Here is a 106,210-nt window from a genome sequence, read left to right as displayed (position 1 = left end):
GTACTTGAGTGGAGGCCCAATGTCCTTCTGCTACCTTAATACCAAACCTATAAATGTAGGCTCATAGAAAAATCATTTTATTGGGGGCTTGTAGAACTCATCACAATCCATACATCCATACATTGTCTCAAGTACACTTGTATATATGCTGCCATCACCATTTTCAAAGCAGCAAATATATTTTTCAACAACACAAAAGACAACTATACACATGGACTTCTCCAGATGGCATACAGAGAAATCAAACTGACTATCTGTGGGAAGAAACAATGAAGAAAAGCTTGATATGGGCAGCTAAAACTGGGTCAGATGCTGACTTTGGAACAGACTACCAATTACTCACATGTAAGTTTACATTGAAGTAGAGGAAAATTTAAACAAGTCCATAAGAGCCAAAATATGAACTTGAGTATATCCCACTTGAATTTTGAAAGCATCTCAAAAACAGATCTAATATATTGAACACTAATGACAGAAGACCTGATGAACTGCGGGATGTCATTTAAAAATATATCATACATGAAAACAGAAAGCCATTAAAAAGACAGGAAAGAGGAAGTGTGCTTAAACATTTGATTTATCTTCTCTGGTACCTAGAAAAGCTAAAAATTTACATTTCTGTTGCTTGTTTGAGACTAGGTTGAAAGAGTAACACTTCTTCATTGGCCCATGAGGTAGTTAGTTTATTGTGCCAACCTGGCCGATAAACGCATGTGGGGTTAATTGAAGGGCGGAGGGATAAATGGGTCAGTGAGCCTCGCCCTGGAGTTCTCGGGTCTCTTACTTTGTGATGGTCAGACCAGGGTGCAGCTGCCTTAGCCAGTTCCCTGCTTCAGCTGGCAAGGCTCACTTCCTACAAGACATCCCCAAGGAGAAGCCACATGGACTTACCCTGATGCAGCCCTGGATGCTGGAGCAGCCACGTGGAGGCCCCTGCTAGATGCTTACCTGTTCACTGATTTGGCTTTCCTCCTGCAGTCAGCATCATTGCGTGTGTTTTGTGAGATGGAGGAGGAATTTGTGGATTGGTGGCGGACATATGGGCTAATGTTGGACTTGTGGGCTTGGGCAGCACTGGATTGGGATGTTTTCTTGATGCACACTTAACCTTTATATAAAACTCTCTCTTATACATGAGTTTCTGTGGATTTGTTTCTCTGAAATACCCAGACTAACACAGCCCAGGTGCGTGAGAGATAAGCGTTCATGCAGGGGAAATTGAAAGGCAGCTTCCCTTTTGTATTCTCTCACTAAGCAAGTGCCTTTTCAGCTGAGCACTAAACAGAAATCATGGCAAAGAAACTATGATGCATACGGGCAATGTCCACTTTAGAGAAAAATGATGAATCTGGGAAACACTGTAGAACATTGAAGAACCTGGGGGATATTATGCCCCATGAAGTAAATCACTCTCAAAAGAACTAATATTGTAAGCGATCATTGTTCTAAAAAGGAAACAAAGGGCGGGAGGGAGATGTTTGCACTAACAGAAGCATTCTTGGATGGGTCTCAGGGGCAGAGAAGAAGGGAAGATGATTCATTAAGTAGAGAAGAGTCGCATAGTAACGGGCAAAAAAATAAGGAAGAATAAATAAATGTCTAAAAAAATTTAAAGACAGGAAAGAAAGAAACGGTCAAAGTGGTTGTCAGAAAATGCTGTGAAACTTGCTCTTAATTGTAGAGTAGCTAAAGCAAATGGAAGAAACGATGCAGTCGAAGAGCTGAAGAGAAACCTTCAAAAGGCCACTCGAGAAGACAAAATGAAGTATTATCACGAATGGGCAAAAACCTGGAGTTAGAAAGCCAAAAAGGAAGCACATGCTCACCATTTCTTAAACGGAAAGAACTGAAGTAAAAATTCAAGCCCTGGGTTGCAATATCGAAAGATTCTATGAGCAAAATATTGAACGATGCAGGAAGCACTAAAAAGGTAGAAAGGACACACAGAATCACTGTGCCAAAAAGAACCAGTCGACTTTCCACCATTTCAGGAGGTAGCATATGAGCAAGATCCAATGTTACTGCAAAAAAAGTTCAAGCGGCACTGAAAGCATTAGTCCAAAAAAAACACTTCAGGGATTGATGGACTACCAATTGAAATGTTTCAACAAGCACTGGAGGCATGCGCTCATCTATGCCAAGCTATTTGGAAGGCAGCTACCTGATCAAGGCCCAGAATAGAACCTTATGATAATCCATTCCAAAGAAAGCCCAAACTATAGAGCAATACCATTGGTACCACATGCAAGTAGAAATTTCCTGAAGATTGTCCAACTATGATTGCAGAAGAACATTGCCAAGTTCAGACCTGACTTAGAAGAGGACCTGGGACAAAGAATGTCATGCTGATATCAGATGGATCTTACCAGAAAGATGTTTACTCGTTTTTTTTATTGACTATGCTAAGGAATTCAACTGCGTTGATCATAGCAAATTATGGATATCCTTGAGAAGAACTGAATTCCAGAGCATTTCATTGTGCTCATGCTGAACCTATGCATGGATCAAGAGGCAGTTGTGTGAATGGAACAAGGGAACACTGCATCATTTAAAATCACGAAAGTTGTATGTCAGAGTTGTATATTTAGGTCTGTGATTCATTTGTGGTTACTTTTTGCTTATGATATGAGGTTTAGAGAGCCAAATTTATTATTTTGCAGTCAGCCGTACAATTGTCCTTAACCTGATTTTTGTTCCTTAGCACTGCAAGTTTTTGTTTCTTCATGATTTGAGGTCTCTGCGGCACCTTCTATATCTCATTCCTGGAGTTTTCTAACCTTGGTGTTTTGAGTGACTGACTCCCTTTGAAGTTTTAAATATCCTGTCAAATATCACCTCAATCTAGTGGTCCCGTTAAAAGAAGAAATACTAACAATGTTCTTCAAAATCTTTTTGCAAATGAATAGATCATCTGTTCACGTGGTATATAAAGATAATGTTGAAACTTCTAACTGCTTTTTCCATGTTCAGGAAGATCAAGGTCTCTAAAAGTGTGGCAGTGAGAGCAGAAGGTCAAACAGAGAACTTGTGATTGGTGGAGTAATTCCCACAGCATTAATTTAGCTTGTGGTAGCCCACAAGAATGAAGGAGGAAGACACAGGAGACATTACTTGGGGGCTGCTCAAAGGCCAAATTCAAGGTGCTTGAATCTGCTTCTATTCTCCCTGTGTTCCTAGAATTTTTTTTCTGAATTTATAAAAGGAAATCAGGTGGTACCAGAGCTGATGGCTCTTTGCCAAACACAGCAAGCATCTGTTACTGAGTGGCCCCTTAGAACTCATTAAAAATGAAAGAAACTTGTTAATCAAGCTGGGAATTCAGTTGCATATCTGAGTGAAATTGGTTTCTAACAGCTCATCTGTAGTTGTCTACGGGAACTGGTTGGTCGATAAAGCACTTAACACTGGAAGAATTTTTAACCACTCTGCCTCTCCTTTCCTCCCCACACCCTCACTTTCTTCCGGATCCAGCCCTTGCTGCACCAGCTCTCATCTTGGAAAGCTGTGGTGTGTGAGGAAAAGATGGTTGAGGGGAGGACTGACAAATATTTGTCTCCTGCCCCGGTCCTTGTTTCTTTACCCATTTCTTAAATTTGGGTATTTCTCAGGGCTGTTGACCTCTAAAACTGACCGACAGACACCTTGTTCATATCTCAGGGCTGTTGACCTCCAAAATTGACAGACACCTTGTTCATATCATCTAGTCTTAGTGTCTTCTACACTTGAACCTTCAGCTCCAAACATTCCTCTAAGCTCCCAAACTCATACAATTTCTGATGTATATAATAACCTTGGTGGTGCCATTGGTTAAGTATGGGGTTACTAATTGCAAATATGGCAGTTAGCTACTCTTTGGGAAAGAGATGAGGTTGTGTGCTCCTATAAAGATTTACAGTCTTGGAAACCCTTGCAGAGAGGGTGTGGTGTGTGTGTGTGTGTGTGTGTGTGTGTTTGAATGCTTACGCTAGGATATTCCAGAGATACTTTGAACCCCATCACTAACTTGAACTCTATTTATTACTTCTCACTGTCTAAAACCAAGAGAAAGGGGGACAAGAAGATAGGGGCACCACTCTCTACCTTTGCTGTTGCAGTCAGCTGCCATCGAGACGGTTTAGTGATCTCATGCACATTAGAATGAAATGCTGCCTAGTCCCATGCCCTGCTCACAACCATTCCTTTACCGGAGCTCAATCGTTGCCTTTATCCTTCTCTTGAGGAACGATATCTCCATGCACCAAGTTACTCAAAACAGAAAGGCCAATTCATAACACATCTCTTCTTCTCCCTCATAACACCTTTGGATCTTGCCATAAACTCCCACCCACCCTCTTTTCTATCTTCAAAACATGTTCTGAGTCTTTCATTTAGTAGTCCTAATATGTCCTTGGCTTTCAAAAAGTCATTTAACTGTTCAAACTCTCCATTTTCGCTTCATATCAACTTTGCTATTCACATATACGGGATTCATAAAATGCAATTCATGTTTGCAATGGCTCAGACATCTTTGCCAAGAATGCCCAGAAAATACTCATAATGCTCTTCTCCTGGGCAGTTCGTCTCGGATGAAAGCAATTTAGAATCATGGGTGTGTCCATGATCTCTTGGGAGAATAGAATGCAATGTATATCCTAGAAATAGTGAGGACAAAGGTTTTGACTGTCAGGAAAATATGTTTTATTTTTCAGATCTTAGGGTAATCACTAAATGAACTTTTGAGTGTTCATAACTCATATAATAAGGCATGGACTGACAGAAGAAAGAACAAATCTATATTGAAGGAAGTACATCCAGGACTCCCCTTAAAATAGCATGACTTAAAAAAAAATAGCATGACTTTATTGCACATACTTTGGTATGCCATCTGGCAGGAACAATCCCTGTAAAGGACATCATGTTTGGTAATCTCTCATTTCAAACTCACTGCCATCGATCTCGTCGGCTCTAACTCATAGTGACTCTATAGGACAGGGTAGAACTGCCCCTGTGGGTTTCAGAAACTCTCTCTTTAAAACAACAACACACACACAAACTGTTTCATTGTCATATCATTCAATAGTTCAACCACATCAAGAAGAGTTGTACAATTATCACCACAATCAGTTTTAGAACATTTTCTTCCTTCTTGTCCCCATCATTATTAGCTCCTTATTTCCCCCCAAACTCCCCTGCCATACCCACAAGGGACCATGAATCCAGTTGAGACTATAACTCTTATTGGGAGTAGAAAGCATTATCTTTCTGCAACACAGTGAGTGGTGGTTTTGAAATGCAAACCTCACAGTTAGCAGCCCTGTATGTAATCCACTATACCACCAGGGCTCCAACTGGTAAGCTAGAAGGTCAGCAGAAAATGAACAATATCTGCAAAGCAATCAATAGACAGAGTGACTGTGGCAATAGGCTCAATCATAACAACTGTGAAGAGGCTGCTTCTATTGGTTCAATAAAGCTCCCACAACTCAGTCTATCCTCTGGGAAATAAATCCAGGTGATTTGGAAAATCATTTATACTATCAGAGGCCACTCCACACCAGTTTAAAGTGAGAGGCCTGGAGTGTACATACTAGAGAAGCTTCAAAAGACACTCATGGCTCTGTGATGAGAAATGTTGGATTGAGGAAGGGAGAGGAGGACTGAAAAAATACTGTTGAAAAACAGGAGGAGACCATTTGTTCTTTCCACCATTGGATCGCCATTTGGGGACACTAACTGCCCTAGGGATAGATTTCAAGTTGAACCTTGATTAACTAGAGCATGAAAGAGTTCACTTTGTGTTCCTGGGCAGATCAATCCTTTAATTAGTTCAGCATCAAGGTACCTTGAATGGGAGGGCCAAAAGGCAAATGAAAAGTAAAATGTATTCTTTATAATGCAAGGTAACCAGTGTGAAGTAAGCCTGTGAAAGACCTGAAGCCTGGAAATGCCAATAGTGTTCATTTCTTTATTTATTAGAAGATAGCTTTCAACTATAATTCTGACAATGCTTTAAGCCAGCCAAAATCTGGGGATGACAATGACTAAGACTGGACTTAATTCAGTTTACCATTAAGTAAACCTATAAACAACAATGGCTAGGAAAACCTAAGACACAAATATGAAGGACACTCTTTGCAGTTGTCTAGAAGTATGTCTGAGCCAAACTGACCCCCTCCCTAGAAGTATGTGCTATACAGGACAACACTAAACCTACAGGTTGGGGAAAGGGGATGGCCTGCCACACCCACATGGAAGCAAACCAAGAAGGAAAAAGAGAGAGTGAGGTTCTAGACCCCATATTGGCTGCCAAGCCCTATGGGCGACATCCCAGCATGGAGCTGCAAAGGCACAGAGAGGACTGTAGGGCAGACAACAGCTCAAGACATGATGACCCCTCTCTGGAGTATACTGAGGCAGAGGACAATACTGGGGACACACGGAGGGGAGTAAATCCAGTCTGAAACCCACACAGCAGGGCGAACCAAGAAGGGACCATAACAGATTAGCAACAGGAGCAAAGCCAAGCCACAACGCCCCTGAGGAGCCCCCAAAATAGACTTCAGGCTAGGTTGGGCAGTTCTGGGACACCCCCCCCCCAGGTCCGGTGGGGAGATAGTCATAAAGGTCAGTAGACAGGTCTGGAATTATCTATGCTTTTTCATTTTTTGCTAGTTATTGTTGTCTTTCTTTATATCAATATCTATTCTTATTTATTTTTTCTCTTTTTATTCAACTGTTTGTTTTCTTTTTGTATTGTCTACATTATTGTTGGTTTGCCTACCTATCTACCATAGTCATGGGAAGCAAGCCCAAGGAGAAAGCAACAGGACCGAAGATTCCGGAGGGATTTGTGGGGAGGAGGAGGTGGGGAAGGGAGCAGTGAGCAAACAATGCCATAGACAGAGAAGCAACTAGGGAATTAAAATCAACAATGAGGAGAGATCTTTGGGGGGGGGGTGGAGCAACAGAAACCTAGCTGAGAGGAATTACTAAGAGACAGAAGAAAGGTGAGTGTGATGGTAGGAAAGGAGGAAGGCAAAAGGAAACAGAGAAAAGATCTAGGAAGCAAAGTTATGGATAGAGGTATAAACATAGGTATCCACTTATAAACATATATTAATTCATAAAAATAGAGGTATTGGCCTATGTACATGTATTTATATGGAAATACATTGAGGAAGTGAACGGATTTTGGGCCTCTGCTCAAGTTCACCCTCAATGCAAGAACATTTTGTTCTAACAACCTGGTATTCTGTGATCCTCACCCTTCTGGCACTATGGCTGGAGACAAAGTGGGTACACAAGCAATGTGGTGAAGAAAGCACATGGTGTCCTGTTATCAAAAGATATAGTATCTGCGGTCGTAAAGTCTAGAAGTTAAACAAGTGGCCATCTAGCAGAGAAGTAACAAGCCCCCATGGAAGAAGCATACCAGCTTGTGTAATCATGAGGTGTTTGTGGGATCAGGTAACAGACATTAGAAGACCCCAAACAAACAAGCAAAAGCATTTTCTTGAGAATGAGAGGAGTCTGAGCAGAGACCCCAAACCCATATGTAGACATTAGGACATTCCCTCACAAAAGGGTCACAAGGAAGGGATGAATCAACCAGGGTGAAATATAGCACTGACGAAACTCTCAATATTCTTCTGGTTCCTTGAGGCTTCCTTACCCCCACTATCATGACCCCAATCCTGCCTTTCACTGCGGACTAGGCCGGAGCATGCACACAGGTACAGATAAGAGTTCAGGATACATGGCAACCAGGTCAGAGAAACCCCTCAGTAACAGAAATAGAGTAGCGATACCAGAGGGTAGGGGAAAGGTGGGGACATAAGTAACCGCAGGGGAAGGGAGACAGCGGCTGGTGTAAAATATGAAAATAATAATAATTTATAATTTATCAAGGGCCCCTGAGTGTGGCAGAGGGGGGAGGGAGGGAACAAAGAGGAGCTGATACCAAGGGCTTAAATAGAATGTAAATGTTTAGAAAATAATGATGGCAGTATATATACAAATATGCTTGATACAACTGATGTATGGATTGTTGTAAGAGCTGTAAGAGGCCCGATAAAATCTTTTTTAAAAAAGGGGTATGTTGAGATTGTGTGGTCTTACTGACCTCCAGGCTAGATACAGGCTATCAGCAATCTAATGTTTATTCCATTCTGCCACAGGTACATTTTTATGCAATCTGTCCTGTGCTACAGAAACTCATTCCAAGCCTGTTTATAGCCTGCCGTGTGCTTAATAGAAAACTCTAACTCCTTACTTGATCTACAAATACCTGCATGATATGACCCTGCCTACCTCTCTAGTGTTATCTCTGCTTGGTTCACCATCCTTTAGCCCTGTTGATTGGTCTTCAACATGCCAAGGGCCTTCCTCCCGTAAAGGATTTGGATGTGAAATCTTCTTCCAGCTCCTCTTTGATTTTCATTGTTTTTATCTTTAGCTCCATGCCACATCAGAGAAGTCTTATCTCATGGCTTTATTTTAGAGAGGTCTCCCATATCCCCAATACTTTTTCCCATCACTTAAAAAAATAATAGTGAAAACATACATACCGCAGCTCTACATGTACAATTCAATGACATTGATTCCATTCTAGTTATGATGCAAGCATTCTTATTACTCTTCTCTAATCATTCCATTACCATCACGTCTTTGTTTTTCAGTCATTCATATTTCATCACTATTTGTTATTATACTTATTTGTTTCATAATCTTTTCTATCTACGTGGTGTATAAACTTCACAAGGGCAGAGACCCTGTGTAGTTTCTTAAACTTGGCTTCCAACTCCCAAAACACAGTACCTGGCACACCCTGGTGGTTAATAAGTATTTGATTTATTTTTTCTCTTTCTCTAAATGGATGGCAATCAGCAAGGTTCTCCCATAAGCCCCCTCGCACACACCAAAATATGGGATTTTTTTTTTAAAAAGAGTCTCATTTAAAACCTTGATAGAAATTTTCTTCAATTTCTTTCTTTTTATATGTCCATTCTAATACAATTTACAGAAATAAGCTCATAATACAAGGATAAACTAAATTAAACCAAACTCACTGCTATCTATTCCCTTTCAATTCATAGAAACTCTATTGGCAGAGGAGAACTGCTCCATTGGCTTTCAAAGATTTAAATTTTTTTATGAATCATTTTATTGGGGGCTCTTTCAGCTCTTTTTTGTTGTTAATAGTTTTATTAGGGGCTCATACAACTCTTATCACAATCCATACATACATCAATTATGTAAAGCACATTTGTACATTCATTTCCCTCATCATTCTCAAAACATTTGCTCTCCACCTAAGCCCCTGGCATCAGCTCCTCATTTTTTCCTCCCCCTCCCTGCTCCTCCCTCTCTCATGAACCCTTGATCATTTATAAATTATTATTTAGTCTTATCTTGCCCTGTCTGATGTCTCCCTTCATCCATTTTTCTGTTGTCCATCCCCCAGGGAGGAGATCACATGTAGATCCTTGTAATAGGTTCCCCCTTTCCAACCCACCCTCCCTCTACCCTCCCAGTATGACCATTCACACCACTGGTCCTGAAGGGATCATCCACCCTGGATTTCCTGCGTTTCCAGTTCCTATCTGTACCAGTGTACATCTTCTGGTCTAGCCAGATTTGTAAGGTAGAATCAGGATAATGACAGTGGGGGAGGAGGAAGCATTTAGGAACTAGAGGAAAGTTGTATGTTTCATTGTTGCTACATTGCATCCTCACTGGCTCGTCTCCTCCCCGAAACCCTTCTGTAAGGGGATGTCCAGTGGCCTACAAATGGGTTTTGGGTCTCCACTCCGCACTCCCCCACTCATTCACTATGATAATATGTTTTGTTCTTTGATGCCTGATAGCTGATTCCTTCGGCACCTCGTCATCACACAAGCTGGTATGCCTCTTCCTTGTGGACTTTGTTGATTCTGAGCTTGATAGCCGCTTGTTTACCTTCAAGCCTTTAAGACCTCAGATGTTCTATCTTTTGATAGCCGGGCACCATCAGCTTTCTTCACCACATTTGCTTATTCATCCGCTTTGTCTTCAGCGGTTGTGTCGGGAAGGTGAGCATCATAGAGGTGACCATCATAGAATGCCAATTTAATAGAAGAAAGTATTTTGCATTGAGGGAGTATTTGAGTGGAGGCCCAATGTCCTTCTGCTACCTTAATTCTAAACCTACAAATATATGCACATAGATCTATTTCCCCATCCACATATATAAATATATTTGCATATGTACTTGCCTTTATTTAGACCAGTATAAATGCCCTTTGCCTCCTAGCTCTTTCCTCAATTTCCTTTGAGTTTCCTCTTGTCCCACTATAATGCTAAGTCTTCAAGATTTTAAATTTTTACAAGAGTCAAAAGTGTCATCTTTCTTCAGAGGAGCTGGTAGAGATTTCAAACTGCTGATCTTGTAGTTAGCAGCCCAAGGTGTAACCCACTTATCCCCCAGGGCATATAATTGAAGAATAATGCAATTTAATTTAACTTACCCAGGATTTGGACCAAAAACATGGTATGCGGCTTAAGTTGGAAACAAAAAAGGTTGAAATTGTGGTTTATGTTTCACTTATTACAAATATAAAAAGCATCCTCTCTCCAAAGCTGTTGAAGCAAGCAGCAAGAACCATGAGGAATGGACCTTTCGCTTACTTTAAAAATACACAAATCGCTCTGCCAATGCTTGAAATTTGTCATAAGAAAATGTTTTTGAAATTCTTCAATGCCAGTGAAGTGGATAGAAGCCCATGTGCAACATGGGAAACAAATATAATATGAGGGAGTACCCCAAAATTTGTCATTTTTTTAACAAAACAACCATATCACCTTTGAAGTACTCTCCATTACAATTAATACATTTGTCCAATCTATGATTCCATTCTTTGAAACCTTTTTTAATCTCATCTGTTTGGATGGCTGACAGCACCTCTCTCATTTTTTTTCTTCACCTCCTCTACATCCTCAAATTGTTGTCCTTTCATGTCCTCCTGCATTTGTGGAAACAAAAAGACGTCACCCAGAGAAAGATCAGATGCATTAGGTGTGTGGGTCAGAGGGGCATGCTGTTTTTTTGTCCAAAACTGGTGCACTGACATGGCTGAGTGAGCAGATGGACTGTCCTGGTGGCAAAACAAGGCCCTAGTCTGACGCAAATCAGGCCTTTTTGTGCACACTGTTATGCAATCTTTTCAGAACCTCTAAATAGAAAGATCGATTAACAGTCTGCTTTTGTGGAACAAACTTCAAATGCTCTATCCCCCTCACATAAAAAACAAAACAACAAAAAAAAAACACTAAATGAGCATTGTCTTGATCATTTGATGAGTTTTGGGGGGTGAGTGGATGATGGTGTCTTCCACTGGCTTGATTGATGTTTGGTTTCGGGGTTGTGAGAATAGGACCATGTCTTGTCACCAGTAATGACCTTGGAAAAAAGTCTGGGTCACTTCGGAGTGGTTCTTTCAAAGCATGGCATGTTTCCACTGGACGCTCTTTCTCCTGGTCAGTCAAAACCCAAGGCACAAGTTTCCCAGTGATCTTTCCCATTCCCAAATCTTAGGCAACACATGTACAAATGTGCTTGACCCAATGGATGGATGGATTTTGATAAGAGCTGTAAGAGCCCTCGATAAAATGATTTAATAAAAAAATTCTCTGAGCTGAGCTCCAAGGCAGTCCAGATAACCTCCCCATCTCTTCAATGGTCTGTTAAATCTTTGAACACAACTGCACAAATTTTGTTGACATTTTCTTCTGTTCGGGAAGTTGATGGATGTCCAGAACAAGGTTTGTTCTCAAGTGACACCTTTTTGAACTGAGAAAACCACTCATAGCACTATCCTTGTAAACTGCAGTCAACATCACAATAGTTTCTGCAGGAAACAAAATTTCACAGCCACACACTGTTCTCTTAATTCGGCCATCACAAAAAAAAAAATGAGTTTCAAGTGAAACTGCTTTTATGAAACATTTCACTGTGACCAGAGAGAACCTTCCAGGCGATGACACTCGGTGCACTAACTCAGAGCGAGTTGCTAGATGCTTGCCTATCTGGGAAAAATGTGTACTGTGACAGCTCCACCCAACAGAGCTTTCCCCCCATTTTTTGTGGGGTACCCCCTCATAAATATCCAATTGAGTCAGTATTGTACATCACTTAGAAATCAACACAAAGCAAGACTGAAATGGTTCCATGAATCCGGGTTGCAGTGGTGTGCCAGAACTGGCTTATATCACATCATGGGAAATGATTATGAATATCTCTTTCCAACTCCACTTTTATTGACATCCCACTGTTTCCTTGGAATTTTCCATCGTGAAATTCCTTACATCAAGTTAGTTAGAAAATACCACAAATTAAGACCATGTACCTTACCTAGAGCTAGTTACTAAACTTTATCAATATTACTATTGTTGCTAGGTGCCATCATGTTGATTCTGACCCACAGAGACTCTATGAACAACAGATGGAAACACTGCACCATCCTTAAAATTGTTTTTTTTTGCTTGAGCCCATTGTGGCAGCCACTGTGTCACTCCCTCTCGGTGAGGGCCATCCTCTCTGTCTCTGCCCCTCCATTTCACCAAGCGTGATGTCCTCCTCCAGCAACTGGTCTCTCCTGACAACATGTCCAAGGTATGTAAGATGAAATCTTGTCATCCTGGCCTCTACGGAACATTATGGCTGTACTTCTTCCAAGACATAGCTGTCTGTCCTTTTAGCAGTCTGTAGTATTCTCAATATTCTTCTCCAGTACCACAATTCAGGTGGTTTTTTTAATGCACAATTCAAAGCACCACAATTCAAATTCACAGTTTACGAGCACGCCACTGGTTAACACAACCAGTTATCTGCTGAGCTTATCAAGGAAATTCAACACAAAGGTTGTCAGTTCTGAGTATTATATAAAAAAGAAATATGAATTTCATCTCCAGCTTGTATTCAGGATGTAAGCTAGATTGTAGGAAAGGTATACCTTCCACATTCATTCTGAATGGGAGCTCCCTAACAAATCAGTTGTCATTGAGTGGATTCTGACTCAAGGCAACTCTGTGCATAGTAAAACTGCTTCCCATAGGGTTTTCATGGCTGAGCTTTGGAAAGCAGATTACCAGGCCTTGCTTTTGAAGTGCCTCTGGTTGGGTTTAAACTGTCAGCCTTTCAGTTTGTACTTAAGCACTTAATCATTTGTCCCAAGTGGGGCATCCTTCATGGGATCTCCCTGGTTTAGGAATCCCTGAGTGGAATAAATGGTTAAGATGTTCCACTATTCCCAGAAATGTTGGAAGGGCCTATTCAAGTAAATAATTATGAAGAGCCAATGTTAAGTACAGAAACTAAAACTTGATGCAGTACATTAAATTATTATTTATTGTACACAAAGCATCCTGGCAGCATATTGGGTTGGTATTTTGAAACCACCAGCCGTTATACCTGGGAGAAGGACAAGGATTTCTACTCCCATAAAGAGTTACAGTCTCAGTTCTCCCCTGCCCTTGGGGGTCATTATGAGTCAAAGTAGATTAGATGACAGTGAGTTTTTTGTTTTTGTTTGGAAGCACTTATATCACTCTACTTAAGGAAGCTGGAGGCACAGAGAAAGGAAGGAGGAAAAACAGGGACATGAAATAAGCTCCTCTTAGATGGGTAAGTAGGAATAGACTACAAATGACAAATGTAACCACTGAGCAAAGGTGTGTAGATTAGGGATTATTATAAATATATCAAAAATTTAGCCACATCACACACACTTAATGCCTATTAACATTTTTCAGCAAAGGAAGGGTGAGCATTTATCTTTGTTGCTGTTGTTGAGTTGGTTCTGATGCAAAGCAACTTTATTACAAGTTAGGGACCATAATACAACAGAATGGAACACTGCACACTCTATATCCCTATATTTTAAGCAGTGATACTTAAGAGGGTATCAACTGGGAGATCATGAAAATTATCTGAGGAGTTTATGTTTCCATAAGTCTGGTGTTCCACCTAGGGAGTCATCTTTCCCTCCCCCAAAAACTGTCTCAGTAAAACATTCTTACAAATGGGACTTTGCATTTCCCGTGAATTAGAGACCCCCTACCCCTCCCGCAGCTCCCCCCCCCCCAAATTTAGAAAGTAATAGTGTCAATCAATTAGATAACCAAATGCATGCATGAATATGAGGCTATATCACTTACTAACAACAACAACAAGAAAACCACAGAATTCACACTTATACCCAAAGAAAACAAGAAAAACGGGTTAGCCACTTCATTAAATCATCAATGTGTTAAATTGTTGGTTCCTTTACTGTCATACTTTAAAATATTGTCAGAAGATGCTAGGGGGTAAGCCTGGTAATAATTATGCCATTCGTAGCAGGTATGCAGGTCATTATGGAAACAGGTACTTTGAATTATTCCAGTATGCTTTATTCAATTAAGCTAGTCACCAATCCTCTTTACAAAATTCTCTGCTTAGGACTGGGAATGAGACACACAACAAAAAGACATTTGACTTACTTTTGAGGCAGTAGAATGTGGTACCCCCACTGCCCCCCCAAACATAGAATAGAGTGAGCTGCCATATATGATTTCCAAAGCTGTAAACTTTTTTTCAGTTAAGACAGCCAGTAGATTCAAACATATGATTTTTCAATCTATCCCTCAGTAGCAGAGTACATAAACAACCACTTACTACCAAAGCATCCTTCTTTCATTATTTACTTGATTGAGCTATAATTAACACATAATGTAATTCAATATAAATAATTCTTGTGCATTCATTGCCACAATTAACTTAGAAACCTTCCGTTCCTTCTTGTACCCATTGATATTAACTTCCTATTTCCCACACTCTCCCTTCCCGTGTCCCCAGGCAATCATTAATCCAGCTACTGCCTTCATTAATGCACCCATCCAGGTGTCCCTATACAGGTAAACATACAAATCAAGGGAAAACAAGGACCCAGAAACAATGACCATTAAAAAACAACAACAACAACAACCAAGAAAGACATCAATCTAAGAGAAAGCACAGAATATTAAAAACTTAGAATAAATTCCCATTGGGTTCAGAGAGAGATCAAATGATAAGGTGCTACCTTCTGGCCTAAGTACATCTGCGAAAATCCACTTTACAATGCTTTTTGTCTGATATTCACTGTCATTAAGTAGATGTCTACTCATCACATCCAGCCTCTAGGACAGGGTAGAACTGACCCTGTGAGTTTCTAAGGCTGTAACTCTTTAGGAGTAGAAAGTCCAATCGTTCTCCTGCAGATTGGCTGGTGTTTTTGACTGCTAACCTTCACCACATTTTGATATATCATCCATGTCTTCAGTGATGTCCACATGATGGAGAGTACCACGCAAGGCCACGTCATAAGAAATAATTGTTTGTACATTAGGGCTGCGATTAAGTGAGAGCTCAAAATTATTTATAGAACTATGATTTCTATAAGTCCTTGGTTCACTTTTAGACACATTGTTGTCATTTTATTGTAGTACATCATAAATGAACCCCATGGGGCTTAAGCTAATTCTATTAAGATAGTATTGTTATTTTAGTCAATAGCAAAGCACTGTTGAGAAAAGGATTTTACACATGTGTAGGACTTCTTATTAGATTCTAATACATGAATTATCAACTTATATACATTCAAAACATGGGTGATTGGATACTATTTACAGTAACATTCCTTTATATAGACAGAACAATGTCTGGCAGACTGACACATGTGACAGAAAGGCAGACAGAGAGAGAGAGAGAGAGAGAGAGAATAGCAAATATACGTTGGCTCAGGGTTGCCATTCCAGTGGACACCGTCAGACCAAAACGTCTGAACCCACCCAAAGTCCCAGGACCACCAAATCCCTAAGCCTGAGATATTGATCTTCCACTTATTCTCCCACTAGACTTATTTCAGACAAGGCTTCTTTAGAGGTGAAAACTTTCCAAAAAGAAATATGGATTACCGGAGACATTCAGAATTGGAAGAGATGGTATAAAATTGGAGCAGAATATCAGGCAATACTCAACCTCATGACCTGTCCCTTTTTTGTCCCAAGCATAAAAAAAAGTTATTGCTGTTTTGAATCAAATGCATTAGTCTAGGCACTTTAGAGAAACAAATCCACAGAAACTCATGTATAAGAGTGAGTTTTATATAAAGGTTAAGTGCACATCAAGAAAACATCTCAACCCAGTGTTGCCCAAGCCCACACGTCCAACTAACCCATTAACCCATATCTCCAACACCAATATCACAAAACAGACGCAATGATGCTGACTGCAGGAGGAAAGCCAAATCAGTGAGCATGTAAGCATCTCAGTGCTGGCAGGGGTCTCCACATGGGTGCTCCAGCACCAGGGCTGCATGGGGTAGGTCCATGCGGCTTCTCCTCAGGGATGTGTTACAGGAAGTGAGCCTTGCAAGCTTCAGCAGGGAACTGGCTAAGGCAGCTGCACCCTGGTCCAACCATCAGAAAGCAAGAGACCCAAGAACTACAAAGGGGAGGCCTACCAAGCCATTTATCTCTCCGCTCTTCAATTAACCCCACATGTGTTTATCGGCCAGGTTGGCACAATAAACTAACTACCTCACCAAGCAAGATAATTACAGTACTATTTCATGGTAGATTGTATTTAACCCTCTCAATATATAATAGCAATGGTTTCTTAAGTGGAATTTTGTTTTCCATTAGGAATGTCTTCCTTCTCAGCTGCTGGAAAGAGGTAGGGGAAAAGAGATGATTCTATTCAGGCATGTTTTCCATGTTCTGTCCAGCCACATAGGTCTGCTATATACTTACATATACCTCAAAAAGTTTATGGAAGAATTTCATTATGCTTTCATTTCATCTTCCCATAAACGTTTTCAAGTCTCCCCATACCATGGAGAGAATGGTAATACGATAGATATACAGTTCAACCAAGGGCACGCAGACAGGAACACACACACACACACACACACACACACAGGCATCCTAGTGCATCTACACAGAGCAGACTTGGCAGCTGTGCAGTTGGAGGTGGAGGACTCTGTGCCTGCCACGGCACTTTCTACACCAAGTCTGCCTCTGTATTTACAGCCTCCAGCCCAGTGTGTTTGGAGTTAATTCCCATTAGGTTGGACTCCGCCCCTTTCTCCCAAAGGTAAAGCAGGATTTTCAAGCATCATTGCAAGGAGCAGCTGGGATTCCCATCCCCTTCTGTCAAGCTGTGGGAAGTTGTTGTTTCTCAGAGCGGAGCCTGAAGAAAGGGAGACAGCCTTCCTTGTCAGAAGGTAAATTTGCAACCTGGGCCAAATGCAATGGAAACAGCTGGATGAGAAACTGCTTGCTCTCCCCTTACTCAACCCCAATCTCCCCTTTTCCTTTCTCAGAACTTCCGGTCCTTTCATCTCAAACAGAGCTCCAAGAAGCTGTTTACTTCCCAAGGGCAGCCTGGTGCATTTCTTCTTCCTCCTAATCTGTTGTTTGCACAGAGGCAGAAAAGGATCAGGCCTGGGTCTGCATTTCATAGTGCCCAGGTTTGAGAAACTAAGGGTTAAATGCCACTTAGTTTCCTTCCTCAGTAACAGGAGGGGGGGAAGTGCAAATCTCCCTGAGTTGAGGGAGGGATTTGGTTCTGACCTGCCTTTAAAAATGAAAGTGGATGCTGATTGTTAATATGGACCTGCTTACATTGAGGTTATGGGATGGAAATGGGGTGATGGGGTTAAGCTGAAATGCAGATGTAAATCCAGTCATGCTGGAAATAAAAAAATGCATTTATTTAATAAATATTTATTAATTCCTACTATGTGCCAAGCATGATGACTTCCAGAAGATTCTGAAGTACAGTTAAATCCATTCTTGAGGAGGACACTGGGAAGAGTGGTCCCTTGAAAGCAGAATGAAACTGGGAGGTGAGACAGAATCAGGACCTGAGCTGGTGGTGGTGGGGACAGGAAAAGGAGGCATGAGGTTCTACTTCTTAAAAGGAAAGTCTCTCTGACATCTAGACAAAGGAGGTCTGTTCTAGGAGAAGAGGAGGAAGTAACATTCATTCTAGTGCTTGGGGTACCAAAATGCTATTTCAATTAATCTTTTAAAAATCTATTTTACAGTGTACATCTCTAGTTCATAGATGAGATGGAAGCTTGTTGCTTTTAAGTAGTCTTCTCCAGTTCACATCGCATAAGAGGGCCAGATGGCAAGATCCCACCACAGATCTGCCTCAGGAATCAAGTCATTTCCACTAAATGTGGATTTCTCAAAAGATTAATTCTCATTTGAATGTCAAGAATCTACATTTGAAACAAGCATTCTAGGTGATTCTGGAGCAAAAATATCAGGGCCCCCGTTTTGTGACACACTGCAAATGTACCATGCTGCTTTCTAGCTTCCCTGAAATGGAAGTCCACCTTCTTCCCACACTGTCCATATTCAGATGGAGGTGGTCAGCTAGGGGGGCATTTTCCCCCCAGCTGAGAGCAAGGGTACAGGGACTACTGGGTAACAATAACACACTGGGCTATGAACCTAAGGGTGTGGGAGGATGCTTTTCCAGTTAGTCCATCTTTGATTGAACTCAACAGTAGGTTGCTGTCAGGTTAAACATTTCACTGCTAACCTCACGGTTTCCGGTTCTAACTCACCAGTTACTGCTCTTCAGGAGACAGTTGAGGACATCTGCTACCAGAAATCTGTACAGCTTTGGAAGCCTACAGAGCAGTGGTTCTCAACCTTCCTAATGCCGCGGCCCTTTAACACAGTTACTCATGTTGTAGTGACCACCCCCAACCATAAAATTATTTTTGTTGCCAGTTCATAACTGTACTTTTGCTACTGTTATGAATTGGGTGACCCCTGTGAAAGGGTCGTACGACCCCCCAAGGGGTTGTGACCCACGGGTTGAGAACCGCTGCTATAGAGGGTTGTTATGAGTTTGAATGAACTCATAGGCTAGTGGGCTTTTGGGTTTTGATGGTGTCTTGTCAGGGCAAGCTGGTAAGGGAGTTGCTAAGTGGCTGAGGGTGTGAGATAGGACCCCTAGCCAACCAATTTTTCACTGGCAGTTGGCATCACCTAGCAACCAGAGTAGAAAATGGCATGAAGATTCCTCGTTTTCATTCACTTTCAAGAGCAGGAGACAGATGAAACTTGCTGTGACTCTCAGCAAGTCGGGATGAAGAGATGTAATAAATCAAGACTATACAGTTAGTTTTATGACACTGTCAACTCCAGAATAAAAAAGAAAGGAAGGAAGGTGAAGACCTAGGAAGAGGTCCAGCAAGCATGGAATCTGAGGATTTTGAAAGAAAAATCTTACGTAAAAGAGTGAGATAGTTCTGCTTAGAGCCACCTAGATACAAATGGCAAATAAAGCCCTAAGAGCCACTACATGCTGAGAGAATTCTAGGCACTTGAGTGCCGGGGTCATTACAAATCTGGAAATAAGGGGAAGGGAACATTTTGAGGAACAGAGGTAGAAAATAAGGAGAGAAGTGCTTCCCAAGGGGTCATAGATGTTTTTGAGGCTCTGTATGAAGCAGAAAACTCTAAAATGATCAGGTGATCTCGAAGTGGATAACTGGGGTTCTCTAGAAATTGCTACCAGGGTTTCAGTTCATACATGAGGAAAGGGGGTTGTGGTCAACAAACTGTGTTTAACATACCTCTGTTCAAAGAGTATGGCCACAGACATGCTGTCTCAGGAATCCCCTTGACTTAGCCTCCTGACGGTGCCTTCAAAAAAAGTCCACCCAAAAGAGGCATATCCAAGGGGGTCTGCTGGGCCAGTTAAGTTCAAGGATCAGCTCAAAAAGATCTGCTGACTGTTTACTGGTTTTGTTTTCAGATTTCAGAGGGTCAACTTGATCGATTTTCTTGAACGAAACATAGTTATCGTCTGGGGTTTATTCAAAGGAAGCTTTAAGAAAAGGGAAAACTTCATGAGTGAGAAAGCCTTCTGCCAGTACAAGAAGGCACCTGTTCGTTCTTTGAGGGTAGCAAGGGCTGTCCTAGGAGAGAGTAATTGGTAAACATTAAGGCATCTGTTTTCCCATGCCGATCATGACCCTTCGTATTTCCTTTTGTTCCTCACATTCAAAGACCGAAAATTGGAGCACAACATGAGATGTCAAAACTACCACTTTGGCACGGTGTAAATCCAAGACTTCAGAATTCTTTGGGAGAAGGGTTAGAGAGACAGACATCGATGGAGTGTATAGACATCAATGGAGAATATGTCAATAAAATTACTGTACATTTTGAAATTTTCATTTAATAACGATTTCAGTGATTTGGATAGCAATCCTTTTTGACCTACCCTGGTAGACCCAACCTGATAAGAGGACTCACACATTTCTCTGGCCCAAAACTCTCCTTGTTGTTTTCATTGACTGCCAAGGAGGCGATTCTAATTCATAGTGACCCCATGTGACGTAGAGTAGAAGTGCCCCCATAAGGTTTTGTTGGTTATAGTCTATATGGAAGTCTTTCTCTTCTTTGGTTTGTTTTATTACTATTTTAAATAATTTTACTGGGGTCTCGTACAACTCTTATCACAATCCATACATCCGTCCATTGTGTCCAGCACATTTGTACATTTGTTGCCATCATCATTCTCACAACATATGCTTTCTACTTGAGCCCTTGGTATCAGCTCCTCATTTTTCCCCCTCCCTCCCCCACCCTCCCTCCTTCACTGGCCCTTGATAAATCATGATTATTTTATCATGTCTTATGCTGTCTGATGTCTTCCTTCACCCACTTTTCTGTTGTCCACCCCCCAGGGAGGGGGTTATATGTAGATCATTGTGATATGTTCCCCCTCTCTACCCCCACCTTCCCCTTTCCTTCCTGGTATTGATACTCTCATTACTGGTCCTGAGGGGTTTATCTCTCTTGGATTCCCTATGTTTCCAGCTCTGACCTGTACCTGTGTACATCCTCTGGTGTAGCTGGATTTGTAAGGTAGAATTGGGATCATAATAATTGGGGGGGGGAGATAGCATTAAAGAACTAGAGGAAAGTTGTATGTTTCATCAGTCAGTGCTATACTGCATCCTGACTGGCTTGCCTCCTCCCCACGACTCTTCTGTAACAGGATATCCAGTTGCCTACAGATGGGCTTTGGGTCTCCACTTCGCACTCCCCCTCATTCACAATGATATGATTTTTTGTTCTTTGATGCCTGCTACCTGATCCTATCAACATCTCATGATCACACAGGCTGGTGTGCTTTTTCCATGTGGGCTTTGTTGCTTCTCAGCTAGATGGACACTTGTTTATCTTTAAACCTTTAAGACCCCAGATGCTATATCTTTTGATAGCCAGGCACCATCAGCTTTCTTCACCACCTTTGCTTATGTACCCTCTTTGCCTTCAGCGATCGTGTCGGGAAGGTGAGCATCATGAAATGCCCGTTTAATAGAACAAAGTGTTCTTGCATTGAGGGAGTACTTGAGTGGAGGCCCAATGTCCATCTGCTACCTTAATACTAAACCTATAAATATATGCACATAGATCTATTTCCACATCATCATATATAAACATGTTTACATATGTACATGCCTGTATTTAGACATCTATAAATGCTCTTTGCCTCCTAATTCCTTCCCCTATTTCCTTTTTTTTCTTCACAGTTTAAGGAATTTTTATTAAAGCAAGAATTTCATAATCCAAATTATGTTTCCTTGCTCAGTTATCAATTCTGTCTTCTAAAATAGAAGTGGCCCTCCGAGGTTCTTCCACAGTAAAGAATTACAAAATTAAAGAAAGGAATGCTTTAAATTTTTGTACTTTGCTGAAAATTTTTTCCCAGGGTCTATAAAACATTAATTTTTTTTCATATTTTACTATTTTTTGTGGCTTTTTGTTTTTAAATGAATAGGAATCTAGGACTAGCATGGTTTGCTAGCCCTGACATTTGCTCGGTACATAAGGTTCAAAGTTTCCTTTCCTTTTTTTTTTTAATTTATTTTATATTTTGCAATGTTTTTTCCACAATATTTAAGTTTTTCGATGTTTAAGTATTTTTCTTCGGTGAAGCATGAGTTTCTTTTTCGTGGTCCCTGATCATTTAAACAGCTGGAACACCGGTGGCGTTGTTAACTGCTTTCTGGGCAGCCTCTTTAGCTTGGTGGGCTTGTAGAACAGCTACAGCCTCATCAACCTTAGAGCGAAGAGACTCGGGGGACTCGAGCATGTGCAGAAGTTCGGAATTGTTGATCTCCAACAGCATGCCCGTGATTTTACCAGCAAGACTCGGGTGCATGGCTTGAATAAGAGGGAACAGCCGCTCACCCAACATTTGCTTTTGCTCTTGAGGAGGGGCAGATGCTGACATGGAAGCAGTCGAAGGTTCCTGACCTTGTACATGAACAGCAGGCTGCTGCATGGTGACCTGTGGCTGTGCGTTGAGATGTTGAGGATTGCGAACTCCTGCGGCGTATTTATACTGGGGAACGGTGCGGACAGCAGGAGCAGCTGCAGCAGCAGCAGCTGCAGGACGGGGTCCCATGGTCTGTGTTGATGTGTTAGCAACACGTTGTGTTGACATGACTCGTGGAACCTGTGAAGAAGCTGGTCTCATAGTACTAAATGGTGGTCTGGGAGCAGCTGGGCGGATAGCACCGGGCATATTTTGGAATGGATGAGGTCTGGCACCCTGAGCAGTCCAGCGAGGACTTGGTCTTAACTGAGCAATTTGGCTAGGAGGATAGTATGCAGCACGGTTCTGAGTCTGTGGGATAGCTGCCATGAAGTAACCTGAAGGAGGTGCTGGCTGGTAGGGGTTGATCACGGGGCTGGGCCAGCTCTCACACTTGCCATTCTCTGCATATATTGGTTAGTGAGGTGAGCCTGGCGTTCCTCTTTACGCTGAGCTAAAGCTACATACAATGGCTTGGTGGCCACAATTCTACCATTCATTTCTGTGACTGCTTTAGTGGCTTCTTCAGGGGAAGAGAAACATACAAAACCGAAGCCTTTGCTGCGACCACCCTCCATCATAACCTTTGCACTAGTGATTGTTCCAAATGGAGAAAACTCTTTGCGGGGAGGTTCATCATCAATACCATCATCGAGGTTTTTCACATATAAATTAACAGCCTGGTATCTGGTGATCCTATCTTGCTTCATCTGTTCAAATTTGCGCTTAAGTTCTGTCTGCCGTTCCACTTTTTTCTGAGCTCGACCAACATAAATTTGCTTCCCATTGAGCTCCTTCCCATTCATTTCATCCACAGCTTTCTGTGCATCTTCATGCCTCCCAAAGCTCACAAGTCCAAAACCTTTGGAGTTTCCACTTTCAGCAGTCATTACTTTCCCACTTAAGGCAGGCCCGAACTTGCCAAAGAGATCCTTAAGGAGCTCATCGTCCTTATCTTCTCCAAAATTCTTGATGTGAACATTGGTGAACTCCTTTGCCCTGGCTCCGAGCTCTGCTTCTCGCTCTTTAGGAGACTTAAACCGTCCCACAAACACTTTCCGGTCGTTGAGAAGCATTCCATTCATCTTTTCAATAGCTCTTTCGGCTGCTTCCCGTGTCTCAAAATGTACAAACCCATAGCCCTTGGAGCCATTTTCATCACAAACCACCTTACATGAGAGGATGTTACCAAAAGCAGAAAATGTATCATACAGTGCTTTATTATCAATGGATTTGTCCAAATTTTTAATGAATATGTTGCCCACTCCACTTTTGCGAAGCGATGGATCACGCTGAGACCACATGATGCGCACCGGCTTGCTCTTTATGACATCAAACTTCATGGTGTCCAAAGCACGCTGCGCGTCCGCTGGCTGTTGAAAGTTCACGTACGCGTAGCCCAAAGAGCGGCGGGTGATCATGTCCCTGCAGACCCGGATGGAGAGGATGGGCCCGGCCGGGCTGAACTTTTCATAGAGCATCGCCTCGGTCACGTCGGGGTGTAGGTCCCCCACGTAGAGGGAGGCCATGGGGTAGCTAGGGGCGCTGGGGTTCATCTGGGCACGGCTGCCCGCAGGGCCACAGGCCGCGACCTTTCCGCGAGAGGAGAGCGAGTGCTGGGGCCGGAGCCGGGGGGAGGGGAGCGGGGGCGAGCGCAGAGGGACAAAAATCAACCGCAATCAAAAACTACTCAACGGCCGCAGAACGGGGTCGATCCGCCGCCGCTGCGCTGGCTGCCGGCTGGGGAGCGAGGGTGCCGGTGTCGGGTCCGGGCGGCGGGAAGGCCGGGGTCTCTTGGTTCCTTCTTGGAGCTGCTGCGGGGCCGCGGGCGGGCGGGTAGGTCTCGGCTGCTTCACCGGGTTATTTTTTTTAAAAAGAGGGGGGGAAAATAAAAGTCTCCGGCGGGGGAGACGCGGATTTTTTGTTAATTTGGTGGGGGGGGTTAAAAGGTTTTTTTTAGATTTTTTTGGGATTGTTTAATAATAAATGTGTGTTCCGATCCCGGAGCACACACTCCGCACTCTCAGCACTAACCGCTGGGGAGAAGGGCTATTTCCTTTTACTTTCCTCTTGTCCCACTATCATGTTCAGCCTTCATTTGGGTCTCAGTGATTCCTCTTGGTTACATTGCCCTTGATCAAGCCCTGGCAGGCCTCTTATACCTTCCTTGCCATCCAATTTGGATCACTTGGTTTTCCCTTGTCCCTGAGTTTGTTAACACCCACTTCCTTTCCCCTGCCTCCCTGTCTGCCATGTCCCCCAGAAACTTCAGTCCTGTTGTTTTCTCTACCAGATTGTTTATCCCACTTATCTTATCTAGATAGACCTGCAGAGATAATAATATGCACAAAACCAAGACAGAGCAAAACAAAGCAACAAAAGAAAACAAGACAACAACACACCAACAGAAAAACAATGACAAAACAAGAAAAGCCTGTAAATAGTTCAAGGACTGTTTGTTGACGTTTAGGAGTGTTTTGTGTTTGAGTCAGATCAGGTGCCATGCCCTGGCCCCAAAGGGAAGTCATTCTATTACTGAGCCACTGAGTGGGTTGGAACCCCCAATCTTTTGGTTAGCAGCTGAACGCTTAACTATGATGCCACCAGAGCTATATATTTTTCTCATTTTCTCAGGAAATGTCAACAAATAACACTGTTTATAACAAGGTTTTCAGGCAGGCACCACAGTATAAGCTGGGGACCTTGAGGAAAAAGGCCTGTTCACATTGTTTTGCTACATCAGTGTTGACAAACCTGCTTCTCCAACTCACGTATATGCCACTCTCTTTATGGACCAGTACTAAACTAGCAGTACAACAGATAAGTTTTCCTCATCAGCTAAATGTCCGAGACTCATTGGTTGCATTGCCTAGTAAGATATGCTTTTCTTAGAATTTGTAAGACAAGCTCAAAAGACAAAACGAAACCTCCAACCCAAACATCAAATCCATTCCAACTCATTGTGACCCTAGAGTTGAATTGCCCCTTATGGTTTCCAAGGTTGTAAATCGTTAGGGGAACAAAACAGAAAACCTCATCTTTCCCATGGAAATGGCTAATAAGTTCTAACTGCTGACCCTGTGGTTAACAGCCAATGCATAACTCTCCGTGTCACTGGGGCTCCTAAAATAGGCTCCAATCAAACCAAACCCACTGCCGTGCAGTCGATTCTGACTCTGTGCCCATATACAACAGGGATTCTGAGACTTTGTAAGTCTTTACAGAAGCAGATAGCCTCATCGATTCTCCTGTGAAACAGCTGCTGCGTTTGAACTGCCAACCTTGTGGTTAGCAGAGGATACAAAATATTTCAGTCTTATTTTGTGGGGACTGCATAATAAGGGAGGTAAACACAGGAATTGTTATTGGTGTTGTTATTGTTGTTTTTCCAAGAGCAGTAGATACTAAGCAAGTATTCACATATGAGTAGAGACACAGTGGAGTGAAATATTGAGGTCACAGGATTGAGGACTTGGCAATGAGACAGCCTGGGGAGAGAGTGAGTGTTTACTTTGGGGGCTGGTGAGGGTAGAAAGTTGGAGGTAACTCCCCAGCATTCTGAACTGATGAAGGACTCTCACGTGAACAATAGCTACCAGTAGCTGTTCTCTATTCACAGTGAGGACCCAACAAAATGAATTGCCCTTTAGTTGCAGCAGGAAGCTTTTGAAATTGACATAACAAATGACTTATTGACAATGACAATTGGTATGCTACTGAGAAAAGTGGCAGACTCTTCTTCCCTAGAGCTCTTTAACTGTAGGATAAATAACCAGTGGGGATATATGGCTTATGTAGGTTTCCTGCCTCATAGTGGATGAGGTTACCTCTACTGATGAGGCCATGTCAGAATGACTACCATGTCACAAAATATTTGCAAATATTAGGTCTTGGTGAGAACACCAAATTCAGAACGGATCTCCTGTTTCTATCTAAGTTATCACAACTTTCTGGCTATACTCAACTGCATTTCAAACAACAGGTATGTAGTGCACTTCGCAAATGGAGAAAGCGAAGGGTGAGAGACAGAGTAATCTAGAATAAGAGAGGGCTTGCTGTAGTGCTCTCTCTTAGTGATCCGTTACTGGAGCACTGAGCAGGAGGGCCAGGGCGAGCTCTTGGCCTGGCAAGTAAACACTGCAGGAAAAGGAAACTAAGAGTTGGCGTACCTGAAATATTCAAGATGATTCAAAATCGAATGACAGCCCTCTTTGTGATCTTTACTTACGCTACTGTAAAGAGGCTTGGCCAATTCCTGGGAATGAACTTGGATTGCTTTAAAGGGCTGTCTGTCACTAAGGGAGGGTACTTGGTTGCAGGAAGTGGAACTAAAAGCCTTTGATTGACTGGACCTTCCTTTCCAGCATACGTGTGTGCATACATTCTGCCTGCCCCACTACCACCAAGACAAACGTCCCCCAAACACCAAACATGTTACTGTTAGAGTTGGACTCACTAATGACCCTGTAAGACAGAGTCGAACTGTCCCATAGCATTTCCAAGGCTACAGCCTTTAGGGAACCTGTCATATCTTTGTCCCATGGAGCAACTGGTATGTTCTGACGGTTGACCTTGACTAACAGCCAAACCCTTCATCACTGTGCCATCAGTGTTACTCTAGTCTACCCACCACAGGGCCGGAGATCCTTTTGCGTTCAGCAACTATTGAGCAATTAGGTCTCTGAGATCTCCTTCTTAATTGCATAAGACCAAGTCTGGATGCAGAAAGATCCAGTTTCAAGGTGTGCAGGCTTTATCTTTGCAATGCTTAATTCCATGGTCATGTTTAAATTCGTCTCTTTTATCTCCGTTATCTCTTCACTCTACTTTTCCACAAACTTTTTACAGCACCCCTTGCCTCATTTGACTTCTGGAGAGAGGGCATTGATTGACTGATGACAATGATTCTCCACTTGCTATCCAACAGCAATGCTTGTCCTAAATGGGTGACATTCTCCATCTGGTTTTACCTCTGAAAATCCCAAGAAACCCCTCAGTTCCAGGCAAGTTGGTGTCATTGGTTGCCTTAGACTAAATGAAATGGAACAATGAGTTTTCCCTAAAACTGAAAGCATACCATTTAATTTTAGTTCTGAAGAATAATGCAGAGTTTCTTAAAGCTAAAAACATGGTTCATTTTCAATGAAATGTTGAGATTCTGCTTTGCTGGGTCTCAGCTGCAAAATACCCTTTTGCAAATAAAAGTTTGGGTGAGTGTGGTTAGTAGTAGTTTTTAAACATTTTGACTTATAACCGATGAGGACAACCTTGTGTTCTAGAAGTTCTCCTTCCTAAGAGAGCTTGGGCACCCCACTCACCGTTACCGTGTCTTCCCCAGGGCCCGCAGTTCTCGGCTGCTTCCACTGGCTGTTCGGCTGGGGCTTTCCTTCTCACTGCGATGCTGCTGGTTGGGGTTTGCGTCAGTTCTGCCTATGATTGCTCAGCTGGAGACAGCTAATGCTCTTGTTCTTCTGCTTTGCCCACCTGGTCTAGACAGAAGTGACCTTCCTCCTGCCTTCTCTGTCTTCAGCTCTAAATCTCTCCCCACCCCTAAAGTTTGCTTGTTTCTTAATGCTGTGTAGGCAGAGGGAAGGCTTTTATGGTAATCCTTTGGGGCGACTTGAGTCTGGGAAAAGGCTGGGAAAGGCGTCAAATGAAGGTGAGGGGCGTGGGGTGGGGGTGGGCATTTAGAAAGGGATGATTTTGTCCCTGAATCACTATGTGAACCTAGGCAAGTCACTTCGCTTTCAGAACCTAAATTGTTTGATTTGCAAAGACTTTCTTGTCAAAATCGGTAGCCTGTAGCTGCTTATCAGCTGGTTTCCTCTCCCCCACTACCTGGGCTTCTTTACCAGGAAATGAGTTCCCTCCAGAGGGTTCCCGGCGCTTTTCGCAGTCTTACACACTCTTGTCTAACAAGCAGAGGCCTTCCCACACTGCAGCCAAGCGTCCCTGCTTTCTCACAGCAGTTACTCAAAGCTGGTTCCCCTCCTCCTCCTGCCGCACAACCCCAGGAGCCCAGCGCAGGGCACTTCTTCCTCAAGCCCTAACATTCCAATGCAAGCACCTGCAATTTAGAAGCCCGACTCCCTTCCTGCACAAATAACACAGCACCAACTACATATGTGTCCAGAGAAGAATTGTGGTGAGGTTAAAAAAAGAAGAAAGAAGAAGCTAAGATTATACTAGGAATGAAATCACGGTGCTCTGGTCTGGCTTCACTAGGATGTCTTACTAGCCCCTTGCCCTGGAGTCAGTCACTTGTTCTTCATAGTCTCCTTGCAAAGTGCTAGGGGAATGAAATGGGGAGCAGGTTTCACACTCTGTGGGAGACAACCTATTAGCCTAGGATTCAGGTAGATGAGGTTTCCAGTTCTGGTCTTGCTACTGGCTAACTTACTCTGTGCCTTGGGGAGAATCGAGTCCCCCTTTGCTAGGCCACTCTCTCCTAGATGTCAAGCCCAAGGGTTGAATTAGGTGATTCATTAGGGTCCCTCAAAACCAAATCCCTTGCAGCCAAGTCGAGCTCGGCTCAAGGAGACCCAATAGGAGAGTTCTTCTTTGTCCTGCTGTCTTTCCAAGATGGTAGTCTTTATGAAAGCAGCCTGCCTCGATGGGTTTGAAGCACTCACCTTTCCATTAACAACTGAGTACTAAATTGCTGCACCACCAGGCCTTCTTCCTAAGGTCCCCGCTAGCCTGGCTATTAGCTGAGTCTACGGAAGGGGATCCAGGCACAGTTTGAGGGGATTGGGAAGCTGGACAGAACCCTCAGACTTACACACCCCTGCTTCTTGCTCCGGATGATGTCCTAAATCAACCATCTGGTGGTCCCAACCTGCCAGTTCCCCTACTTCCTCCACTCTGCGTCTCCCTGTGACATGCAACAGCACCACATGAAACAAACAGTGCGGGTGAATTGCGGAGAAGTTTCCGGAACCTACTTCCCCATCTGCCTGCTGGAGACATTCACCGGTGCTGTCATCAAGTTGCCGTGTGGTCTCTGGCTGCACTAACTGAGAAAGAGGCCAGAAAGCAATGGCAGATTAATGGAGCTGGGAGGGAAGTCGTTGATTTTTGACAGAGGAGTCTGGGAAAGCCATTTGTGAGCTGGCCTTGAGGAAATGAGCTCTGGGAAGATTCTCAGCATCTTAAATCTGAGATTGCTTGTTCCAAAAGTGACCTTGAAAGGTCGCTACAGCTCTGTTCCTGCTGCTAGGCCAGCAGAATCTGATCTATCTCAGAGAGGAGACACTTCCTCGATTCTATCTAGGACAGGGCAGCTTTTCTTCTGTCTAGTCTACAGTTTAACAAGGCTAACTGGTTGGAAAGTTGTCTGTCTTTTTGACTGTGGGAAAGGTAAATGAAGAATGCTCATGCAGTGTTTGCTGTTAGGTGTGAGACTATATGCGCCTCACTCTCTTCTATCCATTTCAACATGGCCGGTGCCTGTCCACTTAAAGCCTGTCCTGATGCTCCCATGGGCACTGCACTCAAGGCAAATGGAACTCCACGCTCATCCTTGTCCCTTTTTGTGATAGGAGAAGCCCCTGTGAAATATCTTCTTTCCTTCTCTCATGACAACCTTTTCTGTGACCTTCTCCAGATGCCATCTCGTTGCATGTCCCCGGTCCAGCAAGGCTATCCAGCCGGAAACCTGCATACACCGTAGGCAGCCTGATTTACCTTCAGCTCCCCTCTGGTCACGTGTTCTAAGCTGTATGTGATGAATGGAAAGGCTGCTTGAGTTGATAAAGCAGTCACTAATTCAGCTTCATGGTTCTTCTATTCTAGCCTAGAGACCATAGAACTCTGCATCAGGCAGGAGGACGGGAAGAGCAGAAAAACGTCCTGGCAAGCAGAATTTCAGAAGGACCCCAATGGTCCTCAAGAAAGCAATCTCCGCCAGAAGCATGGGCCAAGTGGCACATAATTGAGCCCTAGGACTTGCCAACCTGATGAAAATTAGGTCTATGGAGCCAACTTCCTGATTTTGGCGTTGTGTTCCAACCGATTTCCCCATTCCTGCAGTGAAGCCTGGGACCATGAGGAGCAGCCTGACCCTGGTGGGGACCCTCTGGGCCTTCCTGTCTCTTGTGACTGCTGTGGCCAGCTCTGCCAGCTACTTCCTGCCTTACTGGCTCTTTGGATCCCAGCTGGGGAAACCAGTGTCCTTCAGCACATTCCGGAGGTGCAACTACCCTGTGCGAGGAGAGGGGCACAGTCTGATCATGGTGGAAGAGTGTGGGCGCTATGCCAGCTTCAGTGCCATCCCAAGCCTGGCCTGGCAGATGTGCACCGTGGTGACAGGGACCGGCTGTGCTTTGCTGCTCCTGGTGGCCCTGGCAGCGGTCCTGGGCTGCTGCATGGAGGAGCTCATCTCCAGAATGACAGGACGTTGCATGGGAGCAGCACAATTTGTGGGAGGTAAGACCTGGGTCTTTGGCATTGGGAAGCTTGGGGGGGGGGAGCAGTTAGCAGAGGAAGGTAGGATGGTGGCTTTATGGGGGAAATCTGCTCTTACTGCCTCACTAGAGACCAAATGGAAGGCCATGGATGGGGATGCCTTTGAAATTTTTCAGTTTACTCTACATCAGAACTTCCATTCAGAGCAAAACCAGCCCTTTAAACTCACTGCCATCGAGTCCATTCTGACCCATTATAACCAAGTAGGACAGGGGAGAACTGCCCCTATGGGTTTCCAACACTGTGAATCTTGATGTGAGTAGGACACCTTATCTTTCTCCCACAGAGTGGGTGATAGTTTTGAACTGAGAACTTGTGGTGAGCAGCTAAGCATGTCACCTACTACACTCCACCTCCAGGGCTCCTAAATTGGCCCATAGGGCAAGTTGATCTCGGTTGCTTAGTCTCCATTTTTACTATTCTTCCACCTGCAAGGTACCCATTGTAGAATACTATTCAGAGCTTCCCCCCCGAGTCAGAAACCTATACGGCAGCTTCACTAATTGGAAATAAATGAGCTCCGAGAGTTCTTCTCTTTGGTGGTTATCTAAGAGAGCAGTGATCTGATAAACACACCTACATACACAGGTGTTAATATGAATAAGAGTTCCACCAACAGTCTTCACCAATGAGAATCCCTAAGAGTGAAGTGCTAGGTACCTACATCTAAGACCAGCCTTATCTACTATCCCTGAACAGGACTACTTTTTTGTGACCCTGACACACTCATTTGTCATTCCGCTCATTCAAGATGCCTCTAAATTGAATGCCAGGGAGCTGTTGGTAAGGGAATAGACTAGGGATGTCCAAACTGTTAAAATAGCTGAAGGAAGTCAGCCACTAAGTGCTGTGTCATTGAAATTGTATAAGAAATGCATACATGTTTAAGAGAGATACAGGTGTGTGACTCTTTTGTAGACCTGTACGGGGCACTGAGAAAAGGTGCTGGTAGAACTGACTAATGAAGATTATTTTTGTTCTGGTTGCTCTCTGAAATTTAGAAGTATGATCTCTTATTTCCATGACCATCTCCCTTAGCTGCACACTGTGAGTGACTAGAATCAGACAACCTGGACTCCACTTCTCGCTATTTCACCAGGTAACTCTGTGACCAGGGACAAATGACATGACTTCTTTTGTGTTGAACATTCTTTGAATTTGTCCACTAGGAATTCAACCTAGATCTTGTTATAGACAGCAATAGTGATGGGCTAAGGCAGTTATTCTCAACTGGGAAGGGCTTTTGCCCTGTAGGTGAAATCTGGTGATGTCTGGAGACATATTTGGTTGTCAAAGCTGAGGGTGATGCTAATGACATCCAGAGGATAGAAGCCAGGTAAGGAGACCTAGTGGTATACTAAGGTATGAGTTGGGTTGCTACTACAAGGTCCGTAGTTCAAACCTACCCACTGCTACCAGGGAGAAAGACAAGGCTGTTCGTTCCCGTAAAGATGTACAGTCTTGAAGACCCTATAGGTTAGCGATGAGTCAAAATTGATGTGATGGCAGTTGGGATGAACAGAACAGACATCCCCTCCCTGAACCTAGATAACTATGTGTGCCCAAATAGGTCATAATAGTAAGTTTGAGAACTCCTGGGATGATAACTGTAGCTTTTCAGACGTGCTTCTGAAAAGCACCAGATTCATTTGTCATTCCAGTTAAAGTGATGTTTCTGGTTCCTCTTTCCCTCAGAACCATTGTAAAGATTTTAAATCTGAACTATCACTCTAACCTCCCTCCTCTCTGAATTTTTCCCATTTTTAAAGGAGAGTGGTTTTTTTTTAAGTCATTTTATTAGGGGCTCATACAACTCTTAGAGTGATTTTTTTTCCTGGCCACATTGGAAAGTAGAGTAAGATTGGTTTCTTTCTCCCCTTTGAAAACCATGGTACCAAACCAAAGGTTAAGGCCGGTCTATGCCAATGATCCGATCTCCTTTGAGACCTTGGAGGCAATCACAAGGGAGCCTAAGCTCACCTTTATCTTCATTCATGGGCATGTTATCAGTGGGTCTGCATTTCTATGGTTACATTATTTTAGGGATTGACAGTGGACTAGCAGGAGAACAGGGTGGTACTTAAAATTTGTAAGGGTGTGCCCACTGCCTCGCACAGAGCTGGTGTTCAGTGACCCTAGTGAAAATAAATGTAAGGCTAAGGCAGTGAGGCCTGTGTATTGTGGAAGTTGTATATGTCAAAGCTGGGCCAGTCCACATTCTTTTTTCCCTCTCAGGCTCCCATGCAGAGCTGGTAGCATCCAGAATTCTCTTCAAACTTGGTGATAACTTAGCCCCACTTGCATTTCTAAGAGTTTGCAGCAAAGATCGAGGCGGGGATAACTGGCAGGAATCAGAGGGCCAATAAAAGCAGAGAGCGTTGGAAAGTGGATTATGGCAGATATCATTAGATTGAAATGTACTACCTTTGATCTCCCTTTGGATGCATTTGAAAGTTGTTTTAATATTTTCTGCTTTCTTTTGGATTGAGATTTTTCTATTCTTTGTCTAGTCATTGTGGGGTATTTTTATTTGTTTATTTGCTTTCTTGCTTGCTTCCTATATCTGGTTTGTATGATTTTCTGTATATGAAATCCAGGAGAGGTAAATCTACCACGACAGGAATTGGACTGACAGTTGCTTGTGAGCATGGTAGGGGAGGATGGCGCGACATAGCGCACTAACAGCAATGAGCACAAGAAGAAAATGTTCTAAAATTGATTGTCGTGATGATTGCACAAAACTTCTTAATGTCATTGAATGATCTAAATTGCTTAAGATGTGAAGTATATATAACCCAATAAAACAAAAAAAAACCCAAACATCAGCCTGCATTAGACACTGAGGATTAACAGTGTTTCTATACCCAGCTTGCTCCTGCTTAGTGACATGACTGCGACTCTTCTAATGCACGGTTCTCCAAATGGTGACTTTTAGTTGATCTCACCTCCTAGGCCTAGAAACTCAGGGGATATTGTTGCTGGGAGGTGTGGGAAAATACAGGAGATTTGGAGAGAGAGAGGCTGGGTGGGACAGAGTTTTGACGGTCTCACCGAGGGAGTTAAAATATCTGAGTGGCATTTCCACCCGATTCAACTCTGTCATTCTACATTCCCCATGATGGAAAGACTTTGTCTTATATACTTTGGACATAGTGTCAGGAGAGACCAGTACCTGGAGAAGGACATCATGTTTGGTAAAGTAGAGAGACAGTGAAAAATAGGAAGGCCCACAAGGAGATGGATTGACCCAGTGGCTGCCACAATGGGCTCAGGCATAGGAACCATTGAGAGGATGAGGTAGGACCAGACAGTGTTTCACTCTGTCATGCATAGTATAGCTAAGGGTACGAACCAACTCAGTGGCAACTAACAACAAGAAGAACAGCATTATTTCCATTGACCCTTGTCATAGGAACATGGTCCCAGTGTTTAAATGGAAATGATAGGCTTTAACGTTTCCAGAATAAAGTACAACTTGCCAGCAATCATAGATAGGTTCAGGACCCAGGGTGTACATTAGGCTGATCCCAGGGCAGGAGAAGGCTAGTGGACAGATTGCTAGATCACCAAAGCTTGCTCCTCTGTAACACAGACCAACTGAACAAGCCATGCCTGCCTTCCTTTCCAAGGTGAGGGGATGGTGACGACTGCTTGTTTGTACCATATTTGGGGGTGCCTCTTGGCACATGACCATTACCTCTTCTGAAGGCTTAGTTCTGACCCTCAGAGACAGATTTTTCCCGTGGCAGGAAGCCAGTCCCGGACAGGATTTTTGAGCTCTACGGATAAAATATACAAGAGAACATTCTGTGGGATGTTGGGTTGAAGCTTGTTCAGCCTAGGGGGGATTGATTTTACTGCCCTAAGCCTTGCTGTTTCTCGGCAGCTAGTGCATTAACTGAAATACATCAGGAGGAGAAGCCAATTAGTACCAGGTCTGGTTTATCATTGCCAGACCCCAAACCACTGAAGAGATGGAGTATCCATTAAGAACTCCCTCTTCCCCCTGCCTAACCCTTGTTCCCCCGGTCTGGCGGCTGCCCACAGATGAGCGGTGGGAAGTGGGAGAGACAGGAAGAAATAAAGAACTGCTGAACTGAGTCATACTCAGCAAGGTGACCTGATGGGGCCCTTGGGTCCCATTTGCTCCACCTGCATCTGATCCAGCTGGACAAGCCTGGGGTCCAGAGACTCTTCCATCGGGAGTTCTGTGCCCGGCTACAACCTGTGAAGGAAACATCTGGCTAGGAGATCATTACAACCCTGGGGATACTGAAGTTTCCAACTAGCGGGCCTCTAGTCCTTGAGAACACAGTCATTATTCATATGCAGTCTCTTGCGTATACATATGCAAGATGCTTATGAGTTATCCTCTCTCTTCTGTGAGAGTTAAACAAAGAAGAAATAGGTGAGAAGTCAACATAAGGAACTTCTTGGCAGGAAACAAGTGTAAGATCTTGGATTGAGTTTCTAGAGGGAGGCCAAGAATCTTTCAAAAGCCGAGAATGTTTCACAATCCCAGGGAGTACGTAAAAAATGTGACTCCTCTCTCGACTTGCCAGCCTTCCTTCCCATTCGAATAGATCTTGCAACAGGTGGAAGCCTTTGCATTTTTGAAATAACTCCCCAGCGACTCTGATGTGTTCCCTTTTCCCAACCCAAGTGGGAACAACTTCCCTGGATATTGTTTTTAAGGGGACAGAATTCCACACACCCCAACAGGAACCAAAGCCTTTCTTCATGTAAGGTGCTACTACTGAGTGTGTCTCGAGTTGAAGGAAAACTGTCTCTGGAGACACATCCCAAAGAACCTGATTCTAGGAAAGGATGATATCTTTCTGAAGGCCATTCTCTTCTCGGGAAATAATGCACTTTCTGAAAGTTGGCTGAAATTTCTCCAGATATTGTTTCATTTCTTTTCATCTTACTGAGCACCGATTACAAGTGGGGCTTTCAGTTTGGGAAAATAGCGTTCAAAGAGGTTAACCTACCACCAAAGACCCCTGTAGCAAGTAGAGCTGAAAATAGGACCCAGGGCCCTTGATATCCCCACCCCTCTTCATTTGAGCAATAATTATAATCACAGTGTTTTCCACAGTGATTCAAAAACCATTTGCAGAAGAATTACCTGGGGTGCTTATTAATAACTGTATGTATGAATGTGTGTGTGTGTGTATATATATATGGATATATATATTTACCATTCTAAGCCTACTAAATCAGAACTGCTCAGGACAGGTAATCTGTATTTTATACAGGCCTTCAGACTATGTTATGTTTGGAAATGTATTATAAAATAAGATGTGTGTCCTCCACTCTGCTTAAGAAATATAACATTGTCATAGAGTTGAACACCCCTAATTTCATTCCCTTGTCACCAGTGCTGTGAATTCATTGATTGTCACCTTCCCCTCCCCTAGATTCTAACATAGCTTAGAGTTTGAAAGTCTCTACTCCATTTTCTTTTCTTTTTAAAAAAAATCTTTTTATTGGGGGCTCATACAACTCTTATCACAATCCATCCATCCATCCATCCATCCATCCATCCATCCATCCATCCATCCATCCATTGTGTCAAGCACATTTGTACATTTGTTGCTCTCATCATTCTCAAAACATTTGCTTTCTACTTGAGCCCTTCATATCAGCTCCTCATTTCCCCCCTCCATCCCTACTCCCCCATCTCTCATGAACCCTTGATAATTTATAAATTATTATTATTTTGTCATATCTTACACTACCTGACGTCTCCCTTCATCCCTTTTACTGTTGTCCATCCCCCAGGGAGGGCATTATATGTAGATCCTTTTAATTGGTTTCCCCTTTCTACCCCACCTTCCCTCCACCCTCCCGGTACCACCACTCTCACCACTGGTCCCAAAGGGATCATCTATCCTGGATTCCCTGTGTTTCCAGTTCCTATCTGTACCAGTGTACATCCTCTGGTCTATCTGGATTTGGAAGGTAGAATTTGGGTCATGATAGTGGGGGATAGGAAGCATTTAAGAACTAGAGGAATGTTGCATGTTTCATCATTGCTACACTGCACCCTGACTGGCTCGGCTCCTCCCTGAGCCCCTTCTGTAAGGGGGTGTCCAGTTGCCTACAGATGGGCCTTGGGTCTCCACTCTGCACAACCCCTCATTTACAATGGCATGATTTTTTGTTTTTTTGATGCCTGATACCTGATACCTTTGACACCTCGTGGTCACACAAGCTTGTGTGCTTCTTCCATGTGGGCTTTGTTATTTATCTTCAAGCCTTTAAGACCCCAGACACTATATCTTTTGATAGCCAGCCACCATCAGTTTTCTTCACCACATTTGCTTATGCACACATTTGTCTTCAGTGATCATATCAAGAAGGTGGGCACACCGTGATATGATTTTTTGGTGTTTGCTGCCTGATACCTGGTCTCTTGCTCCGTTTCCTTTAGGTGTTGTTTGTTTCTGCAATTGCTTTTTGTTGCCTCCTTTGCCTTTAAATATCTGCCCATCTTTTAGAAAGTAAGTGTTGAGTTGCCGCAAGTACTAAAGCTCGCTATGGTGTGTGAACCCCGGCGTTTGCATAGTCAGAGCAGTGGATTCCAACCACCACCACTATGTTTGAGGAGGAGGTTTGGTGGATTTTGTGATATGGGATTTGGGGGGAAGAAGAAGCATTTGAAGAGGAGAAACGAAATGGAAACCCACTGAGAGGCAGTTGTTCCTAGTTGCTGTGGGTTGGAGGTTGCCTCATGGCGACACCATGTGTGCAGAGTAGAACTGCTCCACAGGGTTTTCAAGGTTGTGACCTTGCCACTGTTGCCAGACCTGTCTGGGTTCATTCTAACTACCAACCTTTCAGTGAGAGTGCTTAGCTGTTTGTTAAGCAATAGGGCCCATCGGTACATTCAAACTGCCCATCGTTCCCTTAGCAGACCAATGCTCCACCCACCGCGCAACCTGGAATTAGCACGTGATTCCCATGCTCTTATTTGAACCACAGGTGAAAGCACTCATGATCTCTCTCTTTTTTAATCATTTTATTAGGGGCTCATATAACTCTTATCACAATCCATACATACATCAATTGTGTCCAGCACATTCGTACATATGTTGCCATCATCATTCTCAAAACACCTGCTTTCTACTTGAGCCCTTGGCATCCACTCCTAATTTTTGCCCTCCCTTCCCACTCCCCACTTCCCACTGAACCCTTGATAATTTATAAATTATTAGTATTTTGTCATATCTCTCACCATCCGTTGTCTCCCTCACCCACTCCTCCACCGTCCATCCCCCAGGGAGGAGGTTATATGTAGACCTTGTAATCTGTTCCCCCTTTCTACCCCACCTTCCCTTCACCCTCCTGGTATCACCGCTCTCTCCACTGGTCCCGAGGGGTTTATATGTCCTGGATTCCCTGGGTTTCCAGTTCCTATCTGTGCCATAAGAGAACAGGCAGGGAAACCGTATGGGGAGCTTCTTATCTGTCAGATGGACACAACAGGAGTCTGAACGGACTCAGTGGCACATAGCATGTGGTGCTCACTTTTCCAGGCCCACATTGATGTGAAAAGCTGTGGGGGATACAGATCCTTGGTGGTCAATGAGCCTAAAGTTTCAGTATTTATTTATTTATTTTTGCTGTGCTAGTATTGTGGTAAAGATGTTGGCAACAGCACACTTAGCATTTGTCTCTATTTTTGCCACATCCTCAAGGTCACCTGTCTGTAACTACCACAAAATGTCATGGAATTAAGAGTGAGTTACCAATCAAATGTCTTTATGAAGCCTGGATAAGTTTATAACCTACTGGCTCCCTTGCCTCAAAGGCAGGTTGAAAGCATGGGGTGAGGGGATAATTGGGCAGAGCATGGAACTACAGGGCCTGGCACCAAACACACACTTTCCAGGTGACCAGGTGCTTCCGCAAAGCTGCCAGGTGACTGGGGGGGGGTTTCTAAATGTCGTTACTCTGGTTCAAAATACACACACCATAGCATCCACCCCTATAGCCATTTCTGCAGTATGACTGAGTGGCATTTAAGTCTATTCTTCCGGTTCCGTACCTAATCCCTCCCTCCTTTTCTGATGTGTCCCTCCCTCATTAACAGAAACTCGCTGCCCCCCATAAGATTCTGACCGATTCTTTCAACTTGCTGTTGTCAATGTTAGCCCATAATGAGAGTTCTACAGGGGCCCAATGCTCAAGGCAGACCTTTTCTATTTATTTATTTAAAGTGAAGCTACATTATTACTTGGCTTTTAGAAAAACTTCAGGGAAGAAGGTGGTTGCCAGTGTCCTGACTTTTGAATCCATCACCAATTTGAGAAGGAGCCCCGGTGACACATTCGGTTAATATTGGCCGCCTAACGGCGAAGTCAGCAGTTCAAACCCACCAGCTGCTCTTCCGGCTATGGATCCAGAAGTCTGCCCCTGGAGAGATTTCCAGTCTCAGAACCCCTGAGGAACAGATCTGATCTGAGTTGGAATCAATTGGATGGCAGTTAATTTTGGTTTTGTAAGGTCTTTTGTAGGTTTTTTTCCTTTCCTTTTTCTTCTTCGTCGTTTTTTCTTTGTTTGTTTGTTTGGTTTTACAAACTATTTCCTCTGAGGAGCGACAGGTCAGGAATCAATTCATATGGGAGAGATAGGTGTTCCCTGGGACAGGAGTCAAAAGGAGAAGCTGCGGCCTAACAATCATCAAGATTTGTTAATGCTGTTGGATTTCCCAGGAACTTTGAGTTTTCATCTCATAAATTCTCAAAACAGCCCTGCAGGGCAGGGTGCCATTGTTCTCGTTTTTTCAAGATGAGATCATTGAGGCATTGCGAGATTAAATAACTTGCTGAGGAGGTCACATGGCTTCTGGGTGACAGAACTGGAATTGGGTGTTAGATCTAGATGGACCTGAATGCCCCAGTCCCTTAAACCGTTCATGTTGCGTAATCTCTCTGGCGCTCAGGCCTGCGAAATTACTACTGCCTGATAGGAAGATAGGTGGCTAAAGGTGGCCACGGATGCACACCTGTTTCTAGAATAACAGAATCTCTGAGGGTTGGTGATCTGACTGATTAGAGAGCAAAAACCATGAACAATAACTAGTTAGTTCCCTCTTGTGGGTGTCAACATTTCTAAGTGGGAGGGAGAGAGGGAGTCTCGGGTTATCCCCCAAGGCCTTTTCCCTCTCCATTTCTAAGGTTCTGAGACTGACCCTGGTTTCTAGCACCCAGCCCCGTTCTGAAGGTTCTTTCAGGGGTCAGCTCCCTTGAGAAGCGATGAGCGTACGTCTCTGCTAGGTAGAAAGAACCGATTCTGAAGCAGACGAGCCTGTTCCGCGCTTACGAGGTGCCAAGTAGCAAAAAACAAAAGAAAACAAGAACCAGACCAAAATGAAAACCAAGCCCACTGCCCGTGGGTCCAGGCTGACTCACAGTGGCCCTATGGAACACGGTAAAAGTGCCTCCACAGGGTTTCCAAGGCTGTGAATCTTTACAGAAGGGGATTCCCACATCTTCCTCTTGTGGAGGGCTTGGTGGGTTGGAATGGATGACCTTTGGATTAGCAGTCGAGGGCTTAACTAGGGCGATGCCAGGGATCCTCCCACAAAGATACAGAATTGAGGAGAAATACAGATGCTCTATTCAAAGAATGCACTATCTAGTGAGGAAAGCAAGCTATAGATATTTATGAATAATGCATAGCACCCAGACCCTTAAGAAAACACTGCTGTCGTGTTGATTCAGCTCACGGCAAACCCGTAGGCCAGACTCAAACTGCTCCCAAGGGTTTCTGAGGCTGTAAACTTTCCCAGAAGCAGACTGCCTCATATTTCTACTGTGGTGTGGCTGATGTGTTTGAACCACCAACCACTTGTACCCACGCGACTCCTGAATGTGGAGCACAGGATATTTCAACAATAGGGTGGGGTAAGTTTGGAAGCCAGAGATAATGAGGGAATGCTTTCTGGAATAAATCACCTTTGGCATGAGCTCCTCAAGATGGTAAGGTCTGCAGAACTGAGGAAGGCGACAGATTCCCCCGACCACAGGGAGTCAGTCTCTTGGCCACCATTAAGTCCTGCTTAGGGAATCAGAGTTCAGGCTCGTCTCAGGGATTTGAATGTTCTCCTTGATTTTTCTGTAGGTTGAAATGCATTGTTGATGTTCTTTTATAACCGTGTCTTCTTTTCTTCCTGGTCTGTGTGGGGAGGTTCAGTTTTTACTCACTTTTCCTTCAATGGGCAAGGGTTCGTTTCCATTGAGCATTTTGTCCTTTAGCTTTTCAGTGTAATCTGGGTCACTTCCTCGTACTGTAACATCTCAGTTGAACTTTGTCAAAAATAGGAGTGTTTGTCCATTTCCCTTGGGTTGATTCCAGAGCCCAGAGAGGTCCCTAAGTGGCTAGTTTCATTCTCTTACAGATTGCAAGATAAGCAATAACGCCCTTTAGTTGTAAGCATCACAGTGATGGAAATTCCTAACCTTAAGTGATCATTCGTTTCGTTTCTGACGCCTTATTCCGTATCAGAATGTTCTCTCCCTTGTTCTAGTAAACCCTTCTTACTATTTGTCTTTCATTCGTTCTTAAAACTTGCTATTTCTTTCTAAGTGTATCTTTTCCTCTGGTCAAATTGTGTACCGAGACAAGTTGCTTGCCACATCGCAGACAAGCAAGGATGTCTGCTTTCAAAACAAAGATTAGGCGGAAGGCACAGTCGGATTAGTTGCTACCCAGAATCTATATGGGATCTTCCTCTGGGAGGAAAGGGAAGTGGAGATAAGGTCAGCATTCCCTGGAGCAGCCTGCCTTTCACCATCCAGATGAGCCCCAGTCTGGAAGCTATAAATACACCATTCATTTATCATTAATCAAGCACCTGCTCTATGGCAGCTTTGTGCTAGTTTGTACATCTGCATTCGTGGCAGGTGACCTTCCTGTGACCTTCAGTGCAGCAAGTGAAGCCCACTGTTCTTGTACTTAGGCTCTTTGGGTCATAAGCAATGGAGACTTCCTTGAGTTCTTTGAAGGAAACGTGTGGTCTAGAAATCTAGGAAGAAAAAGAATGTTTGGAAACTGATTGTGGTAGCAATTTTACAATTCTGTTTGATGTGCTTGAACTATGGAATGATATAGTTGTCTTAACTCCTGGTTAATAATGCATTTTTAAAAACAAGCTGCAAATGAAGAAGAAGGAATCCATTATTGAGTATAATATACAGTATCTTCTCGTGCATGATGTGGTACAGAGAAAACAATAGCATAATTGAAGAGCCTTGCCTTTAATACACATATAATCTGGTTGGAAAGCCAAGGTAAATTCATGAAATTATTCACATTCTCAAACATGCTGGTGTTTCAGTAGCATGAGGCGTCTTCATTTTAAACCCGAACTGTACATGAATATTGGCTGACATAAATACACCTTATATTAAATTTAACAGGAATATTTCTCTGATATTGACTAATGTGTGCTTTGGAGAAACATGCCATTGGCATACCTGAAATTTCTTTTTTTATAAACATCTTAAAAATCTAAGCGCCTTCTGGGCTGCATTCGTGAATTAAAGACAAAGTTACTACTTCCTTTACGGGGAAAGCACTGCCGGGATCTTGGGGTTAGTGGTGTATGCCGGGACAGTTAGGGGTTTTCGCGGAAACTTTGTAACCATGGAGAGGAGTCACAGGGATTTTATCCCTCGCCCTTTGGGTTTCTCATATGAAATTTCACTTCTCATTCTCAAAGAAGAAAAGAAAAGTGGGTGTGGAAAACTGTCAGGCAAAAGCGGCTTTCTCTCGAATTCTCATGGTGTTCCAGTCTCATGCCAGTGTCTCCTCTGTTCTTTACCTAGGTGCGTTTGTTCGCTTTACGCCTACTTGCTGTCCACTCTTGAATTTTCCATGAATTTAGCTTCCGTTCAACACACACTTGATCTGACCTTCTGGTGTTTTTGATTCCACCGCACCCCAACTTGCCGTATCTCCTAACTAATTCAGTGCCCCAGTGCTTCTTGGTTCCACTTTCCCCAAACAAGGATTTGGGGCCCAGCTCATGTCTTCATGGCAGGTCATGATGTCATCCATTACAAGACAGACAATTAATGAATGTGTGTGAGTGTGTGGGTGTGGGTGTGATGCCCATGCTTGGTCCAATCCTCTGTGGCCAGAGGCAGCATGTAATCTGTATGTTAAGAAATGGGAAAATCTAGGCAGTCAGCATGCACTGTGAAGAGAGACTTCCCTTTTGAAGGGAGTATGGACAAGCAGACCTCTCTGTCTCTCTGGTAGGAATTGTAAAATTCTGACTGGCTGAGGGCTCACAGAGTTACCTTGAAAGTGCCTAATCACCTAGGCGAGATGGGGATGAAGGCAAGGGGTTAGGTGGGAGGTAGTGGAAGCCAACAAAGGGAAGAATTCATTGCATTCAGCACGGATGGTGTATCATGGAAAAGGGAATATGGTGGCCTTCTCACCAAGAGGAGTCTCCTCAACTTCGGATTTTCTGTAGGCCTCAGGCAGGCAGCTGAGGAAAAGTTACAAAAGGAGTAGCTTATCTTCAGTTAGTAGAGATCCACTGGAGTCTGAAAACACTAGCTTTTAGGGAAGAATAGCAATATTTATAGTGTTATTCTTTGTAATCAGACCAAAGTAGAAGAAGAGTATGGTTGGAGCAGCCAAATTAGCCTTCCACATTATTGTCAAAAACACTTGGGCTATAAAATTTTTCATAGGCCTGTCTCACTTCCTGACTCATACTGTCCTTTCTCTCTGAGTTGGCCTCTGCTCTCTTCTGTACTTCACCAGCCATGGCAGGAAAACGAAATACTGTTGGGTTGTTAAATTGGCAGACATTGGGGGTAAAATAAGAGCGGTCAATAAATCGATTCTAAGAGGAAGAGGTCGAATTTGAGCTGAGTAATCTAGATGGAATGTTGCGATCACAAAGGAACGATGATCTTTTTCTCTCTCTCTGTGTCTGGTCTCCTTTGCAGGGCTGCTGATCAGCTCAGGATGTGCCTTGTACCCCTTAGGATGGAACAGTCCGGAGATCATGCAGACATGTGGGAATGTCTCCAATCAATTTCAGTTAGGTAAGGTGGTCTGGGCAGGAGGGCAGATTCATGGGAAATCTGTTTTCTGTCGGGGGGGCTCTGCTTTGTTAGCTCACAATGGTTGGTCATCATTTTTACTTCCCTAACTATATCTTTCCAAAGTCTAGCATACATTTCCTGGGACTGGCCTGTCCATTAGTAAAAAGAGAGGTAAAAATTTAGGACATTTTTCCTACTTGGTTGTTGGACCTATGCAAGTAAACTGTAATTAGTAAAATTCACCCTTTTAAAGTATATAACCAAAATGTTTTTAGGATAGTCACAAGGTGATGCAAACATTCCCGAACATTCCAATCACTTCAAAAAGTAAACTCATACCTATTAGTATTCAATCCCCATTCACCCTTCTCCACAACCTCTTGCAACCATTCATCTATTCTCTGATTAGATCAATGTGTCTGTTTTGGACATATCATAAAAATGAAATAAAAAAAAAATGAAATCATACAATATGCAGGAAAAGAAGTAACTGTCTTCTTTCAGTGTAATGTTGGCAAGATTCATCTAGGTTGTGCTATGTACTTATTTTAATTCCTTTTTATGACTGAACGATATTTCATTCTATGGATAGACTACATTTTGTTTATTTACTTACAAACTGATAGGCATTTCAGTTGTTATCAATTTGGGCTATTGTAAATAATGCTGCTATGCATATTTGTATACACATTTTTGTGTGAACATATGTTTTTTTCCCTCTTGAGTATATACCCTGGCATTGACTTTCTGTGTCAAATGGCAACTCATATTTTAGCTTTTGAGGATGTACCAAACTGTTTTCCAAAACAAATACATGATTTGATGTTTGAAGCACCAGTGTGTGAGGAGCAATTTCTCTACACCCTCATTAAGACTAATTAGTTTCCATGTTTTTATACCCATCTTCCTGCATGTGATGGAAGGATCCCATTGTGGTTTTGATTTGAAACTCCATGATGGCAACTGGCGTTGAGCTTCTTTGGTAGTTCTTTAGAGAAAGTCTGTTCCAGTGCTTTGCCCATTTTTAAAATAAAAAATACCATTTTAAAAATAATTAAATCATTTTATTGGGGAGTTGTACAACTCTTATCACAATCCATATATCCATCCATTGTGTCAAGCACTTTTGTACATTTGTTTCCCTCATCGTTCTCAAAACATTTGCCTTCTACTTGAGCCTTTGGTATCAGCTCCTCATTTTCCTCCCTTCCTCTCCACTCCCCACGAGCCTTTGATAATTTATAAATTATTATTATTTTGTCATGTCTTACACTGTCCGACGTCTCCCTTTACCCACTTCTCTGCTGTCTGTCCCCCGGGGCAGAGGTTATTTGTAATCGGTTCCCCCTTTCTCCCTCACCTTCCCTCCACCCTCCTGGTATCGCCATTCTCACTACTGGTCCTGAAGGGATCATCCACCCTGGATTCCCTGTATTTCCTGTTCCTATCTGTACCACTGTACATCCTCCGGTCCAGCCGGATTTGTAAGGTAAATTGGGATCATAATTTTTATTTTGAATTGGGTGAAGGTTTACAGAGCACATCAGTGTTATATTCAGTATTTCATACGTATTTTGTTTCATTTTATTGATTGCAATTCCTTCGATGTAACATCACTTATCCCACTTCCTCCCTGTGTCTCCTGTTCCTATTCCTCATTCTTTCCTATTCCTTCTTCACTTTGCCTTTGGGTGAATGCTGCCTTTTAATCTCCAATGGCTAATTATTCTGAAGTGCACGGACCACTGTGCTGTTATTGTTCTCCTTGTAGACCTTTCTATTGCTTGGTGAAAATGGGGATGAGTCCAACAGCCAGTCTCGGAAGTCCCAGAGGTTTTCATCCAACCCATGTGTCTGATCTATTTTATGATATTTATTTGGTTTTGTGTTTTTCTTCCACCCTATCCAGGAACTTATAGGGTGTTCCCTTTCAGAGGTGTTAACAGTGGTAGCTGGGTATCATCTCAGGCTTCTGATCTCAGGAGAAGGATGCGTGTGTGGTCCAGTAAGTCCACTGGACTAATTGCTTCCACATTTCTTCTATTTTCATTACTTTTCTCTCCTTGGGGCATGGAGACCAATAGTTGTACCTTACATGGTTGCGCATAAGCTTTGTAGATCCTACTTGCTACTCACTAAAGAAGACTGTAGCACATAGTCTTTGCCAATTATTTATGCCAATTTACCTTGGTGTCACCCAAGGCAATTATCTTGAGCCCCACCCCCCCTCCCCCTCCTCCCCCCCAGGCCTAGTTCCTTCTTCCCTCAAGGTGTTTGGTTATTTCTAAGAAATTTTCTTAACTTTTTCTCTCTTGTGCTCCAACATATTCATGGCTGGATTTACAGCAACACATTCTCTTCCAAACCTTGATGTGTTTGTTCAGATGCTCTTGTTCTCGCCTTCATATCATTCAGCCTGTCTGCTCATGCATCTACTTATAGGTCACTATTTTTTCAGGATTGTGTACATTAAATTATTTACCTGTGTAATTTTTAACTCTAAGATTCCTCCCAGTGTCTTCTCCTGCCTCAATCCCCCCCCCCCCCCCCGCCCCCCGCCCCTGGCAACTTCACTCTTATTTTGTACTGCCGTATCCTTCACCCAAATTAAATTTGCTTGATTTCCTCCCCATTACAAAGTTCTGTAATTCCACTATTCTCGTTTGTTACTTTCTAAATGTCTTCATTACAAGCAGATACATGTGCTTCCCTATTTTTAGTCTTGCAAGTGTTTCTTCAGGTATTTCTATAGCTGCCTTTACTTCTGGGTGGTGGTGTTATGGATCTTAACCTCAGGATGCTGTCTGTTGTCACTCTGTGTGAAGAATTCCCTTTAGTATTTCAGGCAAGGTTGATTTGCTATTTTACAAATCCCTTTAATATCTGTTTACCTGTAAATGTCCTGATGTTGCCATCATATTTCAGCGACAATTTTCTTATAGCATTCTTGGTTGGCAACAATGCCATCCCATTAACTTCTTGCCTGCATGGTTTATGCTGGGAAACCAGAATTTAGTCTTATTCATCTTCCTCTGCAGCTAACTTTTCATTTTTCCTGAGCTGTTCTCAGGAGTACTTATCTTCCTGCCTCCCTTTTATTGAAAGTGTACGATGTGTCTTGGTCCTTTTCTTTTGGGATCTAGCTTGTGTGCGTTTCCTTCAGCTTCTGGAGTGGATCTCTTCTCATCTTTCATGATGGCAGGGGGATTTTCTACCAGACTCTGCTGAAACTTGTTCTGTGCATTCTCAAATTCCCCTCATGTCCTGGAATTCCAATGTGATTCTTAGACTTCCTCTGTGTTTTTCAGTTCTTTTCCTGATTGTTCCGCTAGCAGATTAGCAATGAGTGAGGTGTACTAAACTAATTTGGCCTTCATATGAACCATCTGAATTTCAATTTGCTTTTTTGGTATGACTTCGACTTTTTCATTTATTTTGCTCATTGGTTTTTACCAAGTCATTCTGTGTTTTACTTGTTTATTTTCTACATCATTTTATTGGGAGCTCTTACAGATATTATAACAATCTATAATTCAATTAGATCAAGCATAATTGTACAATTGCTGGCACCATCATTTTCAAAACATTTTCTTTCTTCTTGAACTCTTTGATATCAGCTCCCTGTTATCCCCTCCTTCCCCTCCCCTCCCCCCAGGAACCCTTATTATTATATATTATTATAAGATTTTGCCCATAGCTTTGTCAATCTTTCTCTCAATGTGTCAAAAATACCTATCGTTCTTTTGAATTCATTATCAAGTAGCTCCAATGGTACTTCTTCTTTAGAAAGGCTTTCCGTCTCTATAGCTCGGTCAGTTGGCATGACAAGAGAAAGATAGCCCAGCTACTCATTGTTCATAATGAAGCTTCTTTTACCTTGAGAAGCATGATACATTGAAAGATAATCAATTTTGGAGTAATAAAACTTCATTTGTATGGGGTAAGTCACTTGATATCTGTGTTCCAGTTTCATTCTCTTTGAAATGAGAATAAGAATTATAAATGACTTGGTATTATTGAAAGGTTGAAATAATAAGAGGTGTATTAAAGTACCAAGCATAGACTGGGAATTGCATTTACTTTGACTCCTTTGTGGGGTCTACAGTCTACCTTGTGCTCTCCATTTCAGTGGGAGATACACAGAGCCAATAAAATTCATGAGCCTTCCACAGCTTGTTCCCACAGCTTGCTTGAGGGAGATGAAGGCGATAGGGGAATGGAAGAGATGCAAGCGCTGCCAGTCTACAAAGTGATTTGGAACATAACTAAAATAGATTGCTGACACTCTGACAAGAACTCTCAACCATTTAGCTGAACACTCCTAACGGACCCAGTTGGTGCTTCGGAGCAGAATAATCAGCCCAATGTGCCCTGACCAAAGTGTGACCCACAGAGTCATGGGTATCAAGAAAGGGTTGTTGTTTTAAAGTCCTCTGCTTTGGAGTAATTTGTTATGCAGCAATAGTAACAAACAAAATGCCTACACGCGAACACTCATGTGTCTATATTTTATATAAGCCAATTACTTTTTAAAATCAAAAGTCATTTCTGTGCATGACAAATTAAACGGTACCATAAAGTTGAGAGTGAAAAATTCATCTTTTTTGAAACTTCAGTAAGATGCAAGTCTCCAGCTCTTCGGCGACATAGACTTGGATTTGGACCCAAGTCTCTGAAATAGAAGACAAGGAACCTACCACTGAGCCACCATTGCTATCAGTGAAAATTGGCAGAAACAAAATCTTTCTAATGGGCCACAACAGTTTTCATGTCCGCTTATGAAGTCACTCTCAGTAGCACTGAGATTCAATGAAAGGCCCGTAGCACCTCTCCGGGGATCCCATTGGCAACACGGTCTCGTGAATATGATCTAGCCTAAGCCTGAAGAACTCAAGCATGGCAGATGGTAACATTTGATATTTACCCATGTTAGAATGAGAACACCCTGATACTAAAAGGGTTCAAATGATTCCTCTAAAGTCACCCGACAAGTGACTTCAAAGTCCCTCGCTTGTGTGTATGTTACAACTCTTTTCATCCTCTCCGCTGGTGAGGATCTGTCTTCAGTGAAACACACATCACCTTAATTGTTTCCGAGACAAATGTCTGAAAGAAACATCATGGAAAGTATCCATTTACCAACCTGCCTCCCCTATCCTCGTCCTGCACCTCAGGCCCCACTGACCTTTAAGTCTAATCCATAAAAAAATAAAGAAGTGGTTGGGCCTGTTGGTGTTCTGGAAGAAGTCTCCAGCGGAATGGCTTTATGGGGGGATTTTAAAGTGCCTGCAGATTGGTCTTGCATCATCAAGGCAGTGGAATTGTCCTCTTTGGCTTGATCACAGAAGAAGGAAGCACGCAGTTGGTATATTCCAGTCTATCTATTCTAAGATCAAGCACTGTCAGCCTGCGGCCTCTCTGGGCTGTCCAGTCTTTATCTGCTCTGATCTCAGCCTCCATTCTTGAGAGTAAGAGGTCTTGGGAGTGAAGGGAGAAACATTGTGGAAGATGTGCTCCTCAGGGCAAAAGCACGTTTGTAAAATGAATCCCTAAGGACGTGCCCTTCCCAGCTGGAGCCTCCTGCCTGCCACCGCCTCACCTGGCTCCAGGGCCTCCTCACGTCCAGTTCATCTTCTGTGACCTCTACCACCCTATTCTGCCGCCGCCATCTGCTTTCCTTCTCTGGCAGATCGATTACTAGACCCTCATCTACAGGTCTTCAATGGAGCAGTTTGGGGAATTCACTTCCTCTCTTCGTTTCCTTCATTTGAAGAAGAAATCAGCAGTGAAATATATGGAACACCAAAGGACAAACCCAAGGCTGCTGAATCGATTCTGACGCATGGTGACCCTATATGACAGAGTGGAACTGCTTCTTAGGGTTTCCGAGGCTATAAATGTTTATGGGAGCAGATGGCCTCCACTTGATCCCTCTAGTAGCTTGTGGCTTTGAAACACTCACCTTTTCGTTGGCAGTCCAATACTTCACCCACTGCACCGGCAAGGCTATTGAAATATATACAAGGAAACCAAAAAAGCAAACATTAATCCGAGGCTTATATTGGAACCTGTATTGGGATCAATTCGTGGGCTCGTTTATAACTAGAAATCTCATGAGGTCCCATCAGCACAGGCGATTTTCAAGGCCCTGGGACTAACTTCCTGACTCCTTATAGATGATGCTCAATGACAACCCACTCTCTGTTTGTTGAATGAAGCATGTAGTCAGTAAGAAAGGGAAAGTCAGGCAAAGGCTACCAGCAACAGCCCCTTCCAGTGGAATGCTTTCCAACACCTTACTTTGATTAAGTAAAGAAGAAAGGTACTTTGATGGTTGCTAATTGAATTCCAGCCACGAAATGAGGATTTCATGGATTTGATCCCATGCTAACGAAGTCTTGAGAAATCCAATACTAAATTTATGCAGTCGATTCACCTCTTAGTTATCCTTCATCCAGCCTCTGATGGGACCTGGGAGAACCCCTGGGACAAGTGCCGGGTATAAACTTCATAAAAGTAAGATGGGGCTTACCATGAGCTAACATCCTCAGCTAACATCCTCTATGAACAAATTATTAGGTATTACGAGGCCCCATTTAGTAGAGGATTAAATGAGATCACGCAAACAAAATAGCATTTGGCATATATAGTAACCAGTTGATAGTCCTTGTCTATCTATCTATCATCTATCTATCTATCTATCTATCTATATAATCATCATCATTATTATTATTATTATTATTATCTATCTATCTATCTATCTATCTATCTATATCATCATCATCATCATCATCATCATACCAGTGGTGGAAATAACAATGCCCCCAGTACTTTCTATCTCTGAAGAAGGAACTTTTTGGGTAGGTAGTAGTATTGCAGAGTGGAGGAAAACACAGGCTACGAGTTACAATTTGTGCCGTGGCACAATAGTGGATGTGTTATGTAAGCCGCACCTCAGTTTTTTCATCTGTGAAATGGGGATTAGTAATCATATCCCTTTCCAGAGAGGGTTGAGAAGAGTGATTGAAGGTGGGAACGCACACGCTTAGCAGAATGCCGTCTTCAATGTAAGTTCATCCAAGTAGGTCGCCAACACAGTTCGCAAGAGCTTTGAAGGAGGTCTTTGAAGGAACCGCCCCAGACTTGACTTCTTCAGGGAGGGCAGGAACCGCTCACGTTGGCAACGGTTTGCAGCACGGACTACCCAAAGGCCTTCCATGTGCTCCCCGTGTTTCCTCGGCTGAAGGCCTATTGCCGTTGCTTTTCCATCATTTCCTCGCACTCTCGCCCGGTCCAAGCCTTTTATGGTGACCTGGGGTTTGGCCTTTGCGGATTTGGTGTCCAGGCATTTCCTGTTACCTTTCCTCTGGATCCACTTCCTTTTGAAGGAACAGTCTGGCTTCTCGGGCTTGCTAGAAATATGGTGAGGCACTTTAATACCTTCTCCTGCCCACAGAGGGGCAGCAGTGAGGCAGAGAGAACCCTAGTCTGGGTACAAACAATTTAAAAAACACATAAAACCCGCTGCTGGGTCCACTCTGACGGACTCAACATAAGGTTTCTGATACTGTACATCTTTCCAGGAGCACACAGTTTCCTCTCCCCCGCGAGGAGCAAGCAGCTAGTGGGTTTAGACGATCAACTTCCCTGGTTGCTAACCAAGGCTGCTCCTGCAGTGCCGCCCTCAACAGAAAATTCACTGCCATCAAGTGATTCAGACACATCGTGCCCCTGGGAGAACGGCCCCTGTAAAGTGTGACAGGAGTGGAAAAACCCATCTTTTCCTAGCGAGCAGCTGGTGGCCTTGAACAGCTCGCCTTGCACAATCCCACCCCTCCACCGGGCCTCCTGCGGCTTCCCCACAACTCTGCTGAAAGCCTCCCCTCACGGAAGTAGGGGCAGGAATTGCTCCCTTCACTGCCAGAGGGCCTCTGGTGCCTCCTAGTGACCCAGCAGGACAAGGGGTAACTGCCGCCGAGTTTCTGAGACTGTAACTCTTCCTCCTGCCGTGGCTGGTGCTTTCAGACTGCTGACCTTGCAGTTGGCAGCCCAGCACATCACCACTAGGCCAAAGAAGCCTCCTTGGGCAGAAATTAGCAAAGGACCTGGCCAAAGACATCCTGTTTATTGGGGTCAGATTAGCTAGAATGTCCTTGACAGCCTTTTTTTTTTTTACTGGAAAAATTCATGGCTCAGGTACTGCTTCAGATGTGGCTTCCTGCCTTTGCCACGTAGGCGGATGGCTTCCATGCCTCCTGAAAGGGGCTGAAGGCGGCCAGGCGGTCAGAATGGGATTTACTAGGGCCTGGCACCCCCGGGGGGCTCCGTGCATGTTGCCTTCGATGGATTGCACAGATCCCGGTGCCGCTCTAAGGCTGTCTTCCTTTGTAACCATGGAGACGTCATCGCCCGTCCTTCAACTGGTTTCTGCAGGAGTACCAGGGGGAGGATACGCCCGACCTTCTTGGCTTGCTTAGGCCAAGAAAAAAGGAAGTTCACATAAAGATTCTTTAGGAAAACATTGCCCTCAAGGCGGTTGGTACAAACGTGTAGAAAGCTGATGATTAGATCCCCCCCTCCCTTCCCCCCCGCCCCCGCATGTTGTGGTTGTTTTGAGGGGCTGGTTGAGTTAGTACTCACTCACAGTGACCCCCTTTACAGCAGAGCCAAACACTGCCTGGACCTGCGCCAGCCTCACAATTGCTGTTAGCTTGACGCCCGCTGTGGCAGCCACTGTGTGCATCTATCTCCTTGGAGTGGCTAAAACACAGTACCTTTTTTTTCCCCACTTACCATCGTCTATTAAAAATAGCGACGTGTTTAAAGTAATGGGACTCCATTCATCCCATGGGACTCTAAGCTATTTTCACTTTGAAGCGAAAAATAACTGTGGTGCTTATATGCGTTTTTACTTCTGAAATTGTCCTCATGACAAAAGAGCGCTCCACCCCTGAAGAACTCAATCCCTACGGTGACTTTCAGCTTGGAGATTCCAGCCAGAGTCAAGGCCCGTACCAAAGCCTGACTGGAAAGTTATCTGCTTTATTTGGCCTTATTTCCCCAGTGCATTGCCTGAATGTCTGAAACAATGAATACAGAATTGTAATCGATTGTCTATACATCAGACGACCACAAGATGGCAGTAAAGTCAGGCAAATTCATTCTGTGCCTGGCTTCTTGGTCCCACTTCCTGTCCTCAGTTCAAAGAATGTGAAGCACACTTAATTCCTTTCTTTCACTTGATTTCCTTCCACAAAGCCTCTGTTCCCCATCCCGCACACACACATTTATTGACTGTTGGTCTTTCTCTGCCTATTGGAATGACTCTGTATCCTCAGCCTTTGTTTAAAAACAGAACTCATTTTTAAAATGGGAATGCTAATACTCCAGCGTACTTTTCACAGGGCTCTCTAGGAGATGGAATGAGAAGATCTGTACAAAAAGCACTCCGTATACAGTGCCAGCACTCAGTCCCTGTTAACCATCACAGTGATTATTAGATTATCATCGATATTCTTGCAGGATAGACCACTCCGAGGGTTGGGTTGGGTTCTGTTTCTTGATAAAGTAGAACAGGTTTCTCATGTAGGAACTAGGAGGAAAACCTGGAACAACTCATACATGGGGTCAAAACCATTTCCTGACAGTGTTAGAATTGTTCTGAGGCACCACAGAGCCAGTTCTAATCGCAACACCCTCCATGAGCGACAGAGTGCAACCCTGAATGGTCCCTTACCAACCTTACGCCATTCCCAAGTGTGAGGCCATTGTTGGCAGACATTATCTCCATCCAAACAGTTGAGGGTCTTCCTCTTTGTCACTGGCCTTCCACTTTACTAACCGTCATGTCCTTCCCCAGGGACTGGCTCCTCCTGATGACGTGTCCAAACCATGTGAGATGAAGTCTTCTTGCCATCCTCGGCTCTAAGGAGCATTCCGACTCTATATCTGCAGAGACAGATTTATTTGTTCTTCCGGAAGTCCATGCTAGAGTTAATATTCTTAGCCCATGCTGTAATCCTTAGGCGAAAATTCTTCTTTGGTCTTCCTTATGCGTTACTCAACTTTCGCGGAGGCATATGAGGTGATTGAAAATACTATGGCTTTCACATTTCCTCAAGGGATTATCAAAGCATCAATTGATACCTTCCTTATTCCAGGTATAGTCAGATCAACACTACAGGTTTCCCCAGACCAGCAGCCCCTAAGGTTTCCTACTCCTTTGCTTATCTAAATGGCCCTGCTTCCCTTTTCCTGAATTAGATCATCCTTGAATAACTACCAGGGTTTGCAAGCCTTGAATAATTAACAGGTTTTAAATGATTTTTTTTTTTTTTTTACTATGGGGGAAGGGGCCTGTTCCTAGCTGGGCCATTTTTAACAAACGAAATCTCAACAGACCAAATCCAAAATTAGGTTACATTTCCAGTGTTTGATTAACAGCAGGCTAATGCTTTCATCCTCTCTATCCAAATTATACGCCAGTTGTACTTTTTCAGATGTTTTTCAATACCTTTTTGCCAAGCCGCACCCAAGTGTACTGTCAGCAAGAGTATACTGTGCCTCCTTTTAGTGAGTGCAGGCCCCTAGCACTCTAGCAGGTACACTGTTAGTGCTTAGTCAGGGGTAATTGCCTTCCCATTTTCCCCTCTAAAAGGAACAATAATTTGGACTCATGATATGGTCTGCTTCTGGTGGTTTCTTAACTGAGCAGCCCATCCAAATCATCTGGGTTTTTGCCCAGACCTAGGAATTCTTTAGCTTTGATTGGGAGCCTGCTCTTGTGAATCACTGGCTTGTCCACGCCGACCACAGATGACCTCCCGTGTCACAGAATGAAACCGGGCCTGGCCTTGTGCCATCTTCATGACCTTTGGTAGGTTTTGAGCCCACTGTTGCAACTATTGTATGAATTAATCTCATCGGGTGTTTCCTTAATTTTCACGGACTATCTTCTTTACGAAACAGGAGGTTCTCTTCTAGCCTTGGTTTTTCGTGATTGTAACATGCATGAGCCAAAGCCTTGCCATCCTTGCTAGGAGCATCCTGGTTGTATTTCTTCTAAAGTGAATGTCTTCATTCTTGTGACAGCGCGTGTGGGAGGCCTTCGACTTCTGTAAAGAGCTATAGTCTCAGAAACTTGCAGGGACAGTTCACCCTTGTCCTACAGGGCCGATAGCAGTCAGAGTTGGCTCAGTGGCAGTGACGTTGTTGTTGTTGTTTGCCAGTCCATGATATATTCATTGTTCAACAAACACTGCAGTGTTTGTGCATGCCGTGTGTGTGCATCCATTTTCTGCGTCCCTTTGCCGCTGTCCAGCTTTCTCATGGAGGTGAGGTGATTGAAAAGATCGTGATTCGGGCTAAGGCTCTGGCTGTCTGGCGAGTCTGGGATGGGATGCAGGCATCTATATTTTAAAACTCTGCACAGACACTTTTGGGAATGAGTGGACTAGTTGAAAGACCCCCTGGTGGTGCTCTCAGGCAAGTATTGAACTGCTCACCCCAAAGTCCGAGATTCAAACCTACCAGCCCCTCCATGGGAGAACGATCAGGCTATCGGCTTGCATAAAGATCTAGTCTCAGAAATCCAGTGCAGAGTTACGCTGCACTGCAGTCAGCTCAATGGCAGAGACCTCAGAGGACACTGAGATGTATTGATCTTTGGAGGTACTATGCGATGGGCTTCCTGTATGTCATCGCCTTTGACTGTCATGGCTACTCTGTGAGTTGATGGTATCACTGCCATTTTATGCCTGGTGGAGATGAAATTCAGGAAGGTTACAAACAATAAAAACTTGTTCTGAGGTTCAGTTTGTCACTGTGTCGAGTCCGGTCCCTGTGATTCTCATCCTCTGCTCTTTTCACTGCAGCACACCGTCTTCCCCAGCGTGCCCGGACGTAGGTACCATCTCGATTCCAACCGATTAACTGGTGACAGTGATCAGACATCTCATCTGTCGACACAGCTCCTTTTTGAAAACACTCTTGCATCATCCAGGGCTGTGGGTGAAGTAAACAGATGATAAAATGATTGAATGAGATAATAACTTTTAACAATGCTTTGTAAAGTGCTATCCACATATCAGGTAGAACTATTTAGAGCATTTGTTAATACTCAGTGATTTTAGCCTTTTTGTTTTACACCTGTGTACTGATGAACCATGGATGACAATAGCTAATGGCCAAAGCTTGCATTGCTGGTATGGGGTTAAGTCAATGGCTGAAATAGGTAGCACTTGTTTCCTGAGTCTTGAGGTAGATCAGCTTGCCAGATCTAGACTTCTAGTATTTTCCGGTGTTTGATGCTTCAGGAAACAACGGTGACTGTCAATCAATTGGTACATTCTACTCCAGACTCTTATTAGTGATTGCAGCAGTGGGCTTCAGCATACCAACAATTGTGAGGATTATGCAAGACCGGCTGGCACTTCTTTCTGTTGTACGCTGGCGACAATGAATTGGAGTCAGCTCGTTGGCACCACACGGCAGCAACAAGAATACAGATACTTGTTGCATGTAAGATGCTGAATGAGTCATATACATTCTTGACGATGTCATTAACCAATAAATGGCACCCTCTCAGATGGAGTACATGATAACTCTTTAGTAATGACGCCCCTTCACATTCAGGATTCAGGATCCAGATTCCTTGGCATGGCCTACCAAGGAATGTGAGTGCCCTTAGCTATCACTCACATGGAATGAAAACTGATTTGAAAATTTTATTGTGCTGGAAGTGAAAGTTGACATAGCAAGTTGGTCTTCCAATCAAGAATTCCTACACAATTTTTCCCTAACATTGTTTGCAGACTCCACCATGTATCCACACTCACCCCTTTCCGCCCTAGTGTGTCCTTTCCCCTGCAGCTGATTGCCCTGCTCCTTCTTGCCTTCTCTCCTCTTGGCTTTTGGTCAAATGTTGCCCTTTTGGTCCCCTGGTTGATTGTTATAAGGAGCACCTACCCCTAGGTGTCGTTGTTTACTTTATCGTCCTGTTCAGTCATTGGCTGGAAGGGGGCCTGAGTGTAGCACTCACATATTGACTCCAGCTGCTTCTCTTGCAACATACCACTTTGTAGTTAGTCTATGATCAAGCCCCTCTGAAAATACCGTTCCTTCCTCACGCCTCTGCGAGCTTCCAGGTGTTCTTCCCATCGCTTGGAATAGCCTGCTCTCCACCCTCACCTGGAAGACCCCAATTCTTTCTTGAGAATTCCCTACCCTCGTGAACTTGATTTGATGCGTCTCATTTGTGTTCTTCTACCACTCTGCCCATCCATCTGTCCAACACAGATCTGTCAGTTTGTCCTAAGATGGTGACTTCTCTATTGCTATGATGCTTGCAAAAGTTAGCGAATGGAAACTTTAGGGATCCTAATGATGTGTTACCTAACAAAGTATTGGAAGGTGAGCCCCACTAGATTGGAAGGAACTATACAATACCCACAACTACAAACTCAAGCACAACTGCATGGGTTGTGAATTATTTAATGTGGTTCTTCTAGCCAAAGTCTCTAGCTTCCACCAAATGACCTTTCCTGTATGGGTCTGCTAAGAAGGTGCAGGAGGCTGCTACTAGGACTCACCTGTGAGTCACCGCGACATGCTTCCTGGAATGCCATCATCTGGTGTATCAAATGAGCCTTCCGAGAAACAAGGGGGGGGGTGGTAACTTATTAACTGCCAGAGCCAGGGGTGGAGCACCTCCTATGGTCTCCAGATCCCTGTGCAGTGAACCTCCTGTATCCACATGACAGCTACATCAGAGGAGCAGCAGCAGAACCAGGAGCCAGCACATGGAGCTGAGCGATCCACTGCCCAACCCACAGAACAAGTAAAGCTGAGTGCTTTTGTGCAGGCGGCTGACTTGTGGAGCTGGGATGTCTCTGGACACTTAATTGGGGAAAAGGACCTTGCAACCCACAGAGGTGGAATGGAGTGCCTTTGGGCTGGACCAGATTGACTATAAGAAGTGCAACCCAGGATACGATGGAGGTGTCTTAAGGAGCAGGAAAGGGTAAGTCTGGAAACTTACTCTCAAAAGGACAGTTTAAAGTGGTCCTTGCTTCCCTCTCCCCCATTGAACAAAAGGGTGAATTATGTAGCTAAAACGTGGGCTAGGTGGGCAAGAAGAGATAGATACTGGCTGGCAAACTATGAGGGGAGCTCAAAAGCAAACGTATACCAGTAGCTAGGAAGATTTCAATAGAAGGTCTCAATTTGTTTGACACAAGTGTGTGTGGCAGAGAAACAAAATCAGCCACATCAGGGTGTTTTTGAGCACTCTCTTGCCTTTCTAGCAAGTACCCCAATCTTCCCTTCCCTTTTAGAACATCAGGCTGGATCAAGATCAGATTAAAGAGTCAGGAGCTACTAGAGATAATGCATTTCCTGAGCTGAAGTTTTCAGAGGGTTTTTTTTTCTTTCTTTTTTTTGGTCTTTTCTCTGACAGGAGAGCCTGGCAGGCTCCTGGAATCGGCACTAGGTTCTGGGCTCGCAATCTGGGCTCCTGTTGACACTCACACCCGATTTGCAGAGTGAGAAAACCGCCATTCTCATCCCCTTGGCTGTCTTTTTACTGAGGGCCACGGAGGATGTGGTGGGGGTAGGGTTGGCAATTGCTTTTGAATTCATTTGCTTTGGTTTGTCTTTGAAGATTTGTCATCTGTGTTTGCTGAACCTAGCAGATAAAGTTCTCTGCTCATTTAACTGGGGTATATCAGAAATGTTTTGATACTGCCACCCATAATGACCCTCAAGTCTGAGGTCTCTCTCTGAACAGATGGGACCACCAGCATCCCACAAAGCCCCACTGCTCTTGGGAACACAAAGGGCAGGTCCGCAGAGCAAAACTGTGCTGAATAAGCAAATCGCCCCCTCTCACGCCATCCCCAAAGAACATGCCCACTGCGCACTGAACAGCTGAGTTTGGCATCTGTGTTGCCGACTGATTTCGTCAGCTTTCGTTAGCGTCAGCAGTGAGAAGAGGAGAAGCTGGTTTACCTGACCTGGGTCTGCTTTGAAGGAAAGAACACTCTCTCCCGGAAGGGATCTATTGAAGAGCTCAACTCCACCCCACCCTCAGTTCCCATGTACCATCTTCTCTAGGGTCCTGTTTGTGTTAGATACCATCGAGTCAGTTCCGACACACGGTGACCTTATGTGCATCAGCATGTAACACTGCCCAGTCCTGCATGAGCCTCACATGTGATATTTGATCCCATCGTTGTAGCCACTATCTCAATCTCGCTTGATTGGTGTCCTCTCCTCCTAATAGTCTTCAAAAACAGTCTCTTTCCTGCCTTCTTTTCCACTGACCCTGTCAATCCTTCCATTTAGTCTCCTTCTGTTCTTTGATCTTCTCCATTCCTACCCTTCTGTCTCTATGTCACAGAAGTCCAAGGACTAATGAATGCGTTCTTGTTTGTAGCTGCAGGCCTTGCCCTGAGGGTCAGTCTAGGCAACTTGCCTTTTGAAAGCCCAAAGGTGATGTGCAAACCGATTTCTTTGAAGATCTGTGCTGGTCCTTTGCTCTGGGGATGAGGTCTAGGATGATATGCCAGCGCCCACTGTCAGTCTGCTTCCATCCTTGGCGTCTCTCCTTCCCCCATTTTACCAACCCAAAGTGTCTCTCAGATTCCTTGGTTCTCAGAGCATATTAGATTTAAAAACAACAACAACAACAACAACACCAAAACCCCCATGTCAAATTGTTCTCTCTGAATTGTACCAGAACCACCTCCATCCTCCTGACTCTAAGAGTTAAAATTGATGGGTTGTTTGGAGGCTGACACAGGGTGAGATGGAGGTATCTTTAGGAGAAGGTGGAAATTGCCTGAAGAAAGACCCCAAAGTACAGTTCCAATGACCGCGCTCTGTCCCAGCCCCTTACCCCACGACACTGAACTGTTCACATCCTCCAAACAGCTTTAGCTCCCCTGGTTCCACTCTAGATCTCCAAGCTGCAAAGCCACTGTCACCCACCCCCCCTGCATGGTTCACATCCTCCAAACAGCTGTAGCTCCTCTTGTCCACCTGAAACTTCCAAGCTACTCCACTAGTCTTGTGCCTCCCAACCTCTATCATTTTTTCTTCCTCCCACACCAATATGCAGGCCTTCCTGCCACTTATCTTGGCTGACAAACATGCCTTTTCTCACTCTCGGAACTTCAGTGTTGGCAACACCTGTGTCAAACCTGACCGTCGCCTCTCTGTCAGTCCCATTCCATTTCTTCTTGCTGCCATCTGTCTGTGAGACGGTAGTCTTCAACAGGTGCTTACTGTGGCCACGTACGGAAACTTGCTTCTTCCCTGTCTCCTCCTCCCAACTCTCATGGACCCGAGATGCCATCAGAGCATGCCATCAGAAAGAGCAGACTGGAGAAATCCCCAAAGCAGACTTAAACTTACCCTCTTTTTGGTGCCTTTACTTGCCAAGATGCTTTTTAATGCTGACATCCTTAACATGCCCCCTGCAGCTACATCCTTTCTGTTGGACCCTTGGCTCTGCTGATAACTAACCTTGATGCCCACACCAATGCTAGGCTCTATGGCAAGAATTGGTTTGTTGTTAATTCCTCCCAGTAGCTCATCATGAGCCATTCATTGCCACCTGGCGCCAACACCAGGTCCCTTAAGGACATAGCACTGAGGTGCTGGGAAAGGGATGAGGGTCAATTTCAGAAGCAGTCAGTGACAATTAGTTGTCCAAACAAGAACTTTGGAATAATATAGCCTGATAGTGAATCAAACGAAAACAGTTCAGCTCCAAACCAATTTGATTTGCAACTTGGAATAAAAGCAACATGTCTTGATTTAAATGTCATGCCCACTGCTGAGTGATGATTTAATAACTTTTATGAGGGTCCTGTCACAGCAAATTCAACACTGGAATAGAGTGACTCACAGACAGGGTGTTAGAAATGAGACAGAAAGCACAGGCTTATCTCTGAGCTCATCCAGAAGCTTTGCATAAAACTAGTTTGCAGTTTAAACCTCTTCTCTCTCCTTATCTTGCCACCCAGGCTTTTGTTTTTCACGGATATTCATGCAGACATGCAGAGAAAAACTCTCTAGGTGAGGGGTCAGTTCATGGCAATTTTTCCCCCTGAGTACACAGACATTTTTTGCAATTCTAGCATGAAGGCTTAGAGTCAGTGCATTCAATCTCAAAGGCAAGGCCATATATAGTGGGCCTGGCCATTCCTCAAAAGGATCTCAAGAATTTATCTGACCTCATCTCTCTGACTTTTAGAAACTACTCAATTTTCCCCTAATTTTCTGGGTAAGATGCCCAATGGGGTTAAGGGGTGTTTTTTGTTTGTTTGTTTTTGCTTTTGTTTTTCTTTTCTCTTCCTTCCCAGAGACTACACTCTAATTGTCTTCTAAGAAATCAATGCTTCTGCCTCAAAACCTGGTGGGATCGCCTTGATATTTCCCAGTGTCCTCGTCTAATACATCCTGGGCTGATGCTGTCTCAAGTCTCAAGCTGCTTCTCAGGTCCATACGGGACCATCTTCTATTGGGATAATCATTCCGTTGTCAAGGTTCCTTTTTCATTTGATTGAGGGAAGCGATGCAAAGTATAAATATTTGGTGTGTCCTTAGAATCTAGGTTTCCAGATGTATCCAGCCAACCTCCTCCTTTTCAGAGACTAAATTACTTGGTACTTCCCTAGCAAATAAACATTTTGTCCTAAAGCCCATAATCCAGAATAAAGTGTAAGTATCTGCTTTTGCAGCCCCCTCACGCTCGCCCCCGGATCTTTCTAGTGCCCCACAGGGGGTGGTACTTCTCACTTTGGGAAACACTGGCCTAGATCACGGTTGCTCGGTTTTGACACTATTGGCATTTTGGATCCAACAATTCTTTGTTGTGGGTGACGTTACTTGTGCAGCAGTATCCCCAGTCTCTTGCTAACTGGTCTCTGCCCACGGCCTGCACCTCCCTGTAATCTGTTTTTTAAAAAGCTTTCAGGATAATCTTCTTGAACTAGAGTAGTGGTTCTCAATCAATGGTTGATTTTTTTGCACCTAGGGGACATTTGTTATGACTGGAGGCATTTGGGGCCCTTACAACTTGATTGAGGATGCCAGTGCTCTCTCCAGCGGGGAGAGACCAGGGATGCTGCTAAAATCCTACAAAGCATAGGACAATCCAGCTTCCAAAACAAGCATTATTGTGCTCCAGTAGCCATAGTGCCCAGGTGGAAAAGACATGCTCAGATATAGAGCCCGAAGTCAGAATCCTTCACTAGCTCCCTGCTATGTCGAGAACATGAGATACATTTCATAGTCCCTCCTAATCTAGACTCAGGTTGTCATTTGTCAGCTATAGCTCCTGCTCTGTAATGACTGTAAACAGAGTGCTACTTCTCAAGCAGATGGTCTACTTTCTTACTTATATAATTTTCCTTACACCAATCTCACCCCTTTCCCGGAATGCCCATTTTCTGCTTCTAGGCCAATTTTCAGGACTCGGGCTTCTATAAGGCCTTACCTGAGTCTGTGTTGTCCCAACCTCAAATAACTCCTCAATTCCGGCAAATTCCTATACTTTACTCATGTGAAGGGGCATCACAGAGTTCATGGAACACTTCCAATATTTCGATTCCATTTTCCAATTAACTTTAAGAAGTGCTCTCACATGTCTTAAAGAAATAATCACAGTCATACTAAATTCGGATGAGAAGACACATATAGAAATCTCTTCGGCAATATATTTTCAACTTCTGAGGAAACGGAGGCCCAGAAAGCTGAAGTGATTGGTTGAAGGTGTCATATTTACCCATAAAACTTGGACAATAGTAATTTGTGTCCTTGGCTTTTTCTTCCTTGCATGATTGAAATGGAGGACCGTGAACTTTGAGGTAGATTGGTATTCATATCTCAACCCTTACACTTGCAAATGGAGTAAATTGTTTATCTTTCTGAGACCCAGTTCCCTGAGCTGTTAAATACAAATATTATGACTCTTCTGAGAATCAAATAAGAATGTCTATTCAGGCAAATAGTTACAAGGAGAGATGTTGATATCACAACAAAACCAAGGAAATAAAAACAATAATAACAATCTACTTTGAAAGATTGTACTCCAACCAGTTTGAAAACCAAGAAGATATATGAGGGGTACCCCCCAGTGAGTATTTTTTTTCAAAACTATGTATTTATTTATTTTACAAAACAATCATCTCACCTTCAAAATAATCTCCATTACACTTAATGCATTAGTCAAATCTGCGATTCCTTTTGTGGAAACATTTTTCAAACTAATCTGTTTAGATGGCTGGCAGCACCTCCCTCATTTTTCCCTTCACCTTTTCTATATTGCCAAATCACTGTCCTGTCATGCCCCTCTTCATTCGTGGAAACAAAAAGAAGTCACAAGGAGCGATGTCAGATGATTCAGGGGTGTGTGACCAGAGAGGTATGCTGGTTTTTTTGTTTTGGTCTTTTGTTTTGCCCCAAACTGGCACACTGACATGGCTGTGTGAGTAGGTGCATTGTTGTGGTGGCAAAACCAGTCCCCTGTCTGCCACATATCAGGCCTTTATTGTTGCACACGGTTATACAATCTTTTCAGAACCCTTAAATAGAGAGCTTGATCAAAAGTCTGACCTGGTGGAACGAACTCCAAATGCACTATACCCCTCACAGCACTTCCAGCTTGCAGGTGGGGGTACCCCTTCATAGATAAGTGCCTAGAAACACACCAACTACCCAAATTAATGCAGATGGATATAGAAAACTTTAGTAGACCCATAATACAAGAAGAAATAGAGCAGGTGATTTAAAAAATGCCCAACCAAGAAAAATTCAGAACCAGATGGCTTCACAGGAGAATTATACCAAGTATTCAGAGAACTGTCACCATTTCTACACAGATTATTCTAAAATAAAGAAAAGGACAGCAACCAACCAAATTCATTCTATGAAGCAAACAACCTTGATACCCAAACCAGGCAAAGAAAACACAAGGACAGAAAACTACAGACCAATATTCCTTAAGAACATAGGCGCAAACATTCTCAACAAAATCATGGTGGATAGAATCCAAAAATATATCAAAACAAATAAAATAATATGATCAAGTAGGACGCATGCTTGGTACACAAGGATGGTTCGACATTAGAAAAACAGTGTAATTAATCACATAAACAAAACTAGAAACAGGAACAAAATGGTCATCTCAGTTGATACAGAAAAGGCATTTGATAATATCCAGTACCCATTCCTGATATAAAAAAAACACTCAATAAAAGTAAGAATAGAAGGGAAATTTCTCAACACAACAAAATCCATATATGAAAGACCAATGGCCAACATCTTACTCAATGGTGTAAAACTTGAAAGCATTTATTCTGTGAACAGGAACCAGATAAGGATGCCCCTTCCCACCCCATCACCACTCTGTCATTGTCTTGCAGTCTTCCCCAGAACCATTAGACAACAAAAATAAATCAAAGGCATACACCAGCAAGGCAACAAAGCAGTAAAGTTCTCATTCAGTAAAATTCTCATTATTCACAGCCAGTATGATTTTATATGAAGAAAACCCCAAAAGCCTTGACAAAAAGATTGTTGGAAACAATGGAAGGTATTCAGCATCATGGCAGGATATAAGATTAACAAGCAAACATCAGTTGTGTTCTTATATACTAAGAAAGTGAGCTTGGGAGACATCAAGAAAACAATAACATTCACAATAGCCATACAAAATGCTCAGCAATAAACCTAACCTGAGAAACAAAAGACCAGCACAAAGAAAACTATAGAACAGTATACTGAAACCAAAAGAGGACTACACAAATGGAAGAATGTTCCATGTTCATGGGCAGGGGTTGACATGTTTATTGTGAAATGTCATTATTAACCAAAGCAATCTATAAATACAGTACAATCCAGTCCAAATTCCAATTTTATTCTTTAAAGAAATGGAAAAATTAATTACTAACTTCATGTGGACTGGGAAGAGAACTTGGATAAGTCAGGAACTCCTTAAGAAGAATACAATAGGAGGCTTAGCACTACCCAACCGCAAAACCTACTACACAGCCACAATAGTCAAAATAGCCTGGTACTGACACAATGATAGATATATAGCCCAATAGAAAAGAATAGAAAACCCAGAAATAAATTCATACACTTACAGACAAGGACCAAAAAATATTAAATCTGAAAGTGTCAGCCTCTTCAACAAATGGTGCTGGCAAAAGTGGACTTCCATCTGCAGAAGCATGAATCTGAATCCATTCCTCATCCCATGTACAAACATGAACTTAGGATGGATCAAAGACCTAAATGTGAAGGTCATCAATGAGAAAATAGGAACAAACTTAAGGGCCTATTACAGGACTTAGACACACTATCTAATGACACAGGAGGCACACCCAAAAGAAGACAAAATAGATGGCTGAGATCTCCTAAAAATCAGACACTTACATGCATCAAAATGCTTATTAAAAAGAGAGTCTGCAGACTGTGAAAAAATCTTTAGCAACAGTATAAGAAACCAAGGGACTAATATTTAAGTTCTGTAAAAAGTACAAAAGCTCAATACAAAATAAAAAATCCAATTTAAAAATGGGCAAAATACATGAATAGAAAGTTCACCAAAAATTACATCCAAATGGCTAACAAGCACATGCTCACAATCAGTACTCATCCAAGAGACACAAATTCAAACAATATCATATCACTTTATACAGAAAATGACAGCCTGTGAAGAAAATAAAAAACAACAGAAAACAGCCAATGCTGGAGAGAATGCGAAGAGAATGGAAACCTCATTCACTGCCATTGGGTTGGTAAACAAGCACAACCACTGTGGAAAGTGATACAGTGATACCTCAAACAACTGGGGATAGAACTTTCATGTGATCTGGCAATTTTTCTACTGAGTATATACCCTAAAGAATTAATAGACATAACACAGACATATGAACTCCCATGTTAATCTCAACACTGTTCACAATACCAACAAGGTGGAAACAGCCAAAACGTTCATCAGTAGAAAAATGGATAAAGAAAATTTGGTACTTACTGCAAGTAAGGGAGAAGATAAAATATAGGTATTATCTACACCCCTCACCCATATACACCCCTATTTTAAAATTCCAAAATACCAACTAATGATCAAACAACTCAATATGTAGAGTGTCAAAGAAGAGTTGTTTTGCTTATATGGTATTATTCATTGATTAGTTCATCAATTCATCCAACACATTTTTAGTGTCCTAGGTCTCATCACAGAACCAACAGGAATTTTGATGGTGCTTTTATTCTTAATCATAATTAACGATTGATCATTGTTTTTGCTTATTGTATCTAGGGTTTGTTACAAACATTTTATAAATATTAAACTATTTCTAATGAAACTTATACATACAAAAGAAGAAACTTTAGAGCATACATACAATGGAATATGATGCATCACTGAAGAACAGCAACGAAACTACAAAGCGCCTCACAACATGGATGGCCTGGAGAACATTAGGTTGAGGTGAATTAGTTAATCTCAAAAAGGACAGATGTTGTATGAGACTACTACTGTAAGGATTAGACACCAAGACAAAGCCTGGCATCTGTCCTCAGGGTATGTAATCATTTAAAGCTAGTTAGCGTCCTAAGGAATATTGTGGCATGTCTATCTAATGCTTATGAACCATTTATCATTTCCTCATTGTTACATATCAAAAAACCCCTTCTTCAGAGGAGGCCACAACTCAGCTGGGGCAATTTTTTCATTTAACAGGGACTGAAAGAAGACCAAATAGTTCCTGCTGAATAACATAGTGCCATAGTCATCCTAATGTAATAGACACTTCAACAGTGTTGTTAAGTGACCCTCAATGGGAATTTAGGACCAGAGGTAGGGAGTTATGTACGTCTCAGAAACGTGGATTTCATTTGTTAGTTGGCAATATAGAAATAGACTGCCTGACCCTTGGGGAAGTGCTTAACCTTACTTATATAGACCCTATGGAAGATTCCACCTTGTAATCATTGCTTATCATGCATTTTTAAATAGAATTTCTTTTCTGTCCTTGATAGCTCAGGCCTTGTGCTATGTATTACTGGTCTTTAGATTTTGACATTTTGTGGTGTAACAGAATTCTTCATAAGCCACACCAGAAGGATTCAGCTTGGACACCCCTCTTAGTGAACGGGACTTTACCTTAAACATACCTGTTGCAGATTGAAGGGACAGAAATAATTCTTTGAACTTACAACTAAAATGCCCTAGGGTGAGAAGAATCAGGTGACTACTATCCTAATGTCAGGATCTTGGAAATCAGTGGCCTTTGAATGAAATCTCCTACTTTCAAGGTTGTCCAATAACTGACAATCTAAGACAAATATATATTGCTATTTTCATATTGTCTCTGCTTTTGCCACATCTTAGTTCTCCAGGCATAGTTTTACCTTAGTGAATGAATGCTATAAAATTTTTTGGCCTTATGTCTAGCCCTCTTTTGTCTCATGTAACGTCCAGTCACTTAAATTTTTAATCTGTATAAGTAATTGGGCCATGCATTTTAATTCCATGCTTATGTACATATATAAGAAAGCTTCTATACATATAAGTTCCTTTTCACTAGTATTTTAACTTGTATGCCATAGGCTAGATTAGTGATACTGTTTTTAGAAACCAAGTGTCTCCAGCAGGTTACCTGTATTATTTCTCAAGAATATAATAAAGCTGCCTCTAAAGGAGGGCAGGGGTATATATAACCTTAGATAAATATAAATGGATTTTAAGTTCATAGTTAATCATAAGCCCTAATTTAATAATAATTAGTTTTTATGATTTGGCCCTTCTCAATACTTGGCCTCTTGAAGTGACACTAAAGATATGGGTGCTACAGCAAAGCATGATGAAAAAAGTAGATGGTGCCTGGCTATCAGGATAAATAACACCTGGGGTCTTAAAAGGTTGTCTTAAAACAGTCATCTAATAAAGGTGTCAGCTGAGTCCACATGGAAGAATCCAGGTGATCCAAGGATTGGAAATAATACAATCCAAGGCCAGGGGACGGGATTGTATTAGAGCTTAACTCCTGAGCCACTTAGTTTGCACAAGACTATCAGAACAAAAATCAAGCTCACTACCATTGAGTCAATACTGACTCACAGGGACCCTCTGTGGATGTCTGAGACTGTTACTGTTTATGGGAGTAGAAAGCCCAGTCTTTTTCCGGCAGAGCTGCTGATGGTTTTGAACTGCAGACCATGCAGGTCACAGCCCAATATGAAACCACTACACTGACAGCAATGCTCACATAGATTGTCTCCATTGAACTCCCTTGGACCTGTGACCAGATATGTGAATTGACAGAGTGCATTGGAAAATGGATTACTGCAGAAATCATTAGCTTAAAATTTAACATCTTAACATTTGTTTTTCTCTTCGACCCATTTTAACTTCTAGTTTTTATTATTTTCCCATTTCTTTTAGATTGAAGTTTATCTGTTGTTTTTGGTTGTTGCTAATGTTTCTTTTTTTGGGGGGGAGAGTTTTCTGTATATGAAATCCAGAAGAGGTAAATCTATACAAATTATAACTAGATTAATAGATCCTTAGGGTTCTGGCAGGGAAGTGGGGAGAAATGGTAAACTAAGCAGTGGATACAAGAATGAAGAAAGTGATCCAAAATTGATTGTGGTGACAATTGTACAACTCTTTTTAACATATTTAAACCATTGATTATATTATACATGAAGAATATGTCAATAAATTGACTTTTTAAAAAAAACATGAATTAGTTCATGGAGATGCCATTTTGACGTGCTGTAAATTGAGCACAGAATTCTTCAGGGAAGGGTTAGATGGAAACACCACCTACATGTTTAGACCTATACATGGCAGATGCAGTGAGAAATAATAGCTTCACATTTTGATATTTCTAATAAAGGTATACTCTACAAAAATATATTTTCAAAATTCCTGGCCCATAGTAGCTATCCAATAGACTTTAGAATAGAAGATATATAGAAGAATTAAAGAATAGAAGACTTAACAGTACTTGAAAGAGTAAGACGTAGATATTGGTGATTGCCCCTGGGTCTTCACTAATGGAGTGATTGGAGGCAAAGGGTGGCAGCTTTTTGCTACTTCTCCCTACTTTTGCATCCTTCCCTGGGACACATAGGTTCTTCCGTAGGCCATCAGACTAGTGTCTAAGCTCTCTATGAAGTAGCTGATTATTGACAATGACTTCTCAGGAAGCCATGTCTGGCTTCCTCTGGCTACAGGAGGGAGAATGAAAATCTACCTCTACATCTGCCGGAGGATGATTCCTATGAAGTAGAGGTCAACATGCCTTCAACCGCTATCCTATTTTTTTTAATCTTTGTCTGACACAGGTCTTCCTTCCCATGGTATTCTATTTCCCTGCTGCGTTCGACAATCCATTGCATTGGCCACAAGAAATCACAGATAGTATGATTATGAGGTTTTCCTAGGGCAATAAATAGGTTACAAGTCAAGATCAAAATACTGTAAGGATACATTTCTGTTGTCCACAATAAAGTCTTTTCCCAACCATGCCAGTGGGTACGCTTCTCTCTGGACACTAGTCTCTCAGTTACACGACTCATTGGCTTCTGCCTTCTCTAACACATGTTACAAGGCTCCTTTAGTGCTGAAAAAGGCCCAAGGGATACTCCACTTTGCAAGCCAATCTCCTGCTCTAAAGAATTCAGCTTTATTCAGTTGGGGAGTGATGGCCAGCCCATGTCTCAATCTCACAGTGTCCTTGCTGTTGTTCCTGGTGCCTCTGCTGCTGCCCCCACTTCACAGAGAAAACCATTGCCACTTCATGCTAGAAACTTGCCTGTTCCACAGATCGCTCTTCTCTCTAGATTGTCATGGGATGATCTGTTCCTGCTTCCGAAATGGTCTATTTTTATGCCAAGTGGAAGGGCAAAACTGAACACTCAAAATTAACATCCTCTGCCCCTTATGGACATGCAAGTAACGGGATAGATAGAAGAGCCAGACCAAGTGATTTCACTTCACTGCACGCAGCTGCAGCTTTCAAACTGGAGAGGGACTTCCTAAGTGATCTATTATTTATGTAATTATTTCCTTTTGCAATGCCAGTGATACAGCCATTCTGCTCCATCAAGCAGATAGCAGTAGGTAGGTTTTGAGGAGGAGGTTCAATGGAAATGATCTTCCTGCTTTAGTTTCCTGTGAGACAGAAGCTGTGGGCTTAGTTTTTCAGGGTCCTCATAGGAGTCTCTAGGAGAGGAAACTCAGAGTGTCCTAGAGGTAACAATGAAAGCACGTTGGGTTGGTTCCGAGCTCAGTGGTACCTACTTTTCACTTGAGCATAATTTAGGGAGGTCTTTGGGAGCCTCTCTGGAGCCACCCATTTTGTCAGCTTTCTTCCTGCTTTGGACTCTGGAGTAATGGCTTGCTACACATTTATTCCTTTCATTTAGAGAAACAAGCTTTTCCCTGGTCCCAGAGTGCATGTACCTAATAGAAATATCTCTGCTGCTCTAATGAGGGTATGACCTGCCTGGCAACTGAAGAAACAGCATGAGACTTCTGCTGCCTGGCCTGGGCTCGACTGGGAGCCCGCGAGAAAGGAAGACATTGCTTGCCAGCGGCGCCACTCCGGAGCGGGCTCCTGTCTACACTTCAGGAGATTTTGGTTGGAGGGGCTGTGGGAGAAGCTCAAATGAGCCTATTTGAAAAATAGTTTATATGCCCTTTCTTTATGGCTTACAGTTTCAAGAGCTGTATAAGAGAAAAACTTTTCTCAGGCTAAGAAAATCATAAGACTGGAGAGCACTGGCTTGGATTTAAAGACACTTGGTTTGGACCCGCATCCCTACTTTACTGCTTCTGAAAGTGAGCCTAGGACTCTCAGCTGAGCTTCGCACTCCTTTCTGTGAAGTGGGCGCAATAAACCCTGAAGCCTTCCTTTCAAGGATAGCATAAGTGGAAGGTGGCTTGTTCCAATTTTCATTCTGTAAAACCCAGACTTTTGCAAAGCCTCTACTTGTCGTGCGTGAGTGTGTTCTTTTGGCTGCTTGCCTTGATATGGTCTTCTGCAGTACACCATTCCCAGAGATCAACTTTTCTTTTTTGTTTGTTTGTTTGGTTTTTATTAAATCTTTTATTAGGGATTCGTACAACTCTTATCACAATCCACATATACATCAATTGTGTAAAGCACATTTGTACAATCGTTGCCCTCATCATTCTCAAAACATTTGCTCTCCACCTAAGCCCCTGGCATCAGCTCCTCATTTCCCCCCTCCCTCCCCACTCCCCCCTTCCTCATGAACCCTTGAGAATTTATAAATTATTATTTTATCATATCTTACACTGTCTGATGTCTCCCTTCACCCACTGTTCTGTTGTCCATCCCCCAGGGAGAAGGTTATATGTAGATCCTTGTAATCGGTTCCCTCTTTCCACCCCACTCTCTCTCTACCCTCCCAGTATCGCCACTCTCACCACTGGTCCTGAAGGGATCATCCGCCCTGGATTCCCTGTGTTTCCAGTTCCTATCTGTACCAGTGTACATCCTCTGGTCTAGCCAGACTTGCAAGGTAGAACTCGGATCATGATAGTGTGGGGGTGGGGTGGGGAGGAAACATTTAGGAACTAGAGGAAAGTTGTATGTTTCATCGTTGCCACACTGTACACTGACTGGATCTTCTCCTCCCCCCGACCCTTCCATAAGGGGATGTCCAATTGCCTACAAATGGGCTTTTGGTCTCCACTCCGCACTCCCCCTCATTCACAATGATATGATATTTTGTTCTTTGATGCCTGGTATCTGATCCCTTCGACACCTTGTGATCACACAGGCTGGTGAGCTTCTTCCTTGTGGGCTTTGTTCCTTCTGAGCTAGATGGCCGCTTGTTTAACTTCAAGCCTTCCAGACCCCAGATGCCACACCACCCAAAAGCCAGGCACCACCAGACCCACCCATGCATGAATCTGTCCCCAGCAATCACACCAGGGAGGCGAGTACACGACATGATCCCTAGTTCTCTGATGCCCGACAACTGATCCCCCCACACCCTGCGAACACGCAGACCGGCTCTCCTCCTTCATGTGGGCTCTGGCCTCTGAGCCAGATGGCCGCCGGTTCACCCTCAAGCCCTCAAGACCCTGGACCCTATATCTTTTGATAGCCAGGCACCATCAGCCCTCCTAACCACACCTGCTTATGCACCCACTTTGTCTTCAGCAACTGCGCTGGGAAGGTGAGCATCATGGAATGCCAGTGTAATAAAGCAAAGCATTCTTGCATTGAGGGAGTACTTGAGTGGAGGCCCAATGTTCATCCACTACCTCAATACCAAAACCATAAATATATGCACATAAATCTACTTCCACATCCTCACATATAAATATAGTTACATATTTATCTGGACCTCTGTATATGCCCCTTACTTCCTAGCTCCCTCCTCCATTTCCTTTTACTTTCTTCTTGTCCCACTGTCATGCCCAGCCATCATTTGGGTTTCAGTAATTCTTCTCGGCCACATTACCCTTGGTCACGCCCCACCAGGCCCCCCACACCTTCCTAACCACCTCTTCAGATCACCCATTGCTCTTTTGTCCCTGGGCTTGCCACACCACCCTCCTTTCCCCCCATGTCCCCGTCCCCCATGTCCTCCCGGGAACCGTCAGCCACCGTCCTCTCCCCAGATTGTTCATCTCATCTAGACAGACACCTGGAGACAACAACATGCCCAAAAACAAGACAGAGCAAAACCAAGCAACAAAATAAAATAAAACAACAACACCAACAAGCCAATGACAAAAAATAAATAAAACAAAACAAAACAACAGAAAGAAAAGCTTGTAGTTAGTTCAAGGACTGTTTGTTGGCCTTTAGGAGTGTTTCCTGGTCGAGTCTGATGGGATGCCAAGCTCCGGCCCCAAAGTCTATTTTTGGTGTTCCCTAGGGACGTCTTTGCTCTCTTCCCCTTGCTGTTCTGTTGCTTGCCCTTAGAGTTCTGCCTTGGTGTGGTGGGATCAGATCGGGCAGAATTACCACACTGTGTCTCCAGTGTTGTCCCCTGCAGGGCTATGTGGTGTTATGGACTGGCTGCTCCGAGTGGGAAATTCATCGCCAAGGCCTGGTGGGCCACAATATGCTCCACTCGCTCCCACTCCCCCTCCTCCCCCCAGCCCCTAGACATACACATGCGCTCTTATCAGACATGGCCCTCTCCCGGAGCTGCAGACCTAGCGCTGTCCTCCGAAACAAACTCTTCTGGGGGGAGGGGCAGGCATCCATGCAGCTGGGACTGGGTCCGTCCCCCCAGACCTCTCCACTGCCACCCTACTCCATGCCGGCATGTTGCATTTACATCTTGGAGCACTGGGTTGAAGTCTGGTCCCTCTTTCCCTGTGGAGATATAAAAAATACCCTCCCCTTGGGTGGGTTAGTGCCCTGTACCCCTGCTACCCATTTCTTTTTTCTTTTTTAATTTTCTTTCTCCCCCTCCTTTTTAGTTGTCTACCATATGTATGCCTGCATTTGGTCTAGTCCCTGCCATACTACTTGGTCCTCACCCCCAGAATGTTTGTATACAGTACCTTTTTCCCTATGCCCCCTTTGCATTTTTTTAAAGCTTACATCAATGGACTCATGTTGTACTTATCCTTTTGTGCTTGGCTTACTTCGCTTAGCATGATTTCCTCCAGTTCTTCCCATGAAGCGATGTGCTTCATTCGTTCATCACTGCTTTTTAGTAGTACTCTGTTGTATGTCTGTATCACAGTTTTTTAATCCACTCGTCAATTTATGGAAATTTGAGTTGTTTCCAGCTCCTTGAGATTGTGAACTGTGCCACAATGAATATTGGAGCACAGATGTCTGGCTGTGGTTAACTTCTTGCCTCTTCTGGGTTTGTGCCCAGTAGGGGGATTGCTGGGTTGTAAGACAGCTCGATTTCCATCTGTTTTAGATATCGCTAGATCAATTTCCATAGTGGCTGTCCATATCTACAGGTCCACCAGCAGTGGATGAGAGTTCCTGTCTCCTCACAGCCCCTCCAACACTTGTTGCTTTCTGATTTTTTGGATTGGGCTACCTTTGAAGGTGTTAGCTTTAATTTGCATTTCTTTTATGGCTAAAGATTGGGAACGTTTCCTCCTATGTTTACTGGCCATTTGAGTTTCTGCTCCTGTGAAACTCCTGTTCAGGTCATTTGCCCACCTCCTCAGTGGGCAATTCGTTTTTTTCTTTATGGAAGCTAGCAGGGTATTGTAGATTTTAGTAATAGGACCTATGCCTGATGTGTCAATGTTTAAGATTTTTGCCTACTCCGTGGACTCTCTTATTACTCTCTTGGTGAATTCTTTCGATGTACACAGGTGTTTTATCTTCAGTATATCCCATTTGTCAATTTGTGCCTCCTCTGTGTTTGTGTCCTTCCCTATTTCTGATAGCCTAAGTATTCCCTGTACCAAAGTTCTCAAGTTGGTCCCAATTCCCTCATTGATGGCCTTAGTAGTTTTGGGTTTAACATCAAGGTCTGTGAGCCACCTTGAGTTTATTCTTGTGCAAGGATTGAGATAAGGGTCTTGCTTCATTTTTCTGCAGGTAGATATCCATTTTTTCCAGCACCACTTGTTAAAGCGGGTTTCCCATTGGATATTTTTTGGGCCCTTATCAAAGATCAGTTGTCTGTATGCTGATGATATTATTTCTGGGTTTTCAGTTCTTTTCCATAGGTCTGAGTATTTGTCATTGTACCAATACCATGTGGTTTTGAAAACTCGGGCTGTATACGATGTGCTAAAGTCAGGTAAAGCAAGCCCTCCCACAGTGTCCTTCTTGAGGAGTTCTCTACTAATTCTGGGCTTCTTTCCTCTCCAGATGAAGATGGTATTCAGTTTTTCCATTTCTTTGAAGAAACTTAATATTATCGGGATTGCATTAAACTTATATAGTGCCTTGGGCAGAATCTTTACTATACTGAGTCTTCCAATCCACGAGCATGGGATAGTTTTCCATTTGTTGAGGTCACTCTTGGTTTCTTGTAATAGTGCTCTGTAGTTTTCCTCATATAGCTCTTTTGTTCTTTTAGTCAGGTAGATCCCTAGATATTTCAATTTGTGCTTGGCTATTGTGAAGGGTACCACCTTTTTATCTCTTCTGTGGACTTATCCAAAAGTCTAATGGACTTTTGTTTGTTGATCTTATATCTTGCCACTCTGCCAAACTCCTCTATTGCTTTCAGTACTCCCCTTGTGGAGCTTTTGGGATTTTCCATATATAAAATCATATCATGTGCAAATAACGATAGTTTCACCTCTTCCTTCCACAGACGAATACATTTGATGTCTTTTCTTTGCCTTATGCTGTTAGCTTAAACCTCCAGCACAATATTAAATAAGAGTGGGGACAAGGGGCATCCTTGTCTGGTCCCCTTTTTCAGTGGGATTGTGTTAGTCGTTTCTTCATTGACTACCATGTTAGCTATTGGTTTTTCATATATAGTTTGTATTGTTTCAAAGAATTTTCCTTCCATTCCTGTCTTCTCAAGTGTCAAACAGGAATTGGTGTTGGATATTGTTGAATGCTTTTTCTGCATCTATTGATGTTATCATATGGTTATTATAGTTTTTCATGTCAATGTGTTGAATTATACTAATTGTCTTTCGTATGTTGAACCATCCCTGCATCCCAGGTATGAATCCCACTTGATCATGGTGAATTATTTGTTTTACGTACTTTTGTATTCTGCTGGCTAGTATTTTGTTAAGGATTTTTCCATCGATGTTCATTAGGGATATTGGTCTGCAGTTCTCGATTTTTGAGAGACCCTTGCCCGGTTTTGGTATCAAAGTTATACCAACTTCCAAGAAGGAGTTCTGGAGTTTGCCAAGTTTTTCTATGTTCTGGAAGAGTTTGTGTAGGATTGGAGTTAGTTCTTCTCTATTTGCTTTGTAGAATTCTCCAGTGAAGCCATCTGGTCCAGGGGATTTTTTTTGTTGTAATCCATTGATAACTTTGTCTCTTTCTTCTATTGCTATGGGTCTGTTGAGATTCTTGACATTCATTGAGGATAGTCTAGGGAGGGATTATTTTTCCCAGAATTTGTCCATGACTTCCAAATTGTTGAATTCATTGGAGTATAATCCTTTGTAGTACTGTGTAATTATTCTTTTGATTTCATTAGAGTCTGTTGTAATGTCCCCTCTTTCATCCTTGGTTTTTATTATTTCTTTTCTTTTGCCATTAGTAGGATTGTCCTGCTGATTCTGCTCTAGTTTTTGTAGATTGTGCGCCAGCACATCAATCATGAGTCTCTCTTCCTTTCTCAATTGTGCATGTATTGCTATGAAATTTCCTCTGATAACTGCCTTTGCTGTGTTCCATAAATTTTGGTACGTCATGTGTTCATTCTCGTTGGTTTCTAGAAATTTCCTAATTTCATCTCTGATCTGTGCCAGTACATATTCCTTTTGCAGTAGAGAGTTATTCATTCTCCAATTGTTTGCTCTTGTTTTCTTCATCTTTCTTTTGTTGATTTCCAGCCTTAGGGCACAGTGGTCAGAGAGAGGTCTGTATGATATCAATGTGCTTAAATTTATGTAGATTTGCCTTATGCCCCAGCATGCGGTCTATCTTCGAATATGTGCCATGTGGGCTTGAGAAGAATGTGAATTTTTTGTATTTGGATGAAAAGCTCTCTAAATATCTATCAGGTCAAATTGTCTAATTGTAGTGTTTAGATCTCTAGCCTCCTTGTTCAGTTTCTTTTCCTGTGATCTATCTTTATCAGAGAGTGGTGTATTGAAGTCACCACTATGATTGTTGAGGCAGTGATTTCTTTTTTCATCTTTTGGAGTATTTGGTTGACGTATTCAGTGGGTCTCTCATTTGGGGAATATATGTTTACAATGCTTAGTGGTTCTTTGTCTACCGTTCCCTTGAGCATTATATAGTGTCCCTCCTTATCTCTTTTTATGGTTTGCACTTTGAGGTAATTTTATCCGAGATTAGGATTGCAACCCCTGCTTTTTTTTTTTAATTTCTATTTGCTTGGTATGCCTTTCGCCAGCTTTTGATTCTCAGCCTATTTTTGTCTGTAGCCTTGAGATGAGTCTTCTGTAGGCAGCATATCGATGGATTATGTTTTCTAAGCCAACCTGCTAGCCTCAGTCTTTTAATGCCTGAGTTCAGGCCATTGATTTCAGGGTTATTATCTCCATCTCCAGACTCTGTGATGTCATCTTCTACCTCTTGTCTTGTGTGTTTCCTACCTTCCTTCCTTATTAGTGTATTGTGCATGCGTGTGTGTGTGTGTGTGTGTGTGTGTATCATTCTTGACTTCTTTCCATCCTTAAGCCAATGCTATCTTGGGGTCTGTTTTCTCTTTGTTTCCCTCTAGTTGAAGTTGTTCTGTGTTGTGGTCTCTAATTTATGCTTGGTAAGTGTTGTTATTCTGCCCAAACTACGTCGGCAAGGATCTTTTGTAGGGCTGGGTTTCTTTTAACGTATTCTTTGCATTTTTCCTTGTCTGGGAAGACTCTTACTTGTCCATCTATCTTGATCGATAATTTGGCTGGATAGAGTATCCTTGTTTTGCATTGTTTTCCTTTAATTTTTGGAATATGTAACTCTATTCACTCCTCTTCTTCATAGTTTATGCTGATAGGTCTGAGCATATCTGCTGATAGGTCTGAGCATATTCTTATTTGGGAATCTTTATATGTGATTGCTTGTTTTTCCATAGCTGCTCTCATGATCTCCTTTTCCTCGAAGTTGGATAGTTTAACTATTATGTGCCATGGTGACTTCTTGTGATTCAGTCTAGCTGGCATTCTTTCAGCTTCCTGAATGGTTGCCTGGTTTTCATTAATGAAGCTGGGGAAGTTTTCCTCCAAGAACTCTCTCACTATTGTTGCAGATGACTTTGCTGTGTCTTTCTCCAGTAATCCAATATTTCTTATGTTGTTCCTCTTCATAGCATCAGACACAGTTCTTAGGTTTTCTTCCGCTTCTCCGATGATCCTATTAGTTTTTTGTTCACGTGTGTTAAAGTCTGCTTGGCTGTCTTCCAAGGCACTGGTGTGGTTCTCTGCTTCCTCCAGTAGATTCTTGAGGTCCGTGAGTCTGCTACTTGTTTTTGTTATTTCCTTCCTAAGCTCTTGTATTTCCCTTTGGTGTTTGGACTTTATCTCCTCTATCAATTCAGCTTTTTTCTGTAGTGCTTCCCTCATATCCTCTATGACTTCAAGCAGCATTCTGAAAATTACTCTCTGTGGCATATCAATGTCTGCTTCTTCTATGCACATCGTTAGGTTCAGGACATCTTTTGCCATTGACTTTTGTTTCTCCTGTGTTTTTTTTTTGTTGAGGTTATTGGGGCTGGTGGCTGTTTGCATTGCATTGTTTTTGAGGACTCAGGTGCCATTTTACAGGGAGTCGAAGAGTACTGGCTCTATCTGGGAGACTCGTAGGAATGCTTCTTCGAACAGCCTACAGCTAATTTCACTATGGAATTAGCCTACTATTTTATCCTCCTGTGGCTTTCCTCTCAAGGGAGTGCCCCCAAAGGCTGGTGGATTGCCTGTTTTGGTGTAGAACACCGCAAATGGTGGTCAGAATTTCCCTGGCCAGATAGATCACTGCGGAGGTTGGGAAGAGGTTCCTGCAGCAGTGTGGAATGTTGGCGAGTGTTGGCTAAGCTTCCTTAGGCCATGTAAGCCATTAAAGTAGGCAGGAGGGAATTTCCCTCAATCACGTGGGACCACAGAGGAAAATTAGGAGCTCCCCCAGCCACACAGGCAGGAATTCTCCAGTGAGAAATTGGGCGGGGTATCCCCTGGTGGAGGTCAACTGGGCTTTCCCAAGCCTCTGGCTATGCTGCACAGTTTGTAGCTCACCTAACTTGGTTGGGGGTAGGCTAAATGCCCTAGGCTAAGGGGTGTGGTCTGGAGGTTGGAAGTAGAGTGTGAGAGAACAGGGAAGAGACAAAGAGGAAAAAATACAACTAATCCCGCTGAGACTGTGTGGGGGTAGAGAGGAGAGGGAAACTAAAGTAACAATATAGCTGAGCCCTGATCCCTGCCCTTGGGGCTGTAAGGGTTTAATCCCTGCCTTGAGCTGGTGGCAAGCTGTGGATGTGTTGAGATTAAGCCCCTGTGCTGGCTCCAAATGGTCCCAGCTCTGGTCGAGATAGTGGTGGGGCTAAGGTGAAACCCTAGCTGGCCTCCACTGTGGTAAGCCAAAACCTCCCAGCCCCTCAAAACCTTGTGGATCTGTGCCTACTTATCTTTATGATGCTCCTCCTGTGATCCAGAAGTGTTGAATTTCTCTCTTTGTAACTCTCCTGGGCTGATTTCTGTGGTGTCCATCTGGTGTGTATTACTCGGCCGCCATCTTTCTGGAAGTTCCCAACTTTTGTTTTCATGTTGATGCCACTTTGCTAATAATTTGTTCCAATTCTCTAAGGCCATCACTTGTCTGTCAGCTTGTCATACTGTGGTGGTTTGTTTGTCATTATGATGCTGGGAGCTGTGTCACTGGTTCAAATACCATCAGAGTCACCCAAAGCGAACAGATTTCAGAAGTATAAATTTGGGAAAACTGGAAGTTTTCAAAACTGAAATGTAAAGTATAAATATCAATATCCTAGGCATTAGTGAGCTGAAATGACCTTGGATTGGCCATTTTGAATCTGGCTATCACATGGTTTACTATGTGTGAAATGACAGATTCAACAGGAATGGTATTCCATTCATTGTCAAAAAGGACATTTCACATTTCAAGATCTATCTTGAAGTACAATGCTGTCTGTGATAGGATGATATCTATCCCAATACAAGTGAATCCAGTCAATGCAAATTGTATTCAAATTTATACACCAACCACTAAAACCCAAACAAAAACTCAAGCTCACTGTTTTTGTGTCTTTTCTGACTTATAGCAACCCTAAAGGACAAGGTAGAGCTGCACCCTGTGGATTTATGAGACTGGAAATCTTTTCAGGAGTAGAAGACTTGCTTTTCTCCCTCACTAAAGCTATTGATGCATAGATTGAAGAAATATACTAAGGTGTTACGTTTGAAATTGAACAAATATGCAATCAAGATGCATTGATAATCATTGGTGATTGGAATGAAATAGTTGGAAACATAGAGGAAGGAATAGTAATTGGAGAAACATAGCCTTAGTGAAATAAACAAAGCTGGAAGTTACATGCTAGAATTTGAAAACCAGTGACTTATTCATTTCAAATAACTTTTTCACCAACACATATGGTGACTCCCCAAAAGACCTCTCCAGGTGAAATCGACAGACACCAAATTGACCTACATCTGTGGGAAAAGACGATGGAGAAGCTCAGTATTAGCAACTAAAATAAGGTCAGGGGGCCAAAGGTGAATTAGATAATAAATTGTGCAGATGGAAGTTCAGGTTTAAGCTTGAAGAAAATTAAAACAAATCTATGAGAACCAAAATAGGATCATGAGTACATCGTACCTGAATTTCAAGAATAGTTCAAGATCAGATTTGAAGCATTGAACGCTAATGATAGAAGCCAAGATGAGCTGTGAGGTTACATCATACATGAAGAAATCAAAAGGTCATTAAAACATTGGGAAGAAAGAAAAGTTCAAAGTGGATGACATACGAGGCTCTGAAACTTGCTCTTAGGGGTAGAATAGCTAAGGCAAGTTGAAGAAATGTTGAAGTCAAAGAGCTGAATAGAAAATTTTGTTTTGTTTTTTCTTTTTTTAAAGTCATTTCATTGGGGGCTCATACAATTCTTATCACAATCCATACATGCATCAATTATGTAAAGCACATTTGTACATTTGTTGTTCTCATCATTCTCAAAACATTTGCTCTCCCCTTAAGCCCTTGGTATCAGCTCCTCATTTTCCCCCTCCCTGCCCACTTCCCCCTCCCTTGAATAGAAAAATTTGAAGACCATATTGAGAAATCAAAGTAAAATATTATACCGAAATATGCAAAGACCTAGGGTGAGAAAACCGAATGGGAAGAACACACCCCATATAACTTAAAAAACAAAAACTAAAGAAAAAAATCAAGTCTAAAGTTACAATATTCAAAGATTCTGCGGACAAAATATTGAAAAATGCCGGAAGCATCAAAAGAAGATGGAAAGGATTCAGTGAGTCACTGTATCTAAAAAGAACAAGTCAATGTTTAACCATTTCAACAGGTAGCATATGAGCAAGATCCAATGGTACTGAAGGAATAAGGCCAAGCTGCACTGAAGACATCATCCAAAAACAAGGCTCCAGGCACAGATAAAATACTAATTGAAATGTTTCAACAAGCTGATGAAGGTGGCAGTTACATAATCTTTTTTCAATTTGAGTGAAGGGGTGGAGTCTAACCTGTCCATCAGGTCATAGCCAATCAGGTCTCTGAGTGGGCATGGCCGTCTGAGGATTCTGGTAACTGCTGTCTTCCTCCCTGGAGGTTGGACACACACTTTCTGCTTCGCCTTCCTGCTGACAAGCCACATGGAGCTATGCTGATGGAGCCAGAGCCCTGGAGCTGGTGGAGCCTCTGAAGATCCACACCAGTGCTAATATGTTTCCATTGCTACTGTATCTGCAAGACTTTCCATCCACTGACCTGTGATCTTACTGCACTCAGCATAATTGCATGTGTTGTGTGAGTCTGAAGAGGAATTTATAGACTGGCATTGGACATATGGACTTGATCTGGACTGCAATAAGATGTTTTCTTAATATACGATGACTCTTGGATGTAAAACTCTTTTAAAAATCATTTTATTAGGGGCCTATGCAGCTCTTATAAAAATCAATACATCCATCCATTGTGTCAAACACGTTTGTACATTTGTTGCCACCATCATTTTTAGAATATTTCCTTTCTACTTGAGCCCTTGGTATCAGTTCCTCATTTTTTCCCTCCCTTCCCCACCCTCCCTTCCTCTCGAACCCTTGATAATTTATAAGTTGTTATTATTTTTTCATATTTTACACTGACCAATGTCTCCCTTCACCCACTTTTCTGTTGTCCATCCTCCAGGGAGGAGGTTATATGTAGATGATTGGGATTGACCCCCCTTTCTTTCTCCACCTTCCACTTCCCCTCATGGTATTGCTACTCTCATTATTGGTCCTAGGGGCTTCATCCGTTCTGGATCCCCTGTGTTTCCAGCTCTTATCTGTACCCATGTACATGCTTTGATCTAGCCAGATTTGTAAGGTTGAATTGGGATCATGATGGGGTTGGGGGAGAAAGCATTAAAGAACTAGAGAAACGTTGTATGCTTCATCGGTGCATGCACCTTGACTGGCTCATCTCTTCCTTGTGATCCTTCTGTAAGGGGATGGTTAATTGTCTACAGATGGGCTTTGGGTCTCCACTGTGGACTTCCCCTCATTCACATTAATATGAGTTTTTTGCTCTGGGTCTTTGATGCCTGATACGTGATCCCATCAACACTTCATGGTCACATAGGTTGGTGTGCCTCTTCCATGTGGGCTTTGTTGCTTCTCAGCTAGATGGCCACTTGTTTATCTTCATGCCTTTAAGACACCAGATTCTCTATCTTTTGATAGCTGGGCACCATCAGCTTTCTTCACCACATTTGCTATGAACCCATTTTGTTGAGAAGGTGAGCATCAAGGGAAAAGCTACTATATACATACATTCCTGGGGTGAGGTCCAGGTACTATGGCAGGGACCAGACCCAATCCAGGCCTACATATGGCAGTAAAGCTCTTTCTTTTCTTTATTTTTATTAGAAGATCATTTTATTGGAGACTCTTAAAACTCTTGTTACAACCCATACATTGATTGCATTCAGGCATGTTTGTACACATGTTGCCTTCATTCATTTCTAAACTTTACTTTCTATTGAGCCCTTGATATCAGTTCCTCTCTCCCTCCCCCCTTACACCCCCTTGATTGACTATAAATTATTATTTTCATATCTTACACTGACCACTGTTTCCCTTCCCCCATGTTTTCTGTTGTTCTTCCTCTTGGAGAGTGGTGTATGGTTATGTGTCGATCATTGCAATTGGTTCCCCCTTTCTCCTTTCCTCTCCCCCTGTTATCCCTACCCTTCTGGTATCTCTATTCCCTCTCCTGTTCCTGGATTCCACCCCCCATCTCTTTTCTATACCTGTGTACATGCTCTCATCTAGCCTGAATTGAGAAGCAGTACCAGGGGTCATGATAGTGGGAGTGATAATGCTTCAAGGAACCAGAAGAATATTGTGTGTTTCATCAATGCTTTAACACACCAAACTTCTTTCTTATATACATATGAGTGTCTCTGGGTTTGTTTCTCTAGTCAACCCAGACTAACATACACCAGAACCACTCACCTATGCCAGGAAATGTGGAAGGTAGCTACTTGGCCAACTAACTACAAAAGATCCATATTTGTACCCATTTATAAGAAGAGTGCCCCACAGAATGCTCAAATTATAGAACAATATCATTTTGATCACATGCAAGTAATGTTTTTCCAAAGATAATCCAACAAAATTTGCAGCAGTACATTGACAGGGAGCTGCCAGGATATATTCATGCTGATGTCAAATCGGTCTTGTCTGAAAGCAGAGAGTGCCAGAAAGATATTAATTGTCTTTTATTCACTATGCCAAGGCATTTGATAGTGTGGATCACAACAAACTATTGATAGTTTTGAGAAGAACAGGAATTCTAGAACACTGAATTGTGGAACCTGTGCATGGATCAAGAGGCCAATGTGCAAACAGAACAAGGGAATAGTGAATGGTTTAAACTCACGAAGGGTGTGTGTCAGGGTTGTATGCACTCATCATATTTGTTCACTCTGGACATGGAGCAAATAACCAGAGTAGCTGAATATGAAGGAAAATGTGGCATCAGGAATGGAGGAAGGCTTACTTACGAATTATTATATGAAGATGGTACAACTTGGTTGAAAGTGAGGAGGACTTGAAGCACTTGCTGATGAAGATGAAGGATGAATTACACCTCAATGTAAAGCAGCAGTTCTCAACCTGTAGGTCACAACCACTTTGGGGATCAAATGGCCCTTTCATAGGGGTCATCTAATTCATAACAGTAGCAAAATTACAGTGATGAAGTAGCAATGAGAATAGTTTTATGGTTGGAGGGGGTCACCACAACATGAGAAACTGTATTGAAGGGTTGTGGCATTAGGAAGGTTGAGAATCACTGATGTAAAGAAAACTCAAATCATCACAACTGGCACAATAGATAGCATCATAATAAATGGAGAAAAGATTCAAGTTGTCAAAGATTTCATCATGCTTAGATCCACAATCACTGTTCATGGAAGCAACAAGCTAGAGATCAAATGATGCATTCCACTGGGTACAACTGCTGCATAAGAAAGACCTCTTTAAAGCACTGAAAAGCAATGATGTTGCTTTGAGAACTAAGGTGTACCTGACCCAAGCCTTGGCATTTTCAATAGCCTCATGTGCATGGGAAATTTGATTAAGGAAGACTGAAAAAGAATATATGCATTTGAATAATGGGGTTGGTGAAGAATATTGAAAGTACCATGAACGCTCTCATGTAATTTGGACAGGAGAGGTCAGTCCTTGGAGAAGGATATCATGGTTGGTAGAGGGGCCTTGAAAAGAGGAAGACCCCCAACAAGATGGATTGACGTAGTGGATGCAACAATGTGCTCAAACATAAGAACAATTGTGAGGATGGCACAGGACCCGGCAATGTTTTGTTCTGTTGTACATAGGATCGGTATGAGTTGGTACCTAAGTGAAGGCACCTAACAACAATTGTCTAAGAAGGCTTTTTCTTTCAAATCTATTCTCTTTCTCTGAGAATCACATTGTTTTCTATAACTATTATATTCTAATTCTGACCATGATTTCAAATAAGTACATGCAATTTCAGAAAGCTATATGACTGCTCATTGTACAGTTGTATTGGTATGGTTCTTCTTTTCATAATCTTTGCAACTCATATGAAATGACTGGGTGGGAGCATCCAAAGAGGGTTAATGGGACTTTAATGTGTGATTGGTCAGTGTTGCCATTCCACAGGGTATAAAGTTAGTATTCTAAGAAGTAGGAATGGAGAATATCATGACCATGCAAAAAAAAAATTAGCCATTAGCAGAGCACATCTGACATTGGAGAAGCAGTAGCCTGAGGAAGCAGAACTGAGACCATGAGACAAGTGGCAAGTTTCCCAGCCCATGGAATGAGTAAAGCTGAGTTGCTTCAGGTGGGAGGCTGCCAAGCAAAGTGGTGTGCCCTTTGAGAATTTATTGGCACTGACAATGCTTTGTAACATTTGACAGAGTAGGGCAGAAGCAAAGGAGCTATGTGACTAAGCCTAATGACCAGAGAGAGACATGTCTGCAGGCATGGCTGAGAAGAGGCACTGTAGCCAAAAGAACTATATTCTTAACATGTCTGACCCTGACCTGTGAAGTGTTAACTTACCTAATACATTCCATACTCATGAGCATTTTCTGTGAGTTCTGTGTGGCCATGGCAATGAATTATTGAACCCATCGGAAAAATAGAGTACTGTGGGAGGGACAGTTGATATCAGAATAGAATAAAGAAAGATGGAAGGTGGAGGCATGTCTTACCTCTACCTCATAGAAATAATCCTTCGGTAGATGTGGAGTTAAATTTTCCTTCTCCCTTCTGTAGTTGGAGAAGGTCAGATGTGCTGTCCACTCTATTCTTTCATGGCCCCAGACTTTTGGTAAAGTACTATCTCTTCTGAAGGAGTTTGACTTAATTCTTGTTATAGGAGGATGGTGTTAAGCAAGGTTCTACAGAGAGAGAGAGAGAGAGAGAGAGAGAGAGAGATTTATATCAAGAAAAAACTCACACAGCTGTAGAGGTGGGTTAATCCAGTCCAGCTTCAAGTCTATGGGTCAAATGTTAAACTGGAGACTTATCCTGACTGGCACAACTTTGAGGGTTGATGAGCCTGGGATTGATAGGAAAACCATAGGGTACAGAGGTGGAGGAATGCAAAGTCATCAGGCCAGACTTGTGACTAGAGAGGCAAATGAATCTAAGGCAGGTCAGACGGCAGGCTGCTGGTGGCTCCCAGAATCAGTGGGCAATATTGCAGACTCTTGCCTGAAGTCCAAAGAACCAAACCCAGTATCCAGAGCCACCAAAAAACCAAACACGTTTTCCACAGTGACTATTTATATAGGAGGTAAGCCACATCACCAGGAAAATCTTTTAACTGAACCAGTGTTGTGTCCTGAGTAAGGGGGTTGGAATCCATTCTAACTGGTTGCTCACAGCAGTTGATAACCTTATGTTAGGTCACATCATGTAGGATTACTAGTCATCACCTGCCAAACCACTGAGAATCTTGGCCCAGCTAAATTGACACAAAACACAAGTACTACAGAGGGAATACAGAATTCCTTCATTTCTTCAAGTGTAAGAAGGAAAGTATATGGTGCTATGAGAGCATCAAACAAGGTTCTATGGTTAAGGAGGTCAGGAAAAGGTTTAATTAATTAATTATTAGAGGCATTCACAATTGAACTGCGTGCGGATATACAAGGGGGTAGCCCCCAAAACCGGAAAAAATCTCTGCTGGGTAGAACTTTCATAGTACGCATTTTTCCTGCTAGGTGAGACTCCAGCAACTCACTCTGAGTTAGAGCACCAAGTGACTTTACCTGGGAAAGTTCTCTCTGGTCACAGTGAATTTCTCTGTAAAAGCAGTTTTGCTTTAACCTCATCTTTTGTGATGGCTGATGTCAGAGAATAGCGTGCAGCTGTGAAATTTTGTTTCCTGCTCAGGAAAAATGCAGCAGAAACTGTTGTGATGTTGAACACAGCTTACAAGGACAGCACTATGGGAAAAATTCAAGTAGTTTTATCATTTCAAAAAAGGTGAAATGATACACAAGCTTTCTATTTATAGGTTCTGAAAAGATAGTGTGACAGTGTGCCACTCTAAATAAGGCCTAATTTGTGGCAGATGGGGGACTGGTTTTGTCACTATGACAATGAACCTGCTCACACAGTCATCTCAGTGTGCCAGTTTTTGGAAAAATCAGCATGCTCAACTTACCTGACCTTGCTCTGTGCGACTGCTTTTTGTTTCCTTGAATGAAGAGGGTCATGAAAGGACACCACTTTGACGACATTGAAGAGGTGAAGCAAAAAGTGTGTGAGGTGCTGTCAGCCATACAAACAGATGAGTTTGAAAAATATTTTCAAGAATGGAATCACATATTTGACAAATGTATTAAGGTGATAAGATTTGAAGGTGATAAGACTGTTTTGTAAAAACAATTAAATACATAGATTTGATATAAAAAAAACTTCGCTTGCTTTTGCTTTTCAATGATTGAACATTGACTAGGCAGATAGTGTGTCTTCACAAGTGCACCTGTTGCACCTTTTCAAGCAGAGGTAGCAACATGTGCATTGCGAGAAGGACCCAGGTAGAGTGTACAAGCAAATAGAGTATGGCATTTTGCCTGTTTTTAAAACTTTACTTCAAAGTTTAAGCTGTAGTTGTGAATGTTGAGACTGAACATGGGAGTGTACTAATTCAAAGTATTGTTAGTCTCATACTGAGTCCTGATTATTGACAGAACACTCTGAGGAGTTATCAGAAAAAGTAGACAACTACATCCACACTGCTGAACCAACAATCTGGAAAAAGCAGATAACAATGTTGAAATGCAAATTTCTCTTCCAATCTTTCTCCCGACAGGTACAGCTGCATATGGAATGTAGAGATGAATTTTTATGGGGCTACTTGCTTGAGGAAACTTGAGCCTACTGGAATTGATCAGGGAAGGCTTTCTGGGGGTGCTGCATGCTGAATAGTTTTCTGGGGGTGCTGTGAATGGCTGCATAAGGAGAGAAGGTGGTTCTGGTAGAAGAGATAGCATGAGGGATGAGTTTGTGGCAGAAGGACTATTTCTGAAGTAGAAAATTTGGGTTAAGGAAGACTGGCCTGAAAAGCAGTAAAATATAACTAGAAGCCATCTCAGCCTATTCGCCTCTTCTTTGACACACCAAGCAATGGATTGGAAGAAGGAAAATTCAGATTCACTGGAACCACAAGGATCAAAATAATTGATTATTTGACTGAACTTAGCCTCTATAAAAAGATTGTCATGAAGTAGTTTGACAGTCCTACTGACTGTAATCCAGACTAGTTTTCCGACAAACTGTGAAGTACATCAAGGACTCCTTCTTTCCTCAGGATCCCTCTGTAATATGTATCACTGATCACCTACCCAGTCTCCCAGCTCATGTTGGCTTAACCACTTGATGTTAGCAGTCAATTACCCTGACCTCCCCTTAAAATAACAGGGTTTTTTTCTTTCCCTGGACACTGAGGAGACCCTGAAAATCCACACATCTATCAAAGTAAGCAATCTATTGCTGATAGAATTACAAGTTCTAGAGAGGTTGATTTGGAATAGGTGTCCTTCTGCATGGTAGGCAGTTTGAAACCACCATCAGCATATTGGGAGAAAAATTGGGCTTTCTACTCTCATAAACAGTTACAGTCTCAGAAATTCACAGACGGTCGCTATAAATCATCATTGACACCATGGTAGTGAGTTTTATTTTTGGTTTGGTCCTTTCCCATTATCCTTTAAAATGAAGCCATCCATTAAGAAGTTTAGCCCTGTTTCCAATGCATATTTTGTCCCTGGATTTTACCAGGTTAGATTAGAATAGAGACAGTTAGATTAGAATAGAGACATAAGAGGAAACACATTTGTTTGTTTTCTGTATCAAATTTCCCGGTAATGCAAGAGATGCCTCTGAAAATAGCCTATATACAGAGTATATCACTGCAGTTAAGAATATGGGATTTAAGCTCAGGTTTATACTGCTTTTCAGCTGTGTGATTTTTTTTAACAAGTTACTTAACTTGGACCTCAGTTGCTTCATCTTAAAACAGGGATAATAAGAATACTTAGCCCTGGTGATGCTGTTGGGTAAATGATGGACTTCTAACCTCAAGGGTGGCAGTTCAAATTCACCAGCCACTTTATAGGAGAAAGATGACATGATCCACTTCCTTAAAGATTTAGAGTCTCAGAAACTATATATAGGGTCCCGTGGAGTTGGGATTGACTTGATAGCAGTGGGTTGTGGTTGAGCTCACATGGCTGCTATAATTCTCAATGTGTGTACAAAGTGTGTAGCATAGTACTTAGCACCTGGTGAAGTTATTTTTGTCTTCATCCTTGTCATAAGCATGGCCACCACCACTGCCACCAAGATTCCACTATAACAGAAGATTGCAATGTTCTAAGTTGTTTCCAAAGAAAAGAAAAAGGGAAGATGGAAAGTGGATGGCCAGTCACATTCAAAGTTTCATATTTTCATGCTCATCTTAAGTACTCAAAGAGTGTATGTGAGAAGATGGCCCAACCCTCATATGTACCTCTGTCTCTATTTTCTCAGGTACCTGTCAGCTTGGCTGGGCCTATTACTGTGCTGGAGGTGGAGCAGCTGCAGCCATGTTGATCTGCACCTGGCTTTCTTGTTTTGCTGGAAGAGATCCCAAGCCAGTCCTGTTGGTGGAAAGCATCATGAGGGACAGCAATTCTTATGCCATGGAACCTGATCACTGCCTCCAACCTTGAGCTTGAGCAGAAGAGGGGAAAGGGTGGGACCTGGGAGGGAAGGGAGCCATCAAATGAGGTATGAAGACTAGACCAGTGGCTACTCACCTGCCAACAGTTTAATCTAATGTTTGCATCGTTGTGAACTCACCTGCCACTTGTTTTCACTTTCCCATGACCTAGTAGGTCAGTAGCTATTTCTAAAATTTATCTAGAAAAGCTACGCTAGCAAATTTTCACCTTGTTCATGAATGCCCAGTAGTTCCCAAGTTCCACAGTGGCCCTTTATGCAAAGTAAAGGAAATGAAGCTCCTTAGAGTTTCATAACAATCTGTGTAATACTTACCTCCAAAGCTTAAAAAATGGGTAGAACATTTGCACAGTGAGGGGTCAGGAGAAAAGCAGGGCTGGTTCCTACTATTCTGTTCTTGTGGTTCTTCACCTGTTATTTTTGTGATCTCTAAAGAGCTCTGGATTCCTACTGCTCAAATTGTTGTGACCCTTACACCTTTCCCTTTCTCCTTTTCTTTCCTAATATGGGGGTGTTTGGAGAGAGGGTATCTGAGCTCCAGAGGGAAAAACACTAATGCTTACATATGGTCTGGGATACCATCCTCATTTTGCCTTCGAATAGTCAGTCGTACATTGTATGTTCCGGTTGGAAAACTGGCACAAAAATGCAGTTGCAAGCATTGCCCAGTCCCTTTTAGATATAGAACTGGTGTTTATAAAACATTCTGAGCAGAGACTCACATTTTCTGGGCATTCACCAAACAAGAATCCCCAGTGATGAGGATAAGAATCCTGCCTCCTTACTTTAATTTCTACCATTCATTTCTTTTGACTAGGAAATTTGCTGTGGCCTTATGCCCTTACAGGCCTTCCTAGCAAGATACAAGTTTTTCTGTTTCAAAGACTGCTTGTCCAATGCACCCCCCTCCATTGGCAGCGAGTTAGACGTGAAAGAACACAGCTCTGATGTCACCTAGGGCTGATCAATTTTTAGGCCTGGCCTCCATCCCATCGGTACTCAAGGCTGACTGATGGTGTAGAAGAACGTGGTGTCTCCTGAGTGCAAAAAATGGTCTCAACCCCTCCCCCTACAAATTTATTCAGGCCAGCTCTATTGTTCCATAACTATATTTTTTCAGGGACTGAGGAGGGCCTATGACTCAAAAGGCCAGCTCATCAGTTTCTATTCTTAATCATTCCAGGGTGGTTTGGGTACAGCCCTGCCTAAAGGGAGAGAAATGGCAAAAAATAGCTTTGTAAGTCATAAGCCATCCCAAGAAAGGTCAGGGTCTTTCCACTGACCTCACATAAGCAAGTGAATGCAAGAGTGTACTCCTTTCATGTGTCCATTCATTCATTTATTCATTCATCCACCAAACATTTTCTAAGAATCTCACTCTATGCCACATTCTGTGCTAAGAGTGGTGACAAAAAGATAAAGATTCAGCTTCCCCCATAAAAGGGATACGGATGGGTGGTGATGGATAGACATGTACATAAATGATTGTCAAACACTGTAAACACTATGAAAGTGAAGAGAAGGAGATAAAGGATGATGTCGAAGCTGGAGACTGAAAGGTTTCATGGAAAAGCTTCCTACAAAAGATGCTGCCTAATATGAATCTGACAGATGTATAAAGGAAGTTAGTTGGCCAAAGTTAACGGTGTACTCGGGGATGGGATAGAACAGGCAAAGGCGTGGAGACATGAAAGAACATTACATGATCATGATAATCCATATTGGCATGTACAGAGGGAAACAAGAAGAAGTTTTATTAGAGTTTCTTGTTGAAAAGAGAAGCAGTAGCTAGTTACTATGAAACCTTCTAATACAGGATAAGGAGTTCAGACTTTCTCACAAAGGAGTGCCATTGAGAAGAAAATGACAGCAACATAGTTGTGTTTGGGGGAAGGTGAGGATAAAAAAGCATAGGGGGAAACGAGAGACGTTGTGATGATATGAGTGGGAAAAAGGAAACCCTGAACTAAGTCTTACGCGACTGGAGCAGAGAAGATGAATTTTAAAGAAAATGTGTAGGAAGCAGGTCCTATATGTCTTAGGTCAGATGAATAATGTAGGTTAGAGCAAGTTAAAAGCTTTTGTGAAAATCCTGCTGTGTGAGTGGTTCTTAGCAGTATGATGGAGATTTTAAGGAGAACAGAGAGTACACAATTGATGATTCAATTCAGGTTAAGAATTATAGGATGGGATAAAGAGTTTAAGTCAGGCAAGTTGGGAACATGCCACATTAGGAAGGAAGAGATGTAATTGAGTTGATAGCATCCTCCTATCCCAAAAAAGATGACTAAAAATAAGTTTAAAAATTGGAATTTGCCCAGCTGCATTATTCTACTATGTACACACAGTAATACAATCTTAGATGAAGAAAGCCCAGTGTATGATTGAGAATATGACAAGTGCTCAGGAAAGGCAATTGCATAAGGTGATCATTCTTCTCAGGGAACCTACGGGAAATTCTGTGGCACAGACTTTATGGAAATGAATGTACCCGTCAAGGTACTAGCAGAAAACAGACAGTGTGCCCAATGGGCTTAACTGAACTGAGCAGGGGAAGGCAACATTCCAACCTTCACTCTAGACTGCCAGTCATGCTAGTCTTTGCTCTCAACTACTAACATGCATTTTGAACATGCTCTCAGGAAAGATTAGCCCCAGGGAAAGGACATCATACTTGGTAAAGGGCCAGAACAAAAGAGGAAGACACTTGACAGGATGGATTGACACAGTGGCTGCAACAATGGGCTCAAGCATACCAATTGGGAGGATGGCACAAGACTGGGCCATGTTTTGCTATGTTTCGTTTTTCTGTTATACGTAGGGTTGCTTTGAATTGGAACCAACGTGATGGCACCTACCAACACCAACCAACCCACTCCGTGGAACTAAAGACCATTGCCCCCAAACTGTGCTCAGTGGAGCCATTCTGTTCTAACATCTGGGGCTGCCATGCACTGGAAGTGACTTGATAGCACCCAGCTCGGCTGGTTTAAGGGAAGCTGCAAGTGATGTTGAGATAAGGTGTGAATATTAACAGTGGGAATTTTGCTCACTCCTCAGATTGGCCAGGGGAGAAAAATCGTGTTATTAGCATAGCAGTGTAAGAGCAGGTACTTGCCAAGAGGGATGGTTTTCAGTAGTGCCGCGTGAGTGAATGCAACCTGGCAGAGAGAGAAACAGGAGAATTAATATCTATCTTAAACCCTATCCACACTTTAATCTCTTGCAAGCATCCGCTGTTCACCAGACCCAGCCCAGCACTAGTGGGCAAGGAAGCCTGTCAATATAGTCCATTGGCATCCATCTCCTTTGGCAGAGTACTCCTCTTGAAGGTGTGATGTAGGAAATGGGAAATCCTCGCTCAGTGAGTGCTCTGTGGCCTGGATAGTACAATCCCATTTCCAGGAAGGGCAGCCCTTATTTCCCACCAGGGTTCAGCTAGCTAAACCCACTGAGAAGGGGTTGTGCCCTAAAGGCAGATTGGGTAGCAAGGGGGTAATTTAGAGGAAGAAAAGAAAAGAAACAAGAAGACTCTTTCAAATAACTGTCACCTTGTAGAAGGTAGAAGTTAGTTGGAATACTTCCTACTCTTTTCTAGTGGGTGGAGATTGGATTTTTTATGAAATTATTTTTTTCTGTGAGGAAAGCAGCCCTGCAGGGGCTGATCCCCAAGGAAAGCTCCAGGGCAGCCATGTTTAATTTGAATTTAAATCCAGCCTCCCCTGCCTGTTTCTGGTATATTTCCTTCTAAGCCTGGTGTTTTGTAGAGATGTCTGACTACCTGGTTTTGCTTTTTTTGTGACCTGAAGCAGTCTCTTAGAAGCTAAGCCTGCCTTTTTTAGTTACTATTGAGCCAGAGGGAAGGGGTGTGCTAGGGCCGAGTAGAGGTATGCATGAATGAAGTAAAAACCTCAGATCCACCGGTGGGTTGCCCCATGCCTGGCTGGTTGTCAGGCTCCCTGTCTGCAAATGCAGGCTGGGTGCTGAACCATGACTATCCATCCTGACAAATCAGCATGGTAGCCTGAGTATTTCTTAGGATCCCATTGAGCAGGGACATTCAGAAAAGACTGCTAGCTGGGCAGCAACTGTGTCCCTAGGGTAAATAATTCTCTACCTGGAGTGATCCGAGATAGGGAGATACATGCTGATGTTGTCACCTAGCTGCCCTCTCCCTACTGTTAACCCTCACTAGGCCTGCTCCTAGTGACTTACAGCTGCTGGTGACTTGCAGCCAAGCGGATTATTTGCAGGAACGTGTTCTCCAGCCAAGAAGAAAAGGCACTGGCCTCTGGGGTAGGGAGTCCTGGCTTCTGCAAAAAAGTTTTGGCGAAATGGTTGTAAATGTGCCCTGTGAGTAATGAGGGCATGAGGAAGCTGCTGAGAGGCAAAGGCACTGCAAATTGTCAGCAAAGTTGTACTGGGAGGGAAGCAATGGGCCCGTCCAAATGGACTGCACTCTCTTTCAAAATAATTGTGTGGAGAAGCTTAGGGATTATATTTGACCCAAAGGCAGCCTGTTGGGGATGGAAAAATTAGAAGTTTCAAGAAAACTAACAGTGAACTCATTTTGTAAAGGACGGAGGGCATCCCAGTCGGTAGCTATTTCTAGAACTCACTATCAGTCTCCAACAAGGTCAAGTAAAGCTTTCTTAGCATCTAGGAGGTAGGACCCTTCCAAAGAATCTTCTCCGCCCTTTGTCCTCGTTTAAGATTACTTCCAAGCTGGAAGGGGGCTGGAGTTGAAGGGCATTTATTACTGGTCTCTCCCTCAGATGTAGAGCAGTGCATTTACAGCTTCAATTTTCCTCTCATCTACTTATGAGATTAGGCTCTCCCAGGGTTGATCTCTTCTCTTAATGCATCGAACCCCCACTGGGTTCTCAAAGCTAACAGCAAATAAACACTTGCTATGTGTGCACACAAATGATTTAGATTTTCATTATCCAGAGCTGCCACTGATATGTTCGGCAGCAGAAATAGGGGAAGACAAAATCCTTGTTGTGGGCTGCAGCACTGCCTCCTGCTCCTTCATCCCCCTTCTGGAAGGAGGGGCCAGGATCATTCCTAGGAGAGGAGGGCATCGAAGCCAGCTGATACTCTGGTCAGGCAGCCCCCATCCAGGCTTTTTCCTGCAATGCCTTTGCTTCCTTACGAGCTGTGGAAATGACAGGCAGGAAATATGTGGCGACGCTGTGAGAAAGATCAGGGAAAATAGAAAGGGAACTAGGTAAAAGTAAGGTTACGCATTGGGCTGCTAACTACAAGGTTGGCAGTTAAATCTACCAGCTGCTCCATAGGAGAAAAATGAGACCTTCTGCTTCTGTAAAGATATCTCAGGACCAGGGGTGACAGTGGCGATACCAGGAGGGAAAGGGGATGTAGTAAGGGGGAATGGATCACAGGGAGCTACATATAACCTCCTCTCTGGGGGACGGGCAGCAGAAGGGTGGGTGAAGGGAGACGCTGGACAGTGTAATATAAGATACAATAATAATTTATAAATTATTAAGGGTGCATGGGGGAGAGGGGAGGAGGAAGGGAAGGGGAGGGGGAAAAAAAAGGAAAATTAGCAGATTCTGGGAACCCAAGAGGCAAGCGAATTTTGGGGATAATGAGGGCAACAAATGTATAGATGTGCTACACAATTGATCTATGTATTGTGATGAATTGTATGAGCCCCAATAAATTGATTTAAAAAAAAAAAGAAATCTCACCTCATGAACTCATTCAAACTGGGGTGCAGTGGGGCAAGGGGTAGCTCTCACCCTGTCCTGTAGGGCCATAATGGGTCAAGATAGATTCAAGGGCAGTGAAGTGGGTTTACACAGGTAAAGGTGCTACCTGACCTCATGGCAGGAAGTCTGTGAGGTGTTATGACTTTCTTTTCCAAGGTCTCTCCATCTTCAGTGATAAAATGATGTCTTCCTAGGCAACCCCGTAATGTAAAGATAATCCAGATTTTGAAGTCACACTGTTCAATATTTATGATTCAGCTAAAAGGGTGTCCTTGGGAAAATGACATACATGGGTTGAACTTTCTTTTTTTTTTTTTTAATGTTTGTTTAATGAAAATGTTAATGATTTTGTAGCAGTACTTTTTTACTTACTCTTGTATAATACCTTGCCCTGATTTTTAAAATGTAATTTTATTGGGGGTTATTACAAATATTATAACAACCTATAAATCAATTATATAAAACAAACTTGTACATATGTTGCCATCGTTATTTTCAAAACATATCTTTCTACTTGAGCCCTTATTATCAGCTCCTCTTTTTTCCCTCCCTGCCCACCTTCCCACCCTTGTGAACCTTTGATAAATTATATATTATTATTTTTTATGGGTTGAACTTTCTAAGATAACATTTCCTACCTGACATTGGCTTCCATAGCACGTAGGAGCTAGAGAAGACATTTGTGATCTAGTGATCCGAAGCTATTCAGTTTGCTAATGCTTACCAACTTCATTCTGATGCACTGATTTTGGATTGTGGACTTACATTAGAATCCACTGGGAGGCTTTTGCTCAAATCTTATGCCTGTGCCTCATTCTAGTTCCACGACATCTCTTCCAGCCCATAGATGATTTACCTTCCCTACCGTCAATGTTGCGGTCATCTGTTGACTCTCTAGTCACCCTTCTTCATTAAGCATTCCAACAGCTGGCTCACACTGTCCTTTTCCATTCCCATTTCTCTGAGCCTTTGAGATGCTCTTCAACACCCACTGACCTACTCTGCCAACATTTGGGACTTCCTTACCTGCAATAATATTTTTTTCCTGCCACCCAAACCCTGTTGCTCCTGGGTGTAGCATTGTCAATAAAGTAATTATCATAAAAAATTCTTGATTTTAAACCTCTCATTATTAACATTTCATATCCTTTCAGGAAGCTAGTTGTCTTTAATAGTCATATTTGACCAATTCTTTGATCCCTTGAGAATCCCAGTGAACCATCAACCTTTCATGTCTTCATTGTCTAACCTACTCACCCAATCTAGAGTGCATGGTTTATCATTGTGATCATCTCTTGTAAAAAATGCCCCATACTCTTACTACTTATTCCTATGATATACAAAAGCTTAACCTGGGTTAAACATAATAATTGACCTGGTCTGTGCTTCCAACAAATACCCAACCTTACATAGAAAAAGTCTAACTCTCATTGTACTTCTTCTTTGTACTTCTGGTGAGTTCATCCAATCCCATGGTCTCAACAATTATCTTACATACTTTGGATATACTCGTGTACTTTGTGTGTATTTTTGGGGAAAAAGCTGTTTACTCCTTAGGCAAAAGGACACCACCACCATGGTTTATCGCCCATGTGGAAAGTTGATGGCTCAGCCGTGGAAGCTGATGAAGCCATGGATGGCCTGTCTCTCTGCCGGAGATCGAAGGACACTTGCTTCCTGTTCCCTGACTAAAGCTACAGAAGGCAGCTGTCTGCAAACTTATCAGTTACTTGATGTTCCCAGCCTCATCCTTGCCTCCTATCGGTGAATAACTTGGCTAATGTGTTAGTGCTCTTTTGAAACCTTCGAATTATCCACATCTCTCTGTGTAATCCTGTCATGTGTTGCAGGCGACATGCAGGGAATGTGTTTAAGCCTCCCGTCATAAAATTCAGGGCCCTGGCGTGTCTGTGCTTCAGGAACACCTGCACTACAATTTGGCTATCCCTTTGTATATCCGTTTCCTCATTGTAGATCGTGTCCCTCTCCAACCCGTTGTGATGTTAAGACAAGAGCCTGTCTCAATACTATCTTACAATGAAACTCACAACCTTCCTCTAGTTCTTGAACGCTTCCTCCCCCCAACTACCAGGACCCCAGTTTCGCCTTGCAGACCTGGTTAGACCAGATGATGCACAGCGGTGCGGATGGGAGTTGGAAGCGCAGGGAATCTAGGACGGAGGAGCCTCTCGGGACCGGGGGGCGACGGTGGCGATACCAGGAGGGAAGGGGGAGGTAGCAAGGGGGAATGGATCACAGGGAGCCGCGTATGGCCTCCTCTCTGGGGGACGGGCACAGCGGGGTGGGTGAGGGGAGGCGCTGGACAGTGTAATGTAAGATACAAAAATAATTTATAAATTATTAAGGGTGCATGGGGGAAAGGGGAGGAGGAAGAGAAGGGGGGGGGCGGGAAATGAGCGGATTCCGGGAACCCAAGAGGCAAGAGAATTTTGGGAATGATGAGGGCAACAAATGTATAGATGTGCTCGACACAATTGATCTATGTATTGTGATGAATTGTATGAGCCCCAATAAATTGATTAATTAAAAAAATACTATCTTACACGTATTGTCAAGGAGAGACCAGTCCCTGGAGAAGGACATCATGTTTGCTAAAGGGGAGGGGCAGGGAAGGAGATGAAGATAGATTGACGCAGTTGCTGCAACAATGAGCTTGAGCATAGGAATAAATGTGAGGATGGCGCTGGATTGGGCAGTGTTTCCTTCTGTGGTGCATAGTGTTGCTATGGGTCAGAACCAACTTGATGGTGCCTAACAACAACAACTCAAGGTGTGAGCTGTGGCCCCAAAGCATTAACAGCACAAGGGTGATTATTAGAAACTTAGAATCTCACACTTTAGCTCAGAATTACAGAATTATAATCTGCATTTTAACATGACTCCCCAATGACTCATATAGTTCAAGAGGCACCCATATATATCAGTGTTTTCAATTATGATTTTCAATTGGAAAATCATTGGGAGTTATAAATCTGCTGCTGCTTACACCCATTTTCAGAGACTCTAATTTAATTGGCAGTTTACTCAGAGTTGGAATTGACTCCATCGTGGTGTGGTAGTTACATAATATGGTGTTAATTTGGGACTTCAGAGGATTAAGATTGAAGGTGCGGAGTCTAGTCTGAGAATTGGGTCATAGCCAATGAGCCCTGTGTGTGGGCATTGCCTTCTCCTGAGCATTCTGGGAACTCCTAGATTTCCTCCTTGCAGGTAGGAGACACTTTATCTCTACTCACTCCCTGAGAGACGCTCTACGGACAAGACACATGGCCCTATGCTTATAGACCCCAGCCCTGGTAACTGAAGGAGTCACGTGGAGACCCCTGCCAGTGCTGAGATGGTTCTACTACCACTGGAGCCACATGACTTTGCACCTACTGGCTTGTGATCATCCTTCATTCAGCGTCATTGCATGTGTTTTGTGAGTCTGAAGAGGACTTTACAGATTGGTATTGGACATATGGACTAATATCGGACTTATGGACTTGACCTGGACTGGGCTGGGATGTTTTCTCTATATTCATCTGCTCTTGTATATAAAGCTCTTTCCTATATACATCTGAGACTCCATGGATTTGTTTCTCTAGTCTACCCAGACGAACACAGGTGGTGAGTTTGAGTTTTTGTTTTGAGTAGGGTGCCATGGAGTCAACTCCAACCCATGGTAACTTGCCCCTATGGGTTTCCGAGGCTGTGAATCTTCAGGAGCAAGAGCCTCATCTTTCTCCTAGAAGAGTGGCTGGTGGGTTTGAACTGCTGACTTAATGTTAATAGCCCAATGCTTAAACCACTATACCACCGGAGCTCCTTTAATGTCACCATGCATGCCTAGTTTCCCCCTCTGCTTCCTTGGGTGGTCCATCTCATTCTTTGTGGCTCATCTTTCTCTCTTTTACTCCTTGTGGTTATCAGCCTATGCTCTACCTCTTTGTTTTGAAATACTCCAGGCTCTATTGTTCCTCTCTGTTTGCAGAATTTCTCTAGATGATCTCATCTATATGCTAAGAACACTCTGATTTAGCCACGGTCAGGGTGAAATCAAGAGGATTCTTGTTGGCATAGCAGGTTATTAGTTGGGCTGCTAGCTACAAAGTCAGCAGTTCAAACCCACCAGCCACTCTCCTTCAGAGTGGCTTTCTACTCCTGTAAGATTTGCAGTCTCAGAAATTCTATAGGGTCAGTTTAAGTATGTCCTATAGAGTCACTGTGAATCAGAATCAGCTTGATGACAATGCGTTTTAGTTTTTCTTTTGCAAGTTGTTCAAATTTAACCTGTGAAAAAAGAAATTATTAGTCTTCTATCCTTCTCCAAACAGTTGCTCCTGTTATATCACTCTAGGAATAATCGCGTGTTCTTTCCTTCCCATGTGCAAGTCCTATCAATTCTTCCTTCAAAATGCCCTCCTTATCTGCCCACTTCTCTAATCTCTGCTACTACCATTCTAAGACATTCATGATAAAAGAAATATGTTTTAGCAAACTGGGACTAAAAGGGAACCTTGTGAGGGTTTATCATGCTTTCAGCAAACATCATACTAAATGACGGCATTTGAGAAACATTTTCATTTAAGTGAAACAGGGGACAAAAGTGACTTATTTTATGTCATAAATATCCAATTAGAGATTGCAATGAAAAAAAAGTTCCAATTACAATAGCAACCCCAAACGTAAGGCACATAATATTAAATCTAACAAAATATGTGGAGTAAGTGGCCAAACATTACATTATTAAAGGCCAAAGTGAAAGCCAAAATAGAGAAATAGGCAGTTTTTATCCAAATTAATGTAAATCCAAAGCAGTATCAATAGACAGCTTATAGTTTTGGATTTTACTTTACATACAAATCTTACCATTTGTGTTCAGATATTTAGACTTAATATACAGCCACAATGATACGCAAGTATGATATTGACACAATAGAACAGAAAATAATATCAAGAAACAGGCCTGTGATTATAAGAGAAGAGATAAATGACAGAGGTTGCATTTGAAATCAATGAAAGACAATTCAACAAATGATACAGGAAAATGGAAATTATTTGAAAACAAATTAAGATTAGATCTCTCAACCATCTCATTTGTGACTAGCTCAATTACAAGTGAGTTAAATATCTATTGTTTTATTTTAATTTTTAAATCACATTAAATAACAGATTTTAGAAATATAATGCAGGAAAGCATTTATTATGAGTTTAAGGTTTTTTAAAAAGTCACAAAAAGCACAGACTATAAATCAAAAGAGTGAAACATTTGACTACATTACAGTTTAAAAAATTCTTCTCTGTAATAACACCTGATTGCCTTTTCTGGGCCTCTTGTGCTTGGGAGTAGCCACATGACTAGTTCTGTCCAGTGAGTTGTGAGTAGCACTACGAGTCCAAAATATTTAAGTATCAGTATCAGTCTGTCAGAGCTCTTTTCCCCCCCTTCTCCATGGTAACAGGCAATATGCTAGGTGACAGCAGCCTGAATCCTGGAATGATCACTTCAAGACCCCAAGTGATACATATATGATACTAAAGTATACATGTGATTTTTGAAAAATCTCTTCAATGAACAATATTATAAGCAAAAAGAGCAAGCCTCAGGTGGGAGAAGATACTTGTAGAGCCATAACGAACAAAGAATTACTATCTATACCATTCAAAGAACTACAAATTAAGAAGGTAAACACAAAAATTTCAATTTTAACAGAACATTGGTAAAGGGTATGACAGAAGAAAGCTGATAGCATGCTCAATTGAAGGAGAACAGAAGGAAAAAATTTTAAGTGAGACATGTTTCTATTTATTAAGTTCAATACAAATGTAAGTCCAACCATAGCAAGTGCTGGTGTAGTGTGGGAAGTATCCAACAAATGTGGAGGTAGCCAATAACAATAAAAAAGCACTTGTTCTTGCATCCACTCCACCTAATATTGATGTCCTCTATATCAGAGCAGAACTGTGTTCCAGGCCTTTCTTTCAGGTATTTCTCTCTCTCTCTTTTTAATTTTTTTTTGAATTTCTATTACTTTTTTTTCTTTTTTGAATCATTATATTGGGGACTCGTACAACTCTTATCACAATCCATACAGCCATGCATTGTGTCAAGCACATTTGTACATTTGTTACCCTCATAATTCTCATAACATTTTCTTTCTACTTAAGCCCTTGGTATCAGCTCCACATTTCCCCCCTCTCCCTGTCCTCCCTCCCTCACGAACCCTTGACAATTTATAAATTATTATTATTTTGTCATGACTTACACTGATTGGCTCCCCCTTTCTCCCCAACATTCCCCTTACCCTCCTGGTATCGCTACTCTTATTATTGGTCCTGAGGAGTTCATCTGTCCTGGATTCCCCGTGTTTGCATTTCTTATCTGTACCAGTGTACATCCTCTCATCTAGCGGGATTTGTAAGGTAGAATTGGGATCATGATAGTGGGAAGGGGGCGGGGCGGAGAGGAAGCATTCAAGAACTAGAGGAAAGGTTTGGGTTTTACAACTTCCAAGAGTTCATGGAAAAGTTCCAAAAGTTTATGGGAAAATTCTTCAAATTCCACTTTTTCCCATGAACTTCTTGAAGTCTTATCATTTGTAGTATGTGTGTACCTGTAATAAGTACATGAATAATAAACAGTAAATCCAGGAGAGAAATTATTTTGTCGGGCTGGCCCAAGGAATCCTCATTCTGACTTATTTGTCTGCATCATTCAAGGAGAAAGAAAAGAAATTGCTATCATATCTACTCCAATTTATGGCGACCCCATGTGTTACAGAGAAGAAATTTGCTCTGTAGGGTTTGCAAGGTCTGCATGTTGTTGAGGCACCTCTGGGTGGACTTGAAATTCCAACTGGTCAGTTGGCAGCTTAGCTCATTAACTGTTGACTGTTTGTAGCATCTAGAGACTCCGGTTTTCCTTCTTGTTTCATGATTGTTTTCCTCTGCCTTCCACTAGACTGTAAATTCTACGAAAGTAGGGAACCTCTCTGTTGACAGCTATGCCCTGAGCAACCATACTGGCACACCGTTCAGAGAACGCTCTACAGATGTTTTATGCCCCATCCAGCATCTCTCTCCCTGCCCACAGAAACCAATTCCCCAACTACTCTATGGGTGTTACTGACTTCTCCAACTTGCCTGATTATAAGGCAAGTATGAGTTTATATATTATAAGGCAAGTATGCAGTTTGAGCCTTAATACAGTGCTTTATGCATGCGTATTTAGGAGTTTGGGAAGGGAATTCATGAATTATTATAATCAAATATGTGCAAAGATTTATGAGACTGTCCATGCCTAGGTGACTAATTTTTAAACCACTTGTATTATTCTCCATTATATTCACCTGTTTCAAGTGGACACTTCATTCATTTTTAGCAAACGCATTGTGTTTTATAACCATCCCCATCATCCAGGTCAGTCAGGCTCGTATTGGCCTTCCGAAGTTATGTTGTATATAAATAATGTTTTACTTGAAGAGAATCTTAGAAAATCAATTGCAGCTTCCACAGTCTTAGGAAATAAAAGCCTTCCAAAATATTATATAAAAGGGATTTCTATTGAAATAATATAATTCTAAAAGCAAACTTTTCATCTAAGTAGAAAGGCGTTTTATGACATATATTAGAGTGGGAGGAGATTCATTGAAGAGACTAACTGAATCCAACATTTTTATGAAGACAGGATTGGATTAATTAGTGTTAGAAATTAAGTGTGCCTGATCCAAGCCGTGGGATTTTCCATCATCTCATATGCATGTGAAAGTTGGACAACGAATAAGGAAGAGCGGAGGAGAATGGATGCATTTGAATCGTGGTGCTGGAGAAGAACATTGAAAGTACAATGGACTGCCAACATAACAAGCCAATCTGTCTTGGAAGAAGTACAGTGATAGTGCTTCTTAGAGGCAAGGATGGCAAGACTTCATCTTACATACTTTGGACAGGTTGTCAGGAGAGACCAGGCCCTAGAGAAGGACATTGCGTTTGGTAACGTAGAGTATCTAAGAAAAAGAGGAAGCCCCTCAATGAGATGGAGTGACACTTGACTGCAAAACTGCGTTCGAGAATAGGAACAATTGGCAGAATCGGCAGTGTTTCGCTCTGTTGTTCATAGTGTCACTATGGTGATAACCAATTCTATGGTACCTAACAAGAACAATCACCACTGCTAACTGCCCCAAAAGGCAAATAAAAGTGTCATCCATTTAACATAACAAAAGATTATTTCACCATGTCTAATAAATTTGACACATGTTCTCCTCTAAACAGAGTCACGGAGCTCCAGGTTCCTAATTTCCAAATTCACCACAAGAAAAGTGAAAGTTGAATGGGAAACACTATCCCTTAACCTCCCCAAATTGAAAATGGTACACATCATTTCCACTCAAAATCCATTGGCCAGAACTAGCTACCTGGCCCCAAACTATCTGGCAAAGGAGTTTGGGAAATTCAGGTTAACACAGAGATAATTTAGAGAACACTCTCTCTCTCTCTCTCTTTTTTTTTTGAGAACACTCTCTTAACCATAACAGTAAAACCTGTGGTACGTTGTTTTATTTTTCCTTTCTCTTATGCCCTAATAATGTCTCCAATATCTCACAATCTTCTGATTCCAGATCCTTAAATTCTAGAAATTACATGTATTCTTGGCCATTTAAAACATGCAGTTCTAGATAATGAATGTACTTGCTCTTCTGCATGCAAAATCCACAATTGGATTGTCAGTTTTATCTGTCAAACTTTTATGGTACCATCAAATTTTTGTAGATCGTTGAGTTAGTTAATTGTGCCAACCTGGCCAATAATCACATGTGGGGCTAATTGAAAGGCGGAGGGATAAATGGGTGGTGAGCCTCGCCTTTCGAGTTCTCGGGTCTCTTTCTTTGTGATGGTCGCACCAGGTGCAGCTGCCTTAGCAGTTCCCTGCTTCAGCTTGCAAGATTGACTTCCTACAAGACATCCCCAAGGAGAAACCACATGGACCTATCCCGATGCAGCCCTGGGTGCTGAAGCAGCCGTGTGGAGACCCCTGCTGAGATGCTTATTCGTTTACTGACTCAGCTTTCCTCCTGCAGTTGGCATCATTGCCTCTGTTTTGTGAGGTGGAGGACTTTGTGGACTGGTGTTGGGTTAATGGGTTAATGTTGGACTTGTGGGCTTGGGCAGCATTGGGTGGGATGTTTTCGTAATGCACATTTTCTTTACATAAAACTCTCTCTTATACATGAGTTGCTGTGGATTTGTTTCTCTAAAGTACCTAGACTAACACAATAGTGTAGACAGTGTCACAGCAAGTAAGCAAGGAAAACAAGGGCTTACTTTTGTTTACTTACTAATCTGCAGTGAATAATTTCACATATTTTGAGCACATCAAAGACTTTACTTCTTGATATGGCAGGCATCAGTCTCTCTCTCAAACCTACAGTGTCTTCCTACAGAATTAAAACCTTTTTGCAAATTTCTAATCTCTGATAGGGATGGAGTGCCCACTAAGCAATTTAAGCACACATTTGTTTATGCTTACTTACTAATCTGCAAACTGTTTCAAAAGCTTTTCACCACATATTTGGTAATCCAAGTCTGAGTTTAGGCCACGTTGTACTGCCAGTTTATCACACTCTAGTATTTAAATGGCAAATACCATATTTCCAACCCAAAGGGGGAAAAATACCAGTTCAAGGTACTGAAAAATTAAGGAAATTACAAGCACATGATATCTATTTTGAATTCAGATTATTACAGATTGAAATATAAATTGTGATTTTAGACTACTTATGAGTTTATTCAATTCCTTCACACTTCCATAAGCTACCCTGGTGGCACTGCTGGGCAATCTAAGATTGGCAGTTCAAACTAGCTGCTCCTGGGGAGAAAGATGGATCTTTCTGCTCCCATAAAGAGTCTCACCCTCTGAAATCCTATAGAGGGTCTCTATGAACAAAATTGACTTGGCGGCAGTGGGTATGGCTTTGGTGACACTTCAAGATCCTCATTATATTGCCACAGCTATTTTTCCCCTCCTGGCTCTCTTGCTTCCAAGAATGCAAAGGCCTTTTCATTTGAACTTAATATTTTTACTACATTTTGACTTCGTAGCTTTCCAGGATCTTGAATAAACTCTAACGTCTTAGGTATACAACTTCCAGGAGGGGGGCAGGGTGGGGAGAGCCTTTGCCTTTGTGGTGCCAGGCTTCCTCCTTCCCTTCCATTAGCTCTCCACTTCCTCTTGCATCTCCGAGCTCCTCCCAGTTCTGCTCTCAGCTAGCAGCCGCCCATCTTCATGCATAATTTTAGGTCTGAGTCAGTGATCATGTAGAACATTAACTCATTAACAACACAATTATGTTCCAGTACTCCAACTCTTGCCAGATTAGAGTTGTATTCAATTAGAACATTTGGATAAGAAGTTGCTTTAATTTTTTTTTACATAGTCATCTGTTCTACAGGGATATTGGGAAGTTCTAAGACAGCGGTTCTCAACCTGTGGATCACGACTGCTTTGGGGGTCAAATGACCCTTTCACGGGGGTCGCTCAATTCATAACAGTAGCAAAATGACAGTTGTGAAATAGCAATGAAAATAATTTTATGGTTGGGAGGTCACCACAACATGAGGAACTGTATTACAGGGCTGTGGCATTAGGAAGGTTAAGAACCACTGCTCTAAGGGTACATGCCCCTGGATATTTGGATAGGTATGAAGCATAGCTCAAACATAGGTTGCAGGTGTCTGTGAGGGTCAAACTCTATAATTTATCCTTCCTTTGTTGCTTTTAGAAAGAAAAAAGACTAAAAACTTCATTCATGTGACGTATGCTTGGCTGACATCTTTCTGGCCATGCCCCATTTCCTGGAATGAAATTTCCTGGCCAAACTCTAGGCCTGGCATGTGGTGGAGAGTTACT

At 42.6% G+C, this 106,210-nt stretch overlaps 2 protein-coding genes across 2 annotated transcripts; one reads left to right on the top strand and one right to left on the bottom strand.

Annotated features, from left to right (window-relative positions):
• Positions 1-21,816: 21,816 nt before the first annotated feature.
• Positions 21,817-24,023, bottom strand: LOC101659853 (polyadenylate-binding protein 1-like). The gene is given in 2 exon segments (XM_045298573.1): positions 21,817-22,777; positions 22,780-24,023. Coding segments are annotated over 2 exon segments (1,905 nt in total). The 5' UTR covers positions 23,953-24,023; the 3' UTR covers positions 21,817-22,045.
• A 6,418-nt stretch (positions 24,024-30,441) lies between these two features.
• LHFPL1 (LHFPL tetraspan subfamily member 1) lies at positions 30,442-89,550 on the top strand. The gene is made up of 3 exons (XM_004710058.3): positions 30,442-30,823; positions 43,840-43,938; positions 89,369-89,550. The coding sequence occupies exons 1-3, from the start codon at positions 30,442-30,444 to the stop codon at positions 89,548-89,550; spliced, it is 663 nt and encodes a 220-aa protein (XP_004710115.1).
• Positions 89,551-106,210: the final 16,660 nt, after the last annotated feature.

This window comes from Echinops telfairi, unplaced genomic scaffold (assembly GCF_000313985.2).
Source record: "Echinops telfairi isolate 266 unplaced genomic scaffold, ASM31398v2 ScPeMD7_7427;HRSCAF=8465, whole genome shotgun sequence".
NCBI classification, from domain to species: Eukaryota; Metazoa; Chordata; class Mammalia; order Afrosoricida; family Tenrecidae; genus Echinops; species Echinops telfairi.
The sequence above is the reverse complement of the archived record's forward strand: the minus strand, read 5'-3'. Positions and strand labels throughout refer to the sequence as shown.

Excerpts from the sequence above, each read along its gene's own strand:
- LHFPL1 (XM_004710058.3), top strand. The coding sequence starts at position 30,442 with ATGAGGAGCAGCCTGACCCTGGTGGGGACCCTCTGGGCCTTCCTGTCT. Across the intron at positions 30,824-43,839 it reads AGCAGCACAATTTGTGGGAG|GGCTGCTGATCAGCTCAGGA; the intron begins GTAAGACCTGGG and ends TCTCCTTTGCAG. Across the intron at positions 43,939-89,368 it reads CTCCAATCAATTTCAGTTAG|GTACCTGTCAGCTTGGCTGG; the intron begins GTAAGGTGGTCT and ends CTATTTTCTCAG.